The following is a 131,718-nucleotide window of genomic DNA, read 5'->3' as shown; positions in this document are numbered from 1 at the left end:
AACTGATATGCGGAAGTAGGATTTCTGGATCAAATGGTAGTTCTATTTTCAATCTTTTGAGGAACGTTCATATTGTTTTCCATAATGGCTGTACCTGAAGGACCATGTTCTAATCTCCTCATTCTGGAGATGAGAAAGTTGGGACTTGCAGAGTTGGTGGTAGAGGCATGCTTAAAAATTTGGGACATCTAATTCCTATGCTAATTCTCTCCATTTTCATTTTGCAGTTCTGCCACTTATATCTCTGTTAGCACACTTGATAATTGTAAAGTTGCAACAACATTTTGCAAGAGGGAAAGGTAAAAATCAAAGTATGCCAAGACCAGCTCGGTCGGGGAGACCCTAACCCAGCGGCGCTAGAGGAAGTAGAGACACACACACAGAAATACAGAGGTGTGGAGTGGGAAATCAGGGGTCTCACAGCATTCAGAGCTGAGAGCCTCGGACAGAGATTTACCCACGCATTTATTGACAGCAAGCCAGTGATAAGCATTGTTTCTATAGATTATAGATTAACTAGAAGTATTCCTTATGGGAAACAAAGGGATGGGCTGAAATAAAGGGATGGGTCTGGCTAGTTATCTGCAGCAGGAAACATGTCCTTAAGGCACAGATTGCTCATGCTATTGTTTGTGGCTTAGGAATGCCTTTAAGCGGTTTTCTGCCCTGGGTGGGCCAGGTGTTCCTTGCTCTCATTCCGGTAAACTCACAACCTTCCAGCATGGGTCTCATGGCCATCATGAACATGTCACAGTGCTGCAGAGGTTTTGTTTATGGTCAGTTTTGGGGCCAGTTTATGGCCAGATTTTGGGGGGCCTGTTCCCAACAAAAGTAGAAGTTGTGAGACCTTGTGACTGCAAAGGTAGAAAAGAGCTAGGAATTAAAATCTGATAAATCAGAATTTAGCCAAGGAAAACAGAAGGAAATATGGAATAGGTTTTTTTTTTTAAAAAAAAAAAAGGAAAAAGACTAAATTTTCTGGTAGTGCATTTAAATAAAGAATGCATTATTGAGAAGTCAGGGGAGCACTCAGTGGGGCATTTTAAATGCTGTCCAGGGAGCATGGTCAGTGAGCAATACACTCAAGTGATGGACATCTGGTAAATATCTGATGGGCAACATGACCCTAAAAAAAACCCAAGGTCGGCCGGGTGCGGTGGCTCACGCCTGTAATCCCAGCACTTTGGGAGGCTGAGGCGGGAGGATCACGAGGTCAGGAGTTCGAGACCAGCCTGACCAACATGGTGAAACCCCATCTCTACTAAAAATACAAAAATTAGCCAGGCATGGTGGCGCATGCCTGTAATCCCAGCTATTCAGGAGGTTGAGGCAGGAGAATCGCTTGAACCAGGGAGGCGAAGGTTGCAGTGAGCCAAGATGGCACGACTGCACTCCAGCCTGGGCGACAGAGCGAGACTCCGTCTCAAGAAAAGAAAAAGGGAAAAAAAAAAGAACACAAGGCCTACTACACTGACACCATCAATATTTTTATGTTTTGACATTAGCTATATTACATTTCTGAAAATGCCAATCATATTCAGCCAAGTATTCTTCATCTATACTGCAGGAGATCACGGAAACCATGGCTACATGATACTCATGTCTGGGTAATTTCTAATTCTTATTTGAACAGGTAACTTTGATCCTCTCCCTTCATTTTATTAACGCAGCTAAGGGAAAGATACTGGCATGGATTCTTTCCCAGGACCTATACACCCCCTGGTGGAGACAAGAACAAGTAACCAAATTCCCATACCCTGATGACCTGATGTTAACTTGTCAAAAGGTAACTACTGTATAAGATTTTGTTTTACTACAAGTAGCACCTTGATTTTGTAAAGATTAACAGGCTCTATGACCTTAAGTATTTATTGCCAGATAATGACATGTCGGGGGGGAAAAAAACATAGTTCGTCACTCATTGTTACCTGACGTGGCTCCTCGCCCATACATACCTATCAGTAGGTGGAAACCACACAGTTCCTTGTCTTACAGACTGGGTCGTTGTATCAGATCCAAGTCACTTTGTCAAAGAAGTGAAAATGTAATAAACAATAGTACTCTTGATATTTCTAATTGCTGCCAACCAGTGATATCTGATGTAGTCTTCTCTTTTCTGGCTTACAATTGAATAAGAATACCAGATTCTTGCACTAGATCAATGTAAAAAAAAAAAGAATTTGATATTCCTATCTCCAGTTAAAGAAAAACATAATACTCTTATAGAATTAGTGCCAGTGCCTTTCAAATATTCTGCTTTTTCTGCCACATCATTTTTGATGTAATAAAGTTTCTACGATAGGTTTGAAAAACAAAACAAAAACAGCAAACATTCAAGGAAAATATATCAAAACACTAAAACACATTAAAACACTCCATACAAGAAAGTTAAACAGAACCCAAACTACCAAATCTTCATACATTAACATTTCATCTGAGGATGCTTTTGGCAGTGAGGCCAAAAATTACATTTGCTGAATAGCCTTCAGAAAATTACTTAATATGCTGAATACTATTTGATATGCTGCATACTCACCATATTTGCTGAATATCCTTTAGAAAACTACTTAATCCTTTATAATAATCTACAAAATGAATATGTCAATATCTCTGTACCTACACTGCTAATTACTATTAAGAAATAAGGACAATGTTTTTTACCCAAAACTGCAGGACAATGGAAACTGAATCATACCAACCCATAAGGAGATACTGACTTCATCTCTACTCACAATGTGATTCTTCACGTCACTTAACTTTTACCCATGAAAATAATGGGGATAAGATTTATTCTGCTTATCTCCAAGGGTTCTCATGGAAGCTGTATTTTTGAAATAATGAATTTTGTATAGGAGCGAAGAGCTTCACAAACTCAAGTGCTGACATAGTAGAGATATTTCAGGATTTATGTTTATATAGGCTTTTACATTGTTGGTATTTATAGATACATCTCCATTTACAAATTAGATGACCCCAAGTGTTGAATGTAAACTGATTTTTGTAGTTAAGTCATTCAGATTGCACTTAAAGGGACTCAATAGAGAATCATCAATAAACAACTATTTTATTTTGCAGTTGAATTGGCACCAATACTAATGTTATCTTATATGTAAAGATATTCCTGATGAAAGCTGTCTGTGTTATAGGGCTTTGCTCTTCTAATCCTCTAGTAAGCCTTGTCAGAGCTGATGGTGCCCCACCTCTGCCTTGCCACTGGCAAGATTCCATTCACACTTGGTACTTCTCCTGACATGTTACTGTCAGGAGAACTCAATGTTCCAAGGAAAGGTCCCAGTGAGTCAGAAAGTTTTGAAAGTAATATTTAGAAGTATATGGAGAACAATGAGAAAAAAGAACCCAAGAAGAATGGAAGTGAAAGTTTATGGAGTGTTTGAAACTTTATGGAAAGTTTATGAAAGTTTATTGAAAGTTGGTTGGAGATTTAGAAGTATATGAATAAAACAAAAAACCGCCACCACTACCCTACCCTATTTACATATAGTATGAAGATTTAAAAAATATTTTGGGATATTTACAACTAGTAAAAGTAAATACCAACTTGCTTACAGTAGGAAGAATAATGAGGAAATAAACATGTTTTTGCATATACTTAAATGCAATTATCTAAGTAAAATCTTAGCTTTGGTGAACCATTAAAAGTGGTAAAAAGTGGAATTAGGGGATCTGTTTGCAGGTATAAAATAATAACTTGTCATAAATTTAAAAACTTTTAGAAATGCAAACATCTGTTATGATTTTATTATTTTCACTAACAGATTAAATTAAGGTAGCTCCTCCTAATTTAAAACTAATTTAGAGAGGGAAAAAAAAGAGTTTTTGAGTCATCCAGTGATTCTTTGCATCTAAGAAGGTCGGATCACGTTAATATATGCCATGCACTCACTGTGGCATGAACATGACCTGGAAACCCATCAAGGCTTCTTTTTGCTATTTTCATTACATCCAAAACAAAAGGATTGAGATGCTTGTGGGTACAGTCCTATGTTAAAAGTAATTTCTTATTTTAAGAACTAAATATAGAGAACTCCTGATCTCTTGTAAACTTCAGTGCCATTTTTAATGTCAAACATACTTAAGATTTTTATTTATAATATGTAATAAAAACCTATGGAAATTAAGTAATTACTGGTTGAATATTTTAACACTCATAAAAGGGTACTTTTAAGAACTATCCAAATTAAGAGGAATTTATAATATCATTTTTTTTTCTGAAAAATAATTCCAAAAAGAACATTGAAACTCAGGCATGTTTGCAGATATCCTTGTCTGTTTATAAAGGTTGTTTGGAAATCTGTAACTCCAGGTCATTTCTACTGCCTTTGCTTGCGTGAAAGATTGCATAAGTGAGTTAATTTAGAGAACAAAAACAATATATAATGACAAGTGAGAATTTTCTTTATAAGTTCAGCCAAACTGAGTGGATAGCCAAAGTCAACAGCTACTTGAACTTGTTTGATTTCAGAGGCATGAGTGCCACATAACTAAAGCCTCTAGTATCATCTTATTTTCTGCAGTTTTTTATTTAAAAAATTATTACATAGATTTAGAATCTCATTAACTTCTCTTTCACATTTTTTGGGTGTCAGTAGTCAGGTAACAAATAAATGATGATGAGATATTACATTCAAAGTTGAATGTAATATGAAAATGTTGGAATATGTGAAACTTAATAAAAATAAATTGAAAAATGGATATTACACAGGCTTGTATTATATAGCCTGCATTATATAAAGTTTATATATAAAAATAAAATCTATAATAATCATACTGTAAGCAATCAGATCGTATGACAAGTGACCAGGAAACTTTGGTTGTTTCAGAGTGAAAACAAAAATAGTTACTGAACAGCTTGAGGGTTTTCTACAATGTCTTCATAGCACAGTGTTCTTCCCTATCTCCAGATTTCTAGAATCACAGCAGTTACTACTACTGGAATTAAGAAAATCGTAGGTATTTCACACACTGTGGGTTCTTATGTGGGCATTCCTTCGGCTTTTTCTTCCCAGTTCTACCATGGGGAACTGCCAAGGACACTTCACTTAAAGCTATATAGATATTACCAACACTGAGAAATGAACCAACACCCCTTCTAAAATGTCTTTTTCCTCCCTTTAAAACCCAATCAAAACATATATATTTTATATGTGTGTGTGTGTGTGTGTGTGTGTGTGTGTATACACAAAGTTTTTTAAGCCAGGGTCTTGCTCTGTCACCCAGGATGGAGTGCAGTGGCATGAACATGGCACTGCAGACTCAACCTCCTGGGTTCAAGCGATCCTCCCACCCCAGCCTCCTGAATAGCTGGAACTGTAGGCGTGTGTCACCACACCCTGCTAGTTTTTAAAAATATTTTGTAGAGACAGGGTTTTGCTACATTGCCTAGGCTGGTCTTGAACTCCTGACCTCAAGCAATCCTCCTGCCTCGGCCCCCCAAACTGCTAGGATTACAGGCGTGAGCCACTGCACCCAGCCAACATATATTTTTCTATCACCAGCATCAACTTTGTTGGCACTGCTCTCTCATTTAAAAAATATTAATGTATATATTTTCTCAAGGCCCAGAGGGTTCTATTCTTCATTCACTGATTTATTACTAATTAACCATTTACCGAGTGACTCCTATATGTAAGATATTGTTCTGGGCTCTAGGGACACACAGTGGAGAGTCTGGAGGAATGGGAAAGGAGCATGTTAGTCAAACAAGTTAACAAGAAAATATCAGGTATTGCTAATGCTACGGTAAACAGTGTAAAAAGTAACTAAGAGAGAAAAGAGATGACTTTAGATTGAGGAATCAGGGAAGGCCTTTCTGAAGAAATTACATTTATTAAGCTGAGGTCAGAAGGACAAACTGTAACAGAGTGTCATTTACCCTAAGTAATGTGCTGCCTGCAAATACAGGACTGTGTTCTTGGTAGGCCCTCAATAAGTGGTAAGTCCAAGTAGTCATCTCTAAGTTATGTACTCCTGGCTGGGCGCAGTGGCTCACACCTGTAATCCTAGCACTTTGGGAGGCTAAGGTAGGTGGATCACTTGAGGTCAGGAGTTCAAGACCAGCCTGGCCAACATGGTGAAAACCCGTCTCTACTAAAATACAAAAAAAATTAGGAGGGTGTGGTGGTGCACGCTTGTAATTCCAGCTACTTGGGAGGCTGAGGCAGGAGAATCGCTTGAACCCAGGAGGCCAAGTTTGCAGTGAGCCAAGATCTTGCCACTGCACTCCAGCCTGAGCAACAGAGCAAGACTCCATCTCAAACAAAAAAGAGAAAACAAAACAAAACAAAAAAACCTCCAAAAGTCATTTACTCTATTGCAAAAGTACCATACACATGCTTAATATTAAATAATATAAAGTCAGATTAGTTTGGGTTGCCATAGAACACCAATGTACACAATATTCTAGACACTAACATCTACTCACATTACAAATACTTATAATAGGTTTTCTTTTTTTTTTTTTTTTTTGAGACGGCGTCTCGCTCTGTCGCCCAGGCTGTAGTGCAGCGGCCCAATCTCGGCTCACTGCAAGCTCCGCCTCCCGGGTTCATGCCATTCTCCTGCCTCAGCCTCCCGAGTAGCTGGGACTACAGGCGCCTGCAACCACAGCCGGCTAATTTTTTGTATTTTTAGTAGAGACAGGGTTTCACCGTGTTAGCCAGGATGGTCTCGATTTCCTGACCTCGTGATCCGCCGGCCTTGGCCTCCCAAAGTGCTGGGATTACAGGCATGAGCCACCGCGCCCGGCCTATAACAGGTTTTCAAAGGGGAAAAGAACACCCTCCTAGCCTCAATATTATGTATTTTATAAGTACATGTTTAAACATGGTATTTGCATGTAATTTTACTGTATTAATAAAAACGACCACCTCATCCCCTGGAATGTTGAATCTGTTATCAGTTTGTAGAAAGGATGAACATTTCTTTCTATAAGATATCACTTCATCCTACTACCTTCTTTCTCAAAAGCCCACATACAGTCACAAATTCCAGGCTAGGGCAAACAGGACCTCCACTTGTATCAACTAATTCATGCTTTCGCTTTCAAGTCTACTGATGCTCTGAATATCCGTAGTATTTATAGTTGCTACTTTTTAATCAACATACTTATAGAAAACTAAACATTACAGTTTTTACCGTTCCTGATAAAAATGATAAAATCTGTTAAACAAGCCTTTCCCACAAAGATAAAACTGAAGAATAAAATAGGGAAGATGTTAAATACAGAAACCATGAGGAAAGACCTTTTATAATTAAGAATGTTCTAAAAAGTACATTGAAAGGTACACTATGTAAGGAAAACACAAACCAAAAATCAATACAAAGGCATACAACAGAAAGGACATGTACTCATTTTAAATATTCTTCTATCTCCAAGGTTAAAGTGAGAAAAGGCACTGGCTCAAATATTGACACTAATTGTGAGCCATTTTCAACACTATTTCCAAGCCAGTGTAAACTGAAGGAGGTAAAGGACAGTAAAGAGAATCCTGTGAGGAAAAACCTTTCTTAGTCCTCTTTTAATGTTGCCTAATTATCATACACACCTTAATTCAACAATAATGATAAGCCATTAGAAAACATTGTATTGCTAATTATGTGTGAAGTCTTTAAGTCCATGCGAATAAGTTAGTTAACTGTTACGCCCTCCAAAGAAAGCAAGAAGTGTTGTGATACAATCAACAAAACAGTGGTTTATCAGCATTCTCTTTCCCTGTAGCTTTCCTTTGAGTAGGTGCACTTGGAATTGTGCCAGTGAAGCCATATGAAATCAAACTATAGGACTCAAAGGAAATTTTAAGGTAGCCACTGCCGAGGATGATTCTGAATGTCTCTGCTTTATATTGTAGCAGGATAAGCCGCAGACAAAACCCCTCAGACACCGAGTTAAAGAAGGAAGGGCTTTATTTGGCCGGGAGCTTCGGCAAGACTCACGTCTCCAAATACCGAGCTCCCTGTGAGCAATTTCTGTCCCTTTTAAGGGCTTACAACTCTAAGGAGGTCTGCATGAGAGGGTCATGATCGATTGAGCAAGCAGGGGGTACCTGACTGGGGGCTGCATGCACCTGTAATCAGAACGGAACAGAACAGGACGGAGATTTTCACAATGCTTTTCCATACAATGTCTGGAATCTATAGATCACATAACCAGTTAGGTCAGGGGTCGATCTTTAACCAGGCCCAGGGCGTGGCGCCAGGCTCTCTGCCTGTGGGTTTCATTTCTGCCTTTTAGTTTTTACTTCTTTGGAGGCAGAAATTGGGCATAAGACAATATGAGGGGTGGTCTCCTCTCTTAATATAGAAAGATTTATCTAAAGGAAAATGAATCATGAAGTTCAAACTTTGTAAAAGAGCATTTTCCCCTGCACAGATCCCCAGGTCATAGCTATAAATTCCAAAGAGGCAAAACTGTTAAGCTAAGTGGATTAGAGCTAATTATTAGTTCTAGGACACACATGCTATTTTCATGTGCTATAACACACACACACACACATACATATACATGGTTACACATGTGTACTAGGGCTTTTTATAAACTATTTGAGTTAGAAGATACTTTAATTAAAAACTTTACAGAGGATTATAGAAATTATTAGCCTTTATGACAATATTGGTCACATATATATTCACATCATTGATCAGGGACACTCTTAAGGGGCAAACACTAATACAGGATATAGAAATAAATTATTTAGGCAGATAGTGAGGGCAAAAGAGTCCTCAACAGAACTTCCCTTTTAACAAAAAGCAGCCCTAGAAATCATTTCTTTTCCAACAAAGAGCAGCCTGAAAGATCGAGCTGCAAACATAGGTAAGGAAGCTGGAAGATTGCACGGGAGGAGGCCTGCAGCTGTGCCAATAGAAAAGGGTTACCTGGGGGCCAGACATGTCCACCATGGAAACTCCATCTTCCCTTTTTTGTTAGCATGTGTACAGTAAGAAAGAAATGGGCAACATGGAGAAGCTCAGGCAGAGAACCCACCTGCATAATAGAAGATTGGGGTGGGGGCTGCCAGAGATTTATACCCTATGCAGATGGCACACCTGTTCCTAACTGGCTTTTTGCACCCTATGTACATCAGCACTACTCCCGCCCCACTAGCTGATCTATAAAACTCCCTACATTTCACTGCGGATCAGCAACCAATTTTTCCAGGACCCCTCTTGGTAGCAGAGATCTTCTCTTTCTTTTGCCTACTAAACTTCAGCTCTTAACCTGTGTGTCCGCATTTTTGATCTCTGTGGCTGTGAGACAACGAACCTCGGGTGTCGCCCCAGACAAGGCCGCTTCAACATGATGCACTTTTTAACAATAGACGTTGCATGAACCCCAAATACCTGAGACAGGTCTCGATTTAGGAAGTTTATTTTGCCAAGGTTAAGGATGCACAGGTGTGACACAGCCTCAGGACGTCCTGATGACATGAGCCCAAGGTGGTTGGGGCACAGCTTGGTTTTATACATTTTAGGGAGACATAAGACATCAATCAATATATGTAAGATGGACATTGGATCAATATGGAAAGGTAGGACAACTCGAAGTGTGGGAGAGGACTTCCAGGGCACAGGTAGGTAAGAGACAAATGGTTGCATTCTTTTGAGTTTCTGATGAGCCCTTCCAAAGGAGGCAATCAGACAGGCCTTTATCTCAGTGAGCAGAGATAACTGAATAGAATGAATGGGAGGCAGGTTTGCACTAAGCAGTTTCCAGCTTGACTTTTCCCTTTAGCTTAGTGATTCTGGGGTCCCAAGATTTGCTTTCCTTTCACAGTTGTGACAAGGTTTTCAGAAATCCATTGTGGCAAAAAAGAAGCACCTGAACCTTTTTATTTGGGTAGAATAAAAACAGAAACAGTAACAGGATATTCAGATAATATGCTACAACCAGTTCCTTCCCTGTCCCTGACAAAGGTGCGCCAAGGGAAATTAAACCACAGGAAATGTTATTCATGTTAAAACAATCTATTCAGGACTCAAAACTACAAATCAAAGAAAATTTGAAAAACCTTTCCAATAAGTTTCAGTGAAAACATTCTTTATTAGTAAGCAGACATTTCAAACTTTTTGATTACATACATCATGCAAAATGACTGACCTCACAGATGGTTGTCTGTTCATTGTGACATCTTTTTTGAGATGATTATAAATTTAAGATGACTGCAGTAGTAAAAATAATTCATGAAAATGACTCTCAATGAAGCAAAACACTACATAGCACACATGAAATACTGTTCATCCCTCCTGGATGTTTAATTCTCTCCTAATGTAAATCTCTATCTTGGAAGACTATTATATACAAAAATGGCAGTTGTTTTTGTATGTGCATCTATAGGCACTCAACTGATAAAAACAAGAAAATTTCAAATAATTTTACAAGGATTGGTTATTTTTCCTGTTTTGTTAATCCAAAACAGGACAATGCCCTTTGATTTACAATGTTCAATTCTTTTAAGAAATCATTTTCTTCGGAAGATGATTTTGACCCATGAAAAAGTTGTTTTACCCCTGGTAATCTTTTTGAAATGGGGCTGGCTGTTACACATTATCCAAGTTGTTTTCAGTAAGTGAAAAGGAGTAGGGCTTATTTTGAGAATTCCTCTATATTACGGCACTGAGAAAACTTCTCTGCAGTGGTGGGCTCACCACTTTCATCCTGTGGTAGTTCTGGTAGCACTCCCAGTGTGAAAACCCTAGCACAGGTAAATTCACCTCTTTGAAATAAACAGTGACCCTGGAGAAAGGTGAATTCCAAATCTAGTACCATATTCAAGTCATCTGGCAGAGAAGCAGGCATAAAAGAGTTTTCTAGGTACTTGAGGTGCTGCTGTAACAAATACCTAAAAGTAGAAAAGTGGCTCTGGAATTGGGCAGTAGGTGGAGGCTGGAAGAATTCTGAGGAGCATGCCAGAAAAGAAGCTAAACTGCCTTAAACAGACTGTTAGTAGAAATATGGAATGTTAATGCTAGGGCGGCCTTGAAGAAAGGAGCATAATAGAGAATACCTCGATTGCCATAGAATATCTAAATCATCATGAATAGACTGTTGGTAAAAAATGAGGAATATGTTACTGGAGAAGTGGAGGAAAGGAGTCCTTGTTACATAGTGGCGAAAAGCTAAGCTGAGTTGTGTCCTGCCGTTATGTGTAAAGCAGAACTTTTAAGTGATGACTTCAATATTTAGCTGAGGATATTTCCAAGCAAGCTGTGGAAGGTACAGCCTGCTGTCTTCTTGCTGATTATAGTAAAATGTGGAAAGAGGTAGATTGAGGGAAGACCTGTTAAATATAAAGAAACCAGGACTTGATGATTTGGGAAATTCGCGGCCTATTCAAATGGCAAAAGCCACTAAAACTAAGATTCACCGTCAGGACAGCCTTTACTCTAGAGAAAGTGATGAAGATATGGCTGTATAACCTTTTGCTAATACTTCAGAAACATCAAAAGGTCTGAATATCAGGTCACACACAAGACTCTTTGAAGATATTAAGGGTGTGAATCATAGATCCTCTCAGCTATTTCAGAAAAAGCCAAAAACAGAGACAGGATTTTCCAGGAAAGATACGTGAGGAGCCTCCTATCTAAATGAGTGCATCCCTGTGACATATGTAAAAGACCCACAAGTTTCTTGACAACGTTATAGCAGCAGAAGCACCACCATTTTTAACAGAAAGCTTTAGAGAATATAAAAGAAGAACAAACTGATAAGTTGATACTCAGCTGCAAACGTGTGCTACCTTTTGTGAAAAAGTAAAGATGACTCTGAGACAGTCAACAAGCCCAGAGAACAGCAGTGAGCTGAAGATTACTCCCAGGCCTTGAAACTTAAAGAAGGGTGCCTCGCTGGTTTTGTAAATTGATTGGTGCTGATGGCTCCTTTTTCCATCTGTTTCTGCTTTTTGAACAGGAACGTGTGTAACTATTATTGTCTGCCTGTCATGCCATCATACTTGGGAACAGATAACTTGTTTTCTAGGTTCACAAGTGCACAGTTGGAATTATGTCCCAGAAATCACACACAGATCCTCTCCCAAACTTAATTTAGATGGCTTCAATGTGAGATTTGAGACTTTTGAGTTGGTGAGACTCAGATAAGATTTTGGATTTAGAGTTGATGCTGTAATAATGGATTGTGACTTTTGAGCACCTATGAGTGATGTAAATTTATTTGTGATGAATCTGAATCTTTAACACAGGAGTGGAGCGGGGGGTGGGTGGGAACTGTAGTAGGCAAGAATAATGTTCCATGTAAAATGTTAATGTCCTAATCTCCAAACCTGTATGTAACCTTAGATGGTAAAAGAGATTTTGCAGATGTAATTAAGGTTACTATGGATTTCAAGACAAGGAGATAAGCCTAGATTGGATATCCGGTGGGCCTCATTTAATCATGAGTCCTGCAGAGAACCTCTCCACACTGGTGTCAGAGAGATGTGGTAACAGAAGGGTCATAGAGATGAAACAGCACTGGTTTTTAAGATGGAAGAAGGAGGTCACAAGCCAAGGAATGAGGATGTCCTGTAGAAGGTGGAATGACAAGGAAATGATTCTCCTGTAGAGCCTCCTAACAGAATGCAACCCTGCCAACAAATTGATCTTGGCACCGCGAAACTCTTAACCTGGACTCCTAACCTACAGAATTGTGAAGATAATAAATTTGTGCTATTTTAAGCCACATTTTGTAACTTGTTATGGTGGCAATGGAAAACTAACCAGAAGTAATAATTAAGGATGAAATGGTGTCTAGGAAGAAGGAAAAGCTTCTGGCTTCAGCAGAAATGCAAACATTTATGCTGGTAATTCTTTAGATCTAGTCCGTCTGACAGAATTTACATTCCTGTATTTCTACACTAGTCTTGTTCTGGAGAAGACATTCTAGGTTGAGCACACAGAATAGTGTTTAGTGTATACAGTGAGTTTCCTAGAAAAATGTGTTGAATGAATAAATGAATGTGATCAACGCAAGCTCTGGGAGGAACTGTAATTACTTGATTTTAAAATATTGTTGCTGTTTACCATATCTTCTTAAGAACTGCTGACCTTTAGGCTGGGCGTGGTGGCTCATGCCTGTAATCCCAGCACTTTGGGAGGCTGAGGTGGGTGGATCACCTGAGGTTCGGAGTTCGAGACCAGCCTGATCAACACAGAGAAACGCTGTCTCTAGCAAAAGTACAAAAATTAGCCAGGCATGGTGGCGCATGCCTGTAATCCCAGCTACTTGGGAGGCTAAGGCAGGAGAATCTTTTGAACCTGGGAGGCGGAGGTTGCGGTGAGCAGAAATTATGCCATTGCACTCCAGCCTGGGCAACAAGAGCAAAACTCCATATCAAAAAAAAAAAAAAAAAGAATTGCTGACCTTTATGTGTTTCTGTTTAAGTTCACAACAGTCATAATTCTGTAAAATACAAGGCAAAACTGTAGTTTCTGATACTAGTAATATATCTAAATCAGTAAGTAAAAAGGATGTGTAAAATCTTAATAGGAGAAATAATTATTGTATGATCAAACAATTTCAAAATCAAAAGACACGTTTCAGTATATATTATAGACAAATTTTCAACTTATTTGATCAAAAGATTTCTTAATGGCTGTTGGTCAATGCTGCATCAAGAAACTTTAGTGCAAATTTTACCAAATGCATTTATCAAAAAGGGGTTTTGTTCATTTTTCTCTGCAAACAAATGTTGTTACATTAACACTAAGCATGTAACAACTCATTTGCCTAGAAATCCAAAAACTATCAACATAAGCCAGTCCTTCAACTAAAAACTCAAACATACTTATCTCAAGGTCTATTCCTAATCCAAATTTGTCTATATTCAGATTGGAAGACAGAATAACAATAAAACCAAAATTTATCTGTAAAAATAATAAAAATAATTTGGCTGTTTTTAATGCTGAAGTATTGTCCTTATTAATACGGCACATCATCTATTCCCACATGCTACTGCATGGACAGGAACAATATTATTTTAGTTGCTGGAGTAACACAGTGTTAAGAATATCTGCTTCTAGCAGTGTCAGGCTTTCATCTGTTAGCTCTTTATTCGGAAATGAAGTCACAAGAATAAAGTCAAGAGCCGCAAATTCAGGACGAGACTGTACAATAAAGTTCCGGACATCCAGGATCCTGAAGAAATAAGACAAAAATAATTTGTAATATAAAAAATCATATTTTCATGTAAACTTAAAACTGAATCATAATAAAAATCACAAAATTTTAATCTTTATATAAAGGTGTTGTAACTTTCTTTAATATATAGTATTTCAATTGAAGGATTTATCTTAGGCTTCAGTTAAAATGTAAAGTAACTTTAGTGTGTACTTAACATTTACTTTTCCTGTAAAATGGAAACAATCTTCAGGTAAGTTATGAATAAAGTAAGTGTACTAATGTTGTTATTTTAAAAGTGCAGGTCCAGCTGGGCACGGTGGCTTACGCCTGTAATTCCAGCACTTTGGGAGGCAGAGGTGGGCAGATCACTTGAGGCCAGGAGTTCAAGATTAGCCTGGCTAACACGGTGAAAACCCCGTCTCTACTAAAACCAGAAAAAATTAGCTGGGCATGGTGGTGGCTGTCTGTAATCCCAGCTACTCAAGAGGCTGAGCATGAGAATTGCTTGAATCTGGAAGGCGGAGTTTGTAGTGGGCTGAGATTCCGCCACTGCACTCCAGCCTGGGAGACAGAGTAAGACTCTGTCTCAAAAAAAAAAAAAAAAAAAAAAAAAAAAAAAAAAAATGCAGGTTGTACTTTTTTCGGAGTATAAAATGTGTTAGCAGCATATGACCCAGAAAAAGGTAACTATGATTGGCCTGTGGCAAGGTGAGTCTAAAACTATGAAATGTGCTATCATAGGAATAATTTTAAAAAATTACTCTCACATAAACATAGTAATTCAACCAAAATCATAAATATATCTATTAGGGTCTTACTTCAATGGACAAATCAAATGTTGATGTACAAGTCAATATTAAAGAAACATTTAAAACTATCTGAAGTTCTTGACAAAAGTACAATTAAACTTGATTTACAATACACATTTATATTATGAAGTATTTGCTATACAGAAAATTAATCCCAATCAAAATTATCACAAATTTTTAAATGAATAAAGTCCCCAAAAGGTTTTACTATGTTAAATTAAATCTGATTCGACTTCATATAGTTTTAGTAACAACGTAAAACTATAGTTCTTAATTTATTTTTGTGTGATATCTGAGATCACATTAGTATTTGGATAGTTTATAGAGACTGTTTAAATACCACATATTTCATTTCTTAAACACAGCTATTGTCCTTTTAAAAATGTTTCTTCTGTCAAAAACTTACTTCAAAAGTAAACCTAAAGAATATCATATTCTTCATTACTCAAGTCACATACAGTTCTACTTAGATAAGCAATCCAGTGTATATAACAGCAAACAGGACACTGTTGGTAAAGAAGCTTACCTGTGTGTACTATTGAATCTTTGTATCAAACGACTCCCATCTGCTAACCTGATTTGAATTTTTGTTGTTGGCACTGAATCATCAATAAGAACAACTGCATTAAGTATTGATTTATCCTCCTCTTCTGGAGAGGAAGGTGTACTGACTATTTCAGGTGTAAGGCTAAAAAAGAGGAATTAAACACAAATCTGAATGTGTAAAATATATGACAAACTGAAGACAGCGATAAACACTTAGAACATGGCTTCATTTGAGTCTCCTATACTTCTTTCAACCTCTTTCATTATATTAAAGTTATTTTGGATCCTACGATTCTTATTTGGTTTATCTAATCTCTCATAAAAGCCTAACTTTGCATCCTTTCCTCATTTAACTGTTTGCAACTTCATCACTGTTTAGCAAACCAGTTTTATTTAGAAATACGAGCAACTCTGAGTTAGGGTCAAAGAATCATTAAGAGCACAGACAGACATGGTTTCACATCCCAGCCATGTCAACTGTGTAAAGTTGAGTAAGTACATCAATCATTTTGAATCCCAGTTCTATCATTTATAAAGTGAGGGAATAATACTATGTTATGAAGGTATATTATACCAGTAAGTCCTTAATATTGTGCCTAGAACACAGTGTTTCAACGGGTGCCAGCTATTGTGAACATATTATCAGCACTAAATTCATTTAATTTGGACTTGGTTAATATCATTTAAACACATCTGATTCAAGCACTGCTTTGCAAAAGAGAAATAACTTCTAAGTACCATTGAGGAATAAAATGTTATTACATGACAATAAATTCATAATGAAGCTTGATAGAATATCTTACCATTAGAACTTGGTTACTAGTGACCCTGGCATTGCTGTCTTAGCCCCTTCTAACACTAGCAGGATGATCAGCCAGTATATGCCAAAAGTGAATGTCAAAAATAGAGGAGTGCTCTTTTGGTTAAATAATTCAAATAAATTTAGCTCAATTTTCTCAGTCATCTTAAGGAATTTTTGATAGTCTTGAAGTTTTTTCTCTTGAACTCTGAGATTTAGATGGTTTCCTATAGATTATTTTCTTCTGGAAGAAAGACACGCATGTATCTACATATTACTAGTATAAAAGTTCTATGAGCATTTGGGCTTTAGTCCAATCTAAATCATCATGACTCTTACTTCCATTCAAAAAGCTTCTCTCTCAGAGTACACAGTAAAGTGATAAAATTACCTGGTACTAACTGCTGACACTTTCTCTTTCTTTAGCTATTTCCTGATGCTAATTTTAGAACTGATTTGAGGATACATAAAAATATACATAAGGTTAAAATTATGACTTACAATAAATGATCAGATATTAAGGAATTTCTTTTTAATTTGGAATTGAGGGCCTAAGTAATTGCACTGCCAATCTGGTTTACTGTGCCAAGAGTCCAGCGTTCCTTACACAAGGGAGGGGGATGAAAATCCAAGAGAAAAGACATGAGACACTGAATGCAAAGGTCCTCTTTACCTCCGCCTCACTGATAACCAGGTATACACATTATCATCGTCACTACCACCATTACCACCTCTGCCACATGCATTATTTCATTTACATCAGCCTGGGAAGCAGTGTTAACAGCATGGTTCTCAGAGCTGGATTACCTGGTTTCAATCCCAACTCTGCACTTATTCTGTAACACCAGGCAAGTCACTTACCCTTATTGTGCCTGAGAGCCAACAGCAGCAGTGCTGTAAAGATTAAATTAATTAGGACACATAAGCACTTCAAATGGTGCTTTTATATAGTTGGCACTACTAAAAGTTGGCTATTAGCATTATAATTATCCTAACAACAACTCTGGAAAAAAAAAGTTACCCCCAATATTCCTATTGGTAAGTGAGAGAGCTGAGGTTTATATTGGGCTCTTTCTACACACCAAGTTGCCTCCCTATTATTTTTGTAATCTACTGCTTTCTGTTTTAAGGCAGATTCTGACCAGGTATGCTTTTTCTCAAAACAGAAAATGGAGGATGGGGAAGCTAGGTAAGAAAATGTGTGTATGTCACAATGAAACTATTGTATATGGAATAATAACATTTGAGAACTGGAATGGATGGACTTCCAACATAATTTAGGCCAACCATATCATTTTATCTAAAAGAAACCGAGTCACAGAGAGACTAAAAGACATGCTCAGAACCACACAGACAGATAGCTGGACAAGCTGGTAGTGTGGTATTAAAAAACCAGCCTAAAAAGTTATGTTAATTAATTTATTTTATTTATTTATTTTTCTGGGATGCAGTGTTGCTCTGTTGCCCAGGCTGGAGTGCAGTGGTGTGATCTCAGCTCACTGCAACCTCTGCCTCCTGAGTTCAAGTGATTCTCCTGCCTCAGCCTCCCAAGTAGCTGGGATTACAGGTGCCTGTCACCACATGCGGCTAATTTTTTTTTTTTTTTTTTTTGGATTTTTAGTAGAGATGGGGTTTCGCCATGTTGGCCAGGCTGGTCTTGAATTCCTAATCTCAAGTCATCTGCCTGCCTCGGCCTCCCAAAGTGCTGGGATTACAGGTGTGAGCCACTGTGCCCATGCAAGTTATGTTAATTCTAATATTTAGCTGTCAAAATCACATCTGTTTGCTATTTAAAACTTTCTCCCTATCATTCAATTGATCAAGCCATAGTAAAACTTTTACATTAAAAAGAAAATTTTTTAAGAAAGAAAAGAGAAATTAATTGGTACAACAAGGTTTGTAGGCAAATGGCAGGAAAGGATGTAGGTTGTAATTCCCTCAGAGACAGGAGAAACACCCTCTTCTTCAAACTTATGGAGGGAGAGGAGGATGGAAATGACCAGCTTGAAGGCTGGAGGGAAACATAATAAGAATGTGAATTCCCGTCAGGTTCTATTTTCTCAATGAAGCTGGAAGCAAAGAAATTTGCTGAGAGTGAGGGGCAGGGGTCGAGGAGGGGGTTTAGGAAAGCAGCTCAGGCCTGTGAGACTGGCGAGGCACAGCACTGCCTGCTCAGCACAGCTGAGGCTGTCCCCAGAAGTACTGAGTCACACAGGGCTGACAACCCAGTCAGGCTTCAGTCAGCTCACAGCTGTTGAGGAGCTGAGATAAAGTAAGGCTTTGAAGTTTTAGAGAAGACAGCCCTCAGGGTCTAGGGCCCCAGATGAAGTCAAATCTCAGGTAAGTGAGAGTGGCAAGCACAATCTTTTGAAGAGAACAGTAGGACAAACAGGCAGTGACTGTTCTTCTGCAGAAACATCAGCTTCAAATCATGATTTTTATCATTATACACGCCAGCTCAAAAGCCTACCAAGAATGCCTACTCGCTAGTCCTCCCTATTAAAAATGACTCTGTGATTTTGTTAGGCACTACTCTAGCTCACCAAGCTAATTTTTACTCAATAATACAGTTTGTTCTACCATTGCAAATTTGCAGTTTTATATCTATGGTTTGCTTTCTTCTATTATGTGAGGGTACTATGTAACATTTTTACAGCATTTTGGTTTGCACCATAATTGTATATCACATGAAAAGATTTAGTTCCCATCTATGTAACATTCTGTGTGTAATTAGACTGCCATCTATGGAAGACAATAGATTATTTTCATTTCTGTTTTACTTGCTTCTTTTTATTTCCTGCTCAGTAAATAATTGTCTTGAACTCTTGAGAACCAAGCCATTTTAGAAAGTTACTTTCTAAATGAAGGTTAACTATTAAACTTTTAATATATTTCTTAATGTAAATCTTTAATATAAAATGTTCTATGTAATTCTTCACTTTAGAATATATGATATTTGCTTATTCAACATTTGGGTTTGTGAACACATAGGCTCACATCATCATGCTATCTCCTTCTACTAGAAGCTGAAAATTCTAAAGACTCCATCTCCCAGACTCTCTTGCAGCTAGGATTTCATGATTCTACCCTTCCACCAAACAAACATACACTTGTTTGGTGGAAGTAAGCACTGCAAAGTGGAAACTCTGTAGCTCTTGTGGTTACTAAGGTGGTGGAGGCATTTATTTCTTCGATGATGGAATGTTCTAGTATCTAGTCCCTAGTTTCATGGGCACCAAGCACCTGACTAGGGGACATAGTTGTTTTCTCTGGAACACTCTTCCACTGTGTTTGTTTCTCCTGGCTAAGGAAAGCTTGGTTTGCTTGCCTCTTCCAGATATTCTATAAACTACACAAGATCCTGTAAGAAACCTATTACTACCAGCAAGTAGATTCTGTTTTCCATAATCAAAATCTTGATCAATATGGCTAGTAAATTAACATGGCATTATTACCACTGATCTCTGTCACTTTCTTCCATCAGTTTCTCCTTTCTTTTCTGTTATTTTCTCTATTTGCCTTATAAGGAAAATGACTGGCCTTTGTGAATACTATCATCAGATAATATCGTTATTTTCATGAGTTTAATAATCACTGGCTCTTCTTAGCTGCCTTCCCTTTATGCTACCTTCTTCAATTCCAAGTCTAGATTTACTGTAGGTCTACTAACAAGGATGTGCGGTCCAACATTAATTCTTGGTCATACATTTAAATAATAGAGAAGGAATATGTATATATTGAAGAGATGACTAGGCATTTTATCTGCATTCTAATTAAAAATCGTAATCTCAATAAATATTAAGTAAAAATGGGAAGTGATACAAAATTAAGAACATACATACATACTATATATACACATACATACATATATATACACATACATATATATATATATATATATGTTGATCACAACAAGAGGAGTAAAAACATAATATTATACAATTTGAGAGAAGCCTGGCCAGGCATAGTGGCTCATGCCTGTAACCCAGGCACTTTGGCAGGCCAAGGCAGAAGAACAGCTTGAGGCCAGGAATTCAAGACCAGCCTGGGCAACATAGTAAGACACGTGTCTCTACAAAACCTAAAAATGAAAAAAAATGAGCTGCGCTCGGCAGTGCCTATAGTCCCAGTCAGGAGAGTGGGGTAGGAAGCTTGCCTGAGCCCAGGAGGTCAAGGCTGCAGTGAACTATGACTACACCACTGTACTCCAGTCTGGGCAACAGAGCAAGACCCCATCTCAAAAAAAAAAAAAGAGAAAGAAAGAGAAGCCTGACGTGTAAAGAGAGACGAGGGAGAAAATTTCCAAGTAAACCTGTGACCTAAAATTAAAGAGTTTGTGTCCTAAGAAAAACAGGTCAACATAAATTCCTGTATTTCCTTTATGTCCCCAGTGCCAGTCTCTATCAGGAGAAGAGAATACAGAAAGGGAGACTAGAGATAGCAAAGCATAAAGAAGCAATATTGAATTTTTTCCTATCTTGAAAAATAAGGGGAGAATAGACAACCAGTGTACACGAGGCAACTGAAGGGGGCTTGGAAGGGAAGGAATCACATGAAGAGAAGCAAAGGATGCACCAAAGAATACACTGGAAACATTGCCAATGTGGCAATTCCATATCACCTGCAACAATATGTGGACGAGTAGAGGGTAACTTTTACCAACATATTTTAAATTTCTAAGATTACATTAAGCCATGGGTATTATAAAGGAAACCACTCATACATTCTGCCATGTGCGTTGGTTTTTAAATTGTGCTCTTCAAAGTCCTAAGGTTCTTTGGAAATGTCTCAGATACAATGCCTTCTTTCACCGACAATCAGAGGAGCTCAGGTTTTACATATTGCACTTCCATGACTTGAAAAAAGGGTTTGGCTGTTTAAAAACTATTGAAAATCACAAAGCTAAGCACATTGCTCCTGCTGCAAGAGTTTGGTCATTACTGATGGCAGACATGCATGCTTAAGTTGTGATGTAAGGTATCCATTATTTTATCTCATCGACAACCCTTTACAATTCTCTCCTTTGAAACCAGGTAATCTGAAAGAGGCATATAATATAGTGGTGAAAAGCACAAACTCTGTAGTCAGAGTGCCTGGGTTTGAATCCCACATGCTAGTCATTTCTTAGCTCAACAATCTTGGGCAAATTACTGCATCTGCAAAATGAAGTAATAACAGTATCTACATCAAAGAGCTGTTGTAAAGATTAAGTGAGATAACACATGTATACGGCTTAGAGGGCCACAAACATGGTAACTGCAATCTAAGTATTAATTACAGTATTATTAATATCACAATTAATATTATGATATAATGGTATCACATGATATAATATTATGATATAATATTAACAGATGTATATATCTAATGTGCATGGTTCATATTTTTGTTTTTTACTTCATAGGTCATTTTGCTTTTCTTATTCTCAAAGAAAAATTCATGTTCAACAAAGGTATTTTTCTCATTTTAGGATTTTTACCTTCCAAGTTTTTGCCCTTCTCCACTAAAAGCCTTGAACCTCAATCTAGGTTTTATGTATTCTTGATCCTGATGATCCTCCATATCCAAATTCACTTGGCCACCATGAACAAGGCGCTGAAGCTCCAGGGGAATCTCTCTTTTAAAAAGGGGGGAAAAAAGTTATCATTAAGTTTTCCAAGAATTAAACTACACTGTTGAGATTACTGTAATTATTTCATGAGCTACACTGGAAAACAGAATTTTTTGCTTAAATTATAACACAAAAATTTCCATAATGACTGATCAGTCCTTGTAGATCTTTTTTAAAGTCACTTCACATTACTCCTTACTGGTTCTCAACATAGGGATGCTTTGGTTGTCACAATTATCTTGGAGAGCTTCTGGTATTTAGAAAGTTAAATTTTAAGACAGCAATTTATATGTAAATCAGCACTAGAAAATTCCTATGAGGATAAAAAGGTAATGTGGATATTTATTAATAAACTCCTCGGAGAAAGTTCTGAAAATTGATATGGGTGTTTTTGCTTGTTGGGTGTACTAGTCCATTTGCATTGCTATAAGGAAATATCCGAGGCTGGGTAATTTATAAAGCAAAGAGGTTTACTTTGGCTCATGGTTCTGCAGGCTGTAAAAGCAACAAGGCACCAGAATCTGCTTCTGGTGAGACCTCGGGAAACTTACAATCACAGTGGAAGGCAAAAGGGGACCCAGCATATCACATGGCAAGAGCAGAAGCAAGAGGGAGATGGGAGGTTCCAGGCTATTAAACAACCAGCTCTTGAGTGAACTACCGGGGTGAGAACTCATTACCATGGGGATGGCACCAAGTCATTCATGAGGGATCTGCCTCCATGATCCAAAACCTCCCACCAGCCCCACCTCAGTAATGGAGGTCACACTTCAACATGAGATTTGGAGGGGACAAAACATCCAAACCATATCATTCCACCACTGGCCCCCCAAATCTCATGTCCTTCTCACATCACAAAATACAATCATCCCTTCTCAATAGTCCCCCAAAGTTTTAACTCGTTCCAGCATTAACTCAAAAGTCCAAAATCTCATCTGAGATTCAAGCCATCTTCTTTCTACCTATAATCCTGTAAGATAAAAAATTAACTATTTACTTCTAAGATAGAATGGTGGTATAGGCATTGGGTAAACATTCCCATTCCAAAAGAGAGATCTGCCAAAAGAAAGAGGCAACAGGCCCCACAGAAGTCTGAAACCCGGCAGGGCAGACATTAAATCTTAAAGCTCCAAAATAATCCTTGATGCCACGTCCCATATACAGGGCATATTGGTGCAAGAGGTGGGCTTCCAAGGCTTTGGGCAGCTCTGGCCCTGTGGCTTCTCTCATGGGTTGGAGGTGAGGACCTGTGGCTTTTCCAGGCTCAGGTTGCTGGTGGCGCCACCATTCCTGGGTCTGGAGGTGGCACCTCCCTTCCAACAGCTCCACTAGGCAGTGCACCAGTGGGGACTCTGTCTGGGGGCTCCAACCTCACATTTCCCTTTGGCGTGGCCCTCTAAAATCTAGGTGCAGCCTCCCATGCCTCTTTCACTTGTGCATTCTGTGTGCCTGTAGGCTTAACACCATGCGAAAGCCACCAAGGCTTACAGTAGTGGCTTGTGCCCTTCAGAGCGAGTGGAGGCCCAAGCTATACCTGGGGCTTTTTGAGCTGCGGCTGGAGATGCAGCAGCTGGGATGCTGGGAACAGTGTCCAGAGGCTGCACAGGGCAGCTGGGCCCCAAGTTTGGCCTCCAAAACTACACTTTTCTCCTAGGACTCTGGGCCTGTGATGGGGGTTGGGGGGGGGGCTGCCTTAAAGGTCTCTGAAATGCCTTCAAGGCTTTCTTCCCATCATCTTGATTAGTAGCACTAGGCTAGGCTCTCTTCTATTCATGCAAATCTCTCTATCAAGTGGTTGCTCCACAGCCTGCTTGTATTCTTCTCCTGAAAACACTTTCTCCTTCTCTACTACATAGCCAGGATGAGAATTTTCCAAACTTCAACGGGCTCTGCTTCTCTTTTAAATATGAGTTCCAACTTTAAATCATTTATTTGCTCCTATGTCTGACCACAGGTTGTTAGAAGTTGCCACAAAGCCTCTTGAATGTTCTGCTGCTTAGAAATTTCTTCCACCAGGGCCAGGCATGGTGGCTTACGCCTGTAATCCCAGCACTTTGGGAGGCCAAGGCAGGTGGATCATAAGGTCAGGGGTTCAAGATCAGCCTGGCCAAGATGGTGAAACCCATCTCTACTAAATACAAAAATTAGCCAGGCGTGGTGGTGAGCACCTGTAATTCCACCTACTTGGGAGGCTGAGGCAGGAGAATTGCTTGAACCTGGGAGGTGGAGGTTGCAGTGAGCCTAGATCGCGCCACTGCACTCCAGCCTGGGTGACAGAGCATGAATCGTCTCCAAAAAAAAAAAAAAAAAAAAAAAAAAAGAAATTTCTTCCACCAGGTACCCTAGATCATCACTCTTTAGTTCAACCTTCCACAAAGCCTTAGGGTATGGACACAACGCAGACAAGTCCTTTGCTAGGGTGTAACAAGGCTGACCTTTACTCCAGTTCCCAATAACTTCCTCATTTCTATCTGAGAACTCATCAGCCTGGACTTCACTGTCCATATTTCTATCAATACTTTGGTCACAACCACTTGAGAAGTCTCTAAGAAGTACCAAATTTTCCTTTGTCTTCCTATCTTCTTCAAGGACGTCCAAAGTCTTCCAACCACTGCCTATTACCCAGTTCCAAAGATGCTTCCACATCTTCATGTATCTTTAGAGCAATGCCCTACTCCTTGGTACCAATTTTCTGTATTAGTCTGTTTGTACTGCTATAAAGGAATACTTGAGGCTGGGTAATTTATAAAGCAAAAAGGTTTATTTTGGCTCATGGTTCTGCAGGCTGTACAAGTAGCATGGTACCAGATTCTCCTTCTGGTGAAGCCGCAGGGAACTTACAATCATGGTAGAAGGCAAAGGGGGACCTGGTGTATGACACAGCAAGAGTGGAAGCAAGAGAGAAGGGGAGGTTCCAGGCTCTTTTAAACAATCAGCTTTCACTTGAACTGCCAGAAGAAGAACTCATTCATTACCATGGGGATGGCACCAAGCCATTTGTGAGGGATCCACCCCATGATCCAAACACCTCCCACAGGCCCACCCCCAACAGTGGAGGTCACATTTCAACATGAGATTTGAGGAGGACAAAACATCTAAACCATCTAAACATCATGGTGTGATCTGTGAGCACTGCTGTCATTCAGTGTCGAGGTAGGGGATGTCAGATGCACTGCAACAGGAGATTTGTCTTACGTGATAAAGACTCATCTTGGGTTCCAAAGAATCATCATGTGCCCTCCAGGGAGTCACGTGGATAATACTGTCTGATCCTAAAACCTAACTCTGTCTCATATACAAGCAAAACACATTTTTTAGGCTATTGTATTAATATACTTTGAAATCTCCAGGAAGTAAAGTCCACTTTACGACCATGTAAAGTGAGGGAAGATTGTACTTTGTTTTGTTTGGACCTTTACCAAGTCCTTGAATGCAATGCTACTTGTAGTAATTAAGCTGACAACCTCATATACTTCATTTTTCTGTTTTTATACCTGTCACATTTACATAGGAAGTGCTAGACTGCACAGAGGTACAAACTAACTACTTCTTAGGTGTGCTGTGTGGTCATACCAGGGCATTTATAAACTAAAACATGTATCATTTTATAATAAATTACTTTATTTCTTCAATATATTTAAGGTAGAACATATATTAATTTCTTTTGGAGAATCATGTACATAGATTATATTATCTATGAGTTCTTCTTTGAGGATAGTGTAGATGGTTTTACAAAATATTTCTTATAAAAAGGAGACAATGGGTCTTACATAGCTGAGAACCACTACCTGACATTACTCATTTTCTTTAGAGTCTTTTCTAAAACTCTTATTGATCATAATTTGTACATTATTGCAGATATGGTGTGGCTCAAATTTTAAAATTCTTTTAATATACCACATTTGTTTAAACATTAGCCTACAAAGTTTGTGGTTTATTTTCATTTAACAATAAATTAGTTTTTATCTATATAACAGAACATTCATTCTCAATATGTTCTTTGTTTCCACTATCTTGAAATTAGTATCAATTTCTACAGTTATGTTGGTTTTCGCTTAGCCAATCAAAACTTCCCCCACCTAGTTGCTCGCAGCTCTTCCCAGTGATTCTGCAGGTTTCCAAGTCCACAGGATTGACTTAAACCATTATATCCTGTATTTGCCACCCCCATATACTGCCTCCTAGGACAGCTTCCCACCTTTCCCAATGCCTTCAGCATACTTCTTAGGGCATTTGTTGCCTTTGTTTGGTATCCTGACAGTATCTGTATATAATTTAAATTCAAAATTCATGCTAATTAGTCTTCTAAAAGACGAATTTAACCTCCACTCCATGTCAGCCACTCATCCTGGACATATTTCAACATTTGGAAATGTTCCACCTTCTATTCCTTTATGGAGTATAACCCTGTATATATAACTCTGGTTATATACAGTAAAACTCTGATCCTTTCCTACAACTTAATTCCCCAGTTTATGCTCAACTTTATGTCTTTAGTTGCATATCTACTTAGAAATAACTCCACTTTCAGCTAGTTTAATCATAACACAGAAAAGCTTTTATTATCATAGCAAAATCACTTGATTCCTCATCCTTTAGCAAGAAGAGCTGGTAAGTTACAATGTTCTTTGGATGGGTGAGAGCACTGAATATCTGAGTTTACTTTCACAAATTATAACTTCAAACTAACCTTTTGAAATCTTCTGCCAGCAGTAATGCCACATTAAAAGATTTCTAACATAAGTTGCTGAATTTCAGGCATACATGCAATGAGAGTCACCCTGTCAACAGTAAGCAGGACAGTGGCTTAGTGGGTGGGCAGCTACATACTAATTAATTCACTGATTATCACATTAAGATGTTTCTTCTTGGAGCTGGGTTCATAGTTTCATCAGATTTTAAAATGGGCCAATGTCCAATGCCCCTGGCCCACAAAATTAAGAACCAGTGACTTACATACAGATAGCAGTATATCCTTTATAAACTTAAGAATACCTACACCCCCAGCAACCATTTATTTAATATATTCCAGGAACTACTTCTTGAAAACCCGTAGTGCACTAATAATGAGTAGTCTGTTAAGAAAATAAGTCCCACTCTACATAACAAATAGAATACAAATAATACATCTTACCCTCTCTTAACAGACTCCAGAAATTGAGCATTTGTTGGTTCATTGTAAGGTCTCAATTCTCCATCATCTAAACTGAAACCATTGCTCCACAGTTTAAGCAAAATCTGAACCTTTTGGGTATAGAAAAAAAAAAAATATATATATATATATATATATTCACATATACATAAGAATATATCTCCCCCAAATAATTTTAAGTTCCAAATGTGATATCCTAAAACGTATTTACTTAATTTAAAATAGGGAGTTATTTCTACTATTCTTTATTCATAGTGAAAGACATTAATGAAACCACATGTGTTTGTTTAGCTAGTTTGCATTCAGCTTAACAAACTGACAATGGCTGCAAATACCAAAGGTCCTGCAGGTGGACCCTGGCCTCGAAGTACAATTATTGGTGGATGGTTCACAAGAAAATGAAAGCAATGAGAAGAGCTGTACTCCATGATTCCCACTTCCTTCATTTTCCTTCATCTGCACCCATACTCTTCTTTGCTACAGAGCTTAAATATTCATCCTAAGGGGAACAGAATTTCCAGTGACCTTCCAAGAAACTATCAATGTCTAAAATAAAATTAAAACTCCAAAATTTCAAAAGGCAACAGAAACAAAGAATGACTTTAGGTGTTCTTCATTTACACCTCACCTCATTTTAGATTATGAAAATATACCATTTATAATAATAACTATATATTTGTTCATTTTTCTTTTTTTAATTGATTTTTTTATCTTAAAGATCCAGGGTCTTACTATGTTGCCCAGGGTGGTCTCGAACTCCTGGGCTCAAACAATCTGCCCACCTCAGTCTCCCAAAGTGCTAGGATTATAGGCGTGAGCCACTGTGCCTGGCCCAAGTTCATTTTTTTAAACACCTTTTTTTTTTTTTTTTTTTTAAAGAGATAGGGTCTGGCTATGTTTTCCGGGCTGGCCTTGAACTTCTGGGCTCAAGTGATCCTCCTACCTCAGCCTCTGGAGTAGTTGGGACTCCAGATGCATGTCACCACGCCTGGCTGCAAATTCATTTGGAAAATGAATCACACATTCTTTCAACAAATAGTTCCATATCTCTAAGTGCAAGGCATAATTGTGATACAAAACATAAAGATCGAGACTGAAAACTCACACATCATTGGTCCTTTTAACCCATGTTTTAAAAAGTAACAAAAATATATTTGTATTATCAATTCTTAATTTTAAAACCAACAGTTTTAGTAACTAGAAGCAAATATTTATACTTTTTCATTTTGATTATTGTACCTACATCTTGCAGCTGATTTTCTCCATAGATATATTCAGACCGCTTACAAAAAGAACTACCCAATCTGTATCCTCCACCTGTAAATGACTAAAATACATAGCAAGTGAGTTAAAATTCACAAAGGATTATTCAGCAAAAAGTTATTATGTGATATGTATTTTAAAACTAGATTAATTCTAATTAGCCAAAGTGGCTCATACTGGGGAGCCTTCAAGAACCAAAATTACCATAAGACTTGACTAAAAGATCATTTCAAACCATTGACGAATAATGAAATGAAAACCAAAATTTAAGTTTCATTACAGCAGTGGTTCTCAACAATGGATGTCAAAATTATCATAGAGGCTTTTTTAAAAAGACACGTTTCTAGGCATATCCCAAATTTATTGAACCATAATACCTGAAGCCATCAGGTAGTTTAGATAACCTCCCCAAATGATTCTGATGGAGAAATTCCAGGTTGAGAAATGCTACTTGTAAGAATGTATGAAATGATACCACAAAAGACACGTAACTGTTCGTCTTTAGTATATCAATATTGTGTCAGTTGGTAACAATTATAAAAGCTGTATAGAGGTGGCTCATGCTCGTAATCCCAGCACTTTGGGAGGCCGAGGCAGGCGGATCACGAGGTCAGGAGATCGAGACCACCCTGGCTAACATGGTGAAACCCCGTCTCTACTAAAAATACAAAAAATTAGCTGGGTGTGGTGGCGGGTGCCTGTAGTCCCAGCTACTCTGGAGGCTGAGGCAGGAGAATGGTGTGAACCCGGGAGGCGGAGCTTGCAGTCAGCCCAGATGGTGCCACTGCACTCCAGCCTGGGCAACAGAGCGAGACCCTGTCTCAAAAAAAAAAAAAAAAAAAAAAAAAGAAATTTAGAAAGGTACAAAAGCAATTCAATGGAGAAAGGAGTGCCTTTCAAGAAGTGATGCTGGAGCAACTGGACATCCATAAGCAAAACAATAAACTCTGGTGTCAACCTCACACCTTATATAAAAAATTCAAATAGATCATAGCTTTAAATGTAAAGCTGTAACATTTTTCCAGATAACAAAGGAGAAAATATTTGGGACCTACAGTTAAGTAAAAAGTTCTTAGACAATACAGCAAAAGCATGATCCATAAAAGAAAAAAAAGGAATAAATTGGACTTTATCCAAGTTTATAGCTTTTCCTTAGTGAAAAATCCTGCTGAGGATAAAAATATGAATGACATTCTGAGAGAAAATATTTACAAACCATGTATCTGACAAAGGACCCATACCTATTAAAATATACAAAGAATTCTCAAAACTCAACAGTAACAAAATAATCCAATTAGAGAATGGGAAAGTAATGAAGAGATATTTCCTTGAAAAGAATAATACAGATAATGGCAAGGAAGCACATGAAACGATGTTCATCACTAGCTATTAAGAAAATGCAAATTAACATCATTAGTTATTAGACAAATAAAATAAAACCATGGCATGTTATCACTATACACCCATCAAAATGGCTAAAATTAAAAATAGTGACAATACCAAGTGCTGAAAAGGATGCAGAGAAACTTGCTCTCTCATATATGTGGGAATATAAAATGGCACAACCACTCTGGAAAATAGTTTGGCTGTTTCTTAAACTAAACATACACTTAATGTATGATCTACCAATTGCACTTCTGAGCATTTATCTCAGAGAAATAAAACCATAAGTGAGTAAAAAAACCTGTACCCAATTGCTCACAGCAGCTTTATTTGTAATAGTCAAAAGCTGGCAACTAAAATATCCCTCAATAAATGAATGGTTAAACTGTGGTATATCTATATAAAATGCTACTCGGGAATTAAAAAGGAACAAAGTTGTGATACAAGCAATAACTCTGACAGATCTGAAGGGCATTATGCCAAGTGAAAAAAGCTATTCCAAAAGGTCACATATTGTATGACTCCATTTGTATAACACTGTAGTTTCACCATGTTGGCCAGGCTGGTCTTGAACTGTGATCTGCCTGCTTCGGCCTCCCAAAGTGCTAGGATTACAGGCATGAGCCACCACACCCGGCTGGTTTAACACTCTTAACATGATAAAATTATAGAGATGAAAACCCGACTGGTATTGGCTAGAGGTTAGGGATGGCATGAGAGACGGGGTGGGTGTGAGTGCAAATGGTAGGCTATGAAGGAGAGTTTCAGTTGGGTGATTACACATGTGATAAAAGGACATAGACAGAGAGAAATGCCAAATTCCTGGCTTTCATATTATACTACAATCATGTGAAACGTAACCATTGGGGGGAACCATTGGGGGAAACCATTGAAGTGAAAGGTACATGAAACCTCCCTGTATTCTTTTTGCAAATGCCTGTGACTCTACTAATTATTTTGTAATTAAAAGGTAAATTAAAAAGTTGTTCAGAAATGTAAGAAATTGTCTCAACTTTCAATCATTAATAGAAATATTATAATTTTATAAAAATGAAACAAATATTTAAAACAGAAATATACAATTAGAAAAACAATGTTTGCAAATAATAGAAAAATGAAAGAGGAGGTAAAATATAGAAACAATGTATTTAGTTTAAAATTGAGCACTGACCTTAGATTTATCATCACCTGAAGCTCTTGTGGCTTCATTCAGAGGGACAGCCCCATGTTCCCTTGCCTCTTTGAAAAGTTCATTCACAATTTTCCCAGTTGAAGGTCGAACTATATTTAATCCACTGTATTCATGTTCACTTGAGTAAAACCTTTAAACATTTTAGTTCATGAATAAAAACTTAGGATAACAGACATAAACTGAAGTAAAAAGCTACATAGTCTTATGAAAATAAAAGTATTTTATTTAAAAAGAGGCATTATTTTGACTTCTATGAGAATATTTAATTTTTAAAATGGGATTAAGGAAAAGTATAATAAATAGGAAATCATATACTTTCTCACTGAGTTTGCAAAGATTGATTCTAAGGGCAAGTTCAGCCTCCAGCACGGCAACTGGCTTGCTTGCTGATCCCTCAGCCTTCTGTAACTGCTTATCACATACATCTCATTCACTAATTCAGCACTTCTGATGTAGAAGGAAAAGCAGTGTCAACAGTCAAAAGATAGTCCCTTCTCCCTAAGAAGGCCACACTCAGTAGAGACCTAGTTAGTGACGAGATCTTTAGATTTAGACAGTATAAACAGCTAATTCTAAACTAAAGGGTTATCTAGAGAGGATTTATCTTTCAGAGATTTTTGGATTTAAGAGACCTACTCCCTTAAAAGCCCCTGCGTTTGTTAAAAGTAAATAATTTAGACAGTAATTTTTTGGCGACCAATTTCTACTTTGACTCCAACTTCATAAATGGTCCTAGGAAACATAAAAATTACCTTTACGTAAGATTAATAACCTACTTTTATCTTTCAAGATTTTTTTCTATCAAGAATATCAGAAACTATAAACAATGAAGTATCAACATGGAGACTTCCAGGGTAAGATGACAATCAAACTTCAGTTGTTAAAATACTTATAACTCTCCAATCCAATTCCAAATTCACACTGAACTGACACATAGAACAAAACAATGGGGGGAAATGATATCTGCCTTGGAGACTAGGAATGGAATTCACCTTCAAGGCTTTCTCCTAAATTAGAATATGCAAAACTGAGTAAGATAGAGGAAAGAACAGACCAGCTCTCACTTTGCAGTAAAGGAAGGAAAAGATCCATCAGGATGGAGAACAAGGAGACACCAGGAGAACCCTACTAAACCCCACAAACTGCAGAAGGTGGAGGTGGGGCTTCATCCTGCCAGTGCTCTGGAGAAGTACACTGGGCCCAAATTTATCTAGAGCAGGAGCCTATGGAAGCCCTTGTCCCAAGCTTACACTCAAGGGTCCAGAGTAGCAAGCAAGGTTGAACACTGCCCTAGTTGGCTTTTAAGACAAGCCTTAGTGTTAGAAGCAGATTATTTTAGGGAGCGACGACAAACACAGAAAAGCAAAGCAACACTTCCTGCTGCAGCTGTCTGCTGCCGTAACACTCCTCCCCTCTCTGGAGTGCCCTGGAAACGAGGAATGGAAGTCACCTTCAAGGCTTTCCACATCTCTAATCTGGCAAAGTGAATAATCATTCCTTTTTATCTCAGTCTTAGTGAGAAAGACCTTACCGCAAAAATCGGTCATAGCAAATGATTTCCTATCTCCTTTACGGTTAACGGTTTTTATTATTTGAAATCTTTGCCTACTCTAAGGTCATAAAGATATTCTATTTTCTTCCAGAAATTTGTTTTAATTTCTATATTTAGATCCACAACCCATATGGAACTGACGTTTATAGGTGGTATAAGGTAGAGGACAAGAACTATTTTTTCTCTACATAAATGTCCATTTGTCCCAGTACCACCTAATGAAATTCTGCCCCTCACTGCTCTGCACTGTCATAAATCAAGTTGCCTATGATTCTTGAGTTCTCGTATTTTGGTCCATGGTCTACTGTCAGTTCTTACTCTCTTAACCATTGCAGCTTTACAATAAGTCTTTGCATGCAGCAGTGTAAGTCCTCAACTTTAATTCTTCATGAATGTTTGGGGCAAAAATATTTATTGATTGCTGAAGTAATTCTCTATACTCATTCAAACTAACTTATTAAATATAAGTGAAAAGGAATAAAAGATAGGCATCTGTAGTACAGAATTAGTACTCAGCTGGGCCTTAAAAGGATTTAGGACATTAGGACTTAGATAAGCACAGAGGACAAGGGACAAAATTCTAGGAATGAAGAGGAACACAGGAGGAAAACATCAAAATGACCAGAGGAATCAGAAAAAGAATCAGTCTTTTACAGTTTTCTTTGTATGCAATTATGTCATTACACATAATGAGCTTTATTTATTTCCAATTTGTATACTTTTGTTTTTCTAATCTCATTGTGCTGACTAAAACCTCCAGTACAAGTTGAATGAAAATTGTGATAGGGGTTACCCACTGATAATGTTCCCAACTTCAGAAGAGTTGAGCGGTTTCAATCTTTTTAGATCCTAATGATGATTACCCAAACCTTAAACATATTATCTGCGACTGGTACCCATCTTTCCCGTGCATTTACTCCCTGTGGTAAGATTTTTGCTCCCATTGTGCTACTGAATCTCAAGGTTTGCTACTGAATACTCAAAGGTTCTGAGTTATCTTCTCATTGCCAAACACAAAAGACTTCCCTCAGTTATTAAACACTTTCTGAAACATTTGATCCTTTTGAGCCTATCCTTCTTCTCCCTTTCGCTGTTTCATAGTTGAACTCTCTCCTGGACTTTCATACCAAAATTGTTTGTTTCTTTGCCCAATGGGATCCAACATCTCCTTCTCTATTTTACTGAGTTTTCTTCCTCCTCCTCTTACATAAATATGCCCATATCCTTGACTTCAATTCCCCTCTATTTAAGCTCATGTCATCATCAAAATATTTATCCACTGCCAAAGATAACCTCTTCCTATACAGATGACTCTGAAATATGTGCTTTTACCACTCACTTATGGTCCAGTGTTGAATTTAAAAGCACCTGCTAGATAGTTCTACTTCACTCAAGTTCATCTCCAAAACTGAAGCTATTTCTACACATAAGCCCTCCCATTAACAATCACACTTTTTCCTGTATCCCAAATTTAAAACATTTAAGTCTTCCCTCTTTCCCACTGGCTTACTCCCTATATCCCATGTCATTACATTTCTACAATGAACACCTTTAAAATATCCTGCATTAATTTCACCCTTTTCTCTCCGTTCCATTGACACTACCTCAATCCAAAATTTATTTATATATTTTTTGAGACAACATATGGCTCTACTGCCCAGGCTAGAGTGCAGTGGCGTGATCTTGGCTCACTACAACTTCCACCTCTTGGACTCAAGCTATCCTGCCACTTCAGCCTCCCGAGCAGTTGGGACTACAGGCGTGCACCACCACGCTTGGCTATTTTTTTGTAGAGATGGGGTTTAAGCCCTGTTAACCAGGCTGGTCTTGAACTCGTGAGCTCAAGCGATCTGCAATGCTTCAGCCTCCCAAAGTGCTAAGATGACAGGCGTGAGCCACCGTCCTTGGCCTTGAATCCAAAATCTTATTACCTCATTCCTTAGTTTACCTCAATTGTTCCTGTCTTGATTTCTTTCTCTCTTTATCCTGTTCTCTCCATCCTCATTAATTTTATATAGTATTGCCAGTCCTATTTTCCTAAATGAATAGTAATAGCTAACATTTATCAAGGGATGACTATGTGTTTAGTTAATCCTCCTAACAATGGTATTACTCCTATTTTACAGGTAAGAAAACTAAGACTGAAGGAGTTTAAATAACTTGCCAATTGGCAAAACCTTATTAGAAGACAGAGAAAAAAAAAATTACAGGGAGGAGGAGCAAGCCAGCCTAGGGGGCGGCTGCACAGTCTCCAGGATCCCCAGGCCTGGAGGGGGGTCTGTGCACAGTCGGCTGGCTCCGCCCCGCATCTGGTCCCGAGCGGGCCTCCCTCGGGCCAGCCCAACGTGACCGAGCCCAGTGGAGCCTGAGCAAGGAACGGGTCTGTCACGGAGCCGGAATGTGGGAGGAACATGACATTGTAGAGATGGTTTCACCCAAATATCACTGGGGTGGAGGCAGAAAACCCACTGTTGATAAGAGGAGCTGACAGCAGTTTTTTGGCAAGGCCTAGTAAAAGTAACCCTGGAGACTTCACACTTTTTGTTAGAAGAAATGGAGCTGTCACCCACATCAAGATTCAGAACACTGGGCCGGTCACGGTGGTTCACACCTGTAATCCCAGCACTTTGGGAGGCTGAGGAGGGCGGATCACAAAGTCAGGAGATTGAGACCATCCTGGCTAACATGGTGAAACCCCGTCTCTACTAAAAAATACAAAAAAATTAGCCGGGCATGGTGGCAGGCACCTGTAGTCCCAGCTACTCAGGAGGCTGAGGCAGGAGAATGGCATGAACCCAGCAGGCGGAGCTTACAGTGAGCCGAGATCATGCCACTGCACTCCAGCCTGGGTGACAGAGCGAGACTCTGTCTCAAAAAAAAAAAAAAAAAAAAAAGATTCAGAACACTGGTGATTACTGTGATCTGTGTGGAGGGGAGAAATTTTCCACTTTGGCTGAGTTGGTCCGGCATTACACAGAACATCACGGGCAATTAAAAGAGAAGAATGGAGATGTTATTGAGCTTAAATATCCTCTGAACTGTGCAGATCCTGCCTCTGAAAGGTGGTTTCAGGGACACCTCTCTGGGAAAGAAGCAGAGAAATTATTAACTGAAAAAGGAAAACATGGTAGTTTTCTTGTATGAGAGAGCCAGAGCCACCTTGGAGATTTTGTTCTCTCTGTGCGCACCAGTGATGACAAAGGGGAGAACAATAACGGCAAGTCTAAAGTGGCCCATGTTATGATTTGCTGTCAGGAACTGAAATACGATGTTGGTGGAGGAGAACGGTATGATTCTTTGACAGATCTTGTGGAACATTACAAGAAGAATCCTATGATGGAAACATGGGGTACAGTACTACAACTCACGTAGCCCCTTAACACGACTCGTATAAATGTTGCTGAAATAGCAGAATTCGAGAACTAAGCAAATTAGCTGAGACCACAATAAAGTCAAACAAGGCTTTTCGGAAGAATTTGAGACACTACAACAACAGGAGTGCATACTTCTCTACGGCCGAAAAGAGGGTAAAAGGCAAGAAAACAAAAACAAAAATAGATATAAAAATAACCTGCCCTTTGATCATACCAGGGTTGTCCTACACGATGGTGATCCCAACGAGCCTGTTTCAGATGACATCAATGCAAATATCATCATGCCCAAATTTGAAACCAAGTGTAACAATTCAAAGCCCAAGAAGAGTTACATTGCCACACAAGGCTGCCTGCAAAACATGGTGAACGACTTTTGGCGGATGGTATTCCAAGAAAACTCCTGAGTGATTGTCATGACAACGAAAGAAGTGGAGAGAGGATAGAGTAAATGTGTCAAATACTGGCCTGATGAGTATGCTCTAAAAGAATATGGCATCATGCGTGTTAGGAATATCAGAGAAAGCACCGCTCACAACTATATGCTAAGAGAACTTAAACTTTCAAAGGTTGGGCAAGGGAATATGGAGAGAATGGTCTGGCAATACCACTTTTGGACCTGGCCGGACCACGGAGTGCCCATTGACCCCAGGGGTGTGCTGGACTTCCTGGAGGAGGTGCACCATAAGCAGGAACGCATCATGCATGCAAGGCCAGTCGTGGTGCACGGCAGTGCTGGAATTGGCCGGACAGGGACATACGTTGTGATTGATATTCTGACTGACATCAACAGAGAGAAAGGTGTTGACTGCAACATTGACGTTCTCAAAACTATCCAGATGGTGCAGTCTCAGAGGTCAGGGATGGTCCAGACAGAAACACAGTACCGATTTATCTATATGGCGGTCCAGCATTATACTGAAACACTACAGCGCAGGATTGAAGAAGAGCAGAAAAGCAAGAGGAAAGGTCATGAATATACAAATATTAAGTATTCTCTAGCGGACCAGACGAGTGGAGATCAGAGCCCCCCCCCCCGCCTTGTACTCCAACTCCACGCTGTGCAGAAATGAGAGCAGACAGTGCTAGAGTGTATGAAAACGTGGGCCTGATGCAACAGCAGAAGAGTTTCAGATGAGAAAATCTGCCAAAACTTCAGCACAAAAATAGATGTGGACTTCACTCTCTCCCTAAAAAGATCAAACTTTCGCAAGAAAGTTTATGTGAAGACCAAATTTGGATTTGGAAGGCTTGCATTGTGGTTGACTACCTTTTGATAAGCAAAATTTGAAACCATTTAAAGATCACTGTATTTTAACTCAACAATACCTGCTTCCCAATTACTCATTTCCTCAGATAAGAAGAAATCATCTCTACTATGTAGACATTATATTTTATAGAATTTTGTTTTAAATTGAGGAAGCAGTTAAATTGTGTGCTATATTTTGCAGATTATGGGGATTCAAATTCTAGTTACAGGCTTTTTTTTTTTTTTCTTTTTATAACCTTAACCAGTTTTAATTTTTTTTTCCTCATTGTCGGGGATAAGAAGAAATGATTTGGGAAGATTAAGTAACAACATCTTAGAAAAGTGAGAACAATCTCATTTACCATCATGTATCCAATAGTGGATAATTCATTTTGATGGCTTCTATTTTTGGCCAAATGAGAATTAAGCTAGGGCCTGAGACTGTCAGAAGCTGACTGGTCTACCTTTGCATTGGCATTGAAGAGTCATAGAAAAGGAATCATGGATATTTATGAATTAAGAGGTGTAGCTTTTTTTTTTTCCAGCCGATGACCAATTACAGTTTGGCTTTTGACTGAGAAGGTTGTGGTGGGAAAACGTTTGCCATATTTTCTTTGCATTTGAGTAACTGTCTTCTACTCAGAAAAAAGGCATCTATGAATGACCAGTGTTTTTGGTTGTCAAATGTTGCTGACAAACTTACCCTAAAACTTTAGTGGCTTAAAAAAAAAAACCCATCCCCGGCTGGGCGCGGTGGCTCACGCCTGTAATCCCAGCACTTTGGGAGGCCGAGGCTGGCGGATCATGAGGTCAGGAGATCGAGACCATCCTGGTTAACACGGTGAAACCCCATCTCTACTAAAAATACAAAAAATTAGCAGGGCGTGGTGGCGGGCGCCTGTAGTCCCAGCTACTTGGGAGGCTGAGGCAGGAGAACGGTGTGAACCCAGGAGGCGGAGCTTGCAGTGAGCTGAGACCTCGCCACTACACTCCAGCCTGGGCGACAGTGCAAGACTCCGTGTCAAAAAAAAAAAACAACAACAAAAAAAAAACCCACCCCCAACTGTTCTTCAATTTGAGTTGGGCTCAGCTGGGCTGTTCTTCTGCCAGCCTGCAGGTGGCCACTCATATGGTCAGCAGGTTGGCGGAGAGACTGGGATGTCTGGGCTTCTCTTTCTGCCTGCAGTCCTGAGTCTCTCCTTCTTCGTGTAGTCTCTTTCAGTGGCCTGGCTGGCAGGTAGCTAGACCTCTGACATGAAGCTCAGAGCTCCCAAGAGCTCAAAAGCAGAAGTGGCCAGGCCTTCTGAAGACTTAAGTCCAGAATTGTCGCAGCTTCCCTTCTACTGCCCTCTATTGATGATGATGATGATGATGATGATGATGATGATGATGATGATTTCGTCTCACCAGAAGAGAGCTGGAGTATGCCCTCTACTTACTAAACAAGTCACATGCCCAGACCAGATTTTAAAAAAGGGTGTGAAGTAGAGGTGCAGTTAATTGGGAGGCCACTAGTCTAACAGACGGTCACAACCACTGCCATGGAAAACCAAGGATATTAGCAAAAGCAGAAGTTGCTAGTGACCTTGGGAAGCCAAAACTGCTTACAGTAGCTGAGACAAGCTGAAAGACTGAGAAATAAAGAGAGGGTCTTCAAGAAGCTTCCTGAATGATTTTTGCCAATCCTGAGCCTGTTTTTGGAACCAGCACTTGGGGAAACTGATCTTGTGAGGATGGATGTGTTTAGGGACTCAGGGCTTTTGAAAGCAGCACCACCCCACTGGGGCACTCCCAGACTTGGGAAATGTGACTCTTTCTTAATGCCACTGGTTTTTAGTCAGGCCACAGTGAGAAGGAACAGCCCTAACAGGCCTCCAGCCAGGTTGAACGAGATCATTTTTGTTTTAGCCAAATGGTAAGATTTGCTAATGTTCCACCTTAAGTGCCTTTTCCAAAGACATCCCTCTTCGCCTTATATGTTGAATCATCGAGTGTGGATATTTCAATGAAAATATCATTAATTGACTTTTGTGATGGTAATAAAATGCTGTGGCATCTTTGCTGTGAAGTTATTGTTTCCTCGGATTCTTCTGACTTTGGCTCCTGAAAGGAAGGCCTAGATCCAGCCCTGGTAGTAGTTCCTTTCTGAGGTCTCTCAGTCTCTTAAGACCCTGAGTTAGTTTGGCTGCCATTCTCACTAACAAAATGTGTATCAGCCCCTATCCCTGCCCCCCAATATTCATTGAACTTTGAATTGCTTCAGAACACGGGTGTGGCCTAAAGGTATTCCCTTATTAGGGAAATGTCATGACTGCTGTCTTCTAGTAAAACTTGTAAAGAAAAAGATTCCAGTTCAGTATTTGCAGCAAGAAGCTTGAATCCTGTTCTTTTTATTGCATTGTTACATTGACTCATTCTCCATTTTGCTTTGGTTTTGTTTTGACTTGACTTTGGGGGTAAAGTCTTTCACCAGCACACAAGAGTTTGATTGTACAAATATATCTCCGGTATTAACATCTCTGCCCGTTGCTTAAGATCAGTTGCTTTTATACTCAGAATGGAAATACCTGATCTTGGCTAGCTTTGTTTGTTATATTGATTTCATTTAGATTTCCCTCCACAAGGTCAGCAAACTATCATGTTCTTATGTAACCTTAGGCCAAGGCCAGAGTTATCATAGTCCCTAGGTTGCTAAGGCTTATCATGTGTTTGGTAAAAGGTGATTGCAGGTTCTCAGATGAGGTTACTTTACATGGGATGGAATCAGGCAGAGAGGCTGGGATGATGGAGAAAGCTTGAGGTGCAGGTTTTAAAAAAAGGTGTGGAAATTAAAGTTCCAAAGAGGTGGTTGCTGAGGAAGTGAGAGAGCCCAGGGCCAGTAATGAGAGAGCCCAGTCAGTAATGGGTGAGTCAGGTTATTTGGAAAGTTGGTATGACAAATACATGGTATTTGTCTACTTCTAGGTTGCTGGTAGGTATTAAATATGCACAATATTCCAGAGCTCACTGAGGGTTTTAAAATTATAAGCATAGGATTTTATATTTTGGGGTGAAAGAGTTATCTGGCACATGGTATTGGGTTTTTTTAAAAAAGACAAATTTCACAGTCTTAATAGCTTTAAAAAAAAAAAAAACTAAAAGGTGCTTCATGTCTAGTGTGTGGCCTTCCTGAAACTTATGGTCATCTCTCCCACTGAAATCAAGGTCTTTTGAAATGTGGCTAAATGGGGATGAGAAAACATGTGTAGGACTTTCTTGGTGTGTGTGCATTCTTTAAAGAGCCCAGTTGCTTCGGGGAAACAGTCAAGAAAATGGTCAAGATTGTTTTTAGAGGTAATTTTATTGGGGATTTTAAAACTAATAATATCTTGAGTTATTTTTAGTTCAGGGGGATGTGGAAAGGTTTGCAATTGTGAAGTGTTTTATTTTAGCTTAGTATCCATAAGGGAAACTTAGACTGTAGACATAACTACAAAGCCAGTGCAGTTTTTATTTTCTGTATGTTGTTGGGGGAATCAAGTTTTACATATAGCAAGCACATGGCCTCCCTGATGTCAGGATGCCTTTGTCAGGATCTGTATTTGCCCTTAATTTTATTGAAATAGCTTTTCCTTCTTCCTCTTGAAAAGTTCCAAAATATAGTTTATTGTATCTTTCATCATTAAAAATTTGTTCTTTTTTCACTACAGGCAGTTCACACAAGGCAAAAACTATTGAACAGTTGGTTTTAGTGGGTCATATAACTTTGCTGTATATCAAACTAATTTTGACAAGTTTTCATCCTAAGCCTCAAATCATGTAATTAATAATTTGTCTGTTTATTTGTGACCTAATTGTAATTCTTTTATTAATAAAAGCTAATGGGAAAAGGATCCCTGATTAAGCTGATGACTAGACCTACAATTAATTTTCCTGCAGTATATGAAGTACCAGAGTATTAAAAGATATTTAATATTTTATTGATAAATCTTTTAAAGGGAATATGTTTTAGGATGTCATCATTTTGATGTGAATCATGTAAATGTTGATAATATGCTGTTTATTATACATTTAGTGTTTCAAGAGATTCACTTAATTGCCTTTTTGCCCACTTACATTATGTAGTCTATTTGCAACTGTTTTTTAAAAAAATGACATTAAAAGAATACTTTATGTAGAGAAACATTAGTGGATGTTAATTGTCTCCCCACCTATATTTATGGGTGTTAGCGCAACTGCTTTGCTAGTTGCAAAGCTGTATTATCAGAGTAAAAGTGTATTTGTAAACTGTATGGGAACTAAAAATTAGGAATAAAACCATTTTCTTATATGAAAACAAAAAAATTACAACTGAGATGTATCCATCTTGAGTCAAAGCTTTTAACATTGTATTATAGTTTTGTCACTAAATTTTTATTAAAAGACAAATTGACTTTCCACTGCCTTCTACACAGGGGCAACTTATCTTCTTGGTCTTCAAGGCTGTATCCGCAACTGGCTACATAATTTGTGAGACCCAGTGCAAAGTGAAAATCGAGTCCCCTTGTTCAAAACCAATTAAGAATTTCAAAACAGTAACAGCAAAGCATTACTCCAAGCACAGGGCCCTTCTAAGCATGGGGCCTTGTGCAATAGCACAGGTCACATGCCTATGAAAGCCTTCCTGGCTGCACCCCCATCTATCCAACCTTATTTGCTACTAAGCTACTAAAGTTCTGCTGGTTCTTTTTCTGGTTCCTCTGGTCATTTTGATTATGTGACTCTCTGTTCCTGGAATTTTGTCCCTTGTCTTCTGTGCTTATCTAACTCCTAATATCTTAAATCCTTTTAAGGCCCAGCTAAGTACCAACTCTGTGCTAGGCATCTTATTCACTTTATCTCATTTAATTCTCAAAGCAATACTACTATACAATGACTTGTGGAGGACATATCCAAGTTCTGATTGTGATATTTAACTTTTCATGGATGAATATGTCAAAACAGGCATCAGACTATATCCTGAGGGTCTTTCTGTAGATTACGTAACTCCTCTTGTAAATTAAAAACACAGACCATCTTATGTCCAGAGTTTCAGATAATGAAACTGTCTTGGCTTAAAATGACAATGAGACAATAACTGTTTTGATTTCAAATACCGCCCAAGGAGGTGGACCATGAAAATAAGCACTGTTTTCTGTACCAAACAGACCTGTAGAAATACAACGAAACTGGGAAAATTTCGATATTGAATATGAAATCAAAGGAAGTATACACTTAGCATTAGAAGATATCATACGTAGAAAAAAAGATTGCGAACAATCTGCTATACATTGTATTATAAACAGATTAAACACAGTTTACGTCTCAACCTATATATTTTAAGGAAACTCAGTTCTTTTGATAGATAAATTATTCTAGAAATCAAATGTGAGGCACAAAATCCTTACAAACTGGATTACTGAATTATACCTATTAATCACAGCATTGTTTCAGACAGCATAAAAGAAAACCCTTCACTGAAATATCTTAATGATTATATTTGAATAGCAAGGAAAATATTAATACAGTAATCTTATGATAAGAACTCAAATATTAAGTCATTCAACTTATGTTCAAACTGGGGAAACAGTGGCCAAATAGTGAGTAAAATGCAAGTACAGAGATACATATTAAGTACTTTCAAGACTTGGGAGAATATACAAATTAAAGAAGCAGCTAAAAATACAGTATTTTATATGTATAAAGGTAAGAATTAAATGAAAGAATAGGATGTTCAACTAGTGTCAAGATACCAAACTGCTGATTACAAAGGACACACAGTATCTTACAATGGAGTGCTGTGGTGGTCAGCACCTTAACCAAATGAACATATCACTAATGGTGGAAAATCCTGAAATTATGACTCCTGTTGTCATGTAATAAATAGCAGACAATATCACTTATCTAGCATACCCGACAAAAATTCTAATAAAAATCTAATCATGAGGAAACAGTGATCTACAATGTTAGACATTTTATAAGACATCTGGCCTAGACTCTCTAAAAAAGTCAACATAATAAATTTTAGATTATGTAGCTGAGCTAAAAACAACAATAAAAAGGTGGGAAGAGTTCTGTGTATTCAGAAATTCAAAACAGGAATAATTAAATGCAATGCAATGTCCTCAGTTGAATCCTAAATCCAAAGAAAAAGCTATAAGAGATATGTGACTACTAACTATATATTAAATGGCATCACAGAATTACTATTAATTTTTTTTTTTTTTTTTTTTTTTTTGGAGACAGAGTCCTTCTCCATCATTCAGGCTGGAGTGCAGTCGCGCCATCTCGGCTCTCTGCAACTTCTGCCTCCCAAGATCAGGCGATTCTTGTGCCTCAGCCTCCCAAGTAGCTGGAATTATAGGCTCGTGCCACCATGCCCAGCTAATTTCTGTATTTTTAGGAGAGATGGGGTTTTGCCATGTTGGCCAGGCTGGTCTTGAACTCCTGACCTCAAGTGATCTGCCCACCTTGGCCCACCTAAAGTGCTGGGATTACAGGCATAAGCCACCACTCCCCGCCTGAATTACTATTAATTTTGTAAGGTGTTATCAATTTTGCAAGTGTGTGCTTCTTCTCGGGAGACTCATGCTGAAGTATCTAGAGGTGAAGTGTCATGATGGCTACAATTTCCTTTCAAATAGTTGAGTAAAAAAGAGAGAGAGAATACATGCGTGCACAAGTTCAATGTAACATTGTACCAACTTGGTGAATATAGGTGAAGTAAACACAGTATTTACTCTACTAGTCTTGCTTTTTGATGAACTGAAAACTTATAAAATAGACTTTCTGAGAATAAGATATAATGGGAAAACTGACGTTTCTTCCCCAGGGATGGTATTTACAGTACTAAAAAGATGTTAATGAAAATATTCCTGGCAACAAGAAAACTCACAGCAATAAAAGACACCTGGTTCTCATCTCTTAAGTCTTCACAGTTGGTTGTTTTTATACTTCAGGGATTTTAATAACAACAAATACTATTTAGGAGGTCACACATTAGAGGAATCATCACCCAAAGGAAGAAGAGACAGACTTCAAAAATCATAGATTCTTAAATGGAGGACAAAAGACCTGCAGAGGCTCCATGGAGTGGCTTCAAGAAACACACATATCCTTAAAAACGAATGACAAACTTGCACATGAAAGTTGTTTTGAGAGGAGAATTCTATAGCTTTCATCAGACCCTTAATGAGTCCTATGACTCAAAAAATATTAAAGAACCATTGTGCCCAAGAAAAATAGTATTCAGGATATAATTTCATATGATATCTACCAAAATATTAGGTATTTTAAGGTAATTTTTCCGTAAGTTTCTTTTGGCTTTCTGATTGTAAAAGTTTTAATAGTACCTAAATGATATTAATCATTTCTATTTTTTATCCAAATCTGCCTCGATCTTGGAATAATAATTTTTAAAAATTATTGAAGAAACCTTGAAGAAGGCCATTTAAAATAATTTGAAGTTAGTAAATTTTTAGAAAGGATTATAATTTCTTTTTACAACAAAACAAAATAAAACTTACCGTTGAGGTGGTGTCCGTGGGCTCTTGAAGACTGTGGCTTTAGGTCTATTAGACTTGGAAGATTTGCACTTCACTTCATCTTCATACAATTCTGCCAAGGCCAACTACATAATAACAGGCTTGTTACAAAGTATAACACTAGGAATAACCTCTTCCATACAACTAGAAGTTATGTATAGAACACTAACTTAAAATTGAGTGGTAAAGACTTTTCATGAAAAAAGCTGCTGCTTCAGATGATTCCTTTCTGAAATAAACTTACTGCATCTCATTATATAGAACTAACCAAAATGCCACATCTATTAGAATAACTTTAAGTTATAATAATTACTTGATTATTTTCAATTAACTACTGAACAGTGTCAAAATCTGTTTTAGGTAACAAACCATTTTCAAATTTAAACCTAAAATTCTTGTGCAATTCTTTTAAGAATTCCTGAAGATGTTCACACTAACGTCAGCTTCTTCCATCAGATCTCATAAAATAGTTTCATTCAGCTATTCAAGTTTTCAAACTCCAAGCATATAAAACAATTTCAGAAGTATTCTATTTAAAAGTCTACCAAACTTATAAATTTCATCGTGTTTAGGAAAATGAGTTTCTGAACAAACAAGACCATAAATTATATATGGTTTATATACCATTTAGAAAGTAATATTACCAAATTATACATTCTAGATATTGGCTGGATAGTTTATTTCAAAATGAAATAAAATTATATTTGTTCTTAAAATGGAATTTTAAAAAGTAATCCAATATTTCAGTATTGTATAGAATTTTTTCTGACTTTTGACATCTTTGGACAACAACTCAACAACTTTCTTTAATGCTCCTGTGGCTATTCAATTATAATTGGCATGACCATAATCTCCGGTTTTTTTTTTTGTTTTTTTCAAAAAAAACCCAAAAAACAAACAAACAAAAAAACCCAAAATCATAACAAAACAGATTAAAATGCTCCTTTTAGACACACAAATGATATGAAAACTACCTCCAAGAAGAACAGGGCATTGGGGCAATGTTAATTCTTTGAAAATTCTATTAGTCAACTTTTAAAATATACACAAATAAAACAAAATGAAAGACTTCTAATTTTTTTACCCCTACCCTCCCACATTCAGTAACATTCATATTTGTACAATGGCAACTTTGCTAGAAATCTGAATTATAAAAGTGTTTGGTAATCTAAAAGGACTGAATTCAAATCGTAACTTAGGCACTTCCTGTGTGATCTTGGGCAAATTATTTAATTTCTCTGAGCCTTAGTTACCACATCTTCAAATGCCTATAAAAAATCACCGTAGTCATTTGAAGGATTAAATAATGTATGGAAAGCACAAAGCATGTGTTCCATCACTAGAAGATATTATTCTTAAATGTTTAGTAATGATTGTATCAGTGTTTCATTTTCCCCAAGATTTTTTTTTCTTCCTACAGTGTTATATCTCCTTATGGTCCTTTACTACTCCATCCCCTCCAAAAACACAAAACAAAAAACAAACAAATGATAGAGGAGAGAGAGACAGACATGCACATACACAGTCTGATGACTAGGGTCTAAAGTTTTCAGAAATTTTACCTCCCTGAAATTTCTTTAAAGTAGTATTATTTTATGGATTTCCTTCTAAGCTCATTATGTCAGCTTTATGAATTACTTTTATGATATTCCTATTCTCATCAATGAAAATGTCATCTGTATTTCAAAGGCCCATTTCAGCTCTCCTTCACAAAACCTTTTCTAATCTTCTTAATATCTTTTTTTCTAAATACTCATAGCACGTAATACCCCCAATGACATTCATATTAAGCATTATGTTGTCATTACTTGTGTACTTTTGCTGTTTTATTTCCCCAACTAGATTTTAAGTTTCTCAAATTGTTTCTAATATTGTACCTAAAAGGCAACAAATTGACGTTGAATTATATAAAGAACATAATAGAAAATGAATCAGAAATAGATATAGATAGATGTATTTTAAATTGGGGTTATATTTGTTAAACACTTTTTGCTTTAACAAGATTTGAATAAATGCTTCCAATCAAATAACAATTTTCTTTGGTGACATAAATTAAAAAAGCAAAAATGCCACTAGCCCCATGGAATGTGGAACATACATTAAGAAAAGAGGAATATGAGGAAAATGATATTAAAGAGTCTACCTGGCTGAAAGATCCTAGTTATTAACGGTACATCATTAAAAACTTAGAAGAAAATGAGTAATATTTAGAGGGAGTTGATGCCATATGGCATCATATGGCATGAGTTCATTAGTAAATACTACAAAGAAATTTAATTTATATTATTTAACATAGATGACATTACATCAAAAGAGGAAATGATAATTTAAATTGATAAATATTAATTGAAGTACTGGTCAAAACTAACACAACAAAAAAATCTCAAAACGTAATTAAGAAAATGTTTCAATAATATGCAGAGGATAAAGTATGTAAGTAAAGTATTGATAATCTTTCCTCTAGAATTTGAAATGTGAAGAACTTGAAACCTGAAAGCAAAGGAATCGGGTGAGAAAATAAAGTATATAGCAAAATATTAAAAGTATTGGAATTCTCAGCCTTAGAGTAACCAATTCTAGACGCTGTAATAAATGATTATTATACAGACACCTGGGAACTTCTAGGAAATGCATATGCTTAAACTCTACTCTAGAACCAATGAATCACACTCTGGGGTAGGGCCCAGCAATCTCTGACAAGCCTTCCAGGTCACAGATGCATACTAGAGAATCAACGATACAGAATAATGACATTCAATATGATTAGGGTACTTGTGGCAACACAGTTATCAGAACAGCTATCAGACATTTTAATTCTTCTCATTTATAGTACCCACTATTGAGTCCATCCTAACAAATCCAATCCTAACCCTAACAATACTGAAGTTATCCCTGTTCCCACTCCCTCCCCGTCCAACCTATGTAGAAACAGATAATATGTGGAGGAAAACTGGGACAGAGTATACAACTAAATACCTTAATGAACATGTGTGTGGCGGGCTGAGGGACACCAGAAGAGAAAGCAATTCAGAAATACTATTGAACACTGGTGAGGTTTTGGGCTTAGTTTTGCCACTAACAATCCCACCCCTAACTTTCCCCATGACCATCTCCTTATTTGAGGGGGATGAAGGGAGCTATGAAAATCTACTCTGATATGCAAAAAAACATTTCCGAGTCTGCAGTTTGTAACCTGGGGGCTCCCAGGGCTGGGAGGCCTTTTGGGAAGCAACTATGCAGCTTTTCTCTGGTGGTACCTGGAACACTCCCTCCTGATTCAGATGCTGACAAACCCTACACTGCATGGCAGCTAAGATACACTTACTCAGGGGTAATTCTGCTTGTTCCAATTGGTAATATGTTGCCCCTTTACTCACTCTGAAAGACTCTTAGAGCAAGCTGTTAGGGAAGTAAGAAATATCTACTGAAAGCTGCACGAACTGCGTAACTCTTAAGAAAAGCATGTCTAGATTAAACGGTAACAAGATAATCTATAAATAATCAATATCCAAGGTACCATTTGGGAAGAACATTATTTAATTCTTTTAAACTTTTGATACATACTTTATTTCTTGATATGCCATCCCTTTGGCTGTTTTCAAGTTTCTTTGCAAGTTCTTCACATTCATATTAAGTTCTAAAGGAAAGATTATCAATACTTAGATACTGTACTTGATACACCAAATCACATTCATAAAGAAATCAGTTATCTTCCTACTGCCCTAACCTACAACAAGTAGACAGGAGATGAAAAAAAAAATCCCCATCATAACTTAGGGTGGAAATGAAGGCATTCTCACAATTAGCAACATCTACCAGAGTATCTCCAAACATTAATCGTACTTTGATCCACTGGATTAAGACTGCAAACAATTTGCCAAGAATCAGGTGGTCATTAAGCAAGCTGTTCTCACTTTTCACATAAAAAGAAGAAATGGATTTAAATTAGGGAAAGGACATTAAGTTACACACTCTATTAACTTTAATGATATTAGAATTGACTAGCCAGGGAAAGTTATAGCATCTTTCTCCTGAGGAAAAAGGAATCAAATATTTGCCCAGCAACAACTGAGCCAGGATAATGTAGGAATTTTGCATAGGCCCTTTATAACATTATTTAATCCTTACACCACCACCAGCACCCTGACCTTCCTCAGTTTACAAATGAAGACACAGGATCAGACAGGTTAAGACATTTCTCCTAAGTTCACAAAACTACTAAGTAGCAGGACTAAGAGGCAAACCAAAATTGGTGGGACTACTAACTCCATGCTGCCTCTTAGTGATGTGGGTTTATAATAGGAAAGATGAGGTACACAATAGCTTCCTATCCCTTGATACTGTTTACTACTACTGAACCAACTATGGGAGCTGGAACTATTCTACATTAAGTTCACCTCCTAATGTTACACTGATCTCTCCAGCCTCCAAATTCTTCGCTTTATGCACTGCTTATTTTGGCACCCAATCATACTCCATCTTAAAATGTTATGCTAAGTATTCATACCCTATTTCTCCGAAGAAATCTGTAGGCTTCCAAAAGGTAGAACTGTCTTTTACACTTACATACCTACCCATCAATAGAGTTCAGCACCGACTAAGGATTTGATGTCCTTATTTCCACATTCGCAAAGCTCAGCAGTATGTTACAATGGATGGTGGTTTGTTCACATTAGAATGAAGTGTGGTTGTAAAGTAATACAGTAAAACTGTTCTACCAAGATTCTCCTTAGTATCTCCTTACTGATATTTACTTGTCAAATTTTTATCAATAATCTTATAATGAGACACAAAAACGCCTAAAATGAGAAAAGTGGCGTTAGTATCTGATAAAACGGGATTTGGTGCGCTACTATTTAGCTAACTAATACTAGTGTCCTACACAACATTACGAAATTTTATTTCCCAGTTTCTTCAGTGCAATGTTTTAAAGACCACAGCTTAGACAACTAGGCTGTATGGGCATAGAGTGCATCGCTTTCCTTCACCCCTTTAAAAGAAAAACCTACCTGATAAAATGGAACCATTTTTATATTTAAGTAAGCAAGTCAGAAATAGCATCCAAGACAAAAAAGAACAAATCACGTATCATTACTGTTCAGGTGACTGTCTACTTCCCTGCGGCCACAGTAACCTTTCTTCTGGAGTAAGTCTCAAGAAGGAAGCATCAACCCGTGAACCGACCAACTGACCCCGCAAAATGTCATTCTAAACGAATAGCTATTTTTACATCATACGTGGGGTGGAAGGGAGACAAAGCACCAGCGCTGGAGGCTTGGGCACTTGTGTTCACGACCACCACAGTGTCAAGACCCGACATCGGGAGACCGGGCGCCGGATTCTATCCCCAGACGGGGTCGGGGAAAGGCTCCGCCGAGGCCAGAGGTGGCCTCCAACTCGCACCAGCCCGCGCCGTCACCAGCCCGCGTCCACCGCCGCGCTCCCTCCCCCGGCTCCTCGCCTCACCTGCAAATCCCGCGCGCTCGGAGGCCGCGGCCCGGAAGACCTCCTCTCCTGCTCGCCGGGCTCAGGGCCTCCGCCCTCCGCCATCTTCCGCTGGCTAGCGGCGCCCGCTGCGGACGCACCTGCCGCAACTTCCGGGGCCGGTTGCCTGGCAACCGCAGGAGGGGCGAAGACGCGCAAGGTGCGTGCGCGTCCCCGCTACCCGAACCCGCGCCCCCGCTTCCGGTGCTGGCCCACCTTTTTGGTTTCTCCTTTTTTCTTAAAGGGAGTTTCTCCGCAGGGAAACCTCTGTTAAGTTTTGTGTTGCTCCTGCTACTCGCCTAAAGGCACTGTAGGCCGCCCTAGAGGGCAGCATAGACTTGCAGATTCATTTAGCTCAACAATGAAAACATCCTCTGGATTTTTCATCTGATGAAAAATTGCAACCTCTCCATCTAGTCTTGGTCAGATTCTCTGATCTTTCCTATCAAGGATTGGATGGTACATCGTCACCACAGCGTGAATTAGCACTGAGAGTGAAAAACACCGTAAAAAGTGCTTGGAATAATTTGCTAAAAGCAGAACTCTGCCGGGCCTGTGGCTCACGCCTGTAGTCCCAGCACTTTGGGAGGCCGAGGCGGACGAGGTGATCGAGACCATCCTGGCCAACATGGTGAAACCCCTTCTCTACTAAAAAAAAAAATATATATATATATATATATATATATATATATACACACACATATATATATACACATATATACACACACATATATATATACACATATATATACATATATATACACATATATATATATATATATACACAAAAATTAGCTGGGCGTGGCGGAGCGTGCCTGTAGTCCGAGCTACTGGGGAGACTGAGGCAGGAGAATCGCTTGAATCAGGGAGTCGGAGGTTGCAGTGAGCCGAGATCGCGCCACTGCACTCCAGCCTGGCGACACAGGGAGGATCCGTCTCAAAAAAGAAAAAAAGCAGATCTCGAGACTATCAAGCCCTCGTCATTCAACTGAAATTGATTTAGACTCTGGTCTTCTTATCCTAGGCACTTTTTGTTTTTGAGACGGAGCCTCGCTCTGTCGCCCAAGCTGGAGTGCAGTGGCGCGACCTCGGCTCACTGCAGCCTCCACCTCCCGGGTTCAAGCAATTCTCCTGCCTCAGCCTCCCGAGTAGCTTGGACTACAGGTGCGTGCCGCCATGCCCGGCTAACTTTTGTATTTTTAGTAAAGACGGGGTTTCACCATGTTGGCCAGGATGGTCTTGATCTCCTGACCTCATGATCTGCCCACCTCGGCCTCCCAAAGTGCTGGGATTACAGGCGTGAGCCACTGCGCCTGGCCTCCTAGGCACTTTTATGCCCAAGGGATGCAAAGGTAAAAAGAAATAGTCCCAGTCATTATGAAACTCAGTCTAGTAGGGAAAAGAGACATGTAAACGGGTAAGATGCAGCTTGCAGTAGAGCTTTGCTTGGGAGGGTTACAAAGGAAATGTGAGCCATGTGAGGGGAAATACTCCGTTGGTATCTGCTGTGTGCACCATGCTAGGTGCTGGAGTCGACAGCTTGCCGCCCGAGCTTTGGCATACTGATCGTTTTGATGTATAAAGGCATTTGAGGCTGGGCGTCGTGGCTGACGCCTGTAATCCCAACTCTTTGGGAGGCCGAGGCAGACGGATCACTTGAGGTCAGGAGTTTCAGACCAGCCTGGCCAACGTGGTGAAATCCTGTCTCTACTAAAAATACAAAAATTAGCTGGGCGTGGTGGCGCGTGCCTGTAGTCCCAGCTACTTGGGAGGCTGAGACAGGTGAATTGCTTGAACCCGGGAAGCAGAGGTTGCAGTGAGCAGAGATGCACCATTGCACTTCAGCCTGGGTGTCACAGAGAGACTCCGTCTTAAAAACAAAAAACAAAAAACAAAAAAAAGCATTTGATAAACAGCAGGTGCAAGAAGAGCACTCTGACCTTTTCTTCCTGAAAGCAGGAAAAGAAACTACCATGTGATAGATGCCCTCCCTATACCAAGAGGAAAGATACTCATCACCAGAGAAGGGGAGTTGAGGCCGAGAAACATCTGTACAGATATTGTTAAACTAACCAGTATCTTCCTAGATACTCTTCCACGATTGCCTCTCTTTGTTCAACCTAGTATATAAGCACTTAGGCCTAGCCACTTCTTCGGGTGTTTATTTTCCTGTGAGGACACCCACTTATACGTAAAGTTTTATTAAATAAAATTTGTATGCTTTTTCCCTGTTAATCTGTTTTGTGTCCGTTTAATTCTTGGACCCAGCTGGAGACTCTGAGAGAGTAAAGGAGAAAATTTTCTCCCCCAGCTGTGCATTCCCTGTGTAATTTCATTTATCCCTCTACCAGGTAGTTATGATTATCTTGTTATACCCGAGGAAACCAGATGATGAAGACTAACTTCACCCTGTAGTAAATGGCAGTGCCAAATACTAAACTGCACTTGTTTTCCTGATACTCTCTTAACATCAGATTCTGCCCTAGAAATCTCGGGCTCTTTAACAAGAAATGCCTCATAGAGCCAAAGACATTTTAGCTGAGTGTTGAAGGAAAGTACTTCCAGTAGAAGTATTAGACCAGAAAGAATCTTGGTAAAGGCAAAGATATTTACAAAGACACTGATATTTAAAATATTATATTCATGTCAGCAAATTGCTATATGGTTGCAACTTAGAAATGACAAAAGATGGTTATGGAATGGTGGGGAGGAGACAGATGTAGAATGGAGGCTTGAGACAGATTCTGAAGGATCTTGCCTTAGGTTGGGGATGGAATCCTCTGAGCCAGTGATTCTCTAACATTCTTGTACATTAGAATCACCTCTTCTCTCTCGTCTCCAGGTACTCAGATTTATTAATAATTGGTATAGAGTGGGAGTCAGGCATCATATTTCTTAAGATGTTCGCAAAGTGGATTTTGCTGCTGGCCATGACAGTATACCTGATGTTGGACTTGTCCTCCCACTCTTAACAACTAAAAACAACAGTTTTAAGGCATTGAGCAACAGGCAGTACAGGTCTGTGATATCTGAAAGAAGGAAAACGAACAAGGTGACTATATTTGCCCAGGCTCTTTATTTTTATTTATTTATTTTTTGAGATAGGGTTTCTCTCTGTTGTCCAGGCTGGAGTACAGTGGTGCAATCACGCCTCACTGCAGCCTCAATCTGTCTAGTTAGAGCAATCCTCCCACCTCAGCCTCCCGAGTAGCTGTTGCCTTGGCTTTCTGCATGGAACTCTCATACACTGCTAGTGGGTCCTAGAATGGTACAGCCACTTTGGAAAAGAGGTTGTCAGTTTCTTCTAATGTTAAATATTCCATTATCATAAGAACCAGCAATTCTACTCTTAAATATTGACCCAAGAGGGATATAAGTATACATTTATAAAGTATTTCAACTCAAATGTTCATAGAAGCTTTATCTGTAATAGCCTGTAAACTGGAAACAATCCAAATGTCCATCAGCCAATGAATGGATACAATTTTGATAAATCATACAATGGAATACTACTCAATAGTAAAAAGGAAGAAGTTATGGATTCACATGTCTTGAATGAATCTCAAAGATATTATCTTGGGTAAAAAAAGCCAGGTGCGAAAGAGTAAATATTGTCTGATTTAATTTATATGAAATTTTAGAACAGGCAACACCTTTAATGACTAAAAGCTGGTGGTAGCTTGGGGCTGTCTTTTGGAGTAAGGATTCAGTTCCCCAATTGTAGGACATGTAGGAACTTTTTGAGGTGACAGAAGTGTTTTATAACTTGATTGTGGTGGTAGTTACACAGGTATGTATTAATACGTTTGTTAAAAGCACACTGTATACACTTAAAATGCATGCATTTTATTATATGTAAATTATTCATTTATAAACTTGATTGAACAAAATCCTTGCTCAGCTGATTCTGTTGTGCAGCTATGTTTGAGAGACACTGCTCTAAGGCAACTGGGAGCCATTAAAGGATTTGTGATTTACAAAGATTACAGATGCATCAATGTGTATGATGAGTCAAAGTTAGGAAATAGATTATTACAACAATGGGAAGTAATTAGGACTCAATTTTTATCAGTGGCAGTGAGAACAGAAAGAAGCAATACTTGGTAGAAATATTAACGTCAGAACCGACAGGAGCTGGAGTCTTCAATGTGGAATACATGAAAAAAAGAGGAATAAAAAATGACATCTGGGGATTTGGCTAGGTGATTTGGCAAATGGTGCTACCCGTAAATTATTGAGTTGAAAGGGGGAAACAAATTTCAAAGGAAATAAACAAGTTTGTTATGGACATTTTGAGTTCAAAATGTATGTGGAACACTCTGGTGAAAATGCATCATGGAGCAATTGCAAATGTGGGTATAAAGATTAGAAGATTAGGCAAGAATTTTGGTTTGGACATACAGATTTGGGTGTTGACTGCATGTAAATGATAGAGTAGACAAGGCTTCGCAGGAGCAGTGTGAAATGTGAGAAGATTCGAGGATTAAGAACACTCACAAACACCAACATTGAAGAACTCAGTGGAAAAAGGAAAGCTTTCAATGTAGCCCTGAGTAATAGAGAGGTGAGAGGAACACAAGAGACTGGAAAAACTGGTGATGAGGCAGTTTCAACAGGCATACCAATGATGTCATTTACTACAGATAATCAAGAAAGATTAAGACTAAAAAGTATCCACTGGACTAAAGGAACAGGAGATGCTGTCCCAAAAGTTACTACCAATTTCATAGTTAGTGAGGAAAATCCATATTTTACTAGTTTCAGAGTGACAGATAGGATAGTGAAGGCTACATATTCAATGAACTTAATGTCAATGGTGTGCAGAAGTTGCCGTGCACTGGCTTATGAGAGCCTACTGTTAAATTTTTAGGAATTTTGCAAGGCAGTTGTTAAACAGGGATTATTAAAAATTAAATGATATAAATGTACAACTAAATTATACAAAAAACTCATGCAATAAATATTCAAATCTCTAATTTCCTAGTTATTTGAATACATTTTGCTATTATCTATGCTCCTGAGGGGATTTACATCTATTGGATCTATATGGTGGAGATGCTATTGCACACCTCTTCCCAATTCGCATTCAGTGACAACATGTTAGTAGCTTGAAATCTACCATGGTGTAAGTATTCCCACCTCAGAAATTGGTAAACGCCATAAATAAAAGTTCGATTTCTTGTTTTGTTGATTGCCCACTGGAGATTTAAGGATCTGTTGGAGAAAATGTTTACGAGGCAGATAAGACTTAAAAGTATGCTGTGCCTGCAGCTGTTATGCTGTGAATAGCAAAAGAAAAAAAATGTAAATTTTCCTCTAGTATTTGAAAATTACTAGCTGATTCCGGAAGAAGTTGCTCACGTTGTTGAGTTACTATGGGTGTTTGTGTTTCACTTGCATCTTATGTGTATCTTGTTAATGTGAACAAAAATATCAACAAACATTCAAGTGGTCGCCTTGAAGTCTCCTTTCTTTTGGCTTGTGATGAAAGTGATATCTTTCCCCATTCTTCTTCAAAGAACTACGACCACATACCTCACTCTCCTTGATTCTCTATTTTCTGTTCTCAAAGTGGGTGAGGAGGTTCAAGAATCATGACATTCATCGTCTTTGAAACATTCTCCAGGAGCATCTTTCTCACACCCATTTTGACCTATCATATATATTATGGGGTCCTTAAACTGGAAACTTAATGTTAAACATTTTATTATACTTATTTTCTCCTTCCATTAGACTAAGCTCATGGAGTATGTGGGCCAGGACTTCATCTCTAGTGCCTTAACACAGAACCTGGAACCATAATATGTACTTTTAATAACTATTTGCATGAGTGAGTGAATGAAGGTGGTAGGGATCCTGTATTGGTCTGTTCTTGTGCTGCTATAAAGAAATATCCGAGACTGGATAATTTATAAAGAAAAGGGGCTAAATGGCTCATTGTTCTGCAGGCTATAGAGGTAGCAGAACAGCTTCTGCTTGGCTTCTAGAGGCCTCAGGAAAGTTATAATCATGGCAGAAGGCAAAGGGGAAGAGAAGCAGGTACATCTTACATGTCTGGAGCAGGAGGAAGTGTGGGGAGGTGCCACACACTTTTAAACAAACAGATCTTGTGAGAACTCTATCACAAGAACAGCACTGGGGGGATAGTGCTAAACCATTAGAAGCAGCCCCTGTTATCCAATCACCTCCCACCAGGGCCCACCTCTAGCACAGGAGATTACATTTCAACCTGAGATTTGGGTGGGGGCACAGATCCAAACCATATCAGATCCATAACTCAAACCACATTTGACTATCTCCAAAGCCCATTTTCCATTCATGGAAAGTCAAGAAATAAGAAGATCTATCAACAGATATCTTCATTAGATACAGACAGGACAGACAGTATAAAATGCAGGCCTATTTATATTGCACTTCTAAACCAAATCCAGCTCCAACTTCACAACCTAAATGAAACTCACGTTTGTGTAATTTTACATATGCTGGACATCACTGAGAACAAGATCAGAGGTCACTGTAATATATAATGGCCTTGTTCCATCCTTTAAAACATTTTTATCTCATTCTAAAAATAGAAATAGAATATTTACAGTTGGTAATTTTCATGGATTGCACATTATTTCATGTAATCTACAACAACTTTCTGGGATAGGTATTGTCTCCATCTTACAGAAGTAGTTGAGGATCAGAGAAATAAGATGAATTTCCTTATGTCACTCAGCTATTAAGTAGCAGAACTAAATTTTAAATTCAGGTCCATTACACTCAAAAGCATATGTTTTTTTTTTTGTTTGTGTTTTTGGTTAAAAAATACCATCTCCGTGTCTCCTGGGAGCTTTTTGCAGCCTCTGACTCTTGTGATTTTACCTTTCCTGAAATTTCCTCATGATACTGCTTAACATTGGTCTTCTTACCTACCTGACCATTCCTTTTGAGCTTCTCCTAACATTTTATCTTCTATCCACCCTCTAAATAATGATGTTCTTTAGGGCTCTGCCTTTGCCACTCTTATTTGCTCACTGTGTATATGCTTTCGCTGTTCAATATCTTCTGTTCTCATACCTACTATTTACACACAGTCAATTCTCATTATTTACAGTAGTTATGTTCCTTAAAGCCATTGAGAACACTGAGTTATTGAATACTGAATCATTGCTGCTAGGGAAAATACAGGGTAGGTTCCTGTGAACTTCTTACATTTTCATCAACTGATCAATGCATAACCTTGTTTTATGTCTATTTCTGTTGAAGACCCCATGTTTAATATGATCATTGATCCACTCACATTGAACTCACAGCCACCAGCACTATAACTCCTGCATGAAGGAAGTTTATCTAGCACATGCATTTTCTCCATAAGGACATCACAGCCTCTTGTACTTAGGAACACCAGACAGTACTTCAGCACTACCCTTGGGGGCCATCTCAAACAGCAAAATCACCAACAAAAAGCACAAACATGTGAAAAACATGGCACTAAATAGAATGTGCAAGGACACTTATTTAAAGTATAAAAGCTGAAATAAAAAGGCAGAATGTCACCTTGTTTGAGCTCAGCTGGGAATGTGCTCATGGGGCAACAGAAATATTTTGCTCCTTTGTGTCTGGGTTTGATCACAAAGCACTGCATGTATTTGGTTTGGGGGTCACAAATACATTTTGTGAGTAGGTGAATATGCAAATATGGAATCTGCGAATAACTAGAATGGACTGTATCTAAGACTCCCAAATCTCTTTTTCCAATACCCAGGTCCCTCTCTTACCCCACATCTACATTTCCAATTGTCTTTTCAACTGATATTTTCATTTGGATGTCTCAAAAACATTTGTGTCTCCAACTAATCCTCTGTTTTTGTCGTACAAACCCACTTCTTTTTCATTCTATCATTTATTAGATCAGCATCTAGCTTCAGCTAGAAATCAGGGTCATTTTAAATTCCTCTTTTGCCTTTAACCTTACAGTTTGTTGTTTACCAAATCTTCAATTTTTCCTCCAAAATATCTCTTCGATCTGTATTCTCCTCTTCACTCTTGCTTCCACTGGCACAGTTCACGATCTTCAGACTTCTGCCTTGGTTGTCACCCTGCCTCCCAGCTGGGGCCTCTGCTTTCATTCTGCCCTCTGTATCGCTCTCAGAACTATTTTTTAAAAGCACAAAGACTATCATGTTGCTGTTCTGACCATAACCCCACCAACTGGAGGAGAATAAAAGCCAAATCCTTGTTATGGAACATAAAGCTTTTCTTAGTCTGTACACTTTTTGTTTTACCACCTTTACCTCATTCCCTTCCCATGTGCTTTAGCTGTTCTAAGCCACTGATGGATTTGCAAATATGCCATGTCATTTTGCACTTCATTACCATTTCCTTTGCATGGAACTTTCTCGTCCTCTTTATACCCAGTAAGCATGTATTCATCTTTCATGATCATGAATTCTAATGTGATATTTTGTCAAATCTTTACCACCTTCCTGAGGCAACTTCCCTATGTAACTACAGAACTTCGCACAGTTTTTGTGAGACATTTTTTCAGTGTACGTTTTGTTGTCTGGTGTCTGTACACTGTGAAGTTCTCAGAGAGCAAGGATTATGTTTAATTCTCTCATATCTCCAATGGTTGGCTTATAATAGAGGCTTGATAATATGTTCTGAATAAATAACACACATACAAATGCAATTAGTTGGGTGTGCTTATTTTCAATGTTTACTATATTTAAGTTTACATTTTAAACATAAATTTCTTTTTTTTCTCAAATCCATTTGGTTATCTATTTCCAACTTCAAGATGCACAGGATATAGGTTGTTATTAATAGGCCTAAATTCTGGTGAAATTTACCAGCAGCATGTTCACTAATTGTGATGCCTAAGCAGGAATGGGCTCCTTCTGGTTAAATGAAATTATTCCTCTCAAGTCTCCTGGGCAGAAAGAGTATGTAGGGCACTTATACTTGAGTCAGAAGGACAGGCTGTACTATTTGATTAGACGTTTACTGTGTGAAATTTCATTTAAGTATGAAAACTTCTAAATTTTAGCTGCAACAATCTTTATTAATCACCTACCTAAATAAATGTGTTTTGTGTGCTGTGCTGTGGGGAGATTCAAAATTAAATAATCTAGCATTTGTTCTCACACTCCTAATTTCAATGTATAAAAATAATGCTTGTAAAAATCTAAAGTTAAATTTGGTACTATTAAGAAAAGGATTATAGATATGAAAAGGGAGAAATTAATTCTGATTGAGAATTAGGGTAGCAGAGAGGGAGGCATCTGAACTGACCATTAAAGGATTGGGAGATTTCAATAGACAAAGATGACATAAGGGCCTTCTAGGCACAGGGGACAACAGCAAAGTTCCAAAGGGGAGAATGTGTGGAGCATGTTTGGGGAATGGTAAAAAGATTCGGCTTCAGTGGAGGATCTATGCAGTGGAAAACGGCCTTGGAATGATCAAGACGGGTCATAAATGCAATGCTAAGGAGTTTGGTCTTTATTTCTAGACATTATTGTGAAAAATATTTTTGATGCAAGGAAAATATTATCTGCTTATTTTAGCAATTGCACTTGGTATGTCAGATGGAGTAGGGGAGTAAGTGACTGAAAGTCAGTGGATGCCAGTGGAACATTCTGAGGTAACTTCTGGGTAAAAGCTATGAGGCCATGAACAAGATCAGTGATAGTGAGAATGGAGGGGGACACATGGATTCGGGGCTTCAGTTGAACTGTGCCAGATTTACTCCTGAATTATTATGCAGGAAAATATTTTCTATCTTTGGGTCTGTGAATATTCTCTTTAAATCTCAAATTGTATCTCTTGTTTTTATAGTTAAGCCTGTCTGCATTATTATCCACCCCTGACTCAAATGCTTTTCTTTTTTTTTTTTTTTTTTTTTTGAGAAGGAGTCTCGTTCTGTCGCCCAGGCGGGAGTGCTGTGGCGCGATCTCCGCTCACTGCAAGCTCCGCCTTCCGGGTTCACGCCATTCTCCTGCCTCAGCCTCCCGAGTAGCTGGGACTACAGGTGCCCGCCACTGCGCCCGGCTAATTTTTTGTATTTTTAGTAGAGACGGGGTTTCAACGTGGTCTCGATCTCCTGACCTCGTGATCCGCCCGCCTGGGCCTCCCAAAGTGCTGGGATTACAGGCGTGAGCCACCGCGCCCGGCCGACTCAAATGCTTTTCTAGGTTAGTAATGAAACCTCTACATTCTGTTTCCTTGTATCAGAATTTAATCCACTGAAATTATTTTATCCCCATAAATTGCCTATTAATCATCATATTATTCTCTTCTATTTATAATTTAAGCTTTATTATTAAGCTCCTTATAGGCTGGGAGATACTTAAGATAGCACTCTGGCCAGTCACCTATAGGTTGGCAACAGGGAAATTGAGATGGTCTTTGTTGTTTATGGGTGAATGAGTAACTTTTGTAAACACAACCTCCAACAATAGTTCCTATAGTAATTTTGTTTTATTGCTTATACTCAAATGAGCAAAAATGGTTTGTGACCTCATAGTAGATGCTTTTAAGCCAAACTGAATTAGTTAAAACATATTTTTATAAGTTTTACATTAAAAAAATTGTAAGTAGCACATAGGAAATCTTAAAATTATTAGAATATGAGATTACCTCTGCAACAATATTGGATTCAGCTTTAGGATATTAGAAAGTGTTATTTTCATAAGATGGGTACAATATCCTCTTATGACTTTATGTTATCTGTAAGAACAATAATGATATATCCCTTTTTCATTCTCAATTTTGGTTAATTCTGTCTTCTTTCTTTTTCCCTTTATTAGCTTTGCCAGAATTATATAAATATTATTTCTTTTTAAGGAATCAACTTTTGACTTTGTTTATTCTCTCCATTTTTTTGTTTACTTTTTGTTTCATTAATTTTTGCTTTTTTCTTTCTTCTATGTTCTTTGCATTTAATTTAGTATTTTCTAACTTCTTAAGAAAGATGCTTAACTTACTGACTTTTCAGCCGTTCTACATTTCTCCTATATGCATTTAAGGCTGTAAGTTTCCCTCTAAGAATGGTTCTGCTTCAAATCTTATGTGAAAGAGAAATACAGTTGTATTTCATTTCAGCCATCAAAGATATTTTTATCTAGTTAAATACAGCCAAATTACATCATAAAAAATGTAGGGACTCAGTTTCATATGTGAGCAAAAGTTAAAGTGGAGACAAAGCAACAGCTGTAGTATGTAGAGTAGAAAAACAATTTCAGTAGAGCCTGGAACCCATGCCAAGTGACACCCTGAGAACATAACTCACGTTTCTGTCTCCACATCCCACCCAGGCAGTTCACAAACTCTAGAAAAGAACATTTGACTTTCCAAAGGAGTTTAGGACATTTATAGCCACTCATATCAGGATCTTAAGCACTCAAGTAACCCTGCATGGCATTTGGGTATATTTTGCCTTAGCTTTGCTAGGATGAGTGTTGGGTTTTTCATATCCATTCATAATTTTATCCTGAACCCATACATGGAGTGTTCTGGTTCAGAGGCAGAATAGTTATTATTTCTTATATTATGATAATTGTGTCAGCCCCCACCCCTGCACACACCAGTGCTTACTCCTGAGGTGTCCGATGGCCCAAGATGCTCCATAGGTGAAGGATGGGGAAAATGGATTTTCTTCACTTATGAACGGGACCTCCTGGTTCCATCTTGAAAGGAGGGAGAGAAACGTTTGTTCCCTGGAGAGGAGATGGAAGGGTTCTGGGCTCTCACTTTAACCTTTTGGACTAGAAAGGCATCTCTCAAGGGCCTCAGGAGCCCTGGTGTCTCTGTCATGACCTAGAGATGTCTCCAGGGTCTTGAGTCTCACTTTCTCTTGAAATGTAAATACATTCCATGAGAATCTCTGGAGTCCTGTCACTATAGAGTTATAAAATAACTTCTCAAGACTTACTGTTAGCTCAGTAATATGGTTTGGCTGTGTTCCCACCCAAATTTCACCTTGAATTGTAGTCCCCATAATCCCCACGTGTCATGGGAATAACCTAGTGAGAGGTAATTTAATCACAGGGTGGTTACCCTCATGCTGCTCATGCTGTTCTCATGACAGTGAGTGAGTTCTCATGAGATCTGATGGTTTTATAAGGGGCTTCCCTCTTCACTCAGCACTCATTCTTCTCCTTCCTGCCACCATGTGAAGGAGAACGTGTTTCCTTCCCTGTCTGCCATTATTTTAAGTTTCCTAAGGCCTCCCCAGTGCTGCAGAACTGAGTCAATTAAAGCTCTTTTCTTTATAAATTATTCCGTCTCGGGCAGTTCTTTATAGCAGCATGAGAATGGATTAATATGCTCGGGATCCAAATTTTTCAGGAAAATTTATTCAGAAAGCCTCAACTCTGCAGAAATACAAAAATATTTTCTCAAAACTCCACAAAGACTTTATGCCAAAGCAAATGCCATCATCTTCTTTTACTTGCACCTCACCTCCTACGTATTCAAAAATGTCAGAAGAGTGCATATGTAAGTTCTAGGTTTATGTTTATTACATACACTTTAGGATTAATGCAAAGACTGCTATTTTTCTGTCATTTGATTTGCTTCCCTTTCTACTCCTAATGTGTAGAATTATCTTTTAAAAAGTATCTCCAAAAACACGATTAGACATTTACATATTCTTGAATCTGAAATTTCATCATTAACATAAAGGAATACGAAAGTAAAACCACTTCCATTAGAAATTTGACTGGGGGAAATTTGGGGGGTTGGGTGGTTCAAGACCAGTGCACCAAAGTCATGGATAATGTCAGAGTCCACTAAGGTATGTAGGTCTGTGGGCTTCTGATAAATAACCTGATTGATACAATTTCTTTCCCTTCTGTTATAGTTTATATATATTCATTTTGGCTATCAGCTGTTTCCTTTAAAGATATGTAGTAGATCTACCTACAGAAGTAAGGGCCTTTTAATTTACTGAATATTGCATGTTAGATAATCTAGGTTTGCATGACCATGTGAAGATAAGACACCCTTTGAGGAGTGATATAGGAGTTCTCTATGTACAATGAGCATGTGTGTATGTATCAGTAAGGAAAGCATACTATGTTAACAAATAATCCATGAATCTCAGTGTCTTATAAGCAACAGGGATGCTGATACATTGATGGAAGGCTCTGTCCCATGTTGTCTTCACTCAGAGATGGAGACTGATACCACTTACACCCTCCGGGAACAATATCTGACATCACACAGGGGGGTGAAATTTGGCAAATTATGCTCAGGGCTTGACGTTTTTGACTGGAAGGGACACATTACTTCCATTCTTATTTCTTTGACCAAAGCAAAGAAATAAGTACCTAACAATCACAGAATTAGGGAAGTGCAACCCTCCCATGTGCTTGAGAAGAGTAGAATGGGAAATGCCAGTTAGTAGCACCAACAATGATTTCAGTGTCATCCACACATTCAGAGCAGGGGAGTGTTAAAAGTTTTTCCTGCAGTGGTCCTGAAGCACTGGTCCTGGGACTTCATCTTACTCTGGAGTTGTAACAAGGATACTACATGGCCGACCAGAAAATGCACCTAAGAAAAAAGTACAGATGCTCCGGGACTTACAACAGGGCTACGTTCCTATAAACCCATCATCAGCTGAAAATATTTTCAGTCAAATATGCATTTAATGCCCTTAGCCTGCTGAACATCACAGCTTAGACCAGCCTACCTGAAATGTGCTCAGAACAGTTATATTAGCCTGCAGTTGGGCAAAATTATCTAACACAAAGCCTATCTTACAATAAATTGTTGGATATCTCATGGAATTTATTGAATGCTGTACTGAAAGTGAAAAACAGAATGGTTGTATGAGTAGCATTATGAAGTTGTGAAGTTGTAAGTGAAACACAGTAAGTTGGGGACAGTCCGTACTTACAAAATTGAGGGTAGTAATCCCTAAAAGATTCCCAGAAAACTGTTCTTTTCACCTCTGACACCACTAATGTCTTCCTTTTGTCATAGCAGTAAAAGGAGTTAGAATTGTTCTCAGTTCCGAGCTTCAGAATTATGCAAACATCACATCAGTCTTACACATGGACTTTGCAATATCTATTTTGGCTGTTCAGAGACATTTTTCTTCCCTTTTTGCTTACTTCCCCGTTCTCAGTTGTGCAATATGTTACTGTCTTTGTCTGTGTTAGTGAAGTGTTCAGACATAGAAAAATGACCAGATAGAGCAGGGATAAAAACAAAGAAAGAGCAACAGACACCAGAACGGCAGCATTTCTATTCATCACTATCTAAGTATAGAGCCACTGAGGGAATTTAAAAGCCCTGTGGAAACTAGCCAGGCAGAGGGCAATGGACGACTAGATTCCAATATGACAGGATGGTACAGAACAGGAGAGCTCAGACAGGCTGATTTTAGAAGATGAGCAAGGCCAGGCGCAGACCTGAGACCCGGCCGCTGCCCAGAGGCTTATTGCTGCTCCTCTTGACTGATCTCTACCATCTCCTCCAGTCCCGCACAGCCGACCTACTGCAGGACCTCCCATTGGTGTGCCTGGAGTCGGCCGCGGTTGTGCTGACGTGTTGACGCCTCTCAGCGCTTAAGACGCAGTCCAAGGACAGGGTGGCCAGACGCTGTGAACATTACTTCTGTCAGCGAGCTGGACACATGTCATTTCCTGTGGTTACCTTCTTGTGAAAAAGATTGCTTAACACTGACCTATGGCATTGCTTTTGCCTTTTCTCAACGACTTCCATAGTGCAGATCCAGAGATATTTAAGCTTTCTGGATTCTGAAATCCCTTTGATGAAGGACCATGGTGCTTTGTATGGTAACACTGGTCTCCTGTATTCACCTGTCCTTTCAGCCTTTCGATCTGTGTTTCAGCTAACCCTCTTCAGCCCCTGGCTAAGTCAGCCGCCACAGCAAAGTACCACACACTGGGTGGCTTTAACAGCTGCAAGATTTACTCAGGGTTCTGGAGGCTGGAAGTCCCAGATTAGGATGCCAGCCAGCATGGTTGCGTTGGGTGAGGGTCCTTTTCCTGGCTTGCTGATGGCTGCCTTTTTGCTGTGCCCTTACATGGTGGAGAGGAAGAGAGAGATAGAGAGATAGAGATAGAGATAGAGAGAGACAGAAACAGAGAGAGAGAGGTGGTGCCTCTTCTTATAAGGGCATTAATCCCATCATGAGGACCCTACCCTCACAACATAATTACCTCCCAAAGGCCCCGCTTCCCAATACCATCACCTTTGGGATTAGGGATTCATATGTTGAACTTACACTTATAGGGACAACACAGGTCAGAACATTGAAACCCCTCAAATTACACAAGACATAGAATTAAGCCTCTGCCATTTTCCATGGTAGGACCTACATATATCTGCTGAAGATTTGTAGGATGCCAGGAACTCCTCAACATGTTAGACTGCACAAAGCATTTCACTAGAATATTCTCTCTTCAACATATATTTTCTCTGTGGTTCCTACTGTTCTGTGCTATACTGTCCCAGGGTGAGGTTGAAATTTCTTGCTCCCCAACTCTCAAATCTAAATTCCCCATCCTTTATCAACCAGAAGTAACATTGTATTTATTTATTTTTAACTTTTATTTTAAGTTCAGGGGCACATGTGCAGGATGTGCAGGTTTGTTACAGCGGTAAACATGTGTCATAGTGGTTTGTTGTACAGATTATTTCAGTACCCAGGTATTAAGCCTAGTATCCGTTAGTTATTTTCCTGATCCTCTCCCTCCTTCCACCTCCACCCTGTGACAGGCCCCAGTGTGTGTTGTTTCCCTGTACATGTCCATGTAGAACAATCTTTTTAAAAAACAACTATTATAAACGAGCCATTTCCTGCAGCTTTATCAAGTCATTTTTTTCTTCACAGATTCTCTGAGAATTCTGGTGAATACAATCAGCTCAGTGTCATTGAACACATGCATTTTTGACCAGGCAGGGATGTTTTGAAATTACTTCCTGATTGTTCTTGGCTTTGCGAGATGTTTCTTGGCCTATGAAATGCTCCCGCATTTAAAAAAGAGAAAAAAAAGAAAAAGAAAGAAGGAAATTTGCAACGTGGCAAATTTCCACCAGAGGGAGCACCAGCCCACAGACTTCCAGTGTAATTTGACCTGGGAATTCAGTCCCAGCCCCAGGTTCCTTTAATCTTTATTGGGCACTAGAAGATGAAATCCTCAGAAATACAGTATTATCTAAAATATACATTAATAGAGGATTGACTATATGACTGTGCCTGCTATTATGTAGAAATGTAAAGTTGAATTTGGCAGAGAGAGAGAGAGAGAGACTGCTGATGTGAAATTTCAGCCGCCGTTTTCATTCATTTTCTAACAGCCTAGGAAAGAACAATTAAAAGCAATCTTTAAAACACCTAGCATAATTGGATGTTGATTTTATTAAGTGATTTCACGGAAAATTGTAGGCAGATGATTCTTTACATGTTCATCTCTTTGTAGAAACCCTGGAGGTGTAATGAACCTCTGACTTTTTGCTTCTCCATTTTCCCAAGGCCTCCTCAATTTACACCCTTCACTCCTCTTCCTCAGCCCCAAGACAAACACAGCCACTCACTGTCCTCAGAAGTAAGGACCAGCCAGAGGCAGGGCAGTGAATAGGAACAACAAGAATGCAACAAATTAAATTGTACCCCGAGTCCCTACTATTACACCAGGTCTCCCCTGCCTAGAGAAGTGAGCCTTACAGCTGAATGCACATTTCATAGAAACCAAGAGGTTACTCTTCATTGCCGAAGTGAAGCATTAGTCTTGTAAAATTAAAAAAAAAAAAAACAGGCCATCTTTGAGTGAATAATGAGATACTTGCCTTAATTTGATTCTTAATTATAATGACATATCTGGCCTTTGAAATTGGATGAGACTTGCTTGGGCCTGCTGCATTTGACTCTGACTTTAGCTGAGAAAAGACTAGGTCCAAGGTTAAACAGCCTCAACATTATTCCTGTCTATATTTCTTTGATTTTGATAGTACAGGAAAAAAGGAAGAAACTTTTTCTGATTCCTTCTTTTAAGTTTTTGTCTTTCATTTTTTCCAGGTAATATGAATTAATTTGATATCAATTAGGTTTCAGGCTCCCATTGTTCACTAGCTATCAGCAGAGGCATCAGTGAGTGCCTTCATACAAAGCATAATGAAATAAACACAGGGGTCTCCCTATGGGGTAACAGCCTTAGGCGGACAAATAATTAACTAAATATGGCCAGTGGTAAGTGGATGTATTATGAAGTGGCAGTCACAGCTATTTCCGTTTGTTGTCGGCCCAGTCACAAGTCCTAGATTTTCAAAGAGCATCACTGGTTACTATGAGTATCACCAAGTGAGATCAGGAGGTAGTAAGTAATTCATGCAAAAAAAAATATTCTAAGGGTTCTTTACTTTAAGGATACTTAAATACTAAAGTTCATACAAACAAAAGAGATGAATAAGGAAATAATTATGTATCATTTCAGGAGGATCTTTTACTTTTCAAAAGGATATTTTCTATGGGCCTTATAAATTAAAAACATTATATAGCGTGTTTATATATAATATAAACATTTATAAAGCTTGATTTGTGCATGTTTTAAGAAATATAAGTGCTGTTAAAGAAGTAATACTGTGTACATATTTTTATATTATAGACATTATATTCCTTTTGAATCACTACCCCTAGCCCAGTCCCAAGCACACATAAATAGACATCATGGATATTTGGTTGATTAAGAGATGCTAAGCTCCAGCCCCTGAAGTACAGGAAGACCTCGAGGGTACATATCTACTTATTTCCTAAGACTATTTGGATCCTTGAGCAAATGTGCTTTGGCTTCATTTTCTTTAGGAGAGATTAATTTTATGTACAGATAGAATAGGATGGCTACTTTGTCATTCATAGAGTGGCTACTGTGTCATTCAAAGAATGCTAGGTCTTATTATCTGTATTCTCCCAAACTTCAGCCTCTGCTGATCAGCTGTGCTTCCTAAAATTCCTCTAGTTGAATCACTGGGCCATAGACTTTTAGAATTGAAAGAAAATTCAGCAATCATAGTGCACTTCTTTTATGTAACAGCTGAGGAAACAACAGACAGATTAGGCATGCACCAGATAGCACAGTGATAGAGCTCAGTTTTGGGGTGCCTCCTAGTTCATAAACCATCTCCCCTTTCCAAGGATCGCATCCCACCAGGAGATAGGTCATGGCAGCCATGCATAGGACCCTGCCTCCTGAATACAGATCAATGAGTTGCTGGTTGTCACCCAAGCTTGGCCAGTCTGGTTCTCTCTCCCGGAATATGGAGTTAGGATTCAGATGCGTCAGGTAGACAATGTCTCAGAAGCTGGAACTGGAACATGCAAGCCATGAGGCAGACATTTTCTGCCATGGAGACGTGGAGTCCTGAAGGACTGCTGGACAGAGAGAGATAAAGGGAGCAGACCTCCAGGGAGAAGCAGAGGTGAAGTGACAGCACCTTCTGCTTTCTGACATCTTTCCCCTTGCGAGTTCCAGTTCCTGCCTGTCCTGTAAGCACACGCTAACTTCCCCCTTTGTGGCAGGCACATGTGCATGCATCGTGCCATCAGATTCTCACAGCATCATTGTAAAATAAGTAGCATCATCCTCACGACGTCCACACTTGGAAACGTGCTCAGAGCAGGTGGAGTGTTGGCCAAGATTGGCCGCCTAGTTGTGTGAAAGAGACAGACTGGCCAAAACTCCTTGCCATTTTCTCCACACCGTAAACTGCTAGTACAGAACATCCTCTAGCTTAGCTTCTCTGCTCTGGCAGGGCCAGCAGCCCAAGGGCTCCAGGAGGCAGGGGAGAGCAGAGATGGTGTGGGACATCCAGGGAAGTCAGGGACTAGGGACATGAGAATACGGAAGAAAGAGACATTTTTCCCCCTTGAAAATGTTCTCCTGTTTGACATATCTTTCTAATTTTTTATATTACATATAAACTAGTTTTTTTAAAGCTATGAAATACATGGTGATGGTTAAAATTATTCAATCACGGTGATGGTTAAAATTATTCAATCAGTGTAAGACTGAATAAAGTAAAAATAGAATCCTCTCTTTCTCTGTGCATGACAAGCCAAGCCCGCATGCCCTTAAGTAACTACTGAGTGTCACAGAAGAGTCACAGGGCCCCACAGTTCCCTGCTTCCTCAGCGCAGGGGGCAACTGAGGCTCCCAAGTTGTAGCCTCCAGGCTGGGGCGTTTTGGAGGATATCTGACCAGGGCAGGGCCTGGTGCAAGCCCAGAGAAGATGGGGAGGAGTAGGAGGGCAGTGTGGCTGAGAGCTCTGTGGTCCTGGCACCGGCTTCTGCAGACAGGCCTCCAACTCCCTGGTGGGCCTGGGCCCATGGAGCTTTCAGAGGCCCAAAGCTCCAGATTCAAATACCTGGGAAGCCTCAGGGGAAGAAGAGGACAAGGCTGTTGGCCTCCAATTTTTGTCTCCATGTGTATTAATGTTTCAGGGCTGCCATGACAAATTACTGCAAACTGGGAAACTTATTGACATGCTTCTGGAGGCCAGAAGTCTAAAGCTGAGGTGTGGGCAGGGTTGGTCCCCTCTGACATCCCTGAGTGTGAGTCATTCAATGGCTCTCTCTGAGCTTCAGGTGTCACCGGCCATCCTTGGCACCTCTTCCCCGGTAGACACTTCACTGCAGTCCCTGCCTGTGTTCACATTGCCTTCTTTGTGTCCCTGTGGTTTCTCCTTTTCTGACTCTGTAAGGACAGTCATGGGATTCAGGAGCCACCCTAATCCAAGATGATCTCATCTCACACTTTACCTTATTACATCAGTAAAGATCCATATTACAAATAAAGTCATGTTCTGAGGTTCCAGGTGGACCTGAATTTGGGAATGGGGACGCTATTTAACCCAGTACACTGTATCATAAACATCCTGTCTATTTGGGGATGATGCGGCCTTTTAGGGGCATCCAGACTACTTTGAGGATGACTGCTCTAAAAAGGCAAATTCCTTTTAGAAAATTAGAGATGTGTTAGATTGTGAAACCCTTGGTATGAAAATGTTTATGTTGGAAATCTATTCACATCATTTAATAAATTTTAACATTACGTTTATCAATGCAAGAAAAGGAAAAGACATTCAATTAAAAAATAGACTTTCAGCTATATTACAATTTTTGCACAGTTGTAAGGTAATTAAAGTTTTAAATTATATAAAAGTGCAAATAAAGTTTTGCATCAATGGAGGCCGTGAAGAATTAGACTAAATCCTTTGTAAGAACATTTTTATTTATTTTTAAGTTTAATGGATACTTGATAGATGTACATATTTATGGGGTACCTGTGATGTTTCAATACAACAAGCATACAATGTTTAGTGATCAAATCAGGTAATTGGGACATCCATTACCTTAAACATTTATAATTTCTTTGTGTTAGGAACATCCCAATTAACTCTTCTAGTTATATTGAAACATACAATAAATCATTGCTGATAGTACTCATCCTATTGTGCTACTGAACTCTAGATCTCATTCCTTCTATCGAAGTACGTTTTTGTACCCATTAGCAATCCCTTCCTTATCCCTTTCTCCCTGCTGCTCTTCCCAGCCTCTGGTGGCCACCATTCTACTCTCTACCTCTATTCGATCAACTTTTTCAACTCTGACATATGTGTGAGAACGTTTGATATTTATCTTTTTGTGCCTAGCTTCAATTAAACCATTTTGGAAGAGTTTTGACCAGAAATTGCATGTAGCCATTTACAGAATAAAATCGCCCACTAAAAAATTATGTTGGAGATAACAAACTTAGAAATACATCAATATTTAAAAACAACTTTTCAGAAGTTTAAATCAGTATTTAGTATCTTCCCAAATACTATGTGGTTTTAATCATAATTTTGTAATATAAAGAAAACATTATGATTTTTTAAAATACCAAGCTTCATATAGATACTTTTACATCCCCTCTAGTTTTCCTCCAGAGTTTGGGACCATTATTTTGCTATGTGAGTCATAACCTGAACAAGGTGTAATGCATTATGTTAGGGACTTTTCTGTGCATAAACAAATGTGCATATTTGTTTGTGTATATACATACACACATAGACAGTCCCTAACTTACCATGGTTTGGCTTAACAAGTTTTGGAATTTACAATGGTGCAAAAGCCATAGGCATTCAGTAGAAACTGTACTTTGATTTTAAACTTTGATGTTTTCCTGGGCTAGTGATATATGGTACATGCTGAGCAGCAGTAGCAAGCCACAGCTCCCAGTCAGCCATGCTATCATAAGAGTGAAGGACTGGCGCTCTGCCGTGTGCAGTGTTGCCAGCTGATTTTGCCCAACTTTTGGCAAATATAAGCTGAACACATTTAGGGTAGGACAGGCTAAACTACGGTGTCATAAATGCATTTTTACTTAATGATATTTTCAACTTAACAATGGGTTTATCAGGATGTAACCTCATCTTAAGCCAAAGAGCATCTGTATGTGCAGACATTTATTATATTTATTTATAAAATGAAATCCATAAAGTCATATATTAATATATTTTGTATTTATTATATTATAAATATTTATAAAGTTCCATATTTTTACACATGTGAAATGACAGTATACATATAAAGCAAAGGCTGGCTCCTTCCTTTAAATAACTTTAATTATTTTTTTAGTATGCACAGTACTATGTTATTTTAAAAAACGGCAGCATAGTATTTTATATAGTATTCTATATTGATATCTTATAATTTGTCAGTCTTATATTAATAATATGCAGGTTGTTTCCAGATTTGTCTCTGCTATTACCAATAATGCTGCAATAAATATTTGTGCAAAAGTATCTGTAGACTGGATTCCAACAGTGGAATTGCCATGCCAAAGGCTGCGTGATTTAAAATTTGTTAGAGACTATCAAATTACTAGCAAACTTTAGCACTAATTTACTCTCTCACTTACAGTTTATGAGGGAGCCTCTTTTCCCACACTATTGCCAACAGTCTTAAGTTGTCTATCAGAAAGTTGAAAAATGCTACCTTCTTTCTTTCTTTAATTATGGGTCAGAAAATAAAGAGATATTATGAGAAACATAAACTCGCTTGCACTAAATAATTCAATCAATCATCATCTATAGGAGAAAACATAAGAACTTAATCGAAATTTATTTCTTAATTATTCTAAGATAAAATGAGGCAGTAAAAGAATAATGGGAAAGCTATCAATATAATAATATTTATGGGAAAACCAACTTTGCTTTTACTTCAAAAATGTTTTAACCATTATTAAAATGGATTTTGACAGTCAATATGGCACGTTGTAAGGGCAAGTTAAGGCACAAAGATCATGTGACTGAGAACCAGGGAACCTGGTTTAGAGTCTTACATATAATTAGTCATCTATGATAGTCTTATATACAATTAGTGGTATGATTTTGAGCAAATCATTGAACCCTATTTAGCCCTTCTGTGTCTATTATCTCAGGTGTGTAAGGTAAGGGGTTAGGGCCTCAATACCTTAAAAAATTGTACAAATGAAAGAATTTCTAAGTTCAATCGATATTGCTATTGATGATTTCCAAAATGAAAATCTTCCTATTCTAATCCTCCAGTAGGTGGTGATGTTATAACACCTCAAATAGTTACTGATCTAGTAACTTGGAATCTTTCTTCAAGATTCATTTTAGAAATATTCTTTTTCATTGTAGTAAAATTTTAATGTTATATAGAGAATGCGTTTATAAAATTTCTGTTACATTTAATGTACTCACCTAAGATATCAGTCAATTATTAATTTGTTCTTTTAGTGTCTATGGAAAAGAAATCCAAATTTAATTAATAATCTTAGGTGACATGATTTCCAATCTGTTATAGTTTTCTTAATTTAGTAAATTTTATAAATAGTTTGGTTTTAATTAATTGACTTAATTAGAAGACAATAAGTGAACAGAGATTGAACTTTGTTTATCTTACTTAAACTTGAAATATACTTTATAAGAAGATAAAGGAGAGCCTCAAATAAGGTCTCCAGCTATCTTGCTAGAAGATCACCTTTTACTAATTGTATAATTATAAAAAAAATCAAAGGCATCAATCAAAAACTTAGAAGTTCTCCAGAAGTTCCAAGAATTTATGACTAAGACCTCAAAAGCAAATGCAACAAAACCAAAAATAGACAAATGGGACTTAATTAAACTAAAGAGTTTCTGCACAGCAGAAGAAATAATCAAAGGAGTAAACAGATAACCTACAGAATGAGAGAAAATATTTGCAAACTGTGCATCCGACAGAGGACTGATATCCAGAATCTACAAGAAACTCAACAAGAAAAATCAAATAACTCCATTAAAAAGTGGGGAAAGGGCACAAACAGACACTTCTTAAAAGAAGAAAAACAAGTGGCCAAACATGAAAAAACTGCTCAATATCTCTAATCATCAGAGAAATGTAAATCAAAACCACAATGAGATACCATCTTGCACCAATCAAGATTTCAAACAATTCTTTTTTTTTAGGTTCATTTCATTTGAATTTAATTTTATTTATTTATTTTTTATTTTTATTATACTTTAAGTTCTAGGGTACATGTGCACAATGTGCAGGTTTGTTACATAGGTATACATGTGCCACGTTGGTCAAACAATTCTTTAAAAAATTAATTATGTACATTAATGACATGTAGTTAGAAAATAAATAGATAAAATAACAAAAGACTGCATAAATGGATAGTGATTTGTCTTGAAACATAAAATGTATATTAACAGAATATGATAAAACTTTAGTAAGAAATACAGAGGAAGATACTTACCATTATAGACTAACTATAGTAAAAATGAGAATACTGTTTAAGTTAAACATAGATTAAATGTAAATATTCACTAAGAGCCCCAATGGAATATTTTATGCAATGTGACAAGTTAATAATAAAAATCTCCTGGAAAAACCAGCAAAGAAGTACACAAAATAATTTTTTTGTGGTAATGATAATTGGCTTACTCTATAAAATTTCCAACACTTCATAGAACTTTTGTTAAAATTAGTAACTAGAGAACAATACTAAAGATGATAATTAACATTTAAAAAAATTAAGAAGGAATTACTCTGATAAAGATATTTTACTCCCCAAATATAATTTTACAGATGCTTATATCATGTAAGACAATTAATGCTAAAACACTTTTACCGGAACTGACCCTGGTGAATGCCACCAATGCATAATCAAACCCTGGTTCTTAATATGCAGGTTAGAAGCCCTAATTAGAGTTATATTTTTCTACTTAGAAAAAATTTTATGCAATTCTGCTTTATGTTAAAAAATAAAAGAATTAAGTTAGAAATGTGAATCACTTAGAGAAAAAATGGTTATACATTGTTTCCTTGACAAGACATAATTTTGCTATAAAAATTTTAAATAGGATAAGCAATAATCTGAGTTGATTTAGGAGGTATTGTCTGAATGAAGGATAGGGGATGAACTCAGAAAGTCTGCAAATTTCAATTTTCTTTCTTTTAAATAAGGAATGAATAAATCCTAGCTATCAAAACTCTAGCTATCTGAATACAGAAACCTAATAGACTTGCATAAGTGGTATCTAAACTCTCATAATCCAGACTCAGGAACTGAATTAAGATAATAATGAGATATACTATGATGGATTTAAGCACAATTGAAAGGAGAAAGGAGTCTATGAAAACTGGTCTACTTTTGCCAAGAGCAGAGCGGTCTATGTAGGTGAAAAATTGTTCTGTCTCCTGGGCACAGAGCTAGACTACTTTTCCTAGCCTGCCTTGATGTGACCGTCTGGGTGCAAGTGGGTTCAGCCCTCTGAGTTTGGCCTTTAGAAATCTTCTGTGATCGCCCATACTCTTCTTCCATCTCTGAGATCCATGCAGAGGAATTGGCCGAGAACTCTAGGAACCTAGGGGATGGCAGAGCCGCAGATGGAAGGCGTCTGGACCCTTTAGCTGCTGCCCACCTCGAATATTTGTATTTAACTTTGCATGAGTGAAAAACAGATGTGTACTAAGATCATGGGATTTGTTACTTGCTCTAATGCATGTTACCAACTTTTTATTTCTATTTGTCAAAATACATTTTTTCTTAGTTGAAATTAATGTATGAAGCATATTTTATAGTCTGCTTTCTTCTTTCAACCTTTGCATCAACTTATTTTTGTATGTAAAGAATGTTGACATGCTAACAGTTTTGAACACCTATATTAGTATTTCATGTTGTTAATATTCTCTTGAATTACCCAGCCTCAACTGTTTTCCATTAGAATTCCACTTTTTCACCATAATAAATTATGCTATTCAATACTTTTGTACCAATTATTTGGGAAACTTATCCAAAATGAAATTATCTGGCCAAATAAATGAATGGTTGAGAAAGATAAATGTGGTCAGTGGCCATTACACACTATATAAATTCCTGAAAATCACTGAGCTGTGCAAAATAAAGCAATAAAAAGTATGATCCATGAAAACAATGATAGGTTGTACCTTATTAAAATTAAAAACTTCTGCTCTGCAAAACACACTGTTTAGGGAATGGAAAGACAAGCCAGACTTTGAGAAAATATTTGCAAAACATATATCTGATAAAGTACTGGCATACAAAATATACAAAAACCTCTTTAAACTCAACAAATAAGAAAACGAACAACTTAATTTAAAAATGGGCAAAAGACCTGAACAGACACCTGACCAGAGGAGATATAGAGATGGCAAACAAGCGTATGAAAAGAGGCTGAGCCTACCTCATTAGGGAATTGCAATTAAAAAAAGGTGCCACTACACATCTATCAGAATGGCCAAAATACAGAACACTGACAACACCAAATGCTGGCAAGGATGTAGAGCATCAGAAACTCTCATTCATTGCTGGTGGGAATACAACTTTATACAGTCACTTTGGAAGACAGTTTGGTGGTTTCTTATAAAACTAAACATACTCTTACCACATGATCCAGCAATCACACCCCTTGTTGTTTACCCAAATGGGTTGAAAACCTGTTCACACAAAAACCTGCACATGGGTGTTTATAGCAGCTTTATTCATAATTAGCAAAAATTGGAAGAAACCAAGATGTCCTTCAGAAGGTGATTAGATAAATAAAATATGGTATATCCAGACAATGGAATATTATTCTGCAATAAAAAGAAATGAGGTATCAAACCATGAAAAGACATGGAGAAATCTTAGGTGCATATTGCTAAGTGGGAGAAGCCAATCTGAAAAGGCTACATACTGTAGGATTTCAACTATATGTCATTCTAGAAAAGACAAAACTGTGGAGATAGACAAAAGATCAGTGGTTGCCAAGGATTGGGGATGGGGGATAGGAAAGGAAAGGATTAATAGGGGGAGCACAGGGAGATTTAAGTGAAGTGAAACAATTCTTTATGATACTATCATGATGGATACATGTCATTATATGCTTGTCAAAACCCATAGAATTGCAACACAGAGTGAATTCTTTTTTTTTTATTATTATTATACTTTAAGTTTTAGGGTACATGCGCACAACGTGCAGATTTGTTACATATGTATACATGTGCCATGTTGGTGTGCTGCACCCATTAACTCGTCATTCAGCATTAGGTATATCTCCTGATGCTATCCCTCCCCACTCCCCCCACCCGACAACAGTGTGTGTGATGTTCCCCTTCCTGTGTCCATGTGTTCTCACTGTTCAATTCCCACCTATGAGTGAGAACATGCAGTGTTTGGTTTTTTGTCCTTGTGATAATTTGCTGAGAATGATGGTTTCCAGCTTCATCCATGTCCCTACAAAGGACATGAGCTCATCATTTTTTATGGCTGCGTAACATCCCATGGTGTATACGTGCCACATTTTATTAATCCAGTCTATCATTGTTCGACATTTGGGTTGGTTCCAAGTCTTTGCTATTGTGAATAGTGCCGCAATAAACATACGGTGAGTTAATTCTAATGTAACTATTGACTTTAGTTAATAATGTATCAATATCGGCTTATCAAGTGTAATAAATGTACAGCACTAATGCAAGATGTTAATTAATAAAAGGGAAGCAAATTATATGGGAACTCTCTGTGTTTTCCATTCAATTTTTTCTGTAAAGCTAAAACTGCTCTAAAAAATGAAGTCAATTAATTTTTAAAAATACACACTAGTGGCCGGGCGCGGTGGCTCACGCCTGTAATCCCAGCACTTTGGAAGGCCGAGGCGGGCGGATCACGAGGTCAGGAGATCGAGACCATCCTGGCTAACACGGTGAAACCCTGTCTCTACTAAAAATACAAAAAATTAGCTGGGCGAGGTGGCGGGGGCCTGTAGTCCCAGCTACGTGGGAGGCTGAGGCAGGAGAATGGCGTGAACCCCGGCGGGCAGAGCCTGCAGTGAGCCGAGATCGCGCCACTGCACTCCAGCCTGGGTGAAAGAGTGAGACTCCGTCTCAAAAAAAAAAAAAAAAAAAATACACACTGGCAACAACAATAAAAACTAGCAACAAACACACATCACAAGGCTAGGTGTGGTGGCTCACACCTGTAATCCCAGCACTTTGGGAGGCTGAGGCAGGTGGATCACCTGAGGTCGGGAGATCGAGACCAGCCTGACCAACATGGAGAAACCCCGTCTCTACTAAAAAATACAAAATTGGCTGGGTATCGTGGCACATGCCTGTAATCCCAGCTACTCGGGAGGCTGAGGCAGGAGAATCGCTTGAACCCACGAGGTGGAGGTTGTGGTGAGCCGAGATCGTGCCATTGCACTCCAGCCTGGGCAACAAGAGCAAAACTGTCTCAAACAAACAAACAACAACAACAACAACAACAACAAAACACATCACAGGGCAAAAATGAGATTACAGGCCTGACACTCAAAATACTTCATGAGTGGCACACATTGATTTGACTCATAATGACTAGGAAGTAAATATTTTAAGTAGTTAACAGCAAATAAAAAAAAAAAACCTGAAATGACTAATGTTGGTGTGACAAAGAACACCAGGTGTATATATTCAATGCTGCTCATCTTTTAGAGTAATATGATGTACATAATAAGGGATGTGAATGGGTGTGGCTCACATGCATGGTGAATGGAGTTAGCTAGTAGGAATTGGAAGGGGGTATGTGTTTTGTGTATTCCTACAATTTAGTTCAGTTGGATGAAATATTCCTAGTGTTTCTTGCAGACAAAATCATGCATAAGAAAATGGGAAATTTGAGTAATTTTCCCAAATGAATAAGTTAATTAATTGTGCCAGGACAAATTTGGTTTTCAAAGCAAGCATCATCACACAACTGACTGTAGTATTAAAAGGCTTATTAAAACAACGGTCTTTGATTTCTTTCATCAATGTCTTCTAGTTTTCAGTGTGCAGGTCTTTCACTTCCTTGGTTAAATTTATTCCTAAGCATTTTCTTTTTTTGCTATCTATTGTAAATGGGATTGACTCTTCATTTCTTTTCAGATAGTTTGTTGTTAGTATACATTATTATACAGAAATGCTACTGATTCTTGTGCAACTTTGTTTATTAGTTCTAACAGTTTTTATTTGTGGAGTCTGTCTGCAGGTTTATTTTTTATTATTTTATTTATTTATTTATTTATTTTGAGATGGGGTTGCACTCTATTGCCCAGGCTAGAATGCAGTGGTGTGATCATGGCTCACTACAAACTCTGCCTCCCAGGCTCAAGCAATCCTCCCACCTCAGCCTCCTGAGTAGGTGGGACTACAGGTGTGTGCCACCACACCTGGCTAACCTTTGTACTTTTTGTAGAGGCAAGACCTCTCCGCATTTCCCAGGCTGTTCTTGAACTCCTGAGCTTACGTGATCTGTCCACCTTGGCCTACCAAAGTGCCAGGATTACAGGTGTGAGACCCAGTGGCTGGCTGGGTTTTGTCTATATAAAATCATGCTGTCAGCAGACAGTAACAATTTCACTTCTTCCTTCTCCACAGTGAAGGTAACAGTGGAGACAACCTACAGAACTGGCTGTTGTGAATAATGATGCAATGAAGGTGGGAGGGCAGACATCTCTTCAACAAAGTGATTTCAAATCTTTGAGGTAAATGCCCAGAAGTGAGATTGTTGGATCCTCCTTCAGAATGGGAGACACAGAGACAATCTATAGAATGGGAGAAAATAATATTTGCAGGCCATACATCTGATAAGGGGTTACCACCCAAAATACATAAGGAACACAAACAACTCAGTAACAAGGAAACAAAAAACCCAATTAAGAAATGGGCAGGGAACCCTAATAGACATTTCTCAAAAGAAGATATACAAACAGCCAACAGATGTATGAAAAAAATGTTCACTATCACTAATCATTAGGAAGCTATAAATCAAAACCACAATGAGATATCATGTCACACCTGTCAAAATGGTTATTATAAAAAAGACGAAAGATAACAAGTGTTGTCAAGGAGATGGGAAAAAGGGAACACTCATACACTATTGGTGGGAATGTAAATTAGTGCAGCCATTAAGGAAAACTGAATTGAGATTCCTCAGAAAACTAAAAATGGAATCACCAGATGATCCAGCAATCTCACTTCTGGGTATGTACCCGAAATATTTGAAATCAGTTTGTCAAAGAGATGTCTACACTCCTGTGGTCATTGTAGCATTATTTACAGTAGCCAAGTAATGGAGTCAACCAACGTGTCCATCAACAGATGAAAGCATAAAGAAAATGTGGCAGATATACACAATGGAATACTAGTGAGCCATTAAAAAGAAGAAAATCCTGTCATTTGTGACAACATGGATGTAATTGGATAACATTATGCTAAGCAAGATAAGCCAGGCACAGAAAGACCAATACTGCATGTACTCACTAAATGTGGAAATTTAAACAACTGAACTCAGAAGCAGAGAGTAGAATGGTGGTTACAGAGGTGGAGGCTGGGAAAGGCGAATTGGGAGATGATTGTTAAAGGGTACAAAATCTCAGTTAAACAGGAGGAATGTGCATTTTTTTAGTATTATTGCACAGCATTGTGAATCTAGTTAATAATAAAGTATTGTGCATTTCAAAATTGCTAAGAGAGTAAATTTCAAATGCTCTCATCACAAAAAAGTTAGGTATTTGAATTGATGGATATGTTAACTAGCTTGATTTAATTATTTCACATTGTATACATAAATCATAACATCATTTTGTACCCCATAAATTTATGTAATTAAAAATTGTCAATATACAGTTAAGAAAAATAAACAGCCTTCTGGGCTGGGTGAGGTAACTCATGCTTATAATCCCAGTACTCTGAGAGGCTGAGGTGGGAGGATTGCTTGAGGTGATGAGTTCAAGATCAACCTAGGCAACATAGGGAGATCTCATCTGTATTAAAATTAAAACAAAAAACACCATCTGCTCCACCATTTTTATGCCACAAGTCCTGCCTCCAGAGCAATAAGTCACCTCTTTTTGTTTCTTCAGGTAATTAGGTCCATATTATTTTTAAAAATGCTTCACTTGCTATTCCTTAGCTATAAGTTTTACACATTAACAACTGACATCCACTTAATTTTTGTATTCCTCTCGTGCTCACTTACCTACCACAATCCCCACTGTGAAGTTGGTAGACACTCTTTATTGTTATGTCTTTGTAAATATTGCTTGTCAATAAGTCAAGTAATTGATTATGAATAGCTTTCCTTTCCTGCATAATTTTTTTTCTTTAACCTTGAGTCTTATTTATTTGTATTTATTATGATTGATTTTACAGATGTGTAGTGATAACTGAAATTTGATTTATATTTCTTTCCTATCTCCAGTGAAATTTGAGCAGTGATTTTATTCAAGTTTTTAATATGTTTAGAATTTGAAACTTCTATTAGCTATGTTGTCAATTTTGGAATTTCATTGGTTTCTTTTAAAAATTTTATCCTTGTTATTTTACAAATTTATTTTTCTATTTTACTGGACACATAGTTTTCAGTGTGTGTTTCACGTTTAACTCATTTGGAATTTATTGTGGTTTATGACATGACATTTATATCTAATTTAATTCTTCTTCATACAAACATCCAATACTCTAAACATTTCATTTCCAGTCATTTTTTTCTTCATTGGCCCTGTTTTGTTTGTTTTTAGAATTATGTGTTGTTAAATGTTCATGCCATTCATTCTCTCAAGACCTGCATCATTGCCACAGAAATTCGTAGTTCTTCTATAATATCTATAGTGGATTCTCCTGTCCAGTTGAATTTTATTCCCTTGAGTATCGCTAGCTCTTTTCATTTCCTCTGGTATCTCTATCATTTGGGGGTTGGAGTACTTCATTCTTATTCTCTCTGTCTCTCTGTCATTATCTGCTTGTGTCTTTAGCTGTAAGTTGACTTGGTTGTGCCAGTTTATCTTAAGCACAATTCTACTCATGAGAGTATCTTCATCATTTTCCTCTTTTCTGCTGTTTACCTCAAGGAGGCAAATAGTTTAATGGAAGCTTAAGAGTTTTTTTTTCTAATATTCATAGTTTCAAAAAATACATTTGTGTTTTGTTATTTTTATTATATTTGTTTTTGGGTTTAGCTCAAAATAGGCACTATGGATTATTTCCACAACTATTTAGAAGTGTTAATACGATGTTTTATTGAACATGATGTTAGTTTTACTTGACCCTTGCAAAAGAAGGTGGGAGACTGTGAAATCATGTGAATAGAGTGGCCTACTAATTGATTTTTAAATGATCATATTCATGATCAAGGAATTTGCCCAGGGGAATTACCAGAAGGTGAAGCTTGTGCTTCTGAATCACAAAGCTCAGTGTTGCTAATATTTACCTTTCTGGAAATAATTACTGACATTCCTGGCCCAAAGTGATCCTTTGATGCCCAGCATTTATTGTCTCTGCCACTTCTTAGTCATTTGTATTCTGCTTGTTAGAGTTATCATCTTTCTATGTATTTTTGGCCCAACTAAGTGACAAGCTCCTTGAGAATGGTTTTCTAGTAAATTCCTTCTCTTCTTTGTCTTATGTGTCTAGACAAATTTTTCACATAGGTAAGTATTAATTGACAGAAACTTAGTCAATAACTTTTGATTATAGTTCCTTAGTGTATTTCCCTCATGTAAAATATTATTAATAAGCTACAATTTCTATTACTGTGTTGTTAGATACACACACTGATATGATTTGGCTGTGTCCCCATGCATATCTCATCACAAATTGTAGCTCCCTTAATTCCCGTGTGTTGTGGGAGGTAGCTGGTGGGAGGTAATTGAATCATGGTGGTGGGTCTTTACCATCCTATTCTCATGACAGTGAATAAGTTTCACGAGATCTGATGGTTTTATAAGGGGAGTTCCTCTGCATATGCTCTCTTGCCTGCTGCCATGTAAAACGTGACTTTTATCCTCCTCATCTTCTGCCATGATTGTGAGGCCTCCCCAGCCATGTGGAACTGTGAGTCCATTAAACCTCTTTTTCTTTATAAATTATCCAGTCTCGGATATGTCTTTATTAGCAGCATGAGAACAGACTAATACACACACAAACACACTTTTTTTTTGAGGGGCGGGGGGTCAGGTATTTTTGCTGACACACTTGATTTTGTTACCCTCTGTTTTGCCAGATCATAGGTGACACAATATTGCTAACTGCCACCTAAAAGGAAGTCTCAGAAGGTCATGAACAGCATGTGTCTGCTTCACAGATTGCTTGCCTTTTTCTGTTTTGCAGAATTGTATTTTTTAGGGATGTTTTTCTTCTCATAGCAAGACACACAGGAAGTTCAAAAATACATCTATAAATGTACTTCTCAGAAAATGTTTTGGTGTATAGGATTACTGATTGGAAGCAGGCAGCTCTACTGACTTCAAGAATATCCTGATTAGATGCCTTTATTTCCTTTGTAGCTTAAATAGCCATGTATTAATCAGAATTTGAAACCATTGATTCCAACCTCTTTGTTAAGTTGTTAGAAATTGCTAACCACTAGCTTAGTAACAAGACTAATGCCAAACTTGCTGTTTGTTTTTTGAGGTTGCAGAATAAATGAAACTGCAGAAACTGAAAGATAAATTTGGCTCATTTTGCACTGACCGATGGAGATTGCTCAACCCAGCAGTATCAGGAAGAACACACAGGTCGTAAAGATGATATACCATGGGTATGATTGCACACATTACTTCACCACAGAGAAAAACTTTTCAGGGTCAGACTATAGTTTCATAAGCATCCAGAGTAGGGTTATGTTTATAGGGAGTCTATTCATTGTTATTTAAGGAACGAAGATCTGTTTGCCTTAAAAATCTATTTAATTACTTAGCAAAGTCTTTGACATTCTAAAGAAAGATCTTATCACAACATCACGAAGAAACAGATTTTTCTAAGACCCCTTTTGTAGACAATTTTGCAACTTCATTAAAATTGACAGTCTGCACTTAGTGTGTAATATGTATTTTAATGGATTAAATTATTATTAATTGGATTAATAATTTTTGAGGTCTAATGCTATGCCTTTAAAACAGCTGCTGCATTAGACCAAAAAGGACAGCAATACTATTGTGAAGTGGTTCCTATGTTCTAAATGAAGCAGGATTGTCTATTGTTTAGTAATTTATTCTTTTGATGGTGATCAGAAAAGAGAAAGAGCTGCCTGCTTCATTGCTTGAGAAGCCTCAGGAAGCATTGAGTAGCGTATTGGTTCTTGGATCTGGGATATTGCCAACTTACTGGGTAGACTGTGTTAAGCCTGAAATGTGAGCACTAAAAATGTTTTAATGGGAAGCATTATAATGATCCCACTTTCATAAGACTCTCCTTCCTCTCCATTCTCCAATAATGGACCAATCTCTTCTGCTTTCTCTAGCCAAGGTCTCACTGGCACCAGTGAAAAGCTTGCACAAAAGAGGCAGAAGGGCTGGAATTCATTGAAATGGTAGTCGTTTTGTACATATGTAAAAATTGCATCCGTTTATTTTGTCACTTCGGTGGCTGGTTAGTGAAATAGTAGAGATATAAAAAGTAAGAATAGTACAAAGCTGAATTTTGGCATGTACAGAAGAGCCAGCATCTGTTTAGACCATCTGAGTGGTTTAATCTTGGTTAGGGTTATACATGAAGTTTAGAAAGGAATGCTTTCTTGTGGGTGCACAGAAACAAAGGGAAACTCTAACCACTAAGAAGTACTTTAAATTTTTATATAAAGAGAGTGGTATTGAATATCTGCTGTTAATAAAGTTAGAGGCTTGTACACAATTAAATGAGTTGGTTCAACATAGGTCTCTTGAATGTCTACCAAGAGGCAGCACCCATCCTAGGCACTAGGGGTATAAAGACCAATTAAGCTGGGATCCTCTTGTAAGGAACTTGGAGTCCAGTGCAAGGGGTAAACACCATTGTATTCAGAACACCACTGAATCTTTAATATTTTCTTTTTATTTGTTTGGTTTTTATTGAGACAGGGTATCACTCTGTTGCCCAGGCTGCAGTGGGAGTGGCATGATCATGGCCCACTGCATCCTTGACTTCCCGGTGTCAAATGATTCTCCCACATTAGCCTCCTGAGTGGCTGGGAGTATAAGCATGTGCCACCATGCCTGGCTAATTTTTGTATTTTTTTGTAAGAGATGGAGTTTTCCTGTGTCGTCCAGGCTGGTCTCAAACTCCTGGACTCAAGCAATCTTCCTGACTCAAAGTGCTAGGATTACAAGAGTGAGTCTCTAATACTTTATTGAAATCTGTGATTACATCTCACCTTTCAGACACACTTATCTCTATATAGTTCTAGTATTTTATGTGTTTATGTTTGCTTTTCCATTTAAAATTGAATGTGTAAATGACCACATTAAAACTAAGTAACATCCAATTAAGGATATATGTATATCCTTAATCTCTATACATTAATCATTTTTATGTTGTCTTATTTATATTTTTCTTAGTATCATCTTATTTTCTCCATTTCCATCATTTCTTTAAACTTCAGAGCACTATTCTAGTAATTCCATCCCAGACTGAATGATCAAGATGGTTAATCATACAAAAGTGCAAATGTTGTTCGAGAGACTGTGCACCGCACCATGGCTTCAACCATGCTTTTAGAAGCTGATGTATGAATACTCAAATTGGTGTATAAAGTACTTTGGGCATGAAATAATCACAATTCTGCTTGCAAAAAGGCTAATAAGGCTGGGTGTGGTGGCTTACATCTGTAACCCCAACACTTTGGGAGGCCAAGACGAGTGGATAACTTGAGCTCAGGAGCTCGAGACCAGCCTAGGCAACACAGTGAGACCCTGTATGTATGTTTTCATTTTTTATTTATTTATTTATTTATTTATTTATTCATTCATTCATTTATTTATTTATTTATTTATTATTATTATACTTTAAGTTTTAGGGTACATGTGCACAATGTGCAGGTTAGTTACATATGTATACATGTGCCATGCTGGTGCGCTGCACCCACTAACTCGTCATCTAGCATTAGGTATATCTCCCAATGCTATCCCTCTCCCCTCCCCCTACCCCACAACAGTCCCCAGAGTGTGATGTTCCCCTTCCTGTGTCCATGTGTTCTCATTGTTCAATTCCCACCTCTGAGTGAGAATATGCGGTGTTTGGTTTTTTGTTCTTGCGATAGTTTGCTGAGAATGATAATTTCCAGTTTCATCCATGTCCCTACAAAGGACATGAACTCATCATTTTTTATGGCTGCATAGTATTCCATGGTGTATATGTGCCACATTTTCTTAATCCAGTCTATCATTGTTGGACATTTGGCTTGGTTCCAAGTCTTTGCTATTGTGAATAGTGCTGCAATAAAGATACGTGTGCATGTGTCTTTATAGCAGCATGATTTATAGTCCTTTGGGTATATACCCAGTAATGGGATGGCTGGGTCAAATGGTATTTCTAGTTCTAGATCCCTGAGGAATCGCCACACTGACTTCCACAATGGTTGAACTAGTTTACAGTGCCACCAACAGTGTAAAAGTGTTCCTATTTCTCCACATCCTCTCCAGCACCTGTTGTTTCCTGACTTTTTAATGATCGCCGTTCTAACTGGTGTGAGATGGTACCTCAGTGTGGTTTTGATTTGCATTTCTCTGATGGCCAGTGATGGTGAGCATTTTTTCATGTGTTTTTTGGCTGCATAAATATTGTCTTTTGAGAAGTGTCTGTTCATGTCCTTCACCCACTTTTTGATGGGGTTGTTTGTTTTTTTCTTGTAAATTTGTTTGAGTTCATTGTAGATTCTGGATATTAGCCCTTTGTCAGATGAGTAGGTTGCGAAAATGTTCTCCCATTTTGTAGGTTGCCTGTTCACTCTGATGGTAGTTTCTTTTGCTGTGCAGAAGCTCTTTAGTTTAATTAGATCCCATTTGTCAATTTTGGCTTTTGTTGCCATTGCTTTCGGTGTTTTAGACATGAAGTCCTTGCCCATGCCTATGTCCTGAGTGGTAATGCCTAGGTTTTCTTCTAGGGTTTTTATGGTTTTAGGTCTAACGTTTAAGTCTTTAATCCATCTAGAATTGATTTTTGTATAAGGTGTAAGGAAGGGATCCAGTTTCAGCTTTCTACATATGGCTAGCCAGTTTTCCCAGCACCATTTAGTAAATAGGGAATCCTTTCCCCATTGCTTGTTTTTCTCAGGTTTGTCAAAGATCAGATAGTTGTAGATATGCGGCGTTATTTCTGAGGGCTCTGTTCTGTTCCATTGATCTATATCTCTGTTTTGGTACCAGTACCATGCTGTTTTGGTTACTGTAGCCTTGTAGTATAGTTTGAAGTCAGGTAGTGTGATGCCTCCAGCTTTGTTCTTTTGGCTTAGGATTGACTTGGTGATGCGGGATCTTTTTTGGTTCCATATGAACTTTAAAGTAGTTTTTCCCAATTCTGTGAAGAAAGTCATTGGTAGCTTGATGGGGATGGCATTGAATCTGTAAATTACCTTGGGCAGTATGGCCATTTTCATGATATTGATTCTTCCTACCCATGAGCATGGAATGTTCTTCCATTTGTTTGTACCCTCTTTTATTTCCTTGAGCAGTGGTTTGTAGTTCTCTTTGAAGAGGTCCTTCACATCCCTTGTAAGTTGTATTCCTAGGTATTTTATTATCTTTGAAGCAATTGTGAATGGGAGTTCACTCATGATTTGGCTCTCTGTCTGTTGTTGGTGTATAAGAATGCTTGTGATTTTTGCACATTGATTTTGTATCCTGAGGCTTTGCTGAAGTTGCTTATCAGCTTAAGAAGATTTTGGGCTGAGACGATGGGGTTTTCTAGATATACAATCATATCATCTGCAAAAAGGGACAATTTGACTTCCTCTTTTCCTAATTGAATACCCTTTATTTCCTTCTCCTGCCTAATTGCCCTGGCCAGAACTTCCAACACTATGTTGAATAGGAGTACTGAGAGAGGGCATCCCTGTCTTGTGCCAGTTTTCAAAGGGAATGCTTCCAGTTTTTGCCCATTCAGTATGATATTGGCTGTGGGTTTGTCATAGATAGTTGTTATTATTTTGAGATACGTCCCATCAATACCTAATTTATTGAGAGTTTTTAGCATGAAGGGTTGTTGAATTTTGTCAAAGGCCTTTTCTGCATCTATTGAGATAATCATGTGGTTTTTGTCTTTGGTTCTGTTTATATGCTGGATTACATTTCTTGATTTGTGTATATTGACCCCCCCTTGCATCCCAGGTATGAAGCGCACTTTATCATGGTGGATAAGCTTTTTGATGTGCTGCTGGATTCGGTTTGCCAGTATTTTATTAAGGATTTTTGCATCAATGTTCATCAAGGATATTGGTCTAAAATTCTCTTTTTCGGTTGTGTCTCTGCCCGGCTTTGGTATCAGGAAGATGCTGGCCTCATAAAATGAGTTAGGGAGGATTCCGTCTTTTTCTATTGATTGGAATAGTTTCAGAAGAAATGGTACCAGTTCCTCCTTGTACCTCTGGTAGAATTCGGCTGTGAATCCATCTGGTCCTGGACTCTTTTTTGTTGGTAAGCTATTGATTATTGCCCCAATTTCAGCTCCTGTTATTGGTCTATTCAGAGATTCAACTTCTTCCTGATTTAGTCTTGGGAGAGTGTATGTGTCAAGGAATTTATCCATTTCTTCTAGATTTTCTAGTTTATTTGCATGGAGGTGTTTGTAGTATTCTCTGATGGTAGTTTGTATTTCTGTGGGATCGGTGGTGATATCCCCTTTATCATTTTTTATTGCGTCTATTTGATTCTTCTCTCTTTTTTTCTTTACTAGTCTTGCTAGCAGTCTATCAATTTTGTTGATCCTTTCAAAAAACCAGCTCCTGGATTCATTAATTTTTTGAAGGGTTTTTTGTGTCTCCATTTCCTTCAGTTCTGCTCTGATTTTAGTTATTTCTTGCTTTCTGCTAGCTTTTGAGTGTGTTTGCTCTTGTTTTTCTAGTTCTTTTAATTGTGATGTTAGGGTATCAATTTTGGATCTTTCCTGCTTTCTCTTGTGGGCATTTAGTACTATAAATTTCCCTCTACACACTGCTTTGAATGTGTCCCAGAGATTCTGGTATGTTGTGTCTTTGTTCTCGTTGGTTTCAAAGAACATCTTTATTTCTGCCTTCATTTCGTTTATGTACCCAGTAGTCATTTAGGAGCAGGTAGTTCAGTTTCCATGTAGTTGAGGAGTTCTGAATGAGATTCTTAATCCTGAGTTCTAGTTTGATTGCACTGTGGTCTGAGAGATAGTTTGTTATAATTTCTGTTCTTTTACATTTGCTGAGGAGAGCTTTACTTCCAAGTATGTGGTCAATTTTGGAATAGATGTTGTGTGGTGCTGAAAAAAATATATATTCTGTTGATTTGGGGTGGAGAGTTCTGTAGATGTCTATTAGGTCCACTTGGTGCAGAGCTGAGTTCAATTCCTGGGTATCCTTGTTAACTTTCTGTCTCGTTGATCTGTCTAATGTTGACAGTGGGGTGGTGAAGTCTCCCATTATTAATGTGTGGGAGTCTGTCTCTTTGTAGGTCACTCAGGACTTGCTTTATGAATCTTGGTGCTCCTGTATTGGGTGCATATATATTTAGGATAGTTAGCTCTTCTTGTTGAATTGATCCCTTTACCATTATGTAATGGCCTTCTTTGTCTCTTTTGATCTTTGTTGGTTTAAAGTCTGTTTTATCAGAGACTAGGATTGCAACCCCTGCCTTTTTTTGTTTTCCATTTGCTTGGTAGATCTTCCTCCATCCTTTTATTTTGAGCCTATGTGTGTCTCAGCACGTGAGATGGGTTTCCTGAATACAGCACACTGATGGGTCTTGACTCTTTATCCAATTTGCCAGTCTCTGTCTTTTAATTGGAGCATTTAGTTCATTTACACTTAAAGTTAATATTGTTATGTGTGAATTTGATCCTGTCATTATGATGTTAGCTGGTTATTTTGCTCGTTAGTTGATGCAGTTTCTTCCTAGTCTCGATGGTCTTTACATTTTGGCATGATTTTGCAGCGGCTAGTACCAGTTGTTCCTTTCCATGTTTAGCGCTTCCTTCAGGAGCTCTTTTATGGCAGGCCTGGTGGTGACAAAATCTCTCAGCATTTGCTTGTCTGTAAAGTATTTTATTTCTCCTTCACTTATGAAGCTTAGTTTGGCTGGATATGAAATTCTGGATTGAAAATTCTTTTCTTTAAGAATGTTGAATATTGGCCCCCACTCTCTTCTGGCTTGTAGAGTTTCTGCTGAGAGATCCGCTGTTAGTCTGATGGACTTCCCTTTGAGGGTAACCCGACCTTTCTCTCTGGCTGCCCTTAACGTTTTTTCCTTCATTTCAACTTTGGTGAATCTGACAATTATGTGTCTTGGCGTTGCTCTTCTCGAGGAGTGTCTTTGTGGCGTTCTCTGTATTTCCTGATCTGAATGTTGGCCTGCCTTGCTAGATTGGGGAAGTTCTCCTGGATAATATCCTGCAGAGTGTTTTCCAACTTGGTTCCATTCTCCCCATCACTTTCAGGTACACCAATCAGGCATAGATTTGGTCTTTTCACATAGTCCCATATTTCTTGGAAGCTTTGCTCGTTTCTGTTTATTCTTTTTTCTCTAAACTTCCCTTCTCGCTTCATTTCATTCACTTTGTCTTCCATCGCTGATACCCTTTCTTCCAGTTGATCACATTGGCTCCTGAGGCTTCTGCATTCTTCACATAGTTCTCGAGCCTTGGTTTTCAGCTCCATCAGCTCCTTTAAGCACTTCTCTGTATTGGTTACTCTAGTTATACATTCTTCTAAATTTTTTTCAAAGTTTTCAACTTCTTTGCCTTTGGTTTGAATTTCCTCCCGTAGCTTGGAGTAATTTGATCGTCTGAAGCCTTCTTCTCTCAGCTCGTCAAAGTCATTCTCTGTCCAGCTTTGCTCCATTGCTGGTGAGGAACTGCGTTCCTTTGGAGGAGGGGAGGCGCTCTGCTTTTTAGAGTTTCCAGTTTTTCTGCTCTGTTTTTTCCCCATCTTTGTGGTTTTATCTACTTTTGGTCTTTGATGATGGTGACGTACAGATGGGTGTTTGGTGTGGATGTCCTTTCTGTTTGTTAGTTTTCCTTCTAACAGACAGGACCTCAGCTCCAGGTCTGTTGGAGTACCCGGCCGTGTGAGGTGTCAGTCTGCCCCTGCTGGGGGATGCCTCCCAGTTAGGCTGCAAGGTGGTCAGGGGTCAGGGACCCACTTGAGGAGGCAGTCTGCACGTTCTCAGATCTCCAGCTGCATGCTGGGAGAACCACTGCTCTCTTCAAAGCTGTCAGACAGGGACATTTAAGTCTGCAGAGGTTACTGCTGTCTTTTTGTTTGTCTGTGCCCTGCCCCCAGAGGTGGAGCCTACAGAGGCAGGCAGGCCTCCTTGAGCTGTGGTGGGCTCCACCCAGTTCCAGCTTCCCGGATGCTTTGTTTACCTAAGCAAGCCTGGGCAATGGCGGGCACCCCTCCCCCAGCCTCGCTGCCACCTTGCAGTTTGATCTCAGACTGCTGTGCTAGCAATCCGCGAGACTCCGTGGGCATAGGGGCCTCCAAGCCACGTGCAGGATATAATCTACTGGTGCGCCATTTTTTAAGCCCGTCGGAAAAGCACAGTATTCGGGTGGGAGTGACCCGATTTTCCAGGTGCCGTCTGTCACCCCTTTCTTTGACTAGGAAAGGTAACTCCCTGACCCCTTGCGCTTCCCGAGTGAGGCAATGCCTCGCCCTGCTTCAGCTCGTGCATGGTGGGCGCACCCACTGACCTGCACCCACTGTCTGGCACTCCCTAGTGAGATGAACCCGGTACCTCAGATGGAAATGCAGAAATCACCCGTCTTCTGCGTTGCTCACGCTGGGAGCTGTAGACCAGAGCTGTTCCTATTCGGCCATCTTGGCTCCTCCCTCTGATCCACACCTTTTTTTTTTTTTTTTTAAGACAGAGTCTCACTCTCTTGCCCAGGCTGGAGTGCAGTGGCATGACCTCGGCTCACTGCAACTTCCGCCTCCCAGGTTCAAGCAATTCTACTGCCTCAGCCTCCCAAATAGCTGGGAATACAGACTCATGCTGCCATGCCCAGCTAATTTTTTGTATTTTAGTAGAGACAGGGTTTCACTGTGTTGCCCAGGCTGGTCTCCAACTCCTGAGCTCAGGCAATCTGCCCACCTCAGCCTCCCAAAGTATTGGGATTGCAGGCGTGAGCCACTGTGCCAAGCCTCTGTTTTTTTTTTTTTAAAGGCTAATGATTTGTAGTTAAGTCAGGTCCTAAATGACCTATAAGTCAGGTCATGTTAGTTTGGAACAATGTGGTAGACTGAACATTAGAAACATGTATTGCATCATGTATGACAACAGGAAAAAGGAATAGAGAAAATAAATTTTATTAGAAAACTAATAAAAATTTCTAATCTCAAGGAGTTTAACATTGCAATAACAATTCATTGATGAGTGGACTAAAGGCAAATAGAAGAGGTCAATAAGCCAAAATCAATTTTTGGTGTTCCAGCTTGTCATGAATTTGAAAGTTTGGCTTCTAGGTAAATGTTTGGAAATCCATTTTTTGTTGTTGTCTATCATGCAGTTTGGGGGTCCCCAAACTTCTTAAGTATGAGGACACCCTGACTGCTAGTAATGGTACTATTATCTCTTCAGTCTACAGATTCTACTTGGAATAGATGCTACTAGATGTGAGGATTTTGTGTGCTAGTTCTTTGGCTCACCCACATAGACCATGGACCTTCAGGTAGAGATCTGGTTCGGGAATGGGAAAAGCAGAGGCCTGAGGCTCATTTGTGTGTCCTCCTATCCTACTTTTCAACTCTAAATTCTAATTGGATTTCCCCTAAGAATCCCAAGAATTTGTGGGAAAAAAATATGTTTCAGGGGGAGATAGTTTAAAGTCTAAGAACTACACAGATACTGTGTGGGATGGAAATAAAACAAGAGTTCATTACTGTGTATAAAACATTGCAAGGAAGATATCACCTGCTCTTGCTTGTTTTGGGAGTCATCAATTATTAATCTTTTGTAAGACTTGACATAAGTATGACAAGAGAGTAAGGGATTTCCATTTTAGCAGGTCATAAGTGTAGTTCATAGCGATTTATCCCACTAGCTCTCTGTTTGTCTCTCTCCCCGTTGAGTTTCTCAGCAGAACCACTTCTGGGAAATTAGTGCTAATCCCTTCTCCCTACCATTCCTCCTTCTGTAAGCATTTATTGAGCACCTACTGGCTTCAGAAGTTCCGGCTAGGTGCTCAGGATAAATGGAAGGAAAAAGCAGTGTAAAATGTGTAAATGATCTAAATCTGAAAAATTCTAAAACTACAAGAAGATAGAATAGTCTATTCCTTCACCTCTTGGATTTGAAAAATGCTTAAACAACCATAGAGAAACAAACAAACAAACAAAAACTATGTCAAAACCAAAAACTTCTGTAGAGCAGTGAAGTGATAATTAATAATAGTAATTACTAGGCACTGGTTTACGTGTATCAATTCATTTATTTCCAGCAAGCCAACGTGGTGGTTACCATTATTCCAGTTTTACAGATGAAAAATATGAGATTCATAGATGTTAAGTGACTTTCTTAAGGTCACACGGTTAGTACATGGCAAACACCACGAGCAAGGTTAAAAGACAAGCAACAGATTGACAAAAGATATTTGTAAATTGCATACCAAACAAAGACTAATTTTCCAGACTATGTAAAGAACTCCTACAATTCAAGAAAAAAGACTGGCTGATTTAAAAATGAACAACACAATTTGAAGGCAAGGAAATTCAAAAGTTTACTATGCAAATGAAAACATGCTTAACTTCACTGGCTAGTGGGAAAATGCAAATGAACCACTGATGAGATGCCACTTTTTATCTCTCTCATATATAGGCATAAATTAATATGTTTGGCAATATCAAGCCTTTTAAAGGCCTAAAGATGTTTTAGAGGCACTGCTTTCATATACTGTTGAGTGGGAGTAGACGGTGGTACAGCAAATTTGGAGGCATCCAGAAAAATGAAAATGATCACACTCTAATAGTAGCAATTCTATTTCAGGCAATATACACCCAGTGTGTGTGGGTAAATGTGTAACAGCTGAATTTTCCAGTGCAGGGTTAGGGGGTACTTAATTTGTAGGTTTGCCCTTTTCTACTGTGGAAATGCTCCCATCGTGGTCATATTCTAGTTATATAATGTCACTGAAGCCAGATAAGAAAGAGATCTGCACCATTGGTTCTCAAGAGTCATCAGAGTCAGGTCCAGCACAGTACTGTGAGATTTTCTGGCACAAAAACACAAGACACGTGAACAAGCATATTCACTTAAGATTGTTTACGACAACAAAAATTTGCAAACAAACTAAATAGTCATCAATAAAGGAAGGAATAAATTATATGATAAGTTGTAATAAGATCATACCACAGTTAAAAGAGATAAACTGTTGTGTCATATATCACTATGTAACTGTTCCTGCATGTATTGGATAGTTCTTAAAACATAATATGGAGTCATACAAGCAAATTACACAAAAATATTGTTATATTCTATAATATAAAAACACATGCAGTATATTAACAGATATTTTAAATTATATCTATGAAATGGAAAACTATATACCAAAATGGATAAATGGAATAAATGGCTATACACCTATGTTATACTTACTTTTGGAGTGTGGGAGGAGATAATGGCCTGGGGGTAAGATAGTATGATGATTAAAGTCTATATTAGTAAGATCTGTAATACTGCTTCTTTTCTCACAGTGTCTACTCTCAGCCTTTTTGAATTTTGTGAGGAATAGCTATAGAAAGTTCCTACTTATTTCATTTAATAATTCATCAATTGAAGAGGCATTTTTTTTAAACAGAGATTGTGATTATACCTACTTATGGGGTACAATTTGATGTTTTGATAATGCATATATTATATGATAATCAAATCAGGGTAGTTAGTATATCTATCACCTCATGTATTTATCATTTCTTTGTGATGAGAACATTCAAAAACCTCTCTTCTAGCTATTTTGCAATGCCTGAATGTTAAACCATAGTCACCCTACTGTGCAATAGAACAACAGAACTTATTCCTCCTAACCTGATTGTAACTTTGTAACTGTTGATGAACCTCCTCCTTTCCTCCTCTCTAAAATCTCTGGTAATCACTGTTCTATTATCTACTTTTATGAGATTAACTATTTTTTAGATTCCACATATGGGTGAGATCATGTGGTATTTTTCTGCATCTGATTTCTTTCACTTCACGTAACGTCCTATAGGCTCACCCGTGTTGCAAATGACAAGATTTTATTCATTTTTATGGCACAATAGTATTTGATTGTGTATATATATCAAATTTTCTTTCTTCATTCATCCATCATTAGACACTTAGTTTGATTCCATATCTTGGCTATTTTGAATAATGCTGCAAGAAACATGGGAGTGTGGATATTTCTTTGACATATTGATTTCATTTCTGTTAGATATATCCCCGGTAGTGGGATTGCTGAATCAGATAGTAGTTTTATTTTTAACTATTTGAGAAACCTCCATGTTTTTAATAATGGCTGTATTATTTTACATTCCCACCAACAATGTGTAAGTGTTCCCTTTTATTCATATCCTCATCAACATTTGTTTTCTTTGTCTTTTTTTTTTTTTTTTTTTTTTTGAGACTGGGTCTTACTCTGTCACCCAGGCTGGAGTGTGTGACATGATCATGGCTCACTGCAATTAAACTCCTGGGCTTAAGCAATCCTCTTGCCTCAGCCTCAAAAGCAGCTTGGACTGCAGGTGCACCCCACCACACCTGGCTAGTTTTTAAAAATGTTTTGTAGAGATGGGGGTCTTGCCATGCTGCCTAGGCTGGTCTCAAACTTCTGACCTCAAGTGATCCTCATGCCTCAGTCTCCAAAAGTGATGGGGTTACAGGCATGAGTCACCATGCCTAGTCTCTTTTGTCTTTTTGGTTAATAACCACTCTAACTAGAGTGAAGAAGCATCTCACTGTAGTTTTGATTTGTATTTCCCTGATGATCAGTGATATTGATCATTTTGTTGCATACCTGTTGGCCATTTGTATGCTTTCTTTTGAGAAACATCTGTTGAAGTCTTTTGCCCATTTTTAAATTTGGAGTTTTTGCTATTGAATTTAGTTTCTTATATAGTCTGAATATTATTAGTCCCTGTCAGATGTATAGTTTGCAAATATTTTCTCCCATTCTGTAGATTGTTTTTTCACTCTCTTGTTTCTGTTGCTGTGCAAAAGCTTTTTAGTTTGATATAAGCCTATTTGTCTATTTTTGCTTTGGTTGCCTGTGCTTTGAGGTCTTATTTAAAAAATTCTTGCTGAGTCCAATGTCATGAAGCCTTTTCCCTACATTTACTTCTAGTAGTTTTGTAATTTCAGGCTTTACGTTTCAGTTTTTAATCTATTTTGAATTGGTTTTTGTATGTGGTGAGAGGTCACCACTGTCTAGTCTAATTTTTCTTCATGTGAATATTTAATTTTCCCAGACCAATTTGTTGAAGAGACTGTCTTTTCCCTACTGCGTGTTCTTAGCACCTTTGTCGAAAGTCAGTTAACATTGTGTGTGTGAATTTATTTCTAGTCTCTTTATTCTGTTCCATCACTCCATGTCTGTTTTTATGCCTATACCATGCTGTTTTGTTACTATAGCCTTGTAATATATTTTGAAGTCTAGTAGTGTGATACTTCTAGCTTTGTTCCCCCTCCCTACAACCCCTCAGGACTTATTTGGCTATTTGGGGTCTTTTATGGTTCTGTATAAATTTTGGAATTTTTTTTTTCTAATTTTGGTGAAGAATATCATTGGTATTTTGATGGGGATTGCATTAAATCTGTGGATCACTTTGGGTAGTATGGACATTTTAACATTATTAATTCTTCCAATCCATGAAAACAGGATATCTTTTAATTTATTTGTATCCTCTTCAATTTCTTTCATCAACGTTTTATAGTTCTCAGTGTAGAGACTTTTTTCACCTCCTAGGTTAAGGTTATTCCTAATTATCTTTTTTGCAGTACATGATATTTTTTCTTGACTTGTTTTCAAATAGTTTATTATTAGCATGTAGAAACACTATTGACTGTTCATATTGATTGTGTATCCTGCAACTTTACTAAATTTGTTTCTTGGTTCTAACAGTACTTTGGTAGTGTCTTTGGGTTTTCTACATATAAGATCATTTCATCTGTTAACAGAAAATTTGACTTTCTCCTTTCCTATTTGGATGCCTTTTTTTTTCTCTTAATTACTCTGGCTAGAATTTCAAGTACTGTGTTGAATAGAAGTGGTGAAAGTGCACCTTAGACAAAAACTAACTTAAGATCAATTAAAGACTTAAATGTAGAACCCCAAGCTATAAAAAACCTAGAAGAAAATTCAGGCAATATCATTTGAGACATAGGCATGGGCAAAGATTTTGCCTTTGCAACAAAGGCAAAAATTGAAAAATGGGATCTAATTAAACTAAAGAGCTTCTGCACAACAAAAGAAACTATCATCAGAATGAACAGGCAAGCTACAGAGTAGGAGAAAATCTTTGCAATCTATCCATCCAACAAAGGTGTAATATCCAGAATCTACAAGGAACCCAAACAAATCTGCAAAGTGAACAAAATAACCCCATTAAATAACCCCATTAAAAAGTGAGCAAAAGACATGAACAGACACTTCTCAAAAGAAGACACTCATGCAGCCAACAAACATATGGAAAATAGCTCAACATTACTGATTATTAGAGAAATGCAAATCAAAACCACAATGAAATACCATCTCACGCCAGTGAGAATGGCCATTACTAAAAAGTCAAGAAACAGATGCTGGCGAGGTTGTGAAGAAATAGGAATATTTTTACACTGTTGGTGGGAATGTAAATTAGTTCAACCATTGTGGAAGATGGTGTGGAAATTCCTCAAAGATCTAGAACCAGAAATACTATTTGACCCAGCAATCTTATTACTGGGTATATATCCAAATGAATATAAATCATTCTATTACAAAGATACATGCAAGCATATGTTCATTGCAGCACTATTTGCAATAGCAAGGACATGGAATCAACTCCAATGTCCATCAATGACAGACTGGATAAAGAAAATGTGGTACATATACACCATGGAATACTATACAGCCATAAAAAGGCATGAGATCATGTCCTTTGCAGGGACATGGATGGAGCTGGAGGCCATTATCCTCAGCAAACTAATGCAAGAACAGAAACCAAACACTGCATGTTCTCACTTGTAAGTGGGAGCTGAACAATGAGAACACATGGACAGAGGGAGGGGAACAGCACACACTGGGGCCTGTGGAGTGAGGGGAGGGAGAGTATAAGGAAAAATAGATAATGCATGCTAGGCTTAATACCTAGGTGATTGGTTGATAGGTGCAGCAAACCACTACGGCACATGTCACCTATATTACAAACCTGCACATCCTGCCCATGTATCCCAGAACTAAAAATAAAAATAAAAAAAAGTAGTGAAAGTGAACATCCTTGTCTTGTTCCTGATCTTTGAGGAAAAAGCTTTCAGCTTTACCCATTCAGAATGATGTTGGTTCTGGATGGGTTATATATAGCCTTTATGTGTAAAGGCACGTAGCTTCTATATCTAATTTGTTGAGAGTTTTTATCATAAAGAGATGTTGACATCTTTCAAATGTTTTTCTGCATTTATTGAAATGATCATATAGTTTTTGTCTTTCTTTTTGTTAGTGTGGTGTATAACATTTATTGATTTTGTACGTTGAGCCATCCTTGCATCCCTGGGATGAATCTGCTTAATCATAGCGAATGATCTTTTTAATGTGCTGTTCAATTTGGTTTGCTAGTATTTTGTTGAGGATTTCTGAATCTATGTTCATTGGGGATATTGGCCTGTATTTTTTTTCTCTTATGTCCTTGTCCAGTTTTAGCATCAGGGTAATTCTGGCCTTGTAAAATAAGTTCGGACATATACCCTCCTCTACAATTTTCTGGAATAGTTTGAGAAGAATTGGTATTTATTTTTCTTTAAATGTTTGGTAGAATTTAGTAGTGAAATCCCTAGGTCTTGGGGTTTTCTTTGATGGAAGACATTATTATTGATTCAATTTTCTTACCCCTTATTGGTTTGTTCAGGTTTTCTATTTTTTAATAATTTAATCTTTGTAGGTTATCTGTGTCCAAAAATTGACCCCTTTTTTTCTGGATTGTCAAATTTCTTGGCATGTAGTTTCTCCTAATTGTTTTTTATGACCTCTTGTTTTTCTGTGGTATCAGTTGTAATGTCTACTTTTCCATCTATGATTTTATTTATTTGAGTCTTCTCTTTTTTCTTAGTTTGTCTACCTGAAGGCTTATTGATTTTGTTTATGTTTTTTAAAAACACACTCTTTTGTTTATTCTTTGAGTTGCTTTTCTAGTCTTTATTTTATTTATTTCTGCTGTGAGCTTTATTATTTCCTTTCTTCTACCAATTTTGGATTTCGTTTCTTCTTGTTTTTCTAGTTACTTGAGGTGCATCATTAGATTGTTTATTAGAAATCTTTCTTCTAGGCTGGATGTGGTGACACATGCCTGTAATCCCAGCACTTTGTGAGGGTGAGGTGGGTGGATCACCTGAGGTCAGGAATTAAAGACCAGCCTGGCCAATATGGTGAAACTTTGTCTCTACTAAAAATATAAAAATGAGCCAGGCAAGGTGGAGATTACGTGCCTGTAATGCCAGCTACTTGGGAGGCTGAGGGAGGAGAATTACTTGAACCCAGGAGGCGGAGGTTGCAGTGAGCCGAGATGGCACCACTGTGCTCCATTCGTCCTGGGTGATAGGGTGAGACTCTGTCTCAAAACAAACAAACAAACAAACAAACAAACAAAAATCTTCTTTTCTTGATTATAGGCATTTATTGCTATAAACTTTCCTGCTACAACTGCTTTTCCTATGTTTCATGGGTTTTAATATGATGTGTTTCCATTCTCATTTGTCTCAAGCATTTAAAAACTTCTCTTTTAATTTCTGTATTATTTACTCATTGGTTATTTAGGAGCATGCTGTTTAATTTTCATGTATTTGTAGTTTCTGAAATTTTTCTTCTTGTTGATTTCTAGTTTTATACCATTGTGGGCAGAAAAGATATCTGATATGATCTCAGCTTTCTTAAATTTGTTAACACTTATTTTGGGGCCTAATATATGATCTGTTCTGGGGAATGTCCCATGTGCAGTTGAGGAGAATGTGTGTTCTGTAGCTCTTGGATAGAATGTTCTGTATTGTCTTTTAGGTTCATTTGCTGTATAGTGTAATTTGAGTCTAGTGTTTCTTTGCAGATTTTCTGTCTAGATGATGTGTGTATCATTGAAAGTGGGGTATTGAAATTCTCTAATATTATTGTATTGCAGTCTGCCTCTCCCTATAGATCTAAAAATATTTGCTTTATATATTGGGTGCTCTGTTATTGGAGTACATATCCATTTTTGTTATATCTTCTTGTTTGCTTAATCTCTTTATTATTATATAGTAACCTTTTTGTCTTTTTTGTACAGTTTTTGTCTTAAAGTCTATTTTTTCTGATGTATATTAATATGGCTACTGCTGCTCACTTTTGGTTTCTGTTTGCATAAAGTGTCTTTTTTTATCTTGTCACTTTCAGTCTATGTTGTCTTTAATGATAAAGTGATTCTCTTGTAGGCAGCATTAGTTATATCTTGTTTTTGACATCTGTTAATTGGAGACTTTAATCCATTACATCCACAGTTATTATTTATAGGTAAGGACTTATGTCTGCCATTTTACTATTGTTTTCTGAATGTTTTGTGGATCCTTTGTCCCTTTCTTACTCTCTTGCTGTTTAACCCTGTGGTTTAGTGGTTTTCTGTGGTGTTAAGCTTTGATTCCTTTCTTTTTCTTGTTTGTATATCTGTTATAATCTCCTTCTTTGTGGTTACTGTAGGACTAACACATAGAGTCTTTAGTTATAATAGACCTTTTTAAGCTGATAACAGCTTAACTTTGTTGATTAAAAATACTCTAGACTTCTCTCTTCCCCACAATTTGTATGTTTGTTGACTTAATTGATATCTTTATCTATTGTGTGTTCCTTAGCCTGTAAGTGAAGCTGCTATTGTTTTATACTTTTAACCTTTATGTTAGAGAACTGAAAGATTTACATAGCACCATTACAGCACTGGGCTATTCTGAGTTTGATTATTAATTTACCTCTACTGGTGAGTTTTATACTTTCATGTGTTTTCATGATAGTAATTACTGTCTTTTTGCTTACAGTTGTAGCATTCCCTTAATCACTTCTGGCAAGGCCAGTCTAGTGGTGATAAATCCCTTCAGCTTTTGCTCGTCTGGAAAGGTCTTTATTTCTCCTTTATTTTTGAAGTACAGTTTTGCTGGATATAGTATTCTTGGCAGACAGGTTCCCTGCCCTCCCCCGCCACCCCACCCCAACCCTGTCCGTTTGACTACATTATCACATTCTCTCCTGGCCTGCAAAGTTTCTGTTAAGAAATCTCTTAATAGTCTAATGGAGATTCCCTTATATATGACTTGAAGTTTTTCTCTTTTAACTATTGGAATTCTCTCTTTGTCTTTGACAGTTTGATTATAATGTGCTTCAGAGAAGAACTTTTTGGGTTGAATCTAATTGGAAAATTTTGAGCTTTCTGGATCTGGATTTCCATATTTCTCTCAAGATTTGGGAAGTTTTCATCTATTATTTTGTTAAATAGGTTTTCTAAGCTTTCCTCTCTCTCTTCTCCTGCTGACATTCCTATAACACAGATTTTTGTTCACTTAATAGCATCACATAAATTCCATAGGCTTTCTTTATTTTTTTATTCTTATTTCTTAATTTCTTCTCTGACTAAGTTATTTCAAAAGATCTGTCTTCAAGTTCAGAAATTATTTCTTCTACTTTATGGAGTTTCTTGGTGAAGCTCTCAATTGTATTTTGTATTTTGCACTTTAATTATTGAATTCCTCAACTCCAAAATTTGTTTGATCATTTTTTACAATATTTACCTCTGTTGAACTTTTCATTCAGATCCTGAATTGTTTTCCTGATTTCGTTGCATAGTTTTTCTGAATTTTCTTGTATCTCACTGAGTTTCTTTAAGATTATTTTAGATTCACTTTTTGGCATTTTGTATTTCATTTTCTTTGAGGTCTATTACTGGAGAATTATTGTGTTCTTTTGGAGGTGGTCATATATCCTTTCTTTTTCATGTTTTTTATGTTCCTATGTTGATATCTTGACATCTGGTGGAAAAGCTACCTCCTCAGATTTTATGGAGTAGCTCTCATACCTTTTCTTGTAGAGGAATTCTAGAGTGTCAGTTGGGAACTGTCCATTGGCTTCAGTCCTGGATTGACTCAATAATGTGGCCTCTGTTCAGTGTTTTTAGCTGTAATTTTCATCAGTTACTCTGCAATTGCATCAGTGGCCTAGATTTCAGGAGTTTGTGATGGTGGTGATATGGTTTTGCTAGGGGCAGAGGCGCTGGGCTGGCTGTTAGGCTGGGCACATGTGGGGATAGTGGGCTGGCCACCTGTGTGATGGGGTCTCTGTAGGGCATATGTAGGCATGGTGGGCCAGAGAGCTGTGCAGCTGGCTCTCCAGAAGGAAGGGCCACACCTATAGTGGCTATCAGGTTTGGCACAGGCATGTGTGAGCATGACTGACTGGCCAGCTGTGTGTCAGCTTCCCCACTGCGCAGGTTCACTGGTTCTCTGGGGGGTGGGTGCCACACGGGTTTCAGTGCTGCTGTCTGGACCATTCCACTGGGCCTAGGCTTCAGGCAGTCAAGGTCACAGTGCTGCAGCCACGTGAGTGTGGTGGAATGATGGTGGGGCCTTAGGAACAGAGAGAGGCAGTTGCCCACTGATCCCCAGGGCAAGATGCACTCTAGCAGTAGGCCCAGCTTCAAGATGGTAGTGTGCTGTAGGAGCTTAGGCCACAGGGGTGGGGTAGTGTATAATATGGGCTTCTACTCTGGAGCAATACTGTCTCATTATCTCCAGGCAACTCTACAGACACTCTACAGACTGGATTTGGGGCCTGTGACCGTCTCTCCCTTAGCAAGGGGTGCAGGTGTCTGTGGTGGTAATGGAGACCAATGGGATGTCCATCTTAACCTTTTCCCATAAAAGGAAGTCTCTCATGGCTCTTAGCAGATCTTGGTGGGGGAGATATTGTGGCAGAGACGGGATGCCTTGCTACCTTCTCTGTGGTGCTATCCTGGGTTTCTGTGCTCCGCAGGGACTTTGCCATGCCCCTGGTGCTCTTCAGCCTACTTTCTCTGTCACTTCAGCTAAAACATAGTTGTTTATGTTGTTTTGGTCCCTTTTTGTGGGAGGGATGAGCATCAGGCAGTCAATGATCTTGCTGATGTCACTCCAATGCATCTTTAATAGCCACTTTTCTGAAATCAAAGGAACATTATCACATTAAATACACGTGTCTATTGTAACATATATCTCAACTTCAGAAACATCAAGATATTTATTCAGGTGTGCTCACCATGAAAAAATATGATAGTTCAGCTGCCTGGGATGGTTTACCAGCTGCAAGTCATAAAATTCCATTACTTTTGATAACAGACATATGATTTGCAAAATAATACAATAGTTCTTAATGTATCTGGAGGTATATTAACGATTCGATATTTTAAATAAATATCAATATTTATTAAATACATTGTATGTACACAGGACTTGGGGATTACTTGAAGACATATAACAGAGTGCTCAAGAAATTGCCAATCTCAACTACCTGGAATGTAAGTGGCAATGCAGAAGGAAGTAAAAATGCCTCTGGGTGGCAAATTCCTCTTGATTTGTAATAGGATGCATGCCTTTCCTAACAAAATTGTATATAAAGTAAGGGAGAAGATGGGAAACAGCAGCAAGGAGAAATGATGGCCTGTGATAGCTAATGAGTGATGACAGCAGCCAGAGACACAGAGTACTGTAAAAACACCACAGCCAGGGCCATTTAGTGAAATGGTCATTCTCTGTATCTCAATAGCTCTTGAAGCTCTCCAAAGTACAAAAATTTTTTCATTCTTTCACTTTCTTATTAACGTGTCTTGTGTAGCACAGCACAATAACCAATAATTTTATTGTTGCCCTAGAATCATCAAGAAAATGAAAAAAATATACTTTTTCAGTATGCTCAGAGATGCAAGATTTAGAAATATTTCTGTAAAGCCATGGCTTAATGTGAAACACTCTCCGAATGCCAAGAATGCCAGGAAAATGAGGCATCATTTTATTGAAAAATAGAGTTTATATTTATATGGGCTCTATGTTCTTTTCAGTCCTTCAGTGAAATAGGTATTTTATAAATTAGTGATGTAATGTTTTTCTACCAGATTTTTCTTTTTTCAGAGTTTTCATATTAGTCTTGTAATATTCTTTTCAGTTAGCAGAGGCTGGAATTGTTATCTGCTACCAAATGATGAAACACCTGGAGCCACGGGCATCTTGAAATGACTTGCACATGTCTACACACCATGTCATTAGTAGAGCCAGGAATGAAGTCCAGGTTTTGCGAAGACTAGCCTAGCCACCTCTCATTCTTTCTATGACCTTGATATGGTTTGGCTGTGTTCCCATCCAAAATCTCAACTTGAATTAGAATCTGCATAATTCCTATGTGTCAAGGGCAGGACCAGGTGGAGGTAATCCGATCATGAGGGCAGTTTCTCTCATGCTGTTCTCATGATAGTGAGTGAGTTCTTAGGAGATCTGATGGTTTTATAAGGGTCTTGCATTTCCCCAGCTTGCACTCACTCTGTCCTGCCACCCCGTGAAGAAGGTGCCAGCTTCTCCTTTTCTTTCCGCCATGATTGTAAGTTTCCTGAGGCCTTGCCAGCAATGTGAAACTGTGAGTCAATTAAACCTCTTTCCTTTATAAGTTACCTACTCTCTGGTAGTTCTTTATAGCCACATGAGAATGGACTAATACAGACCTTATGTGAAAACACTCTAAGACGGTGTAGACCTCTCTTAGGGTAGGAAGTAATTTGATCCATCCTGAGAGATTTTATTAACAGAGCTTCCTTTATGTCAATATTTGGGAAACTATGCTACTATCAACAACCCACAGAATGAGGATGCTGGTCCCTGAGTGGCCTTCTTATCTTTGGAACAGCTGGGAAATCATCATACGTAATCAAATACAATATTCTGAGAAGTTTTTTTTTTAAAAAATCTTCAATATTCACCTCATGGAACTTGAGGAATCCTAAAATCAACTTGAAATTTCCTTCTTGGGAAATGTGGATGGAAATTACCCTGCTTTTGAGCTAGTATTGCCAGATGAAATATAGGATGCCCAAATTTAATATTTGGGACATACATATTGAAAATTATTTGTGGTTTATGTAAAATTCTAATTTATTCTGGTATCTTATATTACTTACTAAATTTGGCAACCCTATGTCAGTGATACCTTCCCCATCCCTGCCATCAACAATACCACTAACAAATGCAATTGGCAAAATAAAAGAGGCTTGCAAGAGAAATCTCCTTTCTCCCCGATGAAAGATGGTAGGCAGAGGAAAACATCACACCTTCCTCTTCATTCCTTGATGATTAAAGAGAAAAGAATGAGAAAGAATTTTTGGACAGAGTGATCCAAAGTTATATATGATATATATAAAGTGGCATATATATTTCTATTTGTATATAGATTTACATATTTATATGTCCTTTATTTGGAATTATACTTTCAATACAAATTAGTAAAACCCTTATTTATCCTGGGGCATAATTTATTCAGCATCTATGTCCCAAATGTGTGAGGTTTTGGAAATGGAGATAAGACAGGCATAGCCCCTTCTGTCCTGGAATTTAGAGTCTCACAGAGGTAGTTATACAATTTACAAACTTTGCTATAATGTGTGGTTAATAACATGGTGGGGAAGTACAGGACATTTTTGGTTAGAAAACCATGTGGACCTGACAAAGCACATTTTCTAGGATTTATTTTGACTAGGGGTCAATGTACTTTTAAACATTCATTCTTTGTGCCTCCAGGAAGAACTCTGTAACAAGGGCAGTGGGAATTGGAGATACAAATCAAAAGTCAATACATGAGGGCCATATGTGTGTGTGTGGGGTTATCTGGGTGCCCTTCGTTTTATCTGAAACTCATCTATCAGATTACTAATAAGATTATTTTAGGCATTAAGACAAAAATGAAAGCAAATAATTTTCTTCTTTGTAATCTAGCAAAAGGAAAAAAATCTAGGAATTATAATCCAGTTAGGATCTTGAAGAAAGCAGTTTAATTAAAAAGCACACAAGTTAAGCTACAGGGCTCCAGTTACGAAGTGTGTGTGGGCACATGTCCTGTTGAGAAATGAAGAGATGCCTGCGGATGGTAGAATGCTAATATTATTTGCTCTGCTTCATAGACTTGATCTTGCCTGGGGATTGTCCTTTGTTACAACACAGTGATTTCTTAGAGCGGGGAGAGATTAAAGAAATGATATCTTGGCACTATAATTAAGTAAAACAGTTCTGTGACTAGAGTCTGAAGAGCAATTCATGGAGTCCAGCTCACATTAGCAAAAACAACTATGGGTCGCTCTGGCCAATAATTCTTTTCATTCTTTTTTCTTTAATCAACAAAACAAGAGTTTGACTGTGATTGCTGGAAGATTGAGTCAGATTATTGAGTGCACCTCCAATAGCCCTCTTCTAATTGACCTTTGTCAAAATAAAATCAGAGGTTTGCACACATGAACTACATCCAGAAATATTAAATAAAAGCTGCAATTTTGTTTTCATCTGACCTTGTTAGGGTGTAAGCACTTTAGGTCATTTCCAATTACTTTAAGAAGTTACATTATCATTTCTGTACTAGAACCTTGTAAAATGTGAAAGTATCATTATTCCAAAATGAATTTATTTCTTTATTCATTTTCCCAATGAGACCACCTCAATACCAAAGCAATACTATATATTTGTGCTAGCTTTTCCTTGCAACAGCTTATGAAGATCTAATTACCTTGGAAAAAAAGTTTTTGGTACCTGTTAACTGAAAACTGGTTAAATCCTTTTATAAACACACGCACACACACACAACACACACACATGCATATACAGTTTAATTAACATAAAATTTTATTACAAGAAAACCATTGCTTGGAATTTATTCACTTTCTACAGGACCCAGGGATAAAAAGTAAGAGCTTAGCCCTGAGTGTGCATTCATTCATTAGAGAGTTTTCCACCAAGGCAGAAACACCTTTTTGTCTGCTTTGATCACTGCTGTACTCATTATCTACAATAGTGACAAGCACATAAAAGGCACTCAATATTTGTTGAATAAATTCTTAAAAAAATAAAAGATGTATAGCCAACCCTTGAACAATGTGGGGTCTAGGGGCATTAACCCCTGTGCAGTCAAAAACTTAAGTATAATTTTTGGTTCCCCTAGAAGCTAACAACTAATAGCCTACTGTTGATCGGAAGCCTTACCAATAACATGTGAAGTTCAAATCCGTGTTGTTCAAGGATCAAGTGTATGTGGGAAAAGGAAATGAAAGGTGAGAATAATGCAAAGGGCCTTTTCTTTCCTCCCTTTTCTTCCCTTTTTTTCTCTTTTCCCTCTGTATATTCAATAAATATTGAATGGTTACTATATGCCAGTCCATGTGCTATGGTCTAGGGAAGTAGACCAACATCATCTCTGACCTTTGGCACACTAACTGGCTGGAATAACTCTGTATATTATAATTTACATGTTTTCAAGAGAAAGGTATATGGGCTGCTGGCAACAGTAAGGTTGGTGGCACATAAATCCATCCAAGGGGCTGGATAGAACTTCCACAATTTTAGCACTAATGTACACTACCAGTGACCATTGTGTGGACAAGAACCAGATAACTATGTAAGATTACCCAGGATTATTCATTCACAATCATTTGTTGTAATCAGTGAATAAAAGAATTTTTCATGATTGCAAAGATATCAAAATAACTTTATTACATAGGACTTTTTGTTTATTGTAGTAGTGTCCATTGTCTTTGACTATTAACTGTTTTATTGTTACATTCAAGTCAGCTCTCATTTTGACTTCAATCCATCTGCCAAATGTTCTCCCTAACTCCTTGAACTATAAACACCATATCCCCAGAAGGTTCTATTTTTCCCTGAATATAACTTGCTAAATCTTCTCAAGTTTTATTGTGTAGCATTTGCATACAAAAAATGTACAATGTGTGCATGTATGTTTTGAAGTATAGCAATGAAATGATATACACTCCTGTTCCCCAGCTTTGGGCCAAAACATTGCTATTACCCTACCTGTGTGTTGCCCTTTCATTCTTGCTTCTCAGCTTTTGCTTGCACTATCCAGCCCTGCCTGGAATGCCTTCCTTGACGTCTCCATGTACCAAAACCTTCCTTCAAAGCTCTGCTCAGGTCCTATCTCCTGTAGGGAGATGTTCTCCATGCAGCCTATAATTTTCCTTTTCCCTGAGTTCTTACACTACCTTCAGGGCATATTGCTCATTGGACCATTTCAATACATGCTGCTTTTGTCATGTGGTGTGATATAGTTTGGGTGTCCCCCGACCAAATCTCATGTTGAGATGTCACCCCCAGTGTTGGAGAGCGGGCTGGTGAAAGGTGTTTTGTTCATGGGGGCAGATCCCTCATGGCTTTGTTCTGTTCTCACGATAGTGAGTGAGTTCTTGTGACATCTGGTTGTTTAAAAGTGATTGGCATCTTCCCCCTTGCACTCTCGTTCCTGTTCTCACCCTGTGATGTGCCTGCTCCTGCTTCACCCTCTGTCATGAGTAAAAGCTCCCTGAGGCCTCCCCAGAAGCTAAGCAGATGCCAGCACCATGCTTATACAGCCTGCAGAACCGCGAGCCAATTAAACCTTTTTTCTTTATAAATTACCCAGCCTCAGGTATTCCTCTATAGCAATGTAAGAGCAGCCGAACACATGGTACTTTCTCTGTGCTTTGGCTGTCAAGTAGACAAGTGTGAGCTTCAGAGGTAAGAGTTCTTGTTTCTCCCACAGTGCCCTTGCACTTTGCAGAGGCTTAAGATTTGGCAACTACTCTAGATGAAAAATTCTATTGTCAAGAGAATTAATGCAATGGATAGGAAAATTAATGGGATTTCAAAACTTGTGTTTAATTCCAGATCGCTAACCCCTACTTGGTGTAACCTTGGGTAGCATAATTAATCCCTTTGAGAATTTCCTGATTACACACACACAGACAACACATGTGCATACACACGCATCTGATGGCACCATTGTGAAAATTAAATGAGGTGATGTGACTGAAAATCTGGTATGTATTGGTATGTTTGCTTATCCCACTCATATGATATTCCAAAGATAGTGGATATATTATTACTTTGCAGTATATAAAAGATATTATTGGCAACAAAAAGAAACATTTGCTCTGACATATGGAACAGCCTTGAGCTCTTGGGCAAGCATCCCTCATGCAGTCATATCTTTATAATTTTTGAATTATGGATTAGAGCTTGTATCCTCTTAATTACTTTGGGGTAATAGGGATCTCCATTTCAGTTTAATTGAACCATATAATTTAAATAATTAATAAGTTAAGCAAATTGAATAGGAGGTCTGGTTCAGGCATTCACAGTTTCTAATCAGGCAACCCAAACCAACAGGAACAGAATTCCAAGGAAAGGATTGAGACTAAACACAAACGAAACACAACGTAAAGACAGATGACTCTCACACATTACATTGATTACATGGAAGGCCATTGCTATTATGAAGTAAAATTCCTTTAAAAACTTCTCAAATAAAGGTTGCATTTACATATCTACAAGACAATATTCATGTTTTTTCAAAATTTTATTTGGATTTCAGAATCTTTAGGCTGAAGTGGACTATATAGATTCTTATCTCTTGGATTAGTTTTGAGATGAGGAAATTGAGGCCCAGAGAGTTCCTGTGGTTTGTCCAGTGTGACAGGTCCAGTTAGTAGCAGAGCCTGAACTAGATCGCTAGTAATTTGAGCCCTGGCTCTTTTCCATGAGATTCTGCTGTCTTCAGGTTTCTATATTTTTAGCATAGGGATTTTCTGAGTTTTGGAAATCATGAAATCTCTTCGTCAGATGACCACTGTGTAAAACAGCTAAAACCATACCTTCTGTTTTGGGAGGTTTGAAGAGTTGGAACCCTTAAACCTCCTTTGCTCCCCACCCTGAAATTAGTGGCAGTCATGTAACTCCAGGGCTCAGCAGAAAAAAATAATGTCTGATTTGGCCTATTCTTTCTTTTAGTACTAGTAGATATTAATGTATATATTTAAAACACATTTGCAGGTTAGGATAAATAAACATAGTTTATTTATCAATCTTACCCGGTCATATCTGGGTAAATTTGGTCACTTAGGAAAATGAAACAAGAAAATTATTGACTGTGCAAATGTGGCCACATGGGTGTTTTTTCCACACATTTATGTCAGCATATCTTATTTGTATTTTAAACACTTCTTTTCTAATGCTGGATTCTTGCTAGTTATGGGGAATTGTGACAACATTTGCAATATTTTCAAACAGCAATAGAAACTTTGAAAGAATATCTAAGGTGGCCAACAGACAGTAAAGTTTACTTCATCTCCATTATATGTTGCTACCATGCCTCCTCCATGAAATAAATTGTAGCATTTATTTTTATACAGTTGAAGATGCAGTATTCACTTACCACTTGTCAGAAGTGTTTCTTGATATGCTGCCCCTATGTGTTATCACGTCAACTCCATCTGTCCAGAACGCTGTTACTGTTTGACGCCATTGGGAGTTGGAAGATAGCAAAATAAGTCACACATTCTCAGGATGGGGCAGATTTGCATAGAGATCTAATCATTACGGTTATCTGAATCGAAGCCTTGTACGTGGGTCCCCTAAACTCGACAGAAGAAAGCAGGCAGCACTGTGAGAAGACAGTGTTTCTATGCCAGCCTGTCATTGCTTTTCCTGCTTTTATGTCTCTTTCAAATTTTTCATTTGTTAAATAATTGAATTCTTACTTGATATCAGCTTATCATGTTAACTGATGGCTATATATTTTAATGCAAAGGAGAAAACCCTCCAACCTGTTTTGGAAGACAGAGTTTGAAAATTATTCATACAGTATACTATTTCCAACTTACTTTTCAATTTTGGAAAACAGTGAAAAAAACAAAGGATAATTCATATTTGTATTAATTCATTCAAAAAATATTCACTGAGTACAAATTATGTACCAGCTACTGGACTAAACCCTGGGAGTTGAAAGATTTATTTGGTGTGAGCATATAATACAGAGGTGAAAAATATGCACAATTAAAATACTTACAATTCATCATGACTGGGGCTGTTTTGGTGCGAAAAATGCTTTGGGAATATCAGAGGAACCTTGGGAAGAGAGAGAGATTTTGAAAAAGAAGCTGGTATTTGAATTGGATTCTTAAGCATGAGAAGGACTTTGCCATAATAACCACAGCTGTGGTGAAAAATCATGTCTGGGAAAGAAAATAGATGTGCTGAGGGCCTGCAAAGTCAATAAAGGGGTTGAGGACACACTGTGGGGAACAGAAGCTGGCAGGCGAACCAGGTGTTCGGGGCAATGGAGTTAGGATCTCGGTGTACTTTTGTTGAGTGGAATAAATGCCTGTATGATAAGAATAAACTATTGGAAGTATCCCAAATATTCAATGCTGGGGGAATGAATAAGCAAAATGTATATATGGACAATGAAATCTTAGTCTTTAGGAAAGGAAGGACATTCTGACACATGCTACAACATGGATGAACCTTGAGGACATACTCAGTGAAATAAGCCAGTCACAAAAAGGTAAATACTATATGATTCCCCTTATAGGAGGTACCTAGAGTAGTAAAAATTATAGAGACATAATAATAATATAATGTAGAATGGTAGTTTCCAGGGTCTGGAGGGAGGGGAGTTATCATTTAATGGGCACAGAGCTTCAGATGAGGAAGATGAAAAAGTTCTGAAGATGGATGGTGGTGGCAGTAGCACAATATGAAGGCACTTCTTACCACTAAACCATATATGTAAAAATGGCTACAATGACAAATTTTGTGTTATGAATAAATACCACAATAAAAATACCTTGGATCATTAAAATAAAAATAACTTGGCCGGGCGCGGTGGCTCACGCCTGTAATCCCAGCACTTTGGGAGGCCGAGACGGGCGGATCACGAGGTCAGGAGATCGAGACCATCCTGGCTGACACGGTGAAACCCCGTCTCTACTAAAAATACAAAAATTAGCCGGGCAAGGTGGCGCGCGCCTGTAGTCCCAGCTACACAGGAGGCTGAGGCAGGAGAATGGCGTGAACCCGGGAGGCGGGGCTTGCAGTGAGTCGAGATCGCGCCACTGCACTCCAGCCTGGGCGACAGAGCGAAACTCCGTCTCAAAAAAATAAATAAATAAATAAATAACTTGGATAATTAAAAAAAGAGAAATAGCTATTAAATGTATCATTCCTCATGGAGGTTTTAAACTCTGCGGAAACACTGATCATGACTTTGCTAGATATCAGCATATGTGAGATTTACATAGGGGCTTAGGTGACTGCTAATTCAATATGGTGGTCATTAGGTTTTCAAAGAAAAGGAAAATTATACTTAAATTTTCCTAGTCAGGAAGATGGCTATCTTCTCATCATATCATCATATGGTGGAAAGAGGGTGAGAGAGCTCTCTGGGGCTCCCTTTTATTAGGACACTAATTTCATTCATGGGAGGTCCACTTTCAGGATCTACTCACCTTCCAAGGCCCTACTTCCTAATACCATCACATTAGGGGTTAGAATCTCAACCGGTGAATTTGGGGGCGACACAAATATTCAGCCCATAGCTCATAAATAGCTAGGACATCTTCGAAACAAGTAAACATCACCCACAAGGAAATGAGTAAGAAACCTGAAAAACAAATCCATGTTTTCAGCTGGCAATGCAGGCTTTAAACATAATTAAAAAGAGGAGTAGGAGAATGAATGGAGGAGACAACTTGAGCTAGGCTGGTCAGGAGAGACATCAAAATCCAAGTGTTCTTTTCATTGATACTCCTCAGTAGGAAGAGATCATTCTCTTCTACTCCATTGGGAGAACTGGACTTGGGTGGGCCCTGAGACATAACATCAGTGCCTGGCACCAGCCTTCCTGGGACAGAATGAAGCTTTCCTCCAGGACCCGGATCTTCAGACCAGTGCCTCCTTCTGATTCCTGGCACACAGGCAGCATTCTTCCCAGACCCTTGCATCACATTGTGGGGAAGCCACAGTAGCACCAGACCTTTCCCCACGCTGTGGCCTGTGCCTGCATCCCATGGCTCACCTAGACCCCTTTCCTACAGTTGTTCAGAGATGCTTTGTGATTTCCCAGCCCTCATTTTTATTTTGAACATGGTCTATCCGTTAGAAGGTTAGCTTTTTTCCTTTTATGTTCCAAGAATTTTACATGGGTGTAATTCTTATTAATGATAAGGTCATCCTAACTATAAGTTTGGACACAATCATAGTGTTTCTGTCAAACATTTTAGGCTTGTGCTGGACTTCTGGTTTTCATATTTTGGCACACTAGTTTCTGATGTGTGAAATTGGCATGGTCTTTGATATGAGAATTCTATCTAACATGTCTATAAGGACCATTTTCAACCTCCAGGAATATGTCAAATGTTCAACCTATGTTCCAGTCTCTAATTTTATAAGCAACTCAGCTCACTATGGCCTAGACTCTGTATATAACTTAAATATATACAATCTTCTCCAATGAGGCTATTATACGCATGACTTGTGTGTGTGCGTGTGTGTGCGCACACACACACACACACCACACCACTCACACACTGTATCCTAAGTCCACATCCTTAATTGTGTGCTTAACTTGCCTGTGCTTCCCTTTCCCAACACCTCAGTTCTCCTTCCATCCCACCCCTTTGCCCTTTCTCCTTGTTGTAGCTTGCACTTGTTTCTTAGACCTGTTGCTCCAAACTCCTCTCCCACATTTAACTGTATATCACACTTATCCTCATATTTCAGCACTTTCCAGCTGCCAGGGAAAGCTACCCTTCCCTGTGGGGCAGAGACTGTGGGGTGTTCCAGCTGCAAAAGGCTTCAGATAATAAAATTTGCTAACTTATAAACAAAAGTACATTTTCCCTTGTTTAAATACACAACATATATAACTTCCGAATGTTATAAAAGACAGATGAGGGAACATTGCTCTTATTCAAAAGAATTTTTTCATTTACAAAATAATTCACCATAGAATTTTTCTCATTTAGGTATAATTTAACTAACAAGAATTTAATTTATGTGAAACTTTCAGTAATACACGGTGTGAAAGAGTACATTTCTATTATTATACCTTTCAAATTATTATTATTAAGGCTGAGTGGTAAGTGTTGTATACTTTGGCATATATAGCATGGATTGGCATTTACAGCATGGTTTATAAATATAGTACACTCAATAGAATGTTTGGCTATTTTTTATTGCAGAATAAATTTTTTTCCTTTTTTATTTAGAATAGAAAATTTTGAGATGAAACAGCTTAGAAAGTTTGGGGATGATTAATTAGAAGAAGCTGTCTTTTGGGAGAAGAAAATGCCTCACGATTAAAATGACGTATTCTTGGAGTTTTAAAGAACAGCACCAGAAAAGTTTGTACCAATCTCAATCTACCAATTTTTTTTTTTGCTTAATATGTCTTCTTTTATTATGCTCTTGAATACTGATAGAGGGTTGACTATCGTTCGGTGGGCTATGGGCATCCACTTCCTATAATGTTCTTAATTGCTAAACTAATAACTAAAATGTGACATTATCTGAAAGTGCTTATGAGTGACATATTTAGAATATACCACACTGTTTTTCTTTCAAGTTGTTTTAGTTTTCAGGAATTCCTTGTGCTCTTGTTTCCTTGCAAGATGAATCAGCAGCGACTTGCTGCTCCTTTCACCAATGGTACTCAAGCGCGATCCTAAACAAGTAAAATGATTTGACAACAACAACAAAATACCCATATAAGGTAACAGAAGAGGCATTACCTCTTGATAACCCATTTGAGCTAGCAACAAATATGCAAATATGCAGAAAGCACCAGTCTCAAATTGCAGTGCATCTGTACCTTAAGCTAAATTTCTAGTGTACTTTTGGATGTGTCATAATCTTTTCCATCTGTCTTCTCCCACATCAAAATGCCCTGATGATGTGTTCAAGCTGGGGTCGTGCTCTAGGATCATATTCAGGTGTGCATTAAGATGATACGGCAGCCATAGCTACGTTTGCAGCTCTGACAGGAGGTCTCCTAAAGCCATTTGAACGCAGCAGCGCTGTCCTTTTGGGTTTGCCGATCTCTCCTGCGGTGCTGCGGTGTTCCAGCCTGCTCCCGACAGGCATGCATCTTGAATGAAGTCCCAGCTCTAACCAACCATTTGGCGGCTGCCTTATCGGTAGTGCCGTCTGTTGGCCCCACACCGGGCAAAGACCCCAGAGAATGTCCCTTAGGTTTTCTTGTTTAGTCAGGAAAGCAAACATAGAGAAATTGATCTTATCCCGTAATATTTTCCTCCGAATTACTGCCAGAATTTATTTCTGTTTCCACAGTAATCAGCTGCTGCCGTTGCTTTCGGTCAAGTCACTATTTCCTTCCCGCCTTTTAAGGGAAATTACAGTTTACAAGTTCTTCATCTTTTGATTTGTGACTTTGAAATCTTTTACTGATTTACTGATCGAACAACATTTTTGTTTGTTTGTAAGAGTTTCCACCTCGGACCATTTAAAAATATAAACAGTACATAAGACAGAGCAGCTGCATTTAGAAGGAATTCAAGTTTAGACATTTCTCCACCATTGTACTGTCAAGTTTCTCCTCCGTCTCGCTTAAAGCATGGCCCTCTTAGTTAGTTAGCAGAAAAAAAATCCTGTCCATTAGATATCAGCTTCATTTTCCTTCTGTTACTTAAACAGTTTCTATGCGTTCTTTCATCCTTCCTTGTAGCATGAGAGTAAGAAAACACCACTCTCTTTTCTAAGGTTAGCCCCTCTAAATGTTAGCTGGACCCCACGCCTGAATCATGTATGCAACAATTACTTACGAGAAGCCTACCATGTGCTGGGTTTTTGCTAAGGAGCTGCGGGCAAATGTGAACAAGTCAGGCTGGCCCCTCCCTTCACGGAGCGATTACCTCTCTAAGATCTGCCTTGCTCTACAAGTTACTCTCTCAACCACAACCACGCCCCCAAAAGCTACCTAGCGTTTAAATTTTCTGCTTATTTTTGACCCCTTCTCCTCTCCCTTAAATATTTTCCTATTTCGATAAACAATACCGCTTATTCCTGATGCCCCATTTCACTCCTCTCTGTTCTTCGTTTCCTTCCTGCTTGCTCATTCACTGCTCCTTCTGTGGCTTTCAGAAACTTGCCTGAACCAGCACTAGATATTTTAAAATGATGCTTGCCTCATCACAAAAATCAAAAGAGGAACTTGTTACAATGTTGGTTCCTTAGACTGTCCTTGGAAGACTGTGCCACATCTGACACAATATGTATGGGTTGGAGCCAAGGAATATGTAATTTTAATATGCCAGGTAGACCAGGGGTCCCCAACCCCTGGGCGGTGGACTGGGTACTGGTCCTTGGCCTGCTAGGAGCTGGGCGCATAGCGGAGGTGAGCGGCCAGCAAGCATTACCACCTGGGATCCACCTCCTGTCAGATCAGTGGCAGGATTAGATTCTCATAGAACTGCAAACCCTATTGTGAACTGCACATGTGAGGGATCTAGGTTGTTTGCCCATTATGAAAATCTAAGTAATGTCTGATGATCTGAGGTGGAACAGTTTAATCCTGAAACCATCCCCCACCCCATCTGTGGAAAATTTGTCTTCCATGAAACTGGTCCCTGGTGCTAAAAACGTTGGGGACTGCTGAGTAGATGACTCTTAACATCACTCAAGTTTCCATAACACTGAGCTACAACCTGTACAACCAGATTATCTTCCCATCTGGCTCCTTTGCCTGATGTGCCACCTCTATGTTACACCCTCCAGCCCTCGTTGTTCTTTCCTTACCTGCTCTCTGCCAGAGGCCCACCCAGCTACAAAGGCCCCAGCATCATGATCTGACTTCTGGTCTATATCCAGGACCTGAATCTTTGTAATCATTTTATTTCCCAGAATTTGCTTCTATTTTTTCATGTCTAGTGGGTATTTCCAACGTTCGTTTCACCATCACTCAAATTCAGCAGGTCCAAATGAACTTGTCAGTTCCCTCACCCCAGACAGGCTTCTCTTCTTGGCTTTCTGTTTTCTTCATAACTATCTGCATTTTCACCCAGATGCCAATGTACTACTTTTAAAAGGAGAAAGCCCTCTGCCAATGGGACATTTGCATGCTGTGGCCAGGTGGGCTGTTTCTCAAAGGGCAAACTACATGGGAAGCTAAATTGTAATCAGAAGGATGATTGGTGTGTATAGCATCAGAGCAGGGGAGTTAAGCTTAAAATTGGACTGTCTAATGGTATGAAGAGAGTTAGCTGAATATACCTGTGTCCACAATGAAGATGGCATACCACTCAGACTAGCCACATCATGTCCTCATGCCATCCTCTTCCTGGGCAGAGCTTGCATGAACCTGCTGACAAGGCTTCTGCAAGTCTCATTGTTCTGTGCCTCCATGACTGACCCTTCATGAGCCGTCCCTCAGAAGTATCTGCATATCTACTGAGTTGCCGTAAAAGTAGGTGGCCTGGGAGCCATTCTCTCATTTGTGCTGCCTTTAAGTGTTCTTACTCTGACCTTGGACATATTAATTATAAATTTCATTCCTGAGTGGTGGCCTAATTTTCCTTACTTATAAGTTCTTGGCAGAAGATAGAATCCCAATAGTCACCATTTACCAACAATAGGAATACAATCATATTGCATAAAAATAGGAATAAATCAGCCACAATTCCATACTCTAATATGATTATTAACATTTTTGTTCATTATCCATCTTAATATGCATTTTATGCCATTGTAATTATAGTATAATATCCATAGCTGATGCTATGTTTTTCATTTCAACTTTTCCAGATAAATACAGTAAAATGCTGAAAATAGAAACTGAGAGGCTAGAAAACAAAAGCTGAGAATAGAAGGATTAATATGGGCAAACATAATGAGGAAATAATGAGGTAAAGAATTAAAAACAAACTGTCCACAAGAGTTTGCATGAGAGGTGTGACTGCAGTGATTGGCAAATTCTTTTCATAAAAACAATGACAAAACTGGATAAAATTGTCACAAACATTTCCAGGCTCTGGAAATTGACCAAATAAACCCCAATAAATTGAGAAACATTTATTGCTTAAAAAAAACTTCTGAATTTCAAGAATGAACAGTAAAAGTGTGGCATTCTTGTCTAGGGATGTTCCCTTTCCAACCCAAACCCTTTTGTGTTTGGAGGTTTTGGATGGTCCTAGTTGGCTAACTTCCCCAAGGGTTACTTTTCATCTTTGGTTTGATTCATGTCAAAGATAAGTCTTAGAAACCACATGATGCTCAAGCAGTGTTCCGGCAGTGCTCTTGCAAGATGGTTAGTAGGAGCATGGGCCATTTACAGTTGGGGTCAGACCAGCTGACTGGGAGGCTCCTCCTCCAGAGATCATTCTAAGGGTTTGGAAGATCCTTCTCCCTTTCATATACCTGGATTCAGTCTGGGTCAGTTACCAGATGTTTCTTTCATAAAGGGAGTTTAAGTTACTCATGTGAGGGTAAGCTTTGTTTTAAGGGTTATGAAAATTACATCTGTGCTGAGGTGGCCTTGTCTCCTGGAAATCTCCTGGCCAGGTTGTATCATATTGCTAAGTGGCACATATTAGCCCTGTGAGATGCTTAGGTGGACCTTATGGTTATCATTGATCTTAGCCACAATATGTCTCTTTTAGTATACTACACACCACCAGCTCAGGAGGTACAGCAATTCTACCAGGATGGGGCTTGACAGCAGGTAGTTAGATGGGCATGAACAGGGCAGGAGAGGGCTCCCCTCCCCACCAGGATGTCAGGGGACCATCAGGTGACGGTTCAGCAGTTATGACACTGCCTCTCTAAAAATGATAGCTGGTTGCAGGCGCCAGGGAGAGGCAATTTCCCAAATAGATAAAAACATTTGAAATTGGTAGTCAACTTCCAATAAGATCTCAGGAATTGGGTGAGTGAGCTTGAGCACATGCATTAAGAGACAAACTGGCAGAGTATGACCTTCGGGGGGTATTCCACCAGAAAAGGGAAGGAAGCCTCAGGGGGGCATGCATGCAACTTCCTAAACACACTGTGCATGCTCACCTCTCAAGTGTTAGCAGACCACCGCATATGCGGGTGACCCACTGCAAGGGAAGAATCCAGGGAAAAGGGACACAAGACACCAGAAGCATGCCAACAAGTCAATAAGTTAAACACCATATTTGACCTTCACAGTGCCTGCTTGGATCTCTCCCAAGTGTACTTCCCTTTCTTTCCTGCTCTAAAGCTTTTTAATAAACTTCCACTCCTGCTCTGAAATTTTCCTCAGTCTTTTTTTCTGCCTTATGCCCCTCAGTCAAATTCTTTCTTTTGAAGAGGCAAGAACTGAGGTTGCCACAGACCTGTACAGATTTGCCGATAGTAAACCAGATATTTGCCACCCCTAACAGGGCTGGTCATGAAAACCAGGAGCTTCTCCATGAGGGAGAGCTAATTTGATTTAGGGTGAAAGGAGAAAAATCTGTACTCAATGGCGTTGTCAGTAAAAATAGCCAACTTGGTAAGAAACGAACAGGGCAGACTTCAGGTTGCAGTACTGGGAGTGGCAGATTGGTAGACTAACCAGAAACTTAACAGGGAGATCCTAAAGCTCAGAGGTCATAGAGGGGTAGATAAGCTCTTTTCCTTTCTACCTGGCTGACTGGGAGGCTGAGTACATGTGCGGGGGTGACCCAAGACATTTGAAGCTCTCCACATACATCTGGCTGACTGGAAGACTGCACGCATGCTGAGGGAAGATGGGAGAGGGGCCTGGGAGAAAGCAGAAGTGAGCAGGATTGGAAATGCCTGAGTATTCTCCAAACCACACGAGGATCCAGCAACACAGGGTGAAAACCTTACTGGCCTGAGGTGTTTGAGCACAATCTTTAATCAATCATTGGCTGACTACTAAGCCATGCAGTCACATGAGTAAACCCTAGAAAATAAGACTAGAAAGTAAAACTAAGAATGCAAAAATAATCAGAGATCTTAGCGACTGTACATCATGGAGGATACAAATATAGCAGATTAAGTCTAGAGAAGTTACTAAATAACAAATCAAAACAAAACAAACAGAAAAACCCAGCAACAACAATTCTCATGCATAAAAATTAGAATCAAAAGCTACTACAACATATTATCTAAAATGCCCAGTTTTCAACAAAATATTATGCAAAGACATGCAGAGCAACAGAAAGTGTAACCCATACTTGGGGGAAAAGGTGACATCATAAATTTTCTCTGAATAGGCCCAGGTGTATTTAGCAGGCCAAGATGTCAAAGCAACTATTATAAACATGTTTAAAGAACTAAAGAAAACCATGCTTAAAGAATTAAAGGACAAAATAGCCAATATTTGGAAGCAACCCAAGTGTCCATCAGCAGATGAATGGGTAAAGAAAGTGTGGCACATATACACAATGGAGTACTATTCAGCCATAAAAAAGAATAAGATCCTGTCATTTGCAACAACATGGATGGAAATTGAGGATATTACATTAAGTGAAATACGTCAGGCACAGAGAGACAAACTTTGCACATTCTCACTCATTTTGGGGAGCTAAACATTAAGACAATTGAACTAATGGAGACAGAGAATAGAATGATGGTTACATGGGTATAAAAATGTAGTTAGAAAGAATGAATCAGTTCTAGTATTTGATAGGACAATAGGGTGACTATAGAATTTAATTGTACATTTAAAAATGTCAATAAGAATTTAATTGTACATCTAAAAATAACTAATAAAGTATAATTGGACTGTTTGTAACACAAAACATGAATACTTGAGGGGATAAATACCCCATTTTACATGATGGGATTATTATGCCTTGCATGCCTGTATCAAAACATCTCACACACCTCATAAATATATACACTTACTATGTATCCATAAAAATAAAAAATAAGGAATGCATTGAGAAACACTTATAGCTTTAAACACATATATTAGAAAGGAATATCTCAAATCAATCATTTAAGCTTCTATCTGAAGAATTCAGAAAAAACAATAAGCTCAAAGTAGGCAGAAGAAAGAAATAACAACAAAATAGAAACCAATGAAATAGAAAAAAATCAATAACAGAGAAAATTGATAAGTTGATCGGAAGTTGATCTTTGAAAAAGAATTAATAAATCATCAGCTGAATTGATCAAGAAAAAAGTGAGAAAACACAATTTATTAAACTAGGAATGACACAGGGAGCGTCACTCTAGACCCTAGAAATTAAAAGAATTATAAGAACAAAAAAGACAGAAAGAAAGGAAGGAAGAAAGGGAGAGAGGGATGGAGGGAGGGAGGAAGGAAGGAAGGAATGACGAAGGAAGGAAGGAAAGAAGAAAGGAAGGAAGGAAGGAGGGAGGGAGGAGGGGCATCTATATTTGAAAGGAAGTAAAACTATTTTTATGGTTTTGTTTTCAGATGACATTATATTGTATGTAGAAAATTCTAAAGAATCTGAAAAAATTACTAGAACTAATAAATTAATTTAGTAAGGTTACAAGATACAAGATCAGTATGCTAAACCCAACTTTTAAAATGCTGTAAGTGAACAATCCAAAAATAAAATTAGGAAAACAATTTCATCCACAATGGCATCAAAAACAATAAATAGGAATATATTTTAAGAAATAAGAGTAAAACTTGTATATTGAAAACTATAAAATATTGCTGATAGTAATTTAAAAATAAAATAGAGCAATAGTCCACATATATGGATTGGAAAAAATAGGACATCGATTCTTCTCAAATTGATCTATAGATTTAACATAATCCCCATCAAAATCCAGCATATTTTTTGTAGCTATTGATCTATCTGATGATTCTAAAATTTTTATGAAAATGCAATGGAACTAGAATTGCCAAACCAATTTTGGTAAATAAGAACCAAGTTGGAGCATTTACACTGCCAACTTTCAAAACTTATACAATAAAGCCACAGTAATCAAGAAAGTATGGAATTAGCACAAAGATAATTATGTAAATAAGTGGAGTAGAATTTAGAATTGAGAAAAAAATTATATTTCTAGTAAGTAGATTTTTTATAAGGAAACCTTTTTTTAAAGATAATTGTAGATTTACATGCAGTCATAATAAATAATATGAAAAGATTCCATGTATTCTTTACTCATTTTCCCCAATGATAACATCTCATAAAACTATAGCTCAATATCACAGCCAAGATGTTGGTATTCATATAGCCAAGATATAGAACATTTCCATCACTGCAAAGGTCCAACCTGTTCCTTTTTATGGCTACACCACTTCCTTTACCTCTCATCATTCTTTACCTCTTGCAAACCCAATCTGTTTTCTGTTTCTATAATTTTGTTATTTTAAGAATGTTATATAAATAAAATCCTACAAATGGCCATTTGAAATTGGACTTTTTTTTTCACTCAGCACAATTCTCTGGAGATTAAACTGTTGAGTACATGAATAACTTTCCCTTTTTACTGCCGAATAGTATTCAATGGTTTGGATGCAGCAACAACTTGTTTAGTCAATCACCTGCTAAAAGACATTTTGATTGTTTCCAATTTTTTGCTTATTACAAAAAAAACCCTGCCAAGAACATTTGTGTATACATTTTTGCATGAACTTAAGTTTTTATTTCTCTAGGATAAATGCCCAAAAGTGAAAATGTGGGGTTGTATGTTAGTCAAATGTTTAGTTTTTTTAAGGAGTGCCAAAATATTTTCGAGAATGGAAATACCATTTTACATTCCCATCAGTAGTGTATGAGTCATCCAATTTCTTTGCAACCTTGCCAGTATTTGGTGTTGTCACTAATTTTTATTTCAGCCACTGTGAGAGGTGGGTAGCATTACCTCATTGTGGTATTAATTTGCATTTCTCTAGTGGCTAGAGATGTGGAGAATCTTTTCATTTGTTAGTTTACTGTTTGTATATCCTCTAGTAAAATGCCTGTTCATGTATTTTGCCCAGCTTCTAACTGGATTTTTTTTTTAACTATTGAGTGCTGGGAATTCTCTACATATTCTAAATACTATTCTCTTGTCATATATGTTGCTTGCAATATTTTCTCTAACTCTGTAGCTTGTCTTTTCATTCTTTTGATCAGATCTTTCATGAGCTACATCATTGTCATTAGAGAAATATGTTTTAAACCACAATGTGATACCACCACACACATGCAAATGGCTGTAATAAAAAAGACCAACAATACCAAGAATTGGTGAGGATGTGGAAAATCTGGAACCCATATACATTGCTGATGGACATGTAAAATTGTACAACTACATTTGAAAATAGTTTGGCTTATTCCTCAAAAATCAAACATACATTTACCCTACAATCCAGCTATTCTTCTTGGTAACTACCCAAAAGAACTAAAAATTAATATCCACATAAAGACTTGTGCTGATGTTCACAGTAGCATTATTCATAAAGGCCTCAAACTGGAAACAATCAAAATGTCTATTAACTGGTGACTGGATAGACAATGTGGTATATTCATATAGTGGAATACTATTCAGCAAATAAAAAGGAAAGAACTACTTTCACATGCTGCAATATGGGTGAACTTCAAAAATATTATACCAAGTAAAGGAATCTAGACACAAAAGACTATATATCTTAGATTACATATTTATGAATTTCCCATAAAAAAGTAAGTCTATGTAGAGAAAGTAGATCCATAGTTACATGGGAGAGAGGATAGGAATGGAACTGACTGCAAATGGAAGGGAGGGAAGTTTTGGGGGGTGATAGAAGTGCTTGAAAGCTAGATTGTGGTGATAATTGCACAAACTTCCAAATTTACTAAAAATTACTGACTTCTACACTTACAATAGATGAGTTTTGTAGTATGTAAATTTTTCCCAATGAAGCTATTGAAAGAATAAATTGTGTGTAAAATGTCATACTAATCCTTTTTTTTTCTAAATTTTTGTTTTTACAGCACCAGTTTAACAAGTAATCACCAACTTTCCACCTTGCTTTTAGGAAAGCCATATTTTGAGAATAAGAGGAAGAAGAAACACCGAAGTTATTTAGTCCTAGACTCTTCTTACATGTCTCCAAGAATAAGTAGACACTGACTATTTTAAGAATTCTCTTGAGTAATAGAAGTTAGTGAACTGGAAGAATGGAGCCAGACAGATACCAAAAGATCATTATTTTTCCCTAAAGTGAACTTTAAAAGCTGGCATTTTTTCTGCAGCCAAGCATTTCCTAAAAGTGCTCTCAGTCAACTGTGCTGAACTATTGAGTAATTGCCATGTCACTGTACCTCCCCAACTTGTGATGTGTGTAATAATATAATGCAAGTGATTATTTTTGCCTTGAGAGCTTTAACTCTCATGATGAGCAAATGATATTCTTAGACTTGAATCACAACTATTTACAAATTAATTACATATCTATTCTCTTGCTTGAAGAGCTATCATTTGACTCAAGAAAATGTGTGACCATTTTTTACCTGTATTAATTCAGAGCACAGTTGTGTGATCATTAGTTTGAGTCCCTAAGACAGAATAATCAAAGTTTAGTCAGTAGCAAGAAATTAACATGCAATTCTTGTCTTCTTCAAGCATAGTCTATATTCTGTTGGTAATAAACTGTATCCTGTTGGCAATAAATTAATTGCTCAACAGCGTGAATGCAGTAGATTATTTTCTTTTTATATCCATGAAATTTCTGTCTCTAAGATTGATCAGTGTACATTTCCACACAGAGCCACGAGTGCTTATATAATAATTGTCTGTGCCCAATCACTTAAGAGTGACTTTGCTGATGACCTTGTCAGAGGCATTCTGTTTGGCAAGCAGAGTTGATCGACTCTTGGCCAGCGTGCAAGCGACAGAAAACACTTCTGTCATACTGAATTCATTTTTTTTTGACAAACAGAGCTCACATTAGAGAGCCAGTTGGCAAAACTGATATTCTGTAATACAGCAAATTATAATTCTGTGTCTCTGGCTCATTTCTTCCCAAGGGGTTTTGGGTGGCCACTTGTGGCTAAGTTTAGCAGAAGGAGTCTTATTAGAATGACATAAGGTAATTCCATAGTTGAATTTTTAGCCTGATTTCAATGTCCAAGTGACAGTCTTTTCCCTTTTTGCTGAAACCTAACTGATTATATTTACAATCTGTTTATTTGGCAGGTCATATTCATAGGAACCCTTTCCAAAGAAGGAAGGGGAATATGAAGAAAGTTAGGAATGAAGACAAATCTATAAACTGCAAAGGCTCTGATGTCAGTAATTGTGCTGTCAAAACTGCTCAGGCTCTGATGAGTCAGGTGATCACAGTCAAGTCAATTAATCTCTCCGAGGCTCATCTGTAAGTTGGGGATGGGTTTCTTTTCTTTTTTTTCTTTTAAGACTTTCTCTTTTTAAATTAATTAATTATTTAAAGTTTTGGGGTATATGTGCAGGATGTGCAGGTTTGTCACATAGGTAAACGTGTGCCATGGTGGTTTGCTGCACATATCAACCCATCGCCTAGTTTTGTTCTTTTTGCTTAGGATTGTCTTGGCTATGTGAGCTCTTTTTTGGTTCCATATGAATTTTAAAATATTTTTTTCTAATTCTGTGAAGAATGTCAGTGGTAGTTTAATGGGAAGAGCATTGAATCTATAAATTGCTTTGGGCAGTATAGTTATTTTCACTATACTGATTCTTTCTATCCATGAGCAGATGGAATGTTTTTCCATTTGTTTGTGTTCTCTCTGATTTCCTTGAGCAGTGGTTTGTAGTTCTCTTTGAAGAGGTCCTTCACTTTCCTTGTTAGCTCTATTCCTAGGTATTTTATTCTCTTTGTGGCAATTGTGAATGGGAGTTCATTCATGATTTGGATTTCTGCTTGCCTGTTGTTGGTGTATAGGAATGCTTGTGACTTTCGCACATTGACTTTGTATCCTGAGACTTTGCTAAATTTGCTTATCAGCTTTAGAAGCTTTTGGGCTGAGACAATGTGGTTTTCTAGATACAGAATCATGTCATCTGCAAACAAAGACAATTTGACTTCCTCTCTTCCCATTCGAATATCCTATATTTCTTTCTCTTGCCTAATTGCCCTGGCCAGAACTTTCAACACTATGTTGAATAAGAGTGGTGAGAGAGAGCATCCTGGTCTTGTGCCAGTTTTCAAGGGAATGCCTGCAGCTTTTGCCCATTCAGTATGATATTGGCTGTGGATCTGTCATAAATGGCTCTTATTATTTTGAGGTATGTTCCTTCAATGCCTAGTTTATTAAGAGTTTTTAACATGCAGGGATGTTGCATTTTATCAAAGGTCTTTTCTGCATCTATTGAGATAATTATGTGGTTTTTGTCTCTAGTTCTGTTTATTTGATGAATTATGTTTATTGATTTGCATCTGTTGAACCTGCCTTGCATCCCAGGGATGAAGCCGACCTGATCATGGTGAATAAGCTTTTTGATGTGCTGCTGGACTCCATTTGCTAGTATTTTATTGAGGATTTTTCCATCTATGTTCATTATGAATATTGGCCCAAAGTTTTCTTTTTTGGTTGTAACTCTGGCAGGTTTTGGTATCAGGATGACGCTGACCTCATATAATGAGTTAGGGAGGAGTCTCTCCTTTTTAATTGTTTGGAATAGTTTCAGAAGAAATGGTACCAACTTTGCTTTGTATCTCTGTTAGAATTCAGCTATAAATCCCTCTGGACCTGAAATTACTGCCTCAATTTCAGAATTTGTTATTGTTCTATTCAGGGATTCAGCTTCTTTCTGGTTCAGTCTTGGAAGGGTGTATGTGTCCAGGAATTTATCTATTTCTTCTAGATTTTCCAGTTTATTTGCATAGAGTTGTATATAGTATTCTCTGAGGGTTGTTTGTATTTCTTTGGGTCAGTGGTGTTATCCCCCTTACCATTTCTGATTGTGTTTATTTGAATCTTCTCTCTTGCCTTCTTTATTAGTCTTGCTAGCAGTCTATTTTCCCTATTGATTTAAAAAAAGTTTGTGGATTTGTTGATTTTTTGAAGTTTTTTTTGTTTCTATGTCCTTCATTTCCTCTCTGAAATTATTTCCTGTCTTCTCCTAGCTCTGGGGTTTGTTTGCTCTTGGTTCTCTAGTTCTTTTAGTTGTGATATTAGGGTGTCTATTTGAGATTTTTCTAGCTTTTTGATGTGGGCATTTAGTGTAATAAATTTCCCTCTTAACACAGTTTCAGCTGCATCCTAGAGATTCTGATACATTGTCTCTTTGTTCTCATTGGTTTCAAAGAACTTCTCGATTTCTGCCTTAATTTCATTATTTACCCAGGGGTCATTCAGGAGCAGTTTGTTCAATTTCATGTAGCTGTGTGGTTTTGAGTGGGCTTTTAAATCTTGAGTTCTAATTTGATTGTGTTGTGGTCTGAGAGACCACAACTGGAATCTTATGATTCCAGTTTTTTAATTTTTGCATCTGCTGAAGAGTGTTTTACTTCCAATTATGTGATCAATTTTAGGGTAAGTGCCATGTGGCACCAAAAAAATCTGTTGTTTTAGGTGGAGAGTTCTGTAGATATCTATCAGGTCCACTTGGTCTGAGCTCAAGTCCTGAATATCTTTGTTAATTTTCTGTCTCAATGATCTGTCTAATGCTGACTGTGAGGGTATTAAAGTCTCTCACTATTATTGTGTGGGGGTCTAAGTCTCTTTGTAGTTCTCTAAGAACTTATTTTATGAATCTGGGTGTTCCTGTATTGGGTGCATATGTATTTAGTATAGTTAGCTCTTCTTGGGGAATTGAACACTTTAATATTATGTAATGCCCTTTGTCTTTTTTGACCTTTGTTGAGATGTGTCTCTTGAATACAGCACACTGATGGGTCTTGTCTTTGTATCCAGCTTGCCATTCTGTGTCTTTTAATTAGGACATTTAGCCCATTTACCTTTAAGTTTAATATTGTTATGTATGAATTTGATCCTGTCATCATGATGCTGGCTGTTTAATTTTGCAGACTTGTTAACGTATTTGCTTCATAGTGTCACTGGTCTCTGTACTTCAGTGTGTTTTTGTAGTTTCATAGATAGAATAGGTTTTTCCTATCCAGGTTTTAGTGCTTCCTTCAGGAGTTCTTGCAAGACAGGGCTGATGGTGACAAAATCCCTCAGCATTTGCTTGTCTGAAAAGGATTTTATTTCTCCTCCACTTATGAAGCTTAGTTTGGCCAGATATGAAATTCTGGGTTGGAATTTCTTTTTCTTAAGAATGTCGAATATTGGCCCCCAATCTCTTCTGGCTTGTAGGGTTTCCACTGAGAGGTCCACTGTTAGTCTGATGGGCTTCCCTTTGTAGGTGACCTGTCCTTTCTCTCTTGCTGCCCTTAACATTTTTTCTTTCATTTCAACCTTGGAGAATCTGATGATTATGTGTCTTGGGGTAGAACTTTTGTGGAGTATGCTACTGCAGTTATCTCGATTTCCTGAATTTGAATATTGGCCTGTCTTGCTAGACTGGGGAAGTTCTCCTGGATGATATCCTGAAGTGTGTTTTCCAACTTGGTTTCATTCTCCCCATCTCTTTCAGGTACTCCAATCAGTCATAGGTTCAGTCTTTTGACATAGTCCCATAGCTCTCGGAGGTTTTGTTTGTTCCCTTTCATTCTTTTTTCTCCAATCTTGTCTTCATGGCCTATTTCAGCAAGATAGTCTTCAGGCTCTGATACTCTCTCTTCCACTTGGTCAATTCAGCTATTGGTACTTGTGTTTGCATCACAAAGTTCTTGTGCTGTGTTTTTCAGCTCCATCAGGTCATTTATGTTCCTCTCTAAACTGGTTATTCCAGTTAACAGCTCCCATAATATTTTATCATGGTTCTTAGCTTCTTAGCATTAGGCTAGAACATAATCCTTTAGCTCAGCAAAATTTGTTACTACCCACTTTCTAAAGCCTACTTATGTCAGTTCATCCATCTCAGCTTCAGCTCAGTTCTGTGCCCTTGCTGGAGATGTGTTGCAATCATTTAGAGGAGAAGAGGCATTCTGGGTTTTGGGATTTTCAGCATTTTTGCATTGGTTTTTCCTCAACTTCATGGGTTTATCCACCTTTTTTCTTTGAGGCTGCTAATCCTTGGATAGGGTTTTTGTGGATTCTTTTTTGTTGATGTCGTTGTTGTTGCTTTCTGTTTGTTCGTTTTTCTTGTAACAGTCGGGCCCCTCTTCTGCACGTCTGCTGCAGTTTTCTGGGAGTCCACTCCAGACCCTGTTTGCCTGGGTATCACCAGTGAAGGCTGCAGAACAGCAAAAATTGCTGCCTCCTCCTTCCTCTGAAAGCTTTGTCCCAGAGGGGCACTGACCTGATGCCAGCTGGAACTCTCCTCTATGAGATGTCTCCCAACCACTGTTGGGAGGTCTCACCCAGTCAGGAGGCACAGGGTCAGGGATCCTCTTGAGGAGACAGTCTGTCCCTTAGCAGAGCTGGTGTGCTGTGCTGGGGGAATCCCCCTCGTTGAGATCAGCAGATTAAGTCCGCTGAACTTGAGATGGTGGCTGCCCCTCCCCCGAGATGCTCTGTCCCAGGGAGATGAGAGTTCTGTCTGTAAGCCCCTGACTGGAGCTGCTGCACTTTCTGCAGGGAGGCCCTGCCCAGTGAGAAGGGATCTGGAGAAGCAGTCTGGCCACAGTCACTTTGCTGCACTGTGGGGAATTCCACCCAGTCCAAACCTTCCGGTCTTCTTAGCGCTGTCAGGGGAAAACCGCCTACTAAAGCCACAGTAATGGCGGTCACCCCTCCCTCCACCAACTCCATCGTCCTGGGCTGACTCCAGACTGCTGCGCTGGCAATGGGAATTGCAAGCAAGTGGTTCTTAGCTTGCTGGGGTCCCTGGGAGTGGGAACCGCAGAGTGAGACCGCTTGGTCCCCTGGCTCCAGCCCCATTTCCATGGGAGTGGATGGTTCTCCTGTTTCCTTGGCGTTCCAGGCACCCCTGGAGCATATAAAAATTCCTGCGGCCCAGTGCCTACCTGAACAGCTGCCCAGTTTTGTGCTTGAGACCCAGGGCCCTGGTGGTGTAGGTTCATGAGGGAATCTCCTGATCTGCGGATTGCAAAAATCCGTGGGAAAAGCGTGGTACCCCTGGTGGGTAAGACAGTCCCTCTCCACTTGCCTTGGCTGGAGGAGGGAGGTCCCCCCTACTCCGTGCACTTCCCAGGTGAAGCAACACCCACCCTACTTCTGCTCACTATCCGTGGGCTGTGCCCACCTTTTTTTTCTTTTAGCACAAATAAGATATTATACTATCTTATTATAATAAGATATAATAGGACCTATTGTATACATAGGCCCTAGCATATAATAAATGCTCCATAAATGTTAGTTATAATTAATATAATACAATTATTTAGTACTAGTAATAAATATTACTATTAACTTTTTTGTATTTTTACATCCATGATGACAAGGTGTTTTCAGGCCAAATTATTTTCTTCACTAAACTTTAAAACCATAAGAATAGTAATAAAGAATGTGCTTTGCCTTTTGACTTACCAGAGCATTAAGCAGGAACTTCTACTTAACTTGATACGTTATTTACGATGTGCCTACATGCTGCTAAACCACAAATTTTGGAAATTTGATTAATGCATTGCCTGAATGTATTTAAAAATTGATTTAGCTACTTTAGAAGACTTGAATTACCTGATTTAACTGGCATCGTGAAAATGTAAAGCAAATTTTTCTTAAGTTTTAGTTTCCTCATCAGTAATGTTGGATTAGTAGTGTCTGTCACATACTACATCAACGAGTGCACTTATGATAGTGTCAGAAGACTAAACCTAACCTGCTTTTTAGCATAATTTTGGAGATGATCAGTAAGTATAACAGCCAAAAGAAAATGCCATGGTTCTAGCCCGTTTAAGACCAAATTTAAGCACAAGTAGCAATACATCCCATAGGAAAAAAAACAAAAAAACAAAAAAAAACAAAAAAAAAAACCACCACCAACAACTAAAAAAGCAACTTTTTTTCCTGGATAAATTTCCTTCTTTGAGGTACAAAGGCAATGGCCTTTGATGTTCGTCTTGCAATATTGCTGGAAGTATTCGTTAAACACCTGATGCTGAAGGGCTAATACTCTTTTCTACTAGATAGCAGGTGGTTTCCATTTAATTCTACTTATTTTAGTTGAACAGTTTTGAGCATAGCATATGTTTCTGGAACTATAAATCCAATTCTCCAACATTAAGTGCTATAGGACATCCTTAGAATAATTATTTTTAGGCTTTTTCTTTATGGAAAACAAGAACCTGATAGAGACATAAAACACTTCCCATGAAATTACTATGGGATATAAAGATTACATTTAGTTCATGATGCCATTTCATGGATCATTCTACCAAAGGTTTTCTGACTACCCGTCTCAGAATTTTAATTGAAAAAATAGGAACAACAACTGAAAATAGTAAGGAGATGTCTGAGAAATATGTGACAAAGAGAAAGGTCCTTGTGGGATTGTAAGGACTGATTTAAACATTCCCTTAAAGGACTGAAATACTCAAGTCAGTAAGAGATAATTGATAACATCCAAAAGTCGAATTGCTTTTTTTAATTTGAGTAAGCCCAGTGAATTAGCATCCCAACAGTATAAAAAAGTTAATTTACCAATACCTTCCCAGAGGAATTTACACATGGGAAAAAATTAATTTAGGGAAAGATAAAATGGTTTTAAAATTATTAAACCCATAATAAAAACAGACAATTATCATAGGATCTTAGTTTTTAAAATGTATTTTTTTAAAATTTAGGTAAAACTTACAGACGATGAAATGGTTAGGTCTTCAATGTAAAATGTGATGAACTTTGTTTACCACCACCATGATAAAGATATAGAGTACTGCATTATCACCAAAGTAAGTGCCCTCATACTCCATTGTAGTCAATCTCCAACTCACTTAGGTAACCAGTGTTCCAATTTCTATCACCAATTAGTTTTGCCTGCTCTGAATGTCATATAAATAAAACTACAGTACA

The 131,718-nt window shown here is 38.2% G+C and overlaps 1 protein-coding gene and 1 pseudogene across 4 annotated transcripts, besides 10 other annotated features; one reads left to right on the top strand and one right to left on the bottom strand.

The window, feature by feature from the left end:
* Positions 1-10,033: 10,033 nt before the first annotated feature.
* UBXN2B (UBX domain protein 2B) lies at positions 10,034-50,174 on the bottom strand. Of its 4 annotated transcripts, NR_156456.1 has the most exons (9): positions 50,066-50,174; positions 44,582-44,685; positions 30,866-31,016; positions 28,292-28,375; positions 27,031-27,140; positions 26,587-26,677; positions 21,765-21,902; positions 15,467-15,628; positions 10,034-14,146 (listed from the first exon to the last, which is right to left on the bottom strand). NR_156456.1 is itself a non-coding variant. In NM_001077619.2 (8 exons), the coding sequence occupies exons 1-8, from the start codon at positions 50,147-50,149 to the stop codon at positions 13,984-13,986; spliced, it is 996 nt and encodes a 331-aa protein (NP_001071087.1). In that variant the 5' UTR covers positions 50,150-50,174; the 3' UTR covers positions 10,034-13,983. The 4 variants fall into 4 exon arrangements, 3 of the variants coding, with proteins under 3 accessions (NP_001071087.1, NP_001350110.1, NP_001317464.1); NM_001077619.2 differs by lacking the exon at positions 26,587-26,677; NM_001363181.1 differs by lacking the exons at positions 21,765-21,902; positions 26,587-26,677.
* Positions 22,821-23,321: an enhancer, noted in NCBI's record as "H3K4me1 hESC enhancer chr8:59350773-59351273 (GRCh37/hg19 assembly coordinates)". NCBI's record gives its function as "activates a minimal SCP1, AML or CMV promoter by ChIP-STARR-seq in naive H9 embryonic stem cells {active_cell/tissue: H9 hESC(naive)}" and the evidence as "EXISTENCE:reporter gene assay evidence [ECO:0000049][PMID:30033119]".
* Positions 23,322-23,822: an enhancer, noted in NCBI's record as "H3K4me1 hESC enhancer chr8:59350272-59350772 (GRCh37/hg19 assembly coordinates)". NCBI's record gives its function as "activates a minimal SCP1, AML or CMV promoter by ChIP-STARR-seq in naive H9 embryonic stem cells {active_cell/tissue: H9 hESC(naive)}" and the evidence as "EXISTENCE:reporter gene assay evidence [ECO:0000049][PMID:30033119]".
* PTPN11P2 (PTPN11 pseudogene 2) lies at positions 34,685-36,542 on the top strand (annotated as a pseudogene).
* Positions 49,729-49,778: an enhancer, noted in NCBI's record as "active region_27410". NCBI's record gives its function as "activates an Ori minimal core promoter by ATAC-STARR-seq in GM12878 lymphoblastoid cells {active_cell/tissue: GM12878}" and the evidence as "EXISTENCE:reporter gene assay evidence [ECO:0000049][PMID:35858748]".
* Positions 50,059-50,108: an enhancer, noted in NCBI's record as "active region_27409". NCBI's record gives its function as "activates an Ori minimal core promoter by ATAC-STARR-seq in GM12878 lymphoblastoid cells {active_cell/tissue: GM12878}" and the evidence as "EXISTENCE:reporter gene assay evidence [ECO:0000049][PMID:35858748]".
* Positions 50,119-50,178: an enhancer, noted in NCBI's record as "active region_27408". NCBI's record gives its function as "activates an Ori minimal core promoter by ATAC-STARR-seq in GM12878 lymphoblastoid cells {active_cell/tissue: GM12878}" and the evidence as "EXISTENCE:reporter gene assay evidence [ECO:0000049][PMID:35858748]".
* Positions 64,168-64,667: an enhancer, noted in NCBI's record as "H3K4me1 hESC enhancer chr8:59309427-59309926 (GRCh37/hg19 assembly coordinates)". NCBI's record gives its function as "activates a minimal SCP1, AML or CMV promoter by ChIP-STARR-seq in primed H9 embryonic stem cells {active_cell/tissue: H9 hESC(primed)}" and the evidence as "EXISTENCE:reporter gene assay evidence [ECO:0000049][PMID:30033119]".
* Positions 64,668-65,169: an enhancer, noted in NCBI's record as "H3K4me1 hESC enhancer chr8:59308925-59309426 (GRCh37/hg19 assembly coordinates)". NCBI's record gives its function as "activates a minimal SCP1, AML or CMV promoter by ChIP-STARR-seq in primed H9 embryonic stem cells {active_cell/tissue: H9 hESC(primed)}" and the evidence as "EXISTENCE:reporter gene assay evidence [ECO:0000049][PMID:30033119]".
* Positions 69,003-69,503: an enhancer, noted in NCBI's record as "H3K27ac hESC enhancer chr8:59304591-59305091 (GRCh37/hg19 assembly coordinates)". NCBI's record gives its function as "activates a minimal SCP1, AML or CMV promoter by ChIP-STARR-seq in primed H9 embryonic stem cells {active_cell/tissue: H9 hESC(primed)}" and the evidence as "EXISTENCE:reporter gene assay evidence [ECO:0000049][PMID:30033119]".
* Positions 69,504-70,004: an enhancer, noted in NCBI's record as "H3K27ac hESC enhancer chr8:59304090-59304590 (GRCh37/hg19 assembly coordinates)". NCBI's record gives its function as "activates a minimal SCP1, AML or CMV promoter by ChIP-STARR-seq in primed H9 embryonic stem cells {active_cell/tissue: H9 hESC(primed)}" and the evidence as "EXISTENCE:reporter gene assay evidence [ECO:0000049][PMID:30033119]".
* Positions 90,888-91,432: an enhancer, noted in NCBI's record as "H3K27ac-H3K4me1 hESC enhancer chr8:59282662-59283206 (GRCh37/hg19 assembly coordinates)". NCBI's record gives its function as "activates a minimal SCP1, AML or CMV promoter by ChIP-STARR-seq in primed H9 embryonic stem cells {active_cell/tissue: H9 hESC(primed)}" and the evidence as "EXISTENCE:reporter gene assay evidence [ECO:0000049][PMID:30033119]".

Source organism: Homo sapiens, chromosome 8 (genome assembly GCF_000001405.40).
Source record: "Homo sapiens chromosome 8, GRCh38.p14 Primary Assembly".
Classification (NCBI taxonomy): domain Eukaryota; kingdom Metazoa; phylum Chordata; class Mammalia; order Primates; family Hominidae; genus Homo; species Homo sapiens.
The sequence above is the reverse complement of the archived record's forward strand: the minus strand, read 5'-3'. Positions and strand labels throughout refer to the sequence as shown.

Excerpts from the sequence above, each read along its gene's own strand:
- UBXN2B (NM_001077619.2), bottom strand. The coding sequence starts at position 50,149 with ATGGCGGAGGGCGGAGGCCCTGAGCCCGGCGAGCAGGAGAGGAGGTCT. Across the intron at positions 44,686-50,065 it reads CGAGCGCGCGGGATTTGCAG|TTGGCCTTGGCAGAATTGTA; the intron begins GTGAGGCGAGGA and ends GTTATTATGTAG. Across the intron at positions 15,629-21,764 it reads GAAGGGCAAAAACTTGGAAG|CCTTACACCTGAAATAGTCA; the intron begins GTAAAAATCCTA and ends CCTCTTTTTTAG.